Genomic DNA, 112037 nt, shown 5'->3' on the forward strand with positions numbered 1-112037 from the left:
CAGGGGTACTCCAGTTCTAAGGCAGAGAACCACTACTCACCCTGGCAATAAGCAATAAAGGACTACTGCTAATTGTACACCCACACCCACAACTGTACAAGTAACACACAAATTAGCAGTTCCAGAACTATTTATAAGAATGCACCTTCAGTGGTAAAAATGATTACAGTTTCTGTTAGTTGTGACTTGTAGTTAAGGTCATTTATCTGTCTTTAGGATTTGTCTCACCCTAATCTCATTGAAAACAACTACTCAGATGTTGTTTTTAAAATAAGTATCGCACTGCCACTTTGTTTTTATAGCAGTGCAACTCACAACTGGCATCCTACTGACGTTAAGCAGGTATGAGGCTGGTCAGTACCTGGATGGGAGACCTCCTGGGAAAGTCAAGGGTGCTGCTGGAAGAGAAGTTACTGGGACCAGAGGTGTTTCTCACCCTGCCCCTGTATAGTGACGGGGGTACTATACTGTTAAAAGGCACTGTTCTTCAGATGAGACATAAAGCCAAGGTCCTGACTCTCTGTGGTCATTAAAAATCCCAGGGTGTTTCTCGAAAAGAGTAAGGTCCTAGCCATATTTCCCACTGGCCTTTTACCCAATCATGGCCTCCTAATAATCTCCATCTATGAACTGGCTTCGTCACTCTGCTCTCCTCCCCACTGATAGTAGTATCCTAACCAAAGCCTTAGATGAATACAGGCAACATTAGGTAAGAATTTTCACTTTAAAAAAATCAGTACGTCAGTACTGAAGCAGCTTCGTCTAATCTTCCAACACCTCTTTACTGACGTTCCTTGACCAATTCAATTTCGGAGGAATTGTTAGTGTTGTATTTTGGATAAAAGTGCACTACTCTTTTAATAAAAAGTACTCTACATGTGCCTGCTGGAGGATTTCCACACATTCTTTCATCGTCCACTGTTGTTTCATCCTAGAGAGTCAAAACAAGCCAGATCCTAACCTAGCAAACACAGGGCAGAAGGCAGGATTGGCTTGGCACTGGATGAGATGGCAATTGCAGGGCCAATATAGCAGCACCAAGTAACTGAGCCAGTGCGGCTCTGGGAGGTAAGAACACTCATGAAAATGCAAACTCCACAGAGACTGCACACCAGATTGGAAATGAGCCTCAGACCCAAAAAGCTGAAAGGCAGTAGCATGAATTGCCCCACCACCAGGGCAGCATCTGATTTAATATTTTATTTTTGTTCATTCTGTACACATCAAGTCTGGCCAACAGAAAAAAAAATGACCTGCAAAAAGAAACAAGACTGATTATCGAAAGAATTCCTTCTTTTTTTTTGCAATTTGCCTTCATTGTAGGATTTTGTTTTCTGCTCTGTGCTTTAGAATATTTGGCATAAACAAAAAAAAAACGGCTTAGCCTTTATGCAGCAGTAGCAAGAAGACCCACAGAGCAGTGAATGGGTGTGGGATGTCACTCGTGGGCCCGGTCTCTGCTGTGTGTCCACTCAGGCCGGCGCTTCTCAATAAAAGCCTTAATGCCCTCCTGCCCATCTCTCAAAGCCAGGTTGTCCACCATAACCCTAGAAGCAGTAGCATAGGCAGCACTGCGATCCTGGGCCATCTGTCTGTAGAAAGTCTGCTTCCCCAGAGCGACGACCGGCCTGCTGGCGGCACAGACTTTGCGGGCGATGGCCAGCGTTTCCTCGTCTAGCTTCTCTGCTGGGACCACCTTACTGACCAGTCCGTGAAGCAGGGCGTCCTGGGCAGAGATGGGATTCCCAGTAAAGAGCATTTCCAGCGCCACCTCCACAGAGAAAAGGATGTTAAAAGATAAAACAAACACTAAGGAGCCTCTGTTGGCTTTTTATTTATAGCAGAGAGGGAAAAATGCTGTTACAACTCTTATAAAAAAAAAGGCCAACAGAGACTTATTTGTAGGACACTTAATTTCACTGCTAAAGTTTAACAATTTCATACAAAACGGAACCTGTTTTTTCATATTGAAACTGTTTATTGAATTTGTTTTATACCATCTTTACTTGTTGGTTTGGTGACATCAGTACCATAATTTGTAATAGGTTGGGGAAAATGAGTGAAGAGAAGCTGGAAAATCTCTGAGGCAAATCAGATCAACCTAAATGTCCTCTAACAGAGGGTAGTAAGGAAGGCCAAGAGCTGTGGCACACTCCCACTGTTGTGAATGTACACCTCTCCCATCTGGGAGACGCCTCTGTGTCCCTGGGTGTAACAGACCCAGGAAATCTTTCAGCCCCCCTCTCTCTCAAACAATGTCAAATAACTCACAGATCTCCTGTTGATTATATTTGTCCGTTTTTGTTGCATTGTTGTGCAGGACTCTGCCATAATACAAATTTCCCCCAGGGGATAATGAAGCCTGGATTGAATAATATCTGCGCTTGGTGAATATTATTCAAATATCGTGCAAGAAACATTCCATAAACTGTGTAGCCACCAGGTCATTTCATGGTCAGTTAAGCCTATCTTACATCAGGTTTCTCAAAATGTTTTACATAATACGCAATGGTAAAATATGTACAATTACGTAAAATATAATACAAACTGAATTTTTTACTCAAATGCACTGCAAGATATTCACCTGAACAAACCTCTTCAGAAAATACCATCTTATACTTGAGGGTTTCACTGGTACCAATTGTTTTTTGCCACTGGAGTGACTTTTTTAAACACCTTCTTGTAAGACCTAACTTACTGTTTCTTAAAATGTATTGCTTATGTGGTTGTTGTGCAGTTACTTTATAGGCTGTTTGTTTATCTTCCTGGATGCACAGCTATTTCCTATTTATCATGACAGAGGAAATTCTGGTGCATTTTACTGAAAATAGATTGTGCATTCGTCCTCTTGTTGTGATTCAGTTATGGCTGCTTTCAAAACATTTTGAACTACAATGTTCTACATTTAGCTCCTGATTTTAAATGATTTAATTTCGTATACTTTTTTAAAACCATATCTCAGCTACAGCCCACATTGTTTTTACAAGCATGAAAAAAATAATTATGCCCAGAGCTTCATTACACATACTTGCTGTTTACCCTTTGCTAAGTCATGAATACTATTTGAATTGTGAATTGCACGACTATGTGGAAAAGCTCTTCTGATGACAAGGTAACATTTGCGCATCAAATTCTGTCAAGCTGAGTTGACACTCACACACTGCAGGTATTCCAAATGGATCTGCCTCATAGCTTGCCATAAGTTCCCTAACACACATTCTAACCAAGACAAAAAAGGATCTTTCTCTAGTTATTTGAAGACATTCTTGATTGTTTTTTTCATAAATGCTACATCCAAGTACTATCAACATATTTCAAAATACCTTTGTTGGACCGATACCGTAAAGCAAAACATTCTTAAAATGTCTTCATTAGTGACGTAAAAAATAATTAGAAGACGGAAAATCCGTGCTGGAGTTTTGTTAATGAACACCTGTAATTGCTGCATTTTTCAGTTGTGCGTTGTCTTGTTTTCTTTGAGGAAACATTAAACTTTCTCAATGCATGCCACCTCATAAATTATGCAAATTCCAAAAATTGTGGAATTAAATGATTGCCAATTTAGTTATTATACATTAGTTGCTGTGACTTGCATGCAAGTTTGGTTCAAGGGGTGTATCGAAATATTTTTTACAAAGTATATACTGTAATATCAAATCAAGATAACGGAACCACAAACATGAACTTGGAACCTATTCCTTGCCCCTTTCAGGAAGTCTGAGCATTACCTTCCTTGGAATGGCCCTGCCAATGGCAACAGCAGGTGTCGAACAAAAAAGCCCAACGTTTACTCCAGGTGTGGCAAACGTTGACTTTTCAGAAGCAACTGCGATATCACAACTGGCAACCAGCTGGCATCCTGCTGCCGTTGCCATGCCACTGACCTTGGCGATGACTGGCACGGGAATGTCTTGTATCAACGTCATGATCTGGAAAAGAATGAAAGAAGCCGGCACTGCAAATGTAGCTTTTCAATATGTATCAATAGGGTAAAGAAATGAAGTAACGCTGCAAACAGATTACATGTGCCCATCACCTGTGGGCTGAAACACCAATGTAATGTCAATAATAGGGAGTTGGGCCACCATCTGCAGGCTGTATCGTTAAACACATCTATCATTAAAACAATATACAGAACCCTAAATGTACAAAATAAATCACTTTTTAAATGTACGGTATGTTATATATTTCATTTAATGTCTTCATTTTTAGGGTAACATAGTGGTTAGCATTTGTGCCTCGCAGAGCTGGAACCCTGGGTTCAATTCCAGACCTAGGTGCTGTCTGTGTGGAGTCTGCATGTTCTCCCCATGTTCGCGTGTGTTTCCTCTGGGTGCTCCGGTTTACTGGTAGGTTAACTGGGTTCTGTAAATTGGCCCTGGCATGAGTGTGTGTGCGTGTTTGTGTCTGTGTGTCTGCCCTGCGATGGACAGGTGTCTCATCCAGAGTGTTTCCTTTCATGCGCCCAGTGCTTCCTGGGATAGGATCTGAGCCGCTGTGATCTTGAAAAGGATAATCCGTTATGGAAAGTGATGATGATGTCTTCATTTCTGTTGGCCGCAATTTAATATGGTTATGTGTTAATTATCACTAGAAATCTAGCTCTCATAAGCCATAATGCCTTTCAAAAGTTGCTGAATTTATATAGCTTAGAAAAGAAATAGAAAATAGAAGTTACTGAATGCTGTGTTTGCATAAAATCACAACCTGAAAACCTATTTCTGGAAGAAGTTTCAGCTTGCATGTGAATTTCAAACGAGACTCATTTCCAGGACAGATATGTGAATCTGCATTTACTAGTCTACTGTATGTTGCTGTAAACATAAATCTCAGTGATTTTAACAAACAGGCAATGATACAGAATATACTGATAATTTATTGTAGCCTCTTCCTTTTCTATCTCTGTTCTCAGAGAGAGATAGTTAAAGGACTTCTTTTTCAAGACTGTGTTTTCTTGCTTTTACTAAAATTATAACATCTGTCATTCTGAGAACCATGTGGACAGAACAGTTTAGTAATCTCCTAATGGCTCTTTACTGCTGAAGCAGAAAAGCACACATTTCAAAACTGTCCCCTCCTTACATTGACATGTCCAAAATACCTTAGTAAGAATGCACCTACTGTTGGCCTACATACTGTACAGAAGCCAGCAGTTCATAAAAACTGAAACAGATTTCAGGATTAGGGAAGCTGAATTTTTCGCTTTCATCATGACTTGTTACAAAGTAATGGCTGATGACCTTAGCAAGGGCCTCACCTCTGAGCACACCTCAAACACCCTGCTGTGATGCTCCGGTCCCTGGGCCAATGTCAACTCCTTCAGGTCATGTCCTGATGAGAACACTGGGCCTTCAGCTGGAAAACAACGGGCAGCTTCATTAAAGAAGTAAAAAACCAAAATGCACTCACGTATTTATTAACAATTGCCAACTTCGACTGGTTCCTCAGACCACATAGGAAATACAAACACTATTTCGACCCACCCCAACAAATGGATCCCATAATATTCATTATGGAAGTTAGGAGTAAAAACTCTACAGCTTATTATTCAGTTAAATCAGGATGATGTAGAGTAGCACTCTTTTTTCTAAATTAAACTAAATGTGTTCGTGTCTGCAAGCCATGCATATTATTATATTATCCAGCAACAAGGTAGCCTCTTGCAAATTCCCACTTTTTTGTTTGGAATACCTGATATGATAATGACCCTGAGGTCATCGCTGTCTATCTCGTGCAATATATCGGTCCGCAGAGAATTCAGCATTGACAAGGATAAAGTATTTCTTCTCTTGGGGTCATTAAGTATTATATTCCTAGGGAGATAAAAAAAAAGATCTTTGTTACCGTGTAAAATGCACAAACGGCAGTATTGGAAAACGATTGAAACTTTAAATACATTGTCCTTTAATTGTATTGGGAAATACCTGACTAGGTGCAATATTCTTAGCAACAAAGTTAAGGGCATATCACGTTAGACGTGATTTATTGCTTTAATTTCTACACGGACCTGAATACAGATTATTGCAAATACGGTATAGCACCCAAATGTGTTTCGGTTCGACTTGGGGGGGGGGGGGGGGGGTTATCTAGCCAATGATAACGGCGATTGTTTTAGACTAGGTAACTTTTCTGATCAAGAAAATACGTTTTGAACCAGTACGGGGAAGAAATAAAATGTATGATTAAACACCTGACACTGCTGTAGAAAGACATAAACGCGCTTAATGCACTGTTTAGAGCCGATATACACATAAACACTTCTGCTTGCATATAAAACGTCTTCTCATGAGTCTAACCTTATTCCGTCCTGCTGCAGCCTCACGGTCAGGCGCTCAGACCGAGTTTGCGCACAGAATGACCTAGTCAAACCCCCTGAAGCGAGACTGCTGGAGTTCAGTCTCAATCCGCTACGCAACAGGATTTCTTTGCAGCGAAAAAGACGAAAAGCAACACCACGATTAGCCATGTTTCATCTGAATGTTTTGAGGCAGAAGAAAATAGAAAAAAAATGGAGGCGAGGTTTACGTTTTCTGCTCACTGCTGCCGCCTACGTTGGTTGAATGCAGGAAGTCGGATTAGGCAAACTTCTGGGTTTGAAACACTTTTCAAGCAGACTGAGTTGAGTAGGCGATATTTAACACACGGTACTTTTTCCAGACTTGTTGAGGAGAATAAACTAAAAAAAAAATCCTTGAAGTATGAAATAAAACCAAATAGGCATGAAGAACATTTCTTACAATATTATTAGCAATACTTTGCATGCACAGACAGCAAAGTGTAAACGTCTGTATATAATGAAAAAGTGCTGTATAACAGCTGCATGTAGTATATTTATTGATATATTTTTGGATCAGTGTACACAGATTATTGTACCTGGAAGAACAACCATGTGGTTACATAAACAAATGCAGGGTTAATTGGGATTCATTAGTACAAAATACCAAGTCTGGTTACATCGATGTTTGATATTTCTAAAGAACAATGTTAGTTTGCCCTTTTCCCTATATTATAGTAATCATTTCTTCTAATGTCCTTTTGTCAGAAAAAGCTTGTGTGATGCTTGGCCTGGTTTAAAAAAGTAGTGCATTTGTTGAAGTCTTACATACACAATTTGCGATTATTTGCTTTGCAGAAGGTGTCTTTTATGTTTGCCTCAGTAGGCTCTGTAAATAGTGGTAGAAAAGAATGAGTAAAACATTATAATGTGCAGAGACATTGTAGGTAGGCACATTGACAAATGTGCATATTTCTAAAATTCTATGGTTTATTAATTTAGATACTTTTAACCACACTTTTCAACCACACTGGAGAATGATACACAGCATGTATGTGTTCTGTGGTGAGGTACTGTTTAAAAACAAAGTCAAGCAAACCTTCCTATAGTCAGGTGTATTATGGGAGGAATGCAGGTGCTCTACAGTGATGTGCTGTTTAAATAGTATTATACTGAAAGAGGCATAGTTTCCTTACCTCTGGGGGATCTGCACTACAGGAAGAGATCTGATGCCATGGAGACAGGTGTAAGTCCTTTGCAATTGCAGAAGCAGATCTTCTTCACCTCCCTGGCTCTGTGAGGCTCCATTCCTTTGCAAACAGGCCAGTCAAACACCTTACAAGCTCCTGAGGACAATATCTACAAGCACTCATATTCATTCATTTATTTTGAAATTGCACTTGTAGGAAAACCGTAGGCCTCCTTGAACAAATGTAATTCCTTGACAATGTGGAACACTGGATAATAAAAAAAAATCTCCACAACTGGATACCGTTACCTTCTTATCTCATTGGATGGATATCTACAGTAGGATAAAATAATTTTAATCTATTATGTCAGTGAAGCAATCATTTCTCTTATTATCTCAGTATTGTGATGATTTATTTGAGCTATAATTGAGATAGAGGTATTTTGGAGTGTGGCAGAACAGTTAATCCACATAACAGATTATTTTTTAGTCAAATGCAACTCACTGTCTTTAGTTTTAATTCTAAAAGGCAACCACTGGCATTATGCAAACCAAGGAAATACTTCTTTAAAGAATCACTCACCATGGGCATGTGTTTTTTTCAGAGCTCCTTCAGTATATCTGTGGCTATACAGCACAAATAATTGAAATGCATATCTCTATTGGCAGGAAAAGCTGGAAATACATACTGTATATAACGAGTAGGGAGCTGTGTCAGCATGCGTAGGCTGCAAAGGAACAGGTAACGGGTTTATTCCATGCTGAAAAGAAAAGAAAGAAAACGCAACATTTCGGCTGTGGAGCCTTCTTCAGGTGTGAGGTCTTACCTGTTCCTTTACTGTATATACTGCACATGGATGATACTGCTACAAGGAATTTGAGAAAATTAAATACTATTTTACATTTACATAATACAAGAATTAAGAAGCCATCAACAATCACAAAGGCTTGCTTATTTTATTTATTACACATCCTCTTACCTGTATTTACCTCAGCAATGACCACAACCAGTTTAGTGACTCTTCTGCTGGTCACAACACAATACCCTAATGCCAATAGAGGGCAGACTGACAGTAGAGACTGTCACACCTGCTTCCAAATGAGCACTGGACAGTGCACCCAAAACACCATGGCAGCCCGTCAAGTTTCTAGTCAATCTGCCAATCAGTCGATTGCTGTGACAACATGATTCCACTTGCGTACAATAGATTAATCAGGTAAGGCAATTAATTACCTTTACCAGAAGGATGTTTAAGATCAGCCTTGACAGTTCCTCTTCTCTAGTCTTGGCAATCAGTTTGCACTCATTCTTTGTTTGTTTCTCCTTCTCTATGCTATGGTTGTGCTTTTAAGTAAATCTCTAGATCATTCCTGTGCTTCACCTGTGTTCTCCAGTGTTTTTACTAAGCAAGCCTCCACCTCACTTCTGTGCTACGAACCTGGCTTATTACTATGACTATGCTTTAGGAATTCCTATACAGTATGTCCTTTGGTCCTGTGTCTTCCCAACTTTAAATCTGGCAATGCTTCCCATTACAGCTTTGGACTGTATCTCTCTTGCTACACCAACCTGTGTGTTAACTTTTCATGAGCCTGCTCGCTTGTCTTTGCCTGATCTTGGATTCACCCTACTGCCTCAGACTGCTGCACTCAGTCAGGTAAGTGCAGAGCAGTCAGGTTTTATAACAGTAAGACTAAACCAATACGATTACAGCAGGCGAAGGTGAAATCCACTGGCTAGCCATGGATTAAATATAAGTTCACAGCAGGTAAGTGTGGTGAAATGAAAAGAAACAATAAAAAACATGTGACACCATGACAGATAGCAACAAGCTTTTTCTTCGCTCTGCTTGGCTGCTCTTGTCTCCATTCTGCCTTCCACAGTAGCTCTTCCTCTGCCTAATTCTCCTGCTAAAACCTTGGAGACATTGGTTTGGGCATTAGCTCTGTGGGTGACAGACGATTCAGTTTGTCATGACCAGTGTCACTCCCCCAGGAAGTGGGGTGGAGGTGAAGGTGTTACAGACCCAAGAGCATACTGTAGGTGCCACACATCATAGGGAGTGTCCAGCTGCACCTTGAACACAGCACAAGCCCAGTGGCAAGCTGTTCACCAGAGACTGTTCCAAGGTCAGCTTCACAGCAAGTGCCTTCTGAATGCCCACATCATCATTTTTCTCCACCACCAATAGATTCTTGGCTGAATAATCACAGGTGAAGACTTTGTGACATCCCCAGCCTCTATATTAGATGCATCCACCTTCAGCTTAAATGGCAAAACAGGGTAGTCATATTTTAACAGAAGTGCCATAGTGAAGTAACACTTCAGCTCTTCAAAAGCCCTCTGAACCTTGTAAGTCCACTTGCCCTGGTCAGGTCCCTTCTTGGTGAGAGCAGTAATAGGAGCCATCCTCCTGAGTTGAAGTTGCAGATAAATCAGTGCTTGTAATTTGTGGATCCCACTGATATGCTTCAGTGTAGAGAGTGTGCAACAGTCTCAAACCACCAACCCTTTCTGGAGATCCATTTGGAGACCTTCAGGAGAAATACACTATACCGGAACGGTGACCTCAGGTACTCAAAATTTTCATTTGTCTAGTTTTTCATTCAAACTGATGCTGGCAGAGTCACAGGAGAACCTGCCTGACATGCAGGAAATGATCTTTGAAAGAGACAGAAAATATCAGGATGTCATCGATGTACACAACCATGAACCTATCCAAAAAATCATTGACCAGATTCTGAAAGATGAAATCTGAAAGCATGTCGTTCACCAAGTTCTTGAAAACTACGGGCATATCACAGCGTCCAAAAGCATGACAAGAAGTTTGTAGTGTCCAGAGCTCGTGTTGAAGGCTGTCTTCCATTTATCTCTTTCCCTAATATGTACCAAGTTGTAGGCCCCCCCAGGTCAATTTGGAGAGAACTGTAACCTGACTCATCTTTTCTAACAGGGAAAAGATCAGTGGTAACTGTAAGAGGGTAACTGTCATTGACAGTGACAGTGATGATATTGACAGTGATGTTATTCAGCCCATGCTAGGATGCAGTATTCCATCTTTCTTTTGGATGAAAAAGAAGTCAGCACAAGCTTTAGATGAGGATGGTCCAATGAATCCCTTCTGGAGATCCTCCTCTATGAATTCCTTCATTTCACTGGAGAGAAAGAAAAAAGAGATGACCTCTGTCAAAAGATCGATAAAACAATCATAAGGCTAGTAGGGAGGCCAAACTTGTGCTTTGTCCTGATCATCGTGGAGAATCGAAAACCAAGCAAAATGTATTTTTAGAGAACTGAAAACTCCTGCAAACTGTGTTACGCTCACCCCGCCTCTCCAAAGCGGGACACGCCAACGCCCGTTCTCACTGTCTCAAGAGGGGCGTGTAGTTTCAGAGACTGGGAGCCACGTCTTCGTTCTGTCCTGAACGCCATGGGGACAGCTGATGCAGAGCACCTGGCTTGAGTGAGAGCTTTCACTGCAGCAGGTGCTGTAAGGGTGTTTAAACCTGGTTCAGACTCTTCTTGGCGATCCAGCAGTGACATTCTCATTGCACTCCTGAGCCACTTAACTCTGTCTCAGCGAAGCCTCTTCTAGCTCCTGGTTTCCAGTTCCTTAAGGCTCCCTCTGGAAGCTCTGCCTGCAGATGTGCTAACTAGAGCATTCCAGAGGCTGAGAGGGAAGGTCAGTAGATATTACTGTCGGTCCGGTTCAGATGGCTCCTGGGAATCCAGGGTTGTTCACTCCTGGTACTTCTCCTGAGGGATGTCTTGCTTCGATTTCACCATCTCCCATATACCTGGGTGTAAGAATGCATGTCCAACACAATCTCTCCAGGATCCATGCTCCAGATGAGTCTGAGGTGGTCCCAGAGCCCATCTGGAGCAGTGAAAGAGGCAGTGAGGGCAGCATCGGCCTCCAGTCCTTTTCCCCTTGACACCCCAGTTTTGTCCCCCATTTTGCTAGATAGGAAGTGCTGCAGAAGGGTCAGAATTCTTGGCTGGCAGGCCATCCAGCCTTGCAACTGCCCATAGAACTCACACAGATACTACTGGTGGTCCAACACGAGGAGCAACATTGACGTTTATTTAGCAGCATGCTCTGTGCTATATATCCTCCGCCCATCATCTGCAACCCTTACCTACACCTGAATGCCTGTGGGACTCTATACCTATGGATTTTACCACTGGCATTCCCTGCTCTCGAGGTTGTTCAGTTATTTTGGTTATGGTCGACCAGTTCTTTAAGTCTTCCCATTTTCTTTCTCTGCCTAAACTGCCTTCCGTTCATCAGATGATGGATATCTTTGCAAAGGAAATAACATTGGAAGATGGCATTGAACACAAGCTCAGGACTTTATGAATACCTGATCATGCCCTTTGGTCTTTGTAATGCCCCAGCCATCTTCTAGATTTTCAGGAACTAACGTCTTCTGGGACTTCGCAGACAAAATCCTCATCTGCTCCAGCAACCTCCAGGAATACATCAGGCAGGTTCTTCAGCATTTCAGAGAACACCACCTCTATGCCAAACTTGAAAAGTGTGAGTTCCACCAGTCCGAGGTGGCCTTCCTTGGATACATCCTCTCCTCCTGACAAGGTTGTGGTGGTAAAGAACTGGCCCACTATCACCACCCTCAAACACGTCCAGTGCTCTGTAGAGTTCACCTATTAATCGACCTCTTTACCCGCAGTTTCAGCATGGCTGTAGCCACTATCACCACTCTACCAGGAAGGGGGCCCGCCAGGGCAAGTGGTCGCCCGAGGTGCAGGAGGCCTTCATGTAACAGAAGCACTGCTTAACCACGGCCCTGATCCTTCAACACCCGGACTGCACATTGCCAATCAATTGGCAAGTGCATGTCTTGGACGTGGGAGAGGGCGTAGTCCTCTCACAGCACTTTGGGTGACCACCCATGCACCTTCTTTTCCCAGAAAGTGTCTCTGGCAAAGCATAATTACAAAGTGGGTGACCAGGAGATGCTAGTGATCAAGAACACTCTCTTCTTGACCTCTTCTTGAGCATCTTCTTGAGCTAGGCTTGCATCGCTTCTTGGTCTTTATAGATCACAAAAACCTGGAGTATATCAAGAAGTCAAATGACTGAACCCATGACAAACACGCTGGGCTTTGTTCTTCTCTCACTTTAATTTCACCATGATCTATCAGCTGGGAATGAAGAATGGCAAAGCCAATGCCTTATGACCAGTCTCAGTCATCTCAGTACACCAGATCCTAGGGGCCACCTTGCTCGATATGGAAGAAGCAGTGTCGGCAGCACTCTCCTCTACCCTGCTCCTTCAGAAGCTCCGCTGGGCTTTGTTTGAGCCCTTACAGCCCAGGCCAGAGGTGTTGCAGTGGAGCCATTCAACCAGGCTGGTAGGGTATCCTGGAAGGCAGCGCTCCCTAGAACTGATCCACTACTGCTTCTGGTGGCCTTCCACAAGGGCAGATGTGGTGGCATATATGGTGAGATGTTCAACCTGTACCTGAGCATGGATTATTACTTTCGCTGTCAGTTACAGAACATCCATGGCAATCCATCTGATCTTCCCAATTCTCAAGGCCATTCTGTCATACCGTCATCAACCGTTTCTCCGATGTTCCACACTTCATCCCACCCCCTCAGTTAATGTCTAACCTCCATGGATGGTGGGAATCTTCATTAAGGAGGTGTTTTGGCTCCATGCATTACTGACTTCCGTGATCTCCAGCCAAAGTCCTCAGTTTGTCTCCTGATGTGAGTGGGCCTTCTGTTGTCGACTAGGGATACATATCAGCCTGTAAATCCTGGTGCCTTGGGAAACCATCACATTCTCACGAGGGCTCACAGTTTTCCAGGGTTTTCTACTCTGACACCTTTTTGTGATCTATGTTAATTAGCTTATTATTCTTATCTTGCTTTCCTATTTAAAGCTGAGGTGCCACTTTGATGGTACTTTGTCATTTTTAACTTACCCTGGGTTTTCACTAACACTATGGTGTTCACTCTCCACATTTCTCTGCTGAGCTCGACACCCTCTACTCTGCGCAGAAGTTGCAGCCTCAAGACTGCCCTGTTACCCATTTGGTCCCCTTTTTGAGGTAGCTCTATATTTGGTTTCTTCTGTACTTGAGGCTTCTGACTGGCAGACTGTTTGGCAGAAAATTCAGCTTCAAGATAGTACTTACTGTAGCTCTGCTCAGCAGTTTGGCTTTAAGCCAGCTCTTCAATCTGTGCAGCAGTTTTCAGCTCATGCTTCGTCAAGCACACCAGCCTCTGCTTTAGTGTTGCAGAGTGTACCCTTGCAAATACCCAGAGCAAGTGTAGCCCTTGCTCTGCTCAGCAGTCTCACCGGCCTCCAGCCAGCCTACACTCTGCACAGCAGTTTCTGTGGCCTCCAGCCAGCCTTCGCTCTGCACAGCAGTCTCAGCAACCTCAAGTCTGTCCTTCAAAACCTTCCACCTACGTTCCAAGGAGGCTCACCATTCGGTCTCTCCCGTACATGAGACTCCCTGTTTTCTGACCGGTAACCAGTTTTTGCAGCTTTTTCGGTTTCATTAATTTACTCTGCCCAGCAGCCTCAGCTCTCAGCGTTGCCTTGCACTCCAGCCTAGCCTGATGCAACAGACTCAGGATCTAGGCAGCACTTCATTCCACCTTTATTCTTTTCACTGTCACCGCATCGACGGGGGTTTGCTGACCTGCACCCTTGGCATTCCTGAGGGGTGCCCTTCTAAGTCCATTCAGTTCCTTTTTCAAGGGTCTCACTATTTGGTTTCTTCCGTACCCAAGACTCCCTGTTTTTAGCAGCTGTGCTGTGTTTAGCAGCCTCTTTTTGCCAGGGATGCAGTTGGCCGGGCTTCTCCTGGGATCATCATTCCCCCCTATTACCGACTGGATTGGGTTTATTAAGCCCCGCTGGCCATAATCAATTATATCATTTTCACCTTTCACTTTTCACTTTCCAGTCTTTTGCGCTTGGGTTCTGACAGATCACCAGCTGCATTACAGGATCACTCCAAAACGAATGGCCAAACAAAATGAGTGAACAAAGATCTGGAGGCACAACTGCAATGCCACATGTGGTGGGTTGTAAGAGCCAACATCTAAAAGACCACACAGCAGCAGGAAAGAATGGCCAACTATTGCTGGAGGGCCATTCCACCCCTGAGGCCTGGAACAAAGTGTGTGGCTATTAATCAGACTTCTGTCTCTGCCTGTCATCATGGAACTTGCTCCTCTACTTCATTGGCCCATTCAAACAATCCAACACATGTTGGAACATGTGAATACCATCACCTACTGGCTTGCCCTCCTGCATTCATTGGGAAGGCAAATCTCATCAACGTTCCACATTTTACTTCTGAAACCTGCACTGGCAACCATCACGCCATCTGTACCATCATCACTTTGAATTAAAGGCACCCAAGAACCCAGGCCATACCGTATCGTGGACATCTGATGGGTACAGATCAGCCTCCAATGCTTGGAGCTTTGGAGAGGCTGTGGACCAGAGGAATCGTCATGGGTGCCAGCTCAGGAACTCCACACCTACCACATCTGATACCCCAGCCTGGAGAGCACCCATTAAGAGAAGGTGAATGTTGTACCCGGGTGAGCCAGAAGTCACGGCCCCTGGTTTCCTTGAAAACCGTTCCCTATCAGTCATCCCATACAGCGGCGCAGCCCCCCTGTCTACAACTGCCCTGAAAGCTGCGCTTGCCTTCCAGTCCTGTCTGAACCTTCCAGTCTACATCTTCAACAATCTCTATCTGTATTCATTGTGCTTCACAAATCTCTGTTCTCTACGTCTCTTCAGCAACCCAACACCAATGCTTTACTCTGACTGTGTCCTCACCGAGTTGCTGAATTTGGATTCTCCAGCATGTCGGCAAGATGGAGCTGTCCCCAACAGCAAGCCACGTCGTTACACCTACCAGTTGGCTCTTACTTGTCATCTCGGACGGTGACTCCCCGGACTTACACGTCTCCCTGTTGAAATCCGTCAGCTGTCATCTTGGAGGGGCCATGTCCATAGGAGAAGCCTTGGGTTCCTGCAAGAGACTTTCATGCCCCCTGTCTGGTGTGCTCATTTCATTCCTGGTTCCCTGGCGTACCCTGTTCAGCATCCAGAAGTCTCTCCTTGAGGGAGGGATATAGTAAACCCAAAATACCTTGGCAACCGGTCAAGTCTTTACTCAATCTGCCAATCAGCCCGTTATCATGGCGATGTCATCTGACAGGAGATTGATCCCACCTGTGTGCAATTAATTCATCACTTACCTTTACGAGCAAGATTTTTAAAACCAGCCTTGACTGTACCTCTTCCCTAGAGAAAAGTCGAGACTCGTCTCTAATCTAAGTGATCAGTTTTCACTTGTTCTTTCTTTGATTCTTCCATTTCCGTTCTACGCTGGTGTTTTCGGCTATGTTTCTGGGTCAGTGAAAGTCATTGAAACGGAACATGCCCTGCTTAAAACACAAGAGGGAAAGCATTCTGTAAAGTAATAGCTGAGCAGGTTTATCTTCTAACTGGTGGCATATACACACAGATGCAGACGACAACTTTCATGTACTGTATAACTCCATTTTCCGACCACTTTATGCAATAAAGATTTGTGAGGGAGCCAAAGCTTATTTAAGTGATGTTTGTGTGTTCATACCATGTTCACATGGGTTTCCTTCACGTTCTCCAGAAAACATATTAGATAAAAGGCACACACACATAATTTTATACAGAAAAATATATTCTTATTTGAAAGGTGAATAACTGACTATAAATCATAAAGCGCTACAGATGATGTTTGTAAACTCAAATGATCTCTTTAAGTGTAAAACTGTGACCTTTCAATCTTTTAATTCTGCTGTAGTCTTTTCTTACTTCCAATAACTACTTTTTTTGTAAAATAACAGTACATTTTGTAAAATAACAATAATAACTTACCAGTAAAATGATATAAAAATAATAAATCTACATCCTTCTTAAAGAAAATAGGATGAAAAACTATTTGAGTACAAAGGAATACATACATAAGGAATTTCAGGAGAATGTGAAAATACAGAAATGTTCTTTTCTAATCTGGAAGTGGCACAGCTCTGTTTTTCAGGTTCTTAATGTTGGGAGGGTTATAAACAAACTTCTGTTTCTGTAAATGAAAAAAATATTATGTGAAGAACATTTTAGATATTCAAAATGTACTGCTGTTTGGCCTAAAAAGAAAACAGAAAAAACAAACATTAAAGTTATTTTAGGAAAAATATTTAGTAAATTAATTTAGATTTACATGTTTTTAAAACCAGATCAACAGAAAAAGAGGCATCCATAGGTGACTTTGTGACACCAAGCTCTGTTTTTTTAACCCTACACATTGTTTTCAGAGAGCAACAGGAGAATGGGAGGATATCTTACCTTGCAGGTTCCAGCTCAGCAGCAGGTTGCTCTTGAGTTGGCTGGTAGATTCTGCCTACGCTGGTTAAAGCAAGAGACCACAGCAACACAAACGGACTCCAAGCGCCATGCTTGAAGCATAAAGGAGTAGATGTGCGTGAATCCATTCAATAGCTACCTCAAATGTTCCTTGGGCATTAGACTGCATTATTCCAAATTTATAGGCGATTTTATTCAGAAATGATCAGCTTATCTACAGAGGTTAATGAAAACAGTACTTGCTGGTGCTAACAGGTTTTTGGTTTTGACTATGAAGAAACTGTACAACTGAAAATTCTAGAATAACAGCATGTAACTGTTTCACAGCAGACATTCATTGTGACACATTGGTGATGTCATCCATGAGATCACAATCCACTGTAAAGAGCTAACTTAATAAAATAATGAACTTTATTTTATGCAGCACCTTTGAAAGCAATCATCTCAAATATATTGCTTCCTAAAAAAGCACATTAAAGAAAATGTAATAAAAAAAACTACAAAGCCAAAGTAGATATAAAAAATAAAACAGTCACATAAAAGCTTGATGAAAAAGTTTCTTGGGCTAGACTCCAAGGCATCTACTGTGAATGAGTCCCTGAATTTTCTGGTGAGGATTGTGTTTTACTGGGGCATAACAAGAAAAAGGCCCTGTCACCCATAGAGTGCAGAAGAACACCGGGGACAGATAATAAACTATGAACTAAATAAACTAGAGTCAGCTAAGTGAACAACTAAGGAGGATGCAGGAGTAAAGTAAACATAACAAATCAGTCAGCAATGAATGTAAGGTGAAGACATTTAAAGGCTGCCTGTCAGGTTTTGAGTTGACAATTCAAGGACCCCAAGACAGGAGTGATATGATCTACTGTGCATGACGTAGTCTGGGTTCTAGCTGCTGAATTCTGAACAAATAGTTACAATTTTTGATTGGGAAGTGGCTATTGAGGTATCATTATCTAAGGGACAATGGTCAGTACCAGGCTATCGTCAACATTCCTAGTTCAGTTTAAAAGTCAATAGACGATCAAAGTACAGTGCTATCAACTGACAGTTACAACATTGGTTTTACATAACTAATTGGAGAAAACCAATGACATGACGATGTAATCCTTTTTTTGTCAGGCAAATGTTAAATGACAGTACTGAAACAGCTAACAGCTCCATTTCAGGTTTAGTATGGACATTGATGTGTACTGAACATAATTTGTATTAAAAATGTTAATTCAGATCTTTTAGAATTTGACCAAGACAAACCTGTATGTATTACATACCACAGGGAAAGAATTTTGAGCCATGTGAAACTCTGCATAAAACTTAGTCAGCTTGGAACTGAAAACACCAAGAGAAAATTTTGATGCTTGGCAGAATTATATCATTTAAGGGCACTACTGCAGTTCCTAGAGCTTTTCACACTGATATATTCCTTTTCCACTTAAGATTCAGATTTTGATGTTCAAAACACAACTTCAGTGTAGCCAAAAATAGCAAAATCAAACCATAGATGTAGAGAAATGTTGGTATTTTGACCCTGCATTTTCATTTAAAGTGCATATTACTAAGGTCACAAGGGTATCTTTCTTCTACCTACGTAACATTGCTTGACAAAAACCTTTGCTCTGCCTATCTGGTGCTGAAATATTGGCAGAAGCCTTTAATTAATGAAGAGTCTACTACTGTAGGAATTTACAGGGGTATTTTATAGGACAGCAGGCTTCAGTGCAGTACTGCATGTCCATAATTATGTGACTCACTTGCTGAAAGCACTCTGCATCAGACACTAACCTTCTGTTAAAATCAGAGTGGTATTTAAGGTTCTCATGCTCATTGGAGTATCTCTGTGTCCTGGTTTTACTGGATGAAGCTGCTATGTTTTTTTCCTCATTCATTTTTGTCATGAATATTGTATGTTTATTATTATTCAGTATAAATAAAATTGCATTATTAGCCTTAAAGTGCTAAAAAACTTCACCTACCTTCTACTTTAGAAAAGATGTAAACTTATTTCAGACTTGACAACTAACATCTGTAACAAATACTGAAATGTAGATTAGATAGTAATCCATGTTTTTTTTCACAAATGACAACAACCTATTTGACAAATAGGTATATATTTTTTACTTATTTCTGAGAACATGGCAGCATTTCTTGACTAGCCTCCCTAATAATTTGGCAGTTATAATTGTTAAACTTTTACATTTATAAGAATAGGCAAAGCAGATTACATAATGTGAAATTTCTGGTTATATTGTCCCTAATATGTCATGCTGTATTTTTGTAGTTTTATGTTTTTCATGTATTTAGCCTTTTCTATTTTTTCTATTTCTATGTCCATTTTGTGTGCATTATGTGCACAATTTGAAAATAAGTACTGAAAATATTTGTATGTATACAGTTTCCAATAAACTGTTATAAAAAGTCTGGGAAAGATTAAAAGAAGTGTTGTGTGCTTACTGGAAACAAGTTCTGATTTAAGAATGATTTTAGGGAGTTTAAAGAAACAACTGGGGGGTTAATTAAAAAAAAACCCAGATTGAGAGGCGGACAAAGCTTTGTCTCATACAGCAGCTGTTTTCAGCCCTGTTCCCATTTTTCAGTTAATTAGAATTAATAACATGGCGTTATTAATTAGCATGAATGCTAAAACAATTTCTGGGCTGCCTACCTGTCCACATCTAAGTGTGTAGAATGTGAACAACTGAACCTGTGCAGAGATCTTTATTTTTGTTGTATTTTTATAAAACTTATATTTTGAAAGTTTTTTTGGTTTAATGTTTTTCCATTTAGTACCTAGACATGATCAGTAGATAAAATACAGTACGCTTTGAGCCAGAAGCAATAAGTCCTGTTTTTTCCTGTAGAAATATTAGTGTGCAAGATTGGATTGGCTGTGGGCATTCATAAAATGGAATTCTGAGCTCTTACAAAATGTTTACAAACATAAAACATTTGACAAGACACTTACAGTAAAGGCTGTTTATTGATTAGGTGACAGTTCTGTATTTCCTTATTCCAACGGAATATTCCAAGCAGTCTCTTCCTGACTCGTTCTGTGCACCGTGTTTTCTCGAGACCTGCTGTGTGAGGTGTCCTGAACTTGTCCAAAAGCACTATCCAGGATTGGGGCTCACTTTATTGCCATGTTACACGTTGATTTGAACTTTACGTGAAAGAGATGATTAGCTTGTTTTAGCTTGCTTCAGAATAAACATAATCAAATCTTCATCACACATACTGTACAAAGTATTTCAAGTGGAAAAGGTTATCTGTTCAGTAACCCAAAGATTTGCTGCAGTGCTTAATCTGATTTGTAAGGAATAAGGTAAGCATGATGATCCACCCAAAAACCTAAGACTTAATCACTAATTTATGATGGGTCTGTGCGGATAAAATAAATTAAAAAATCATATTCTTTGTATGCGTACAGTAGATTTAAATTAACAGTATAGAAACGTCATTGGCAGTCATAACAGATTTTTAGACTTCCAAGAAATTAATTATTATTTAGTGTAAATAACAGACCATTTCAAAATGCAAAACAATTATTTGAAATAAAGACATGTAATACAAGATATTCCTAATATTCCTGCAAAGTTTTAAAAGGATAAAATCACGTACAATAGAATACATAGTACTATAAACCATTTTGTATAATATATAAAAATAGTGTATATTATACAGTATATAAAATCTACATTTTTTTTCTTCCACTGGTGAGCATGGACTTAATTTGTTAGCAGCCTCTAGTAAAACATTATTTTTTACCTTTAAGGTGTAAATTACTGAAACACTGTAAAACTATTTTTCCAATCAACATTTTTACTGCCCCAGAAAGATATGTTTTATTAGGAGACTTGAAGTAGTTGAGGAATATTTTGGGTCACCTCATGTTCAATTGTTTGCATTATACAGTCACACGATCTCCATTCTTAGGTATGAGTTACAACATACTATAACTACACGATGACATATGATACTGAAATTGAACACTGCAATACATTTGCCCTTTACACATAAATAAGGACTTTGAAAAAAGGAACTGATGTAAGCTGTTAGTGAAATATCCCTTTTATAAAAAGAACATATTATTTCTTGTACCATATCATCAGGTTAGAGGCACCTTCTTAGAGACTAAAGCTATCATGGAAATCCTTGCAATTACATTCCCTGCTTTCTGATATACCCCATTAGTAAAAAAAAAAAGTTGAACAAGAATTATTGTATTTTACAACTGCTGAGAAATAAATTTCTTAAAGGTTCTCTAAAAACATCAGCTGTGTTGAGAAAATAAACATGGCAAGAATACATAGGGTGCAATGTAGTTTTTCCCATATGTAGTGCTTAAATATAAAATTTAATTTTTTCATGTTTCAGTTTCTCTTTCGAGACAATTGCCATAATTAAAAGAAAAGGCAAACAATAAACAATCCATGAAATCAGTAAACAGCAGCAAACTACAGCAGATACTATATTTGCTGTAAATTAACAAGAGTAGCTTTCATTTAAAAAAATTACAAACTACGCTTACTACATAAACATTAGTGAAAGAATGCCGATTCAGTGTTGAAAATGCAGCAGGCTATTTTACATCTCATTTTTACAAAATGCCCACATTTGCAACAAAAGTTAAAACGCACTTCAGGTATAACAGCCATGTTGTTGAAGCTGATAACCTGGCTTCTTTCAAGAAACGACTGGATGAAATCTTCGGGTCAACTGGCTACTAATGGATGAACCAAATAGCCTACTCTCTTTTGTAATGTTTCTTATGTTCTTACACAATAAAATTAAATTAAATACTACCACATTTTTTCCAATACTATCATGTTACAGCGTTCCCTCAAAGGACTTCATAACCAGTTAAAACAAACACAACAAAACACAATGATTCTGAGTCTTTAAAGTGAACTTCTTATAGCTCTGTGCTTATAGTTTGCTTTTTCATTCCAAAGAGCTCATATGGAAAACAAAATATGTTCACAAGCATACAAAATTGACCTTTCAAAGAAGACAACGTTATGTAGCTCAGTAAAAAAATAAAGGCTTTCAAAAACACAAAATGAAAACAAGTTGTCGCTGAGTTTTTTAGAATTAAAAAAAAACAGTAAAGTTTCTGACATGAAATTCTTAATTTTAGATATCTCAATGCACCAGTGAAATTCGATTTAGATTTGAAAAAAAATATATACATCAATGAATAATTCTGTGGTAAACTTAAAAAAAAAGTCCAGGAAATTTACTAAGGAAGCTGAATAACACTAGAAGCTGGTGCTGAACCATGCAGTAGTAATGACTTGTTACGTGTAAACAAAACAAAAACGCCATGATTACTGTTTGCCTTTGCTTTCTGCCCAAGCTGGGGCGAGGGACTGTTCATAGCAGCATTGACTCTTGCATGGTGTACCCATCAGCAGGGTGTCTGTAGTGTTGTCCACTAAAGGCGGCTGGATGCTGCTGTCTTGTTGGAGCCTGTGGTTCTGGATAGGAAGTTCTGTAATGGAGGGACCCATCCACAGGCACTGCCGAATAGCTGAAGTCGTCAACCGGGGACATCTGTGCCCTTTGGAAACTTGGGGACCTTGGCATGCTCGCCATGTAACGGGCATCAGCCTCCGGGCTCGGGTGCCACTGCCGCCCCTGGCTCTCCTGTCTGTAAAGGGGTGTCTGGTCTGGGCGTCTTCTGCCGTCTTGCACATAGTCAACAGATGGATACACCTGTCTTCCTAGGAGCTTGGTCGGCTGTCTCGGACAGTTGCTGGAATTAACAGAATCGTACTGTGCGCTGCTCTCTGCAGGCATAACGACAATTCGGTTAGGCTGGGAAGAGCTGGAAAACTGCCTGTTGTAGGCAGCGTAAGAATTCATGTATGTCTTTTCAGGAGGCAGGCCAATGGGTACATGTGGCATTAAACCATACTGCTTATCGTCAGGCTTGACATCCACAATGCTGTTGTACTGCGGCTGGTAGGGCGGAGGAGCCTGTCCAGGTCGGCCGGGGGAATACTGCTGCGAGTTCCCATGATATGTAGGGGGGTTGGAGTAAGACAGAGGAGGGGCTTTACCTGCGGATCTTTGGTCTTGACTTTCAAACGTCAAAGTGTGCTTCTGAGCTCTCTGTGGTCCACTAGCACCAATGCCGCTCAACATTTTCGTGGGACTAGCCGAATTCGGTGACTGACTGCCGAAAGACTCGTTCCGAGGACTTCGAGATTTGGGCCGTTCCAGCAGCTCCTCAGCGTGGTTCTCGAAGTCGTGCTCGGAGCCCGGGACGTTGTCATACTGCGATGCGTTGGATCCCCTTTTGGTCTCGTCAACGATTAAACTTCTAGGCTTTGGCCGCACAAAGAACAACTCGTCGGGGCTAGACGGAGAGCTGGCACCACCGTAATTGGCGGCCCTGCCTCTCCCATCAGGGACAGACTTTGCAGCCGACTCTGAAAGTTTTATTTCGGAGGGTTTATTCCACCTCGGAGCAAAGTCTTTCCTCGTGCTCGAAGTGGCATTAGAGTTATGGTTAGCAGTAGCGTTGTTGAGTCTCGAGTGGTCCTGAGCCACGGTCTTGGGCGGCAGTACGATGCCCTGTTTTCGTAGCTCCGCTTCTGATGGACGATGTGACCGCGCATCCCGTCGGTCTGCCTTGTGCTGCTTCGAGGATCTCTCAAAAGAGTCTCTCCGTGCCCTGCTGCTGGCCTGCCTCTCCCTGGCCCTCTCAGGCGAGGCACTCGAGACCTTGCTGTTGGAGGAGTGCCCCTCCAGATGAGTGCTGTTGCTCTGTCCGTTGACCACGTGATTGGAAATGACTGGCTGCGGTTCGGGTGGCAGCTGCCCAAGCGTCTTCTTTGGAAATTCATCCTCTTTACCTAAGAGATAAAAATGTAATAGGGGGTTAAGTTGAACTCTGTGGGTTTTCACCACAGATATTTAGAAAAACACATATACATTATGATATTACAAACCCAATTGTTTTAATTGTATCTGTGGGATAAAGCATAAAATCATAACGAAGCTGACAAAGAAGCTACATTCCGATATCACCAAAATGTATAATTAAATCTGACTTATCATGGCCAACTGCCACAAAGACTTCAAACACAGAACCTGTGATTTCTCCTGGTTGGATCAGAAGATTTTGGTTCTTACAGAAGAAACATAATATGTTATGTTCTATTGTACAATAATCACTTGTAAATTTGTACATTTGTTTTCATTTTTTCATTTCCAAATGAAGGTTCATTATGACTGGAATGAATCAAGTCTAACTTCAAAAAGTAAAACAAGCCATACATTTTAATTAGAAACCGATTAACAGTTTCATATAAAGGGATTAAAAATACTGCTTACTCTGTCTCACCACTCACTCAACAAAGTATACAGCATGGAAGAGTGCATTACCTGCTTAAAATAAAGCTTATTATTTTGTTTCTTAGGTAAAATGAATGAATAAAAGTGGAATGCTCAAAACACAAAATACAATAACATAGTTCAGGAAACAGATGGCTTTAAAAAACAAAAAAGGTGAAAAAGGTGGAAACTATGGAGAAGTGCATTTAGAAGTGAGAACAGGAAGAAAGTCTTTCTGCAAAGGATTGTGGGAGTATGGAACAAGTTACACAGGTTGTTGAAGTTAATACCCTGGTTTCTTTCAAGCATTGTCTAGATGAGGTCCTTCCAATTAGCCAGGCTTATCCATAACCACTTACTACATGTCTTTAAATTAGTTACACAAGCACTAAAATGTGATATCAACAGGATACAAGATCTGACAGAACTTTCCGATTGGAAATTTACATGCTTATGTGAAGTCACAGGTGGGAAAAATTTACAGAACATACAAATCATCACTTCTTCATTAGATAATTTTTTTTTTCAAATTGGTCTAATTCATTTTAAACACAATTCTCAACATAATCAGGTACTGTAGGGGAAAGAAGAGAAGGTGCACAGGACAAAAACTAGAAAAGACTAAAATCCCTAATGACCACTTGGCATGGCAGATAGCTAGATGTAAAACTCAATTTCTTAAAATAATTTGAAATGACACGAAACAGAATTAAGATCGTGCATACAACTTTTTCACAAATTGCACAGCCAACAGAAGTTAATTTCTTACTCTAAAAAGGAGCAGAAATGTCACAAAATCTTTGTAAGCCTGTCCTTAAACCGTACATAATCCTTTTTGATGCTACTGTTCAAGATTTCAAGGCGTTTCCTCAAATTATTAAAACAATTGTTTCAAAATAAAGCACCACAATTTTGAGGACACCGAAATTTCCATCACAATGGCTACATTTTTTTAAAACATCCTCTTTGGAAACTATAATTTAGCAGTTTACAAGTTTAGCAGTTTAAACAAAAGCTTCTCATTTCACATAAAAACTTATTTTAACATTCCTGTGGAAAAAAAGACCCAGTGTGTGCAAAACAGAGTGAAATGCTTTGTTTTAACACTGAATGACTTGAACACAGTGCTTCTCACGATTCAAAGTGATGTGGTTCAATACATCTGCTCAAAAAGCATGAAGATCAAAAGTGTCTCTAGAAGCATGCTAATGATATGAAATCTGGCTAATGTTTTTCTGTATGAGGCTCATCAAATTTAAAATGTGTAGAATCCAAGAGGAATAAAAAATGATGTATTGTAATTATGGTTAATGACAGCAGTAATTCAGACAATTTCAGATCACTCAGTTTGTACCCTGAATGTGTAATTGTGGCTTTAGCTCATCAGCTGAACCACTTACAGGAAGATAACTGTTGTTAACATTTTATTTTTTTTTGTTCTGCATAAGACCTCGTGCCCTTATGTTTGAAGGGATGAAAACTGACAACTGAATAACTGGACATATGGTATGGAACTTCAAGTTGGGAACAATGCAGACTGAAACAGAAATGACAACATGTAACAGTTTTGCCCACCAGCCATTGTTGTACGGGGGGATGTGAGTTCCAGGCTGTTTAAGACTTTTGCAGGCTAGCAATGAATCAAGAGAGGAAGAAAATAAAAATAAAGCAGAGAGGTTAATGACAGAATAGCCAATTCCTAATAGTGGATAAGGAGATTTTTAAAAAACTTTTAATGTTTATTGGTTGGTAAGTGAGATTACACAGCCACCTATTTTAATATGTATACATGTCTCCTCTATTCAGATATGGACTATTTGAATTTTTCTATATAAAAAAGCAGATACTTCACTACATTAACTGCTATACATTTTACAGCTCATTCTTCAAATCATACTCGGACTATGAACTCAAAATGCAACTTTTTCCCCTCAATAGGTAACCCCTTTAGAAGCATTCTTTAGGAATCAATGTGTAGAAATAAATGTCTCACATGGACTTTCAAATACAAAAGGGTAAAACTATCTGCTCAACCTGAATATTAGAAAAGGGCTTATGATATTCACAGTTCTATGGGAAAGCTTGGTTCAACATAAACCAGGAAACTGCCTCTTGCCACTGAAAACCTCTCGAGAAACAAAGATGTGATTTTGCACGTTATTGCCACCTAGTGGACAGCAGACAGAACTGAGAAAATCTGATTTGGATCCAAGTACAAATGTGCCTGAAATCACAGAAGCCAAATGTTGAATGAGCTTAATATATTTTTCGCTGCTGAAAAATTTCGCTCAATAATTCAATTATTGCATTCAATAAGCTTTTTGGAGTGGGTTTGTTTATGTGTAGGGCCACAAGTGGTATACTTAGTTAAAACAGGAAATTGTGCCAGGTGCACATAGTCCCAAAAACCCAGTTGTGCCAAGACGTCTTTTACACAAAATGGTGTTTATTTGTCAATGTTCCTGGTATATACCGCAACATTGTTACTTCCAAATTTAAAACATCTGTTGTATGTCATCTAGTCTCTAAATCCTGATACTACACAGTCTCCCACATAAATCTCAAATTAAGATTTTGACCGGGACCCACAAGACCATGTAACACTGGTCACTCTGTTCTCAAATCTATGGAGCTGATTTACGGCTGGGTTGTTTTTGGATTTGGAACTGGTTAATTGATACAAGTAAGGCGTACAGATAAGGAGTGTGATTGGGGGTTGCAGGCAGAGTACCTAATGTGTCAGGACCTTATCAATGATTTAGGGTCTGGTATAGTCAACAAAGTTGCTAAGTTTGCAGATGAAACTAAAATAGAAGAGTTTCCATAATCAAGACAGGGCAAACGCCTGGCACATGTTTTCACCTTTAATGAAAACAAGTGCAGTCTTAAATGCTGGTAGAAGAAACAAACTATAAACATAAGACAGGAAAACACTTTGAATTTATAAAAGTACATTTCAAAATATCTTTTATAGACAAAAAGTGGACCCAATAATAACGGCAAACAGAGAAGTACAACAGGATGCATTCCCAGACTGGACAACTCAGAGCAAATTAATCATTTTTGTTTTGAACAGTGAGGTGTCCAAGTTGACCCCATTCAAATCCTCTTAAGGCTAGACACAAACCAGAGGACGCAAGTGGAAACTATGGCCAGGCACATTTAAAACCAGGAACAGGTGGCACGTTTTGCACAAAGGGTTGTGGGAGTCAGGAAGGAGCTACAAAGCTGTTGAAGGTGATTCCTGAAGGAGTCCAGGGTAGGAGCCAGATGAGGTTATTGGATCAACGAAAACATTTGTGATCAGAACCGCGCAAACCAGACTGGCACAACAGGCCTTTAGCGGGTGATAAAAATGTTTTTTCTTCTTAGGGCCCTAACCCTAACTAAGCATGCTTAGTCTGGACTATGCTGCCAGGATTTTTTTTTCCATTTGTTAAACTGAACGTCGGCATGTTAATGAAATGAAAAGTTAAGCCCGGTGCATCTCTCTCGGCAAGAAGTAAACAAATCTCTGGGCGTGTTCCTGCTTTGAAAATGTCGCCGTCCCGCCCAAAACAAACACAAAAATAAATGGAGTGGAAATATACTTTACCAGGGGGTGGCAATTCCAGCTTTGCCCGTCTCAGCTCTGACATGGAGTTCTGCAGCTGCTCAATCACAAAGTCGTCCTCGAAGAAGAAGTCTTTAGACAAAGTCACCTGCAGGAACTCCACCAGCTCCTCCATGGACAGCTTTGTCAAGTGCTCTGCAATGGAAAACACGGACATGTATTCACGGCAAGCCCTCTGTGGTACAGGTCTACTTAACTTGGCTGACGTTTCCCCCTGTGACTCAAATTTAACAGTAAAAGCGCAGAGTAAACTGTGTGGTAACAAAAAGGTCAGATGTGCAATAACAAGTCGTAGCAGCTGTAGGAGTAGCTGTTTAACACTAAATAAATGAAATGTTGACTATAGCAATAACTTGATTTAATTTGTAAATTCACATAAAATGATGTCTTTTACACAAAATGGTGTTTATTTGTAAATGTTCCTGATATATATCGCAACATTGTCACTTCCAAATGTAAAACATCTGTTGTATTGCATCTAGTCTCAAATCTATCTCTAAATCTTGACACCACACTGTCTCCCACATACAGTAAATCTCAAATGAAGACTTAAGGATTCAGATTAATTGTCAAATTAAGAACTGGAGCCAAAAAAACTCTCCCAAAACTCCTATTAAACTAACATTAATATTGATTGATTTAGAAATCAAAAGGGAACTTCTCATGTTGCAAAAAATACCTTTTCAAATTACAATTAATCCTACTATATTCACACAGTAAGGACATCTGAAGTAGACATTTAACAATAAGCAGAAATAAACTAGTGTGTAAGTAATTTAACCTCCCTTCATTATAAATTCATTTGCAGAAGACAACAGATTTTATCTAAACTGGGCCTGAAAAAATACGGTAGTAAACAGGTCCTGATGATGTCTTTATCAAGCAATAGGACACTTTAGTGCGAAAAAAGACCCAAAGAGTTTATTACAAAGTTATATGAAACAAGAGCTGTATGACTCCATGGTAGCAAACAAAATCTAATCAGATGAGGCAGCTTTGCCTTTTATGAAGTCTCTGTAATATTCCGGAGTCTCATGGATAAAATAAAAATTGGGAGCACATAGTGCAGTTGATTTAGGAAGCAATCTGCAAACAAATGATACAAGCCACTCGTGCATCATTGCTCTCTTCTGAATACTTGTTCAAGAGCTGCACAAGGCCAGGTCATTTAAGAACATGGACTGCAGCAGAATAGTATTGTTTTGAGCTCTGTAAATGTTGTGCTATCTAACTAATACATTGAAACAAAAGCAATCTGACAGTTACCGAAGCTCTGGGGAAGCCAAAGCATTGTATTAATTCAGTTTCTGCTACAGTCTGATGTACAAGTTACCTGTTGTAGCGTGCTAAACCTATTACATCAAATTACATCAGTATTACATCAAATTAAAGTAAAATATTGAACATATAAATCCTGATATATAAAAAGTAGCTGCATACAAAGTATCTAAAATTTTTAAGGAGGGAGTGGGTTGTGTTGTATTTGAGAATAATCCAGGGGGTATCGTCTTACTTTTGTGGAGTTTAAGGATAGTGTAAGACATGGCTGTAAGAACCCTTTCTCCTTCTAGGATGTAAATGTCCCATATCCTTAGGGTCAAAGTAAAAGGAGTCTGCAAGACAGAGATGGAAAACAACATTTCAATCACGATAAACAGTTTTCATGATCTGAATCTCTACTTCTCCACTTTGTTTTGTTATGTTGCGCATCAAAAAAACAAGTCACGGCTGCAATAAATTCTAAAACTTGTTAAAAACAAAATTACAGAACAGTGGAGAAATGGGTCAATTCATTCTGCTGATTATAATTTGTCATCAACAGGGTTGAGATGATCTACTGTGAAAGTCACAAGCTAGTGGCTTGTGTGGCTCCTGGCCCAGGTTGCAGATACGATCTGGAGGGATTCTGTCCAGTTTCTTGACGGGTATGCTCACTGATTTACGAGCGCTATTTGTTACATGTCATCGAAGGCTCATCCCTCAGATGTTCAATTGGGCTCAAGTAGTATGACAGTCACATTTCGCAAAAGATGTGTGAGGATGTGTTTTGCCCTGCTTTAATGTTGTCACACCAGGCTGATCCTGGTGATCTCCAAGCCCATTGTTTCTCATTTCACCTCTGACGGCCACGACCACTCTAATCTCTCCGTCTGTGTTCTCAAAGACGGTTTTCCGAACTCATACATCAGAAAGACCACCGAAACTAAAATTATTCTGCAGCTAGGATCACACATTCTCCCTTCCCTTAACGACAGATTACTGTTCTTTTAAATTTTCTCCATTCATTGGAAGTTTCATTTCACACCTCTCTGCACCCATTCTGACTTCACACCTCTTGATTGGCCTCTCTTTCTGTCCCCTGCTCCCGCCTCTCACTCCTCCTCCCTCTCAACCTTTGTTCTCCCGCTACTTTACCTTTGCCTACTGCCCGGTCTCTCTCACACCTGCACACCTGAAGAAGGCTCCACGGCCGAAACGTTGTGTTCTCTTTCTTCTTTTTTTCAGCATGGAATAAACCTATTACTTGTTCCTTTGCAGCCTACGCATGCTGACGCAGCTACCCACCTGAACTATCTTTTTTTATGTTCAGTATATACTTAGTCTGAAATCTGAACCCTTTGGGTATACAGTTACTATAAGACAGCCACTGTAGAATTCAACAGTACATGGTCCCCATTGCAACACATTATCAGTTAGGACACACTCAGTCTGCTTTAAAGAGTAGTGTCCAAACCAAGCCTATACGGTCTTAACTGGTAATACTACATGAACAAAAACAGACATACTGTATGTTGACAATACACACATATATAAAATCATTCTTATTATGATTTTAAATGAAATGATGAGTGTTAAGACTATAAAGGCCCACAGCCACCCATGCTTCATTAATTAAAAGCACTCTAAATTACTTTGTCATTTAGTAGTTCCACAGACAAAACATTTTCCGGGTTGTTTAAAAAAATACTTCAGGACAATAAAGAATTGGAAGGTAAATAAAGCACCTACTCTATCCAGGAAACACTGAAAGAACCACTTCATGGTGTAAAGGCTGGTGTAAACTTCTTGGGAGTCCTGCGAAAATAAAATCCAAAAGGCCTTTACTGTGTCCCTTCAGAAGACCCTGTCCGCTAAGAAAAACACGACAGAGACCTCACATGGAATCGAGCAGTTCCATTTTCAACACAGGAAATTTTAAAGTTTAAAAAGAGGGTAACAGGACACGCCAATGCTCAAATATCTTCTAATTATCATCCTGTTCCTTTTGCCCTTCTGGTTTAAAGGACATTTCTTGTTGAGTCAACGTCAAAATCAGTAAATTCTTAGAACTCTCCAAAAACTGTAACAATCAGTGATTATTATATTGTTTAAAATTTGCAAGTAGTTACATGCTTATATATCAGCTTCTCACAGGGCAGCCCAAATCCTTGTAACACCAGTGTTTGCTGACTTCTAACTCCCTATAACTCAACTGAACTCATTCATTTTAATTTGATCTTTTTATGGTTTTCAGTCATAAAAGAGACTGAGTTACTGACAAATGTGTTGGCCCCTGGATGGACTGGTGAGGATACTGAGAAATGTCAATGCTGACTCTGATGTTTTTGATCTTGACAGGTATTGTTTTTACTGATGTTGTTAATGTTGTCACAACTGACTTTTTAAAAGGATGGGATAAAAAATTCAGGTGTGGCTATGCTCAGAAGCATTGGCATTTATGACTGTAAAATCAGTAAGTGTAAAAACGGTATTTGGAAAATCAATCACAGATTCTATTTAGTCGCTGAGAACTGATTTGAAAAGAGTCCGCAAACACTGACATCTCAACCAGCTATGGATGGGAAGCCCTGCTGTAGAAGTAATTTGGTTTTATTTCATAAAAATAGAGTCGTCAAATTAAAACAAAGATGAAATGGAGCAATTTGGGCTATACAAAGTAAAAAGTAAATCATTATACACAGAAACTAAAAAAAAGAGAAGAAGAAAAACAAAATCAGCAAACAGCAGTGTTCTGCTGAACATCAGCCCTACAACTCTGATCTTTCTGATTTACCAAGTGTTGCTTCAGTTTAGGCATCATCTTTTTCAATATGCGGTCATGGTGCTCTTGAAACCTCATCAGCTTGGGAAACCCAGGAACAAAAAATCCTGAAATTGAGAAGTAGTTGTACATCTTGTAAAAAAAACAACAAACATTTGTAGGTACTTCAGTTACTAGTGTTCAATTCGATCATAGCATCCTGCCATTAAATCGAGAGATATTAGATGGTATGAGGGCAGCACCACTATATGTGCAACACTATAGAAAACTGTAGTTCAAGGATTCTTGAATATCTATCAAGGAAAGATGTTTTACTGAATGCCCAAGGCTAAAAACATTAGCATCTTGTAGTATCTAGTATTTTTGCAATTTGTGATCTTCTATTTGATACGAAATACAAACACAATCAAGAAGAGGTTAAATGTGTTTATAAATGTATCTGTACCCATCTATATCTTATGGTCATCTACTATACAGTCAGACATCTATTTACAGTACCCAGAAATACAGACAGTTTCAAAGAGCTACCAGAATAAGGAATACTGTAAAATGTATATAGGCTCTATACACATACATTAAGTGTATGACCATATTTATAAAGACATCTTTTACAGCATGTCTATGTTGGTCATCAAAAGTATTCACCCTCCCTTTTGTTTTACATTTTATTGTGTTTTAATATGGAATTGTAATGTATTTAATGGGGAGTTTTTGATATTGATTGATAGAAAACCCTTCTGTCAAAGTGAAAACAAAATTCTACAGATCCTCCTAAATTACATATAAATATAAAACAGAAAATATGTGATTGGTAAGTATTTCCATTGCATATCCCTTTATTTAGGGAAAAAGGGAAGAAGATAAGCTGTGCTAAATTGGGCCTCATTCCTTGATAGTTCACAAGCTCCCACGCAGCTGCTATCTTGTGGTGGGTTATTGTACTTCAAAACCAAGTTGCAAGATTTAGATTTTTAAATGTTACCCATTGATTCTAAATTTAATCTAAACTTGATTGAAGAATTGAATGTGTGAATGTTGCTTTTGATCTTGAGATAATTCTGAGAAGAGTTAATCATTAATATTTTCACTTGAATCTCGTTTGTCTGCAGACTTCAGACGTGTATTTGGCTATTGTATCTGTTAACTTCGTGCATTTAATCTTATTGCATATTCTGGGTTTTTAAAAAATAGATATTTGGTACCTGCTTTAAACTGATCTCCGAGTTTAGCTGGGAACAGCGCACCCATGCATTTTACAAGAAAACTGTCAAATTAAATTTGATAACATTTGCTGTTATTGAAATAACAAAATCAGGATATCACTTATAATATCAAACCACTTTTTAAATTCAAGATTCCCAATTATTTTTCTAATTCACTTTGTCAGCCACAGTTAACGTTTTACTTTGATGTGCACCCAGAAATATCACGTGATAACAGTCACTTAATTATAAATTTAAAAATGACTCCGCCCTCCTGCAGTTTTAAAGCTACCAGAGCCAACTTGATAAAATCAAAGCACAGGAATGTTCACTTTAATGACTCTGGATCTACGAAATGAGGTTGAGCAGCTCTTTACCGTGCATTGCATGTTTCTGTCCAGACAGAAGTTTAACCAGGGCCCAGAAGGCATCCTCTTCATTCATATAGATGAGGAGCAGAGCTGTGATCTGGCTCATTCCCTGACAGTATCCAACCTCCTGTGGAGAGAACACCAACACAGTAATTACGTCTTCTCCTTCAGACGTTTTCCTGCACAACAAATGGAAAATCAAAGAAATGCCAGAAATGGAAGCAGAGGGTGTCCAGGATTTACACCATTAAAAATATATTTACTTTGAATTTACTGCCAACAGATTAGAGTTGTCAGAAAAGTTACCTCACCAGTACAGACACTGATAAGAGAGAAAGATTAAGATTGTAAGGGTACAGTAAAGGTGACAGAAGAAGCCATAAATTGTATCGTCAAATGCCATTATGCTTCACTTCACAAAGATTTTTCACTGAAACTGAAGAACTGTAACTGAACCCTAAATCCAAAGTCATCACATTTTAACATCTCAGCACTTGGGTGTGGGTTTTCTCTTTCTCTTTTCTTCTTCTGCAGAGACTATTATCAAATATCACAAATAGTTATATGCACTATTTTTTAAAACCTAATATACTGTTAGTACTTTTGGTATTAACGATATTTTAGATACTTTACCAAAATACTACATAATGCACAGGTCAGATGTTTGGAAGTAACAGATGTTACACAGAATTTGAGGAGTTTTGTTTTTAAACACAATAAAAGTTACTAATGAGAGGAGGCCATTCAGACCACCCAAACATTTTGGTTGCTAGTAACTAAATGATCAAAGATCTCATCCAGTCATTTCTAGAAAAAGCTTCAATAACATGGCTAGGTAACTTGTTTCAGACCTGCACAAGCCCTTCTGTAAAGAAGTGCCTTGTGTTCTCATTTTTAAATGCATTTCCTTCTAGTTTTGTCTTGTGTCCCCTGGTTTGTGATTTGCTATATATTCTGAAAAAGTCCACAGGGTTTAGTCAGTGCTTTTTGCTTACTTAGAGCAAAAAGATTACTTAGGTGAAGTAATCACCTAAGATTAGTTAGGTGAAGTAATCTCTTAGTCTTCCTAAAACGTCCAGACTAAAATGCTTCAGTTAATTCAGCCTGATTCCAGAGCAGCAGCATCTTTTTAGAGCATGGTGACCAAAACACCGTGTACAGTATTAAAGCACCACATTCTTTACAGTGTTATTTACAGCCAAAATGTCAACACAATGCTGCATTGCTCACTTGTAAATGCAGAATTCTGACATTCTCATATAATGTGCAAAAACCTCCCCAAGTAATGACTTCTAGCATATGAAGTCATACACTGAACATGACGTATGCGTCTTCAGTTTGTACCTTGCACAATTCCATTAACGTAGCAAATAATGTGCTCGTGCATGTAATCCAACATTACCCAGACACCACCTCCTTACCAACCAGCAATTTCTGGAAATGTTACAATAATTTGTGCTAACTAGACGGGCATTTGATATATTCAAACGCAAAATGCATTTCAAGTGCTGTAAAATGGACCGCTGAAGTACTTAGTAAGAAGATTTTTATTTTGAAAGAATTTTTTTTCTCTAAGTTGAAAAACAAGTAAGCTATTCACTTTCTCAGTCTTTGCCCGCTTCAATGTTGCCAAGAAATGATTAGGGCTCCCTGTTGAAATGAAGCAAATAAAACACTATCTAATTCATTGTATTCAGTGCCTTGTTTTCCTTGAGCAGCCCTCTCTGAAGTCAATCGTACTAAGACAATATCTATTTTTTCCACTATTTGTTAAGAGTTGCCAAGAAACTTAGAAGCTGGGCGCCTGAGGAATAAGGTTCAATTCATTCCCACCTCCAGTACTTCTGTATATCATTTGTACCTTCCAAACTTTTATCTCTAAAGTTTTATTTAATCTAGTTTTCATCTAGTTTATTAATACAAGCATACCATCTGTTAGATTGGACACTGTAGCTTAAACATTAAGAATTAAAGTAGGCATAGCCTATTAAAAAGAAGAAATTTCAGTGAGCTCTATAAAATGTTCAGTATAGCAGACTGGAGATCACCAGAGAGATCCCTCAAGAGAGGGACTGATACTGCGGTGCTGACGATGAGATCTTTAATAATTCATAGGTTCAGAACAGATTTTCAGTGACATGCTCTTTTGTGCAAGCACTATAACGAGACGAAAGCAGAACCCAACAAAGAGCACAGACAAACTAGATCATAACAGGCATGAGATTCAAAAAGCACAAAAGAGGTAGAAAAGAAACAGCTTTGCAGAGTTGCCGATGTGGCAAACTAGAAGAATACATGACATAAGCGGAGCTAGGAAATTTAGCAGTGAAAGCAGCTTCATCCATTTCATCTGAGCAGGAATGCTGTTGTTACGATGTGTAGCCCAAGGCTTTACTGCGCCACCCACACAAACACAATTAATACCAGAATAATGCTCTCCATGTGGTAGGATGGGCATGAAGCTAACAGCTGACAGCGATCAATTTCTGTGTTACAAAGGCACTTTTCAATTTGAAGACCACACATTAGTTTTCAATTAATGTTCTCTCCATGAAGAACAATTCAAACTCTTAAGTGCTCAATAAATAATAAATAAGATTATGAAATATTCAGACCAGCAGTGTAAACATCACTTACTGTGTTATACATGGAATAAGCCGTTAGGACATGAAATAAGGCTTGTTGCCTGTGAATTAAAAAAAAAAATGGAAAAAGTTATTTTTTAAAATACAAGTGTAATAAACTAGACCAATTAAGTTAAAATTCCTGAATTCCTCCACTAATACTAACCAGAAACTAAACACCTTATTTTAGGGAAGCTGTTTTACAGAAACTGGAGCAGGATGAACATACAGTATAGCCAGAAATTTGAGAGCTGCATTAACTAGAATTTTACAGGCCAAAAAAACAAATGAAAGAAGCCATCTGCGTGTCACTATAACAAGGAAAAAAGATCCTCATTTTTACAGTATGCAGCACATTTTTAACCTTAAAGCAGTTATAACTGCATATAACCGCATTTAAAGAGACATCTGCCCTACTACTGTTTTCTCTTGATTATGTTTCCATTAAGTTCAGTAATTTTAAGAAGCATTTGCCAAAACTATACATATAGCTATGGTATATAGAGTACTGGTAAGATTTCCTGAAATGAAGGACATATTACACACTACGGATTAATAATTCTTGTATATAGATGATGTGCCCTAGTATAGTATTATACACATCCATGTTATGAAAGCCATCATTTGTCAAACAACCCCTCATAAAATTCCACAAAGCTTGAAGCCTAGAGAGAAATGCCTTGATAACACTGTGGAATTGTAAATATGTTAACAAAGATTGCAAACGGGAATTGGAGACCATTTGGTCTACAGTATGTAGCCTGCTCGTCTTATAATAGCTAAATGACCCAAGGGTCTAATCTAGCTGTTTCTTGAAAGAAGCAAAGGTACTGGCTTCAACAACGTGGCTGAGTAGCTTGTTCCATGCTCCCACTCTTTGCGTAAAGCAATGCAATTTGAAATTTCCTTTCCAAGAGACAAAATGTTCACATGACAGAAAAACAGAAATGAAATTTGTAGTTAATGCTTGCTGCTCAACTTCATGTTTCAATCAGTGCTGCTTAAGGTTTCGTTAGAGTGGTTCAATGTCAGAGAAAGCTCAGCTTCTTAGAGATTAATTCACATCTAGATTACCATAAAATTAAAATGGTTTTAATGCAACCAGACGGGTATCAACAACCTTAACCAAATACTACTATTGTGTCATTCACACGTCCAAAGTAACCAAGGTTGCTGGGGTATTTAAACAGAACAATTACTGCTATAAACAGGTAGAATCAGATGGTATTTTCAAATGACTACATTAATACAACAAGGACGATTTCAGTTTTCATCCAGAAACTGTATGGCCAATGTAGCAATTTTTTTTAGAAATTATGGACAGCTGTGTCCACCAACCATAATTACAGAAAAGGTATATAAATATTCTGCCAATCTGCCCTGTGCCACAAGAACTCTACTCAAATCTGTCTGCAAACTTTGACTCCTCTTTTGCATTTTAATGCTTGACTGGTCTTCCTTGTTCTTCTCAATCTGCACAATATTCTTCCTTGAGATGGTGCACAATCAGTAGAACTAGTTCTTAGAAATGTATGGCATGCCTTGCCTTTACATATTATTGAGCTCAGCAAAGCAAGACTCTTATGTGACCCTTCCCTCCTTGTGATTATTTGTATTATATTATAAAAGGCAACATCTATTGTTTTTCTTCTGTGTTGAGAGATGTCAAGAAAATTGAAAGAGAAAACTTGATGCACTCTTATTCTGTCACTATAATGCTCTGTTTATGGAATTATAAAAAAAACAATTTTTATGAGTCAGAAGTTCTTCGGTAAACCAAGCAATCGTATTTAGAAATGACTCCTTAATTGAGGCACAAAATGCTATTTCATGGTACAATGAATAGCAATAAAAAAGTCCCTTTTGACAAATATACATCACACAAATTCTCCTTTAACAATAACCCTTTTATAATGATGTTTCTTGATAATATGCCAGAACTACAAATTTATTGTCAAGTGAAAATTGTTTAAATGAATATTTATGGCTATAGTTTTTTGTGAATAAATGTAAAACATTGAGATTCTTGATCAAGAAAAGGAAACGTGAAACATCTTGATCGTAAAGAACATATCTGAACTAGAGGGTTTTACTTCACATGGTTACATGTTCCCATAAGAACAACTTAATTGATTTTCTTTGTTTATTTCCAGGATGAATAAGAAGGAAATCACAGAGAGGAAACACCAGGACAGGCACAGTGAGAAGACATGCGACAGGAACATCACAATTACCCTGTGGTGAAGCAAATATTTTTCACAGCTCCCCATTATCTTCATGCAACATGCACAGTGTAGGGGCTACACATACTGTATAATTATTATCACCGTAGGAATTGACTAGGCTTTTTAATTGCTGTTTGTACAACTCAGTGGTGCCTTGAGGTGGGAGAAGATATCAGTAGAACAGTGAGAATATCAGACCATGGTTGGGCAGTCCTGGTACTGGAGTGCCTGTTTGTCTGCAGGTTTTCATTCTAACTAGGATCATAATGACCTGAAACAGCCCATTATTGGCTTAATGGGTCCAATTTAATAACTTGCAATTCGCTTTGCACCGGTGATAGAATCACTCAGTGGCCCGAAGGCATTTACCCAGCTGAGCAGAGAATTGCTCAAGGATCAAAGATGTCAAGTCCTGCACAAAAAGAAGATGCATCAAACTCATCTCAATACTGGATTGTGTTTGGCTCATCAATAAGTATTCAAAGTATTTGATTTCTCCAATTGGTGCAAATAGACCATGAAGTTCATATAGAGCAAGACCAGATGAATCTTAGTGGGTTGTTATCCCACTCAAGTTGAAGAGAAGAACAATATTACCTGACCGGTATACCGTAACTTCTTACAATGAAGGCTCAGCACTAACCTTCATGAATTGCATTCAGGCCTAAGAAAAGACCCAAGGGAACACCTGTCTAATCTCACAGAAAATACAATTTAATTCTCACTGAGGTCTCTTATTTATATTCTTAAAATGAGACGAAATCCTGGTGGAATTGCTTTGTGTGAAACTGTAGTGCTGTAAACTGGTCATATTTCTATAAGTTTTTCAATGTCAGGTGTCACACAAGACTCCACATTTAAACACAAACTACACCTAGACATAACTGAAGCATGATATGTCTCACAATGAGTAACACACAGTATAGCTCTTAGAAGTGTATAAATCAGTCTTGTTTTATAAGATGGGAGATTTAATAAGCACTGTGAGCACTCAGTGATTTTATTTATATACAAGGAATCAGATTGTGTATGAGGGGTGGTGAATCCTGGGCACCTGGCCAGTTGGGTTTTGACCAAGTATTGATGATTTGTTCAATTAGGTGGTTTGGAACCCATCTGTAAAGAAAATCCCGACACCCTGTAGCCCTCAAGGGCCACTGTTGACTATTCTCGACTTAACTGAATTAATTTACTAAATTGATCAAAACGAACATGTTCCAGGTCTTTGCATATTGATGAAAGACCTGTTAGAACATGGCTGTTCATTACCAGGAGGAGCCTATAATACATTATACAACAAATACATACAGTAGAAAGACAAGCTTGATCTAGTTTTACTATTTACTAGTTATGGGTATACAACACTGTCTGATAACTATAATGACTCTTATGTTGGATATGGAATGAACAAATTGATCTAATCATCATTATCCCTTTTCAATTTATTTCACAGACCCCCCCATCTTCAGTTTGTCAAATCTAGGGTGCTCTCTCAAACTTCCTAATATAAAATTCCATTCCATCTTTCACAAGGCCTCCCAGTTGGTTATCACCTTTTCTCCTGGAATCCTGGGAAGATATTTATGTGCCATCAGTTACTCTTTAGCCTTGATTTCCCACTCAAGAGTCTTGAAGACTTCTTCCAAAGCTTCTGTAAACAGCTTGGGGGAAATACTACCCTGACACCTTGTTAGTCATCAATGGTGCTGAATCCATCTCAAAATCCTGTTTGTTCTTTTAGCCGAGAGAAATCCAGCATCCTCTGCAGTCTGTTGTGAGGTTTTCAGTGACCGCTTTGCTGCTTTTATTTCAGTAAAAGTAAAAGTAATTGTCTCCCTTTTCTAAAAGAAATAAAGTACTACCATATAGCACTGTTGAGTGAGTCTGACATTTGTCTGTTGTCATCTAATTTCTGAAGAGTTTCACTGCATGTTTGACCTCCAGCATGTCATCATGCAGTGACTGGAGCTGAATCTCTTTTTTGATCTTGTTGGTATTGTGGATGTTGTCCTAACAGAGCTATGACTAAGATTTAATCAGGAAGTTCTTATGGTCTCCTGATAATTAGTTCCCAAGTTACTGATTTTGGTCTTTGTTTGGCTTTATTTTGCCTTTTTTTAATCAGCTTTTCTAACTAAATCACTGTAAATCTAATGTCACATTATTCCCTGTAGTGAACATTTTCAGCATCTTGCAGAGATCAACATACTGTGTTTTTGATCTCAGTTAATATTAACCTATTTATCATAGGCTTTTTCAAGAAAAATCTGAATAAAACAGATGCGAGACACAGAGTGCCATTAATTAGAACAAATAGTTATGTCCTATGCTATGAACAATACTAAAAAATACTGCACCTCTTTCATTCAATCTCTATCATTGAGTAAGAGCACTAAAGCAGAACTCCCTGAAGAAATAATCTGAATTTCAGAATCCAAGAGAAGACGCATCTCACATCTCAGAAAAGTGTAAAACTGTAACTTGACATGAAGGATGTCAAAATAATTTAGAACAAGGTACCAAGAAGGATATATTTCCTTTTATTGTTAACATGAAGAAAATGTCCAAATATTATTTTAAATTACTTTCAAATATCTATTTTCTTAGTATGAAAGTTAACAGAAAATTAAATGTACAATTGCAAGAGAATGCTGGGTTTTAATTGGTCAGTTTCAGACTAACATCACACATGAATTTCCAGCAAGTGTAAAGAGCCGATCCATCCATTTTCTAACTGCTTTATCCAATACGGAGTCATGGGGGAGCCGGAGCATATCCCAGCCATTAATGGGTGCAAGGTACACACTCACTTCAGAGCCAATTATCCCAAAAGCCAATTGAACTGCCAGAATTTCTTTTGGATTGTGGGAGGAACCCGGTGAAAACTGATGCAAACACGGGGAGAACATGCAAACTTCACAGAGATAGCACCCCAGGTCTGGAATTGAACCCAGAGCCCCCATACTGTAAGGAAACAATGCTAACCACTGTGCCATCATGCCACCTAGGTGAAGGAACCACGCATCACCTTGGCATGCACAACAAGAACTACCCAATGTGGTGAAAGAATATTTAGTAATTATTTAACCTGACAAAAAACTCACATACATACAACTACATACAAGTCATTGTGCAATGAAACAATGCACTTCTGGGTGTGTGCTGTGCTGGGATAATGTCACTTCTGGACAGGTGAACGTTCAAGGCTTGCTGGCTCCTGCCCCACCACACCAGACATGACATAATCGCAGCAAAACACACGGCTTGTCAAGCATGGATCCTTTAGTATCCTATCTCCATGGAAACAGGTAGGAATGAACTCTGCTGTCTATTTACTTAGTTAACAGTGTATAGCTAAAGAATTTCAAGGTCATTCAGTAAATACTGCACGGAGCTAAATTAGGGAAGAATTTGTTATATTGAAGTAATTTTCATCCTCTACTCCCTATGGGCTTTAAAGACACTGGGCCCTCAGAGAGTAAAATGAAAGAAGTATATATTTCTACACAGTTCACTGCAGTATTGAAAGGTCAACTCCCTTAAGCAGCAACATGTACTAAATTGCTTCACTGAGGTAAAGGGAAGTTTGTCTTTGCTTTAACACAGAAATAATGGAGCACTCCATCACCCAGCGGCATTCACCAAACGTCTGTATGAAGCCCCAGAAATTTATGGCAATGCATTCACACATTTTGTCATGGTCTTCTATCTTCTGGTGACTTAAACAGCAAGTGCTAATCCAGTACTTCCACTTAGATGCACTGGAGTCTCTGGAATAGAACTTTATTATTCCCTTCAGAATATCAATACAGTGTGATACAAAATATGCATTTCCATTGCTCTTCATTTAGGGATTGATAAGCATTTGCAGACACGGGTATGTTTTTTTTAATAGTAATTACATTTTTCCTTAAAGTTCACTCCATGTTTTATTCTGCAAGTTAAGAAGTGCATGTGAAGACATTACTTTAAACGTATCCTCATCATTCCTGTCAATTCTGACTGAATTACAACAGCATGCACAGGACTGTTGGCATGACAACTGTACTTAAAAGCATAGTGCTGAATTGTTTTCATTTCTCATATACTGTACAGGAATAGCCAATTATTCATCTGGACATTCCTACCACAGTCAGATAATTACCTAGTTCAGATTCAATTAATATCTACACTATAGTGTCCCACCTGTGCTTCAAGCAGAATGCTATGTTCCTGAATGCTTTCAGTTGCCAAAATTGACTAAAAACTTCAGCTTTTTCTGCTGACCTAAAATATATATGTTTATAAAGTGACAATCTAATCACATATGGATTAGATTACTTCAGTCAGTTCAGAAAAAGACAGACATATTTCAGAAAGATCATGAAGTCAATCTGTGGATGTAATACTTTCAAAGATACCCATATACTCGATAGCAGTTCACTTTGCACAGCTTAAGATCTGTACTTACTTCACATCGTATCTATCCCTGAACATGATGTGGTCTCTGTAAGTGCGGTTCACGTCAAGATCAATCTGCCTGATATCGGGAGAAACATCTTTCGCTCTCTGCTTTAGTTTCTTCAATAACAAGGGGAAAGAAGACAGTTCGGTAATATTAGACTGGCTACATGACTGCAGTGTTCATGGCATTTAATAACACAGAATTTATCTTCACTGAAGAACCCATTACACTGAGAGCATTTAACTATAGGCTGCTCCTTTCAATCAGACTTAACTTGGTCACTAAGAAGAAATTAACTACTGGAGGCCAGGGTCACCGCAGAAGTTTTTTAACAAAATGTCACTGAATGAAACATTAAAATAAAAAAAATGGATTGATATTGTGGTTGTGACTCCTGACTTGCCTGTTCAATCTCCAGGCTGACACTGCTGTTGCAACACTCAAAGCCAGGTAACTTCACTCAGCTTTAGTAAAATGGTCAGCATTTTAAAATTGGTAAAATGTACATTGCTTTGGGTCAAACTATCAGCCAAATCACTTAATAAATAATAATTTTACAGGATGTTTTAACAGTAACATATAAAAAACACAAGGATATCTCCAGCTGTCGTTTTACCTCATAAAAATCCTTCTTCTCAGCTTTTATTTTTGGAATATCAAGAAGCAAGCACCAGACTTCCCCTCGAAGCTGAAGTGGGATCCCCTTATAAATTCTTCTCATAAGCTGCAAAGAAGCATATTGAAATATGTTTTCAGAATACATCACATCGATATGAAACTAACCAGGAATTCCCATATATAACATATTCCTTTTGACCTTGATTACACTGTGTAAAACTCTATATCAAAACAAATCTGTAGAGAAAGTCTGAGCTCAAGGAAGATGTTCTCCATAAATATTAGGTGGGTAGCTGTGTCAGCATACGTAGGCTGCAAAGGAACAGGTAATAGGTTTATTCCATGCTGAAAGGAGAAGAAAGAAAACACAACGTTTCGGCCATGGAAGGCTCCACTGCCGAAACGTTGTTTTCTCTCTTCTCTTTTCAGCATGGAAAAAACCTATTACTTGTTCTGTAAATATTATGTCCTTTTGCCATTCTCAAAGCATTATCACATTATTCACTTGCAATAATACCTCCACTTAGCTTTGAAACAGAAATAAAACAGCAGAGCATCCATCCATCTCCTAACCACTTTATCTAATAGAAGGTTGCAAGGGAGGCAGAGTAGGGGTGAGAGGCAGGAAATACCCTGGGCCAGACACCAGACACAGGCACACACAGACTTAAGCACACATATTCACACCGGGACCAATTTCCAAGAGGACAACTGACCTGCCAGTATGTCCTTGGACTGCAGAAGGAAACTAGTGCACAAGTGGTAAATGCTAAGCATTGCATAAAAATGATATTAAGAAGTGAAAAACAGGATTTTATTTGCTTTAAAATGTTTTGCAGCAGTAGTACAGTAAATTAAAACAATGAAAATGAGGGATTTTATAAAATACAGATATGACTCTGCGTCACAATTTAATTTCAATGTCTCTTACTAACTCAGCACTATTTTGCAAGTTAATTTTCAATAAAGATGCACAGAGGCAGAGCTCACAACTTAATAAAAGGCAAAATAAATAAAATATAAAATGGTACCTATTATTCCCCTTAGCAATAGCATAGTGCAAACACCATCCAACTGTTTAAACAACGGTCACAAATAAACAATTTGGTAAAACACAGCTTATGTACAATAGGAACATGAAGGCCTGGAATATTCTTTTTTATCCCTAAAGGCTTTATCTTGAATGCTGATTGCGTGCTCTGTAATCAAAATGTCAATTTGCAACATATACATCAAATCATTTATGAAGGATTAGTACAGTTCTTCACTTTACATAATTACAAGATATTGCAAGTCATAATATGTTTAAAAAGCATTCACAAATGGATGAGGTAATGTGCATTACTACGGCACATCACAAGTTCAGAAGTAATCCCAATTATATCTGATTTTTTTATAATACACTGAACCTAGTAAGAGGTCTTTCAACTTAGAATATTTAAATCTGCTGAGAATTAAGAACTGCTACTGTTGTATTTCTAATACAAATACTATAAGGCAAACAATAGCAATATATATTTTGGATATATGTTGGACTTATAATGTATACCAAATGCTGAATTATTTCTTGAATTGCATCCTTTTGGATAATTAAAACAGAACATGCAAAAAATATTAGAGGCTGTGCAGAAACTATTAAAAGATTACCATTTCTGGACATTAAGAGAAAACTTACCAACACACTTCAATTACTATCTAAAATTAATTTAACATCTGTACAAAGAGATACGGTAACAGCAGTCACTGTTTTCATTCAATAACCTGAGCAACAATACTGAGAAGGACTACAAAACCTAACTACTAAATGCCTCATTTACATTCTATCAAATAGCTATATCAAGAGTTAGTTATGCTTCTTGCTGTTAGAGTAATATGAAATTGCTCTCTCCTGTTAACACAAAAGTTCAGATTTATTAAGATACTTGACACTGGTGGTGATAAAAAGGTTTATAAAATGAAATGAAAAAATGGCTGAATTACTGCTTTAAATTAAAAAAGGTAAATAAAAACATAAAAAACAGTAATAAAAACTTGTTTTGATATTGTTTTGTAAATTATGCAGTTAAGCCACAGAGAGGACTTGTCATGAACTGTAAATTTTCCAATGCACTCAATTTTTAAGGTCAACAATAACTCCTAGATACTACGTACTATTGTGCCAGGAACGAGAAGAGACTTCTTTATTAACGATTGCAGACAAACTATGAAATAAGAGGAAACATTACAATACATAATTTTTTTGCTCTTATTTTTATATTTTAAGAATGATTACCTGTGTAACAAATGGCAATATTAAGATGTCAATGCTGATAATCTAGTTAGAATCAGAGCCCTCTAAAAAAGACATGACATTATATTAGATACAATATATGAAGCTTTTAGCAAGGTATGGTCCTTGGAAGACAGTGTTATTACTTGTAGCCAAGTAACATGACGCCATAGAATGTTGTGAGTTGTGAAAACCAGGTCCTCACCATTAACCTAGTGAAAGAACAAGCACTAGATAAAGTCAATCACATGTGTTTTTTGGGACTGAACACTGAAAGCACAAGCTTTCTTAAACTACATACAGCTCACAACTGTTTTCTCATAACCAGCGTCATCGGGAAAATAAATTGTCTTGTGCTACAGGAAGCAACATAACTTCCTATTTTGAAATATCGTTCCTCCTCATCCACGGTGCAAATACAGGCAGGACAGAAAGGACATTTTATGCTATAAATTAAAAAACAGTGAAGAGAAACATATAAAAAAGGCAGTAAAAGCCTTTTTTTACGACCAGCAACACAATGATTGCTGGTGGGGTTGAGAGAAATGTGAAGTGACAGAATGACTCCGAGCTGCAAACCACCCTGTATCTTTCCTACACTAATCATCTTTTCCCAATCATCATCCTTTTGCCACAGAGTGGGTCCACCTGTCTGCTGATATTAAAGCACAGGAACCCCTAGGACTTCAGCTGTGCTCTCTAGACTCTACGTCCATCTATCAGACTCTATACAATCCTTTTCTGCAGGAGCCTAGGAGACTAGTTATCCTTTTCCTCAGGGCTGCTGATATACACCAGCTCACTAATCCAGGGGAGTGGCCAGTTATACACAGAGCCTAATTGCTCTTTTCTTAATGTTGAAGCCCACTCCCACTGGAGGCTAATATCTAATTGAGCCATCTCACTTCCATTCAAATACTGTAGGTGGTTTTCAAACAAAGCCCCCTCATTTATTACCCCCTACACCCCATTTTCATTTTTCCTGAGCTGGTCTGATGTTTGTCAAGGTGATTTGAAATGATTAACAAATAACAGCCCTGCAGCTGGGTGTATAAAAAAGAAAATAATGGGCCATTCGAAATAAAATAAAGTCCATCTGAATAAATATACCGACATCATGTGAAAGGTATAATTTTCTCAACCTGTAATGGTCACACATTCCATTTTGATAGAACAAAAATCAATCTCGAACATTAATGAAAGGTAATGGAGAGAGGAGATTTAAAGAAGACAAAGAAACTGTGCCATCCATCACAGTTATTTAACTCACTTTAAATTTTCATCAATAATCATACAGTCTTGCAGTCTACTGCTGAATAATCATACTGTCTAGCAGTCTATTGCTGCTTTGGATTTGACATTTTAATTTGGAATTTACTGGGAATCGGAGACCGTGTTCTGTATTTCATAGCTGAAATCGTTCACCTATGATAACCCATTAATGAAGACAAAAAAATGTCAAACTTAAAATGCTATTTGCATTGATGGGTTCAGAAGGAATTATCACTGAGCACGGCTCCGAGTCTTCCGTTACTTAAAAATGAACCCTGAAATGCACTTTAAATAAGTACTTTGAAAATGGGAAAAAAAAGAAAAATGTTTCTGGAAGGAAAAAAAAATGATGCCATTCGGCTAATTCCAGAGACTGGTAATCCTTTTATCCTGTGATGGAAACGACAAAGATAATAAAGAGTTGCAGAAATAGTGCAGACACAGCTATCACGGTAATGACTTTTCTTTATTATGCTATTAAAATAAACTTGCTAGAGAAGATAAACGATTTAATTTAATTGTTGATGTTAAAGATCCACCAAGGCTGAAACCATGTTGAACAGATGGGTATGCAGCTGTAGCAATCAATTTACATTATAACCACTAAGCATTCCCAAAGACTCCATTCACTGTAGGTATAAAACACTTAGCACAGTACTGCATATTGACTGCATTTTAGGCAAATCATTATATGTTTCCTAAATTAACAAATTCCTCAGACTCCAAAATAGACAAGAAATCCTGAAACAGTAGACAGATTCATTAAAGAATATCTGCACTGCATCTGATATAAAAATACTAATCTTCTCTCAATCTCAGTTTTTATTTTTAATTTGATTTTTTAAAATCAAACATTCTGTGGACAGCAGTATATGGTATTAAGACCGTAGAAGTGTTATGGTACCTCCCTGCGTAGTAACTCTTTGAGAATTCACAAGCATTAAGCTGCTATCTGAGCAGACAGATGATATTGTTGGAATATTTACAGCAAAAGATTTCTAATTTAGAAAGTTATTTCTTATATCTGTTTTGTTAACATTTTAAAAAGATGGGTATTCACAGCATATTTTCAGTACATACAATACAGAAAATAAAAAAATATATTTCAAATGAAACCTGAAATAACATTTAAAAACGCCTTTTGGGGTTTCACTATCAACAACCTCAATTACCTACTAAAATTGACTCAATTTGTTCACAATATTCCAAATGAGTGCATTTTCTAATTTAAAATTAACATCCCTTGTTTTGAATTCACTCCTTTGACAATACAGTCTAGCACTTTTTATTGCTTCTCAACATTGCCAGGAATTATGTTTATTATGATATATTATTTACAAACTCATTTTCATAAGTAGCTTCTTCTAGCTCATTGTTTTCCTTTTTGTACTTTTAGTTCATGTTTTTGCTACCTGTGTGCAATATCGTGGACTTGTCTACATTAAACATCATCTGCCAGGTGTTTGCCCAATCTTGAATTTTAACTAAATCATATTAAATTTAATTTGATTCTTCTACAGTGTTTGCCAATTCTGCTAATTTGGTGTAATCTGCAAACTTGTGAAGTTTACTAACTGTATACCAGAACCTAGATTTACTGATATAAATTCAGAACAACAGCAGTCCTAGAACAGATCCTTGTTGTACTCCACTAATTGCATCACTAAATTCTGAACATTAACACTTTATGTGTGCTCTTTTTTCTATTCATTAAACAATTTTCCATCCAAATACACACATTTCCTTGAATGCCAACTACTTGCAATATGGGAATTAATCTCCTACTGGGAATTTTATCAATTGCCTTCTGAAAATCTAAAATTACCATATCACGTATGTCCATAACACATCATACAGTATGTGTCTATTATTTTCATCACTTGTTGAAAGAACTCTAACACATTGGTGAAAGAAGACCTTACTTTTCTAAATCCACGTTGACCGTTTCCTAGGATGTTATTTCCATATAGATGATCCTCTAGTCTAGTGCTAATAGAAAGTATTTCTATTAATAGAAGTCACGTGCTCTTTACAGCTAGCAAAGCCCTTTCACACCTGTGTGACCGGTGTGCATATTATAATTTCCATATTTCTACTCCTTGCAATACCACTTTTTTAATTATTAAAAACTGTCAATGTATTGCAGACAAACACCACAGAAGAGCAGCTTAATAGTCTCGGCTTACCTTTTCACTGTTCTTATATTTATCCCAGCTCTTCAGCATTTTCAGCCATTTTGCAGTTCTTTCAACTTCTTGATGCTTTTGCTGCAAAGAACCACAACAAGAGCTCATTATCATGTGAGTTGTACCAGAAAGATTCCACTCTATGTGACAGAGATTGCAGTCACATTGTCTTCAAACACTGTTCTTTCTGAAACAAGAGATGGGATGCAGTGGATTCTTAGACAAAGATGTCTATGTCGACGCCTTCCAAGGAATACAAGTTGGGTCATGGGACCAGCAGATCACTGCCTGCTGAGTCCAGGCTGCAGACGTTATCTCCTCTTGACAGTGAAACACTACTCTCACTTCGCTAAATATGGATCAGGCAGCTTCTCCCTAGAGCATTAACTTATGGAATGCATGTAGGAGTGCTGTTGTTGCTTCTCACCTCCACAGGTCCAGAGGTAGAGATGCTTACAAACCTTTGCATTTGAGTTGTAAAGCTATGTTGTGGGTGAGGAAAACTAAACAGGGGTTGTGAGGGAAGAGGAGACCATCCCTGACTTGCATTTAACATGAGAGAAGGTTGCTCTGGATTGGATCCCACTGAAAACCTTCGGCTCTTGTCCAAAATCTTCAGTATACAGTGTGTCCATGGGTACAGCACTCCTGCAGGACCAGGATAAAGCAGTGAAAGGCCAGTTCTAAGGCCAGTCGTTTGGGGGATGTAAAGGTTCAGCAACACCAACTGGTTATTTCTGGGTGGTTAAAAAGGGATCATCTGGGGTTCCTGGGTAGGTCAACCAGTGAAGGCACTAGCTCTAAGAGCAAGTTGAATTCTATAGCAGCAAACGCCAACGGGAGGAGCTTGGGTCTTGTCACCAGCTGTGAACTGGGTCTACAAACAGCGACACAAGGCTAGAAGAGTGTAGCCCGGGAGAGGGTGGAAGTCAGTAAGCTTGCAGGAGCTGGTTTCTGGAGAGACAAAGAAACCAACTCGCACACACTCACAGGAGGGCCGCTTTTCCAACAGGCCAATTCACCTTCCGGAATGTCTTTGGACTGTGGGTGAAAACTGGAGCACCCGGAAAACACCCACGCAAACGCGGGGAGAACACACAAACTCCATGCGGATAGCACCCCATAACCGAACCAATGGTCCCAAAAGTGTAGGTGTTTACCTTTTCTTCAACTGAATCATATGAAGGAAGCTCATTCTCACTGTTAGAGAAAAAACAATTCAAAATTACATTTCACTTAAGAGAAAAATCATTTAATTCATTTATTATCTTATTCATATTTTATTCACAGTTTGTTTGTCCTTCAAGGAGCTATAATTCTTTAGTTTTTATACTTTGAGACTTACACTAGTCACTTATCCTGATTTTTTAGCTAAACAAAAATAACTTTGAGGCTGTCAGCCTTCAAACAATCTTGCTATCCAAATGAAAATAAAATAAACCCGTTCTGCATTTTGTTCCCCCAAAGATTTTCAAAGTCTTTATAATAATCCTAATGGATGAAATACAAATTAAGATCCCACACTACCCTTGATCCCTCTGTACAGTGATGGAATAAACATATGAAGTAGGTCTATTTTTTGAAGTTTTATACTTTAACTATACAAGGTGTATTTTTATTGAGCAAACTTATTAGTAAGCATGTAGAATGTAGAAAATGTTAACTTATTCTAAATCAATGAATAATGATGATTGGGATTTAAATTAAATAGCATAGAGCAACAAAATCAACAGTAACAGTATTTTCAAGCAAGCTTTTAAATATGTTAGCCTTTCAGTATCTGTAATACACATACTGTATTACATACAAGAACAATTTTCAAAATGTCATATTGTCTGATTTATAAACATACACATGCTATATAATACTGGTAAATGGTAACTTTTTACATCCGTCTGAAGAATCCCTTGATAAACTGACACAGTTCCACAATCACTCCCAATCCCTAGCTCTACCATCCTGGTAACACACTGGGAGCAAGCCAAGACATGAAATTGCTGGACAAACAGGAAATATCAAATTTAGACTGCTGGCTTTCAGAAAACTGTTTCTGTAACTAAGAAGCCTTTAAAAAAAGGCACAAAAACATACAGCAAAGTTCACAGCAGTGATTTCCTACCACTGGCAGCTCTTAATTGGGAGATATCAAAGCACAAACCAGGCAAATCTGCCAGACTCCATTGAACTGACTGTTTTTTTTTGCATTTTGTAGCTTCCCGTCATGCAGAGCACTGACACTCATGGTCTCTGCTGCATATTAAATTGCTGCCCTTCTGATACTTCGGCCCCTGAATGGAGCATATTGTGGCCTGAGCCCAGTCCTCGCATAGCTCAGTGCGTTTTTGTCCAGGGTGGCTTGATCAAATTAGCACAAAAGGAGAATGCTTTCATATTTTATCTAATCTTTCTCTTGGGGAGGGGAGAAAAGATGACATGAAAGAAAGACATGGAAACTGTGCTTCTGAGTCAGCTCTCATAGCTTTCACCCACAGGAAGCACTTTAGACTACACTACTCCTGATCTGATTATGTATCTGTAACCTCCTGTGGAATACCAGCTGAGATGAAAAAAAACTTTCAACAGCATGACTTAGATGCCAAAGTGATCTGGTCTTTGGCTTTCTGCTTTCTGAACCCTTAGGTCATATGATAATGCCCTACTTTGCATTCCTACTGTAATCAACAGAAATCCCAAACTAAAGATATCAACTACACAGTGTGCAGCTTAAATGTAATGTACATGGTCAACCTGCGTTTTCAACATTTGTGGACACATGCTTTAAAACAGGTTACCGAAACCAACAGGATAAAGTTGCTCAGAAATCAAACTAAATATCCATATACTGTACTAATGTGATAAAACAATGGTGAATCTCATCAATGGTCTGCTGTATTGATAAAGTATCTTTACAAAAGTCACAGCCACTTAAAATTCCTCTTAAAACCATAGGCCAAAACAGCAAGATGAAATGATACATGGCAATACAATGTTTTAAATCTGACTGAACACAGATTAAGTCAATGATGTATACAAAACATCCATCCATCTGTTAATATACATGAAGTCATCGATCACAGAAACAAACCTGACTACGCTGCAACACAGTGTGCAGTTATCTATCCATCCGTTTTCTAACAACTGAATCCAATTCAGGATCAAAGAGAAGCTGGATCCTATTCTGACAAGCAACAGGCACAGTGTAGCATACACACTGGACGGCCCATCACAGGCAGACGCACACATTCTCACACCAGAGCCCATTAACCTACAGTACGTCTTTGGACTATGGGGAAAAAACCCATGCAAACACGGGGAGAACATACAAACCTGCACCATTCAACAGATACAATATTCAAAAGTAAAGGTTTATTCCATGCTGAAAAGAGAAGAGATGCACCCAAAGAAGGCTTCACAGCCAAAATGTTGTTTCTTTTTTTCTCTTTTCAGCATGGAATAAACCTTTGTCGTTACTTTGCTGCCTACGCATGCTGATGCGGCTACCTACTTGAACGTATTCAAAATCAGTTTTAAATGGAAAGCCTAAGAAAATATGAAGACCAAAAGAGCTGAAGATCCCCTTTGAAAATTCAGATTCTGTCTTGGCAACAGGCCGAGTGTGAACAACAGCAGGATCCTCTGTGAAAGAAGAAGGCCGAACAACAGAACACCGCAAAAAAATTAAAACCCGTGAAAACAAGTATCCACAAGTGAGCTCTTTCGCTGTTGCTCGGAAAGATTTCCTTTCGGAAATAAACTGTCTTACTGTAGGAATCCAAATCGGTCAATGACTTTGTACAGGTGGAAGTTAGCATCCTCCCAGGGTTCCACTTTTGCACCTTCTTTTCCCTGGAATAAAACGAAAAGAAAGTTCATGATAATGGGCAAAGTCAAATCAATCTATAAGCGAAGGTTAAAGACCGTTTTGGTTAGTACTTGCCAGAGTGTTTAACTTCCTTCACTTACACACTAGAACATCACGTGTGAAATAAGAAGTAAAGATGTTTAGACATCACAAGCTGTTTCATTATGTGTGGGTGGCGTGTTTAAGTGACTGATTTGAATGTGATGATCTGACTGAAAGCTTCCAATGATTATTTAAACCAGATTGTACTATCAATCAATCAATAATTAAACTGTATCAGTGGATATGCTGTCAAATGAGTGTATCACTCAAGCACGATATGTTAAAAACAATTTATACTGAGATACTAAGTGATAGAAAGTAGCTCAACATGGATAAGAAACAGTTAATTCCACGCTGAATAGTAGAAAGGAAGAAAAAAAAACAATGTTTCAGCAATGGAGCTGATGACAAGGGTGATGACAGCGATGAATATGAACGTAATGGGTGTATATTTTTCCAATTACAGGGAAAGACAGCTTTCATAGGAGGGATGGAGGTTCAGTTAGAGAACTTAACACATGTAAGCTATACTGACATGGGCCCAAGTTGCAGACTATATACTGTAGCAACATACAGAAAGCATGCAGAAAAGGTGAGCTGATAATGTTGGGTGACTTTGATATTTCCACATAACTCAGATTCTTAGTGCAGTTTATAATCGCAATTCCTGGTGAAGATGCTATTATTGACCTAATGTGTCTAGTTCACAAAATTAAAGTGAAATGTGTTTTTGTAAATGTGGATGGCATACTTTACATTTCTAAAGTGTGAGTATAAAACTAGGACTTGTAATTTTAGAATAGTAGACTGCAAAGGAAGGAGAGCTTAGAAGCAATAAGCTCGGAACAGATGGGATTCAGAGGTAACAGAAGAAGGTGAGTATACTTCAAAAAACACTTTAAAAACAGAAAACAAATTAATCTTTAAGACAAACAAGTTGACATCTTAGAAAATATGGGCTTAATAGTGTAATGTAGAAATAATGACAGAATGACAACAATTAGAAGGAAATCTGTCTATAGACTACATTAGAGGGCCCAAGATTGAAAGGTAATAAAAGAGTGATTTACAGCTAAAAAAGACGCAAGAATTAACCAACATACAGACAGAAAAGAACACTGTAACAGAGGCAAAATAAAAGCAGTTCTAATACCATAACACTGAAACAACTACACAAGTCATAAAGGGAGTCATAAAACATGACAAAGAGATAGTAAGCATGTTAAATATTTCATGTAAGTTATTAGAAAAGAAGACACCAATAACATGTTCCATTTTATAGAAGAAGCTCTATCACTATTGAGTCATTTGAAAATAACAGATGTTGAGGTGCTATAGGGCTATACAGGGCTATGGCAGTTTAAATCTAAGAAATTGCCTGGATATTTTTTATGTCATACTTAAGTAAATGAGAGGTGTTATTCACTCCTTGGGACAAAACCAGGGTGGACTTTGTGTTTTCCACAAATATATATTTGCAAATAGCAGACACATAAAACAAAAGAAAAACAACATATGCATAATAACCAAGTAAGAGATAATAATGTTAAAGTACAACACAAATATAGGCAACAAAAAAAAAATTGTTCCTGTTGTTTCTTGCTGTAGAATATGGTTAGGAGCCAACCATTTGTTGAAGAGATGAGGTAAAATTTCTTTCTAGATTTTGTAATAATTCCATTTTCTTTGCAATGAATAATGCTTCCTTTTGCTACTGTTACACAATCATAGTGTGGTTAACAGCAAAAACATTAGAGCATAAGAATGGCTATAAGGGAAAGACCATCTAACATGTTTCTATCAGTATTTAACTAATCCCAGGACTTTATATAGCCATTTGTAAAGACAAAACGAGCAGTCTCAAATATGTTCGGACAATTCCAAAGTTCTCATTGATGGATTTTGCTCTTGAAACTGCAGTTCCCTCCAAATTCATCCATACCCCCAAATTAAATATGAACAATTAACCTAAAATAACGAGATTTTAGTGCTGTGCAGAAAGGGTCTTTCACAGAGCAGGATCGTTACTTGCCATGCATTACGTCCAGATTAAACAAGGCCCACATTTATTTACACTCCTGTAGCTGGCACCTCCTGTAGTGTGGCATGAGGTTCTGGCACTTGAGTGGGGAAAATTAGGAAATTTCCACCATGTAGAACTGCCCACAGCACTTCAAACCCTTTGGTTCTCTTAACAAACTGCCATTTTGAATTAGAATCACCAAAGTTCAAGTGGACTGCGGTCGTAGGAATAAGATGGCCAGTTAAGAACTGCATTTTGTATACAGTTAACCCCTCCTTTAGTCATTCTGAATATATACTATGGGACATTTTCCTTCTGGAATGTCATATTGCAGCTAAACATGAAGGTTTTGGCAAGTCAAAACAGCTGCCTGGCCAGAATGCCCTGGAATGTGTTACAGTTCATGGGTTTCCCTGATCTTGTCCAGGACTCCAAGACCCATAAACACAAATTAACTCCAAAACATAATAGACTCCCACAATATTTCACAGTGGTCACAAGCATTTTCACATTTCTTTTTTAAGCTAAGCATAACGCTTATGATCATGTCCCGTAAACACAATTTTCATTTTATCTGACTATAAGAATGTTTCACCTGTCAAACTGTAGTTCACAAGATGTTTGACAAGTTTGAGGTGCTTCTTTTTGTAATTGGCCCACAGAAGAGGCCTGTTCCTTACAGCCCAGCTATGAGAGCCACATTTATCCAGGCTGTTTTAAATAGCAGTTTTCAATACTTTGTATCCTGTGCGTTTTAGAGATCTACAGCTGCTTCAGAAGCCACAGATGTGGTGGCAATGTACACTTGTGTCTTATTCTTGGCCATATACCAGTAGACTTAAATGTCTTAATAACGGACACAATTATAATAAAAAGCACTAGATTCAACTTCATAGCTATTCCCTGACCTGTGAAAGTCGAGAACCATTTGTCTATAGTCTTCAAAGAGCTCTCTGATCTTTTCCATGATGATGCAGATCCTGCTGACTGTATTCCCTGCATTGCATCCTTCTACAACCCAGGGAGGCATCTATACAATTCCAGAGGCTTCCACTGCACTTCCAAAGAGCAGAATGTTATTGTGGACGTGTTTTGTTGGAATACTGAAAGGTGTTAATAAACGCAACCCTTATGTTTTCTAGAATTTATTTATAAGAAATATGAGTCTGCTCTGTGCAGTGCTATTACAAATACAGTATAATACGTTTGGAATTTTTTTTATTTGAGACAATATTATCCATTCTGTAACTCATTCTGATATATTATGTTTTTTATTTGATATTTAATTTGGGGTCTGAATTAATTGAGGGGACTATATATTTTTTTGTGTTCCATTTCCGTTTTCTGTCACTATACACAAAGATGATATAGTCTTAGAAAAATTAGATCTCAGGGAACTGTCCTATACAGACACATTAACTAAACCAAGGAAACAGAGGATCTCTGATCCAAATATGTAACATTCAAAGGGGTTTAGACAAGCCAATTCAGAGAAAATATCCAAGTCAATACCAAAACAAGGACAGGGATCTGGAGAAGGAATTTATCTCAGACAGTAGGAAACACTCCTCTAACCAGGGACGTGTATCACACTTCACATGTAAGTGGCTGAGGGCCACTCTCCGTGCTCCTTTAATAAAGCATTCATTCATTTTCTAATTCAGGGACACAGGGGGAGCTGGAGCCTACTCCAGCGAGCAACGGTACAAGGCAGGGTACACCCTGGATGGTACACCGTCCATCGAAGGACACACTCTCACACACACTCACTCTCACACACTCACATCAGGACCAGTTTTCCCAGAAGACAAGTGATCTTCCACTACGTGCTGGACTGTGGGTGGAAACCGCAGCACCCAGCAAAAACCCACGCAATGGAGGGAGGAGAACACACAAACTCCACACGGATACTGTAGCACCTCAGGTCCAGAGCTGAACCCCGGGCCCCAGAGCTGCAAGGCAGCAATGCTAACCACTGTGTCACCATGCCGTCTCCTTAGATCACACAGATGACATTTCAGTCTCACTTAGTCTTTCTTATGTGCTTATGCAATCCGTTTTGTGTTCTAGAAAATGTATTTTCCTTTGAAAAGTACAGTCAAGTACAGATACATTAGATACAGTATAGATCACATTATACTTTATATAATTACGCACCTCAGTTCTTATCCTTGGTCAGTCATACAATTGAGGGAAGCAATGCATTGGCTCTTTTATATACAGTAAGGTTTCTGTTACAATCTATATGGCAGAACAGAAACAGCCATCGAATGAACAAGGGAAGCTGGATTTAGCAACTCAAGCTGCATTTTCTCATTGAGCAGCTGAATAATATTTCTCATGACCTGCCGGCTGACATTATGTTTGCAACTTCGGCTCAGCTGTTTCAGTTGATTCATGCTGGTCTTTGATGCACGTCTGTCCTCTGGTGCTCTAGGCTGTGGTCAGAAGTGTGTGACAAAAGGCTGACCACTCATGCTTAGCCCAACAAATGTTTCCTGAACAGCACAAGCAGTGTCTATTATATCTTTTCTAACCATTCTAAATATTTTCCTAACATCTGCTCAAAACACTTAAGATGAGAAAAGAATTTCACCTTTTGATCTCTCATACAAGTCTTCATTTGAAGTTTTCCCTACTGGTGTTATAGTTTTCTAGTTTTCTGTATTACTGCTGACAGACAAAACATTTGCATGCTGATAACAGGAAAGAAGTTCAGTGTCATTAAGACAACACATTAAATCCCCCTTTGTGACCTACCAACCAAAGAGAAGCATTAGTTGTAATGCACAGAACAGAGAAATGTAGAAATGACATGCAAAAAGTAGATTTTGGAAACTTAGAATGTGTGAAAAAGTAATGTGTTCAAATGAAACAGATGTGCACAACAGTACTCAGAAATTCAAGATTCCCAAAGCGGCGAATTAAGTTATTGCTTTGACCCATTTCCACTATGGCAGGACTTGCCTGCTAATGCCAGTGAACACACAGACCTGAAAGAATTCTCACATCTGAGCTGTCAGCCTTTGAAATCTGAGGATTATTTCCCTTCAGAAGGCCTGTCCAAGAAAGGCCAAAGCATGGAGGCAAGGCCCCTTTTCTCTGTCAAACAAGTGCGTTACTGTTGACACCAGAGGAAAATCAGCTGATACAGTTGTCAAACGATGAGCTGTAGGTTCAAATCCAGGAATCCTTTCCGTCGTACTAGACCAATATCAGTCCGGAATACCCAGAGCTACACAAATTTGCATTGCGTTCTGCACTGCTATTCTCATCTGAATATCTGAGGGCATATTTTCAGCCTTTTCCACTAACAAAACAAGGCATCGGAACAAACTGCTTGAGCACCACCACAAGCTGCACCATCAGATACAGAAGCTAGGTTCAACTTTCTTGTACGACACCAGCTTTGAATCAGTTTGACTTCCCAAGCAGTGGGATGAACGGAATTTGCTCTCTCTTGTAAAATCTTACATCTCGGATAATGCTAGCACACATGACCTAGATTTCAAACAGAAAAGCTGTGTTTCTGCGACTGTGGAAAACATCAAATACACTGCCAAAGGGTGTTATTGGCAGCCTGAAGGCCAGGTCTTTGTGACACACATTTTGCAAACTCATCGATGAAACAGATGAGGACAGACTCTCCAGTCTAGGTTTTCTGGAAATCATTTCCTTTTATAGTCTAAAATAATTATTTCTGTGATGACGTCTCCACTGGGTGAAATGACTCGGAAAAACCCATATCCAGATGCTATGTACAACTTTGAAGGGCTTGAGGACACGGAAATATACACTGAAACAGTCAAACTAGCAAAGGAGGCTGGTTTTGAAAACATGATGATGAAGAAGAGTTGGAACTGCACTCTATGCCTCTGGGTAATGACAATCTTGCAGAATTAGACAAGACGACTTTTGAAGGAGAAAGCAGGGATGATGATTCTTTCTTCCCAGCCAAAAGGGGTTCACAGTTCTGGTGCTACAGAGTTTATGAACATGATGATGCAATGATGGATCATGTTCAGACACACCGTATGCTCTTGGAGCAATCTGTGAAGCTGATTGTAAAAGATACTTCTCAATGCTACTGTGAAATTTTAAATGCCAAACTTTAAGTAGGCAAGTAAACAATATTAGACTTTTTTTAGAAAACAAAAACAAAGAACCCAATTCTCTCACGGTCGAGCCTCATGCAGGACCTCCCGGCATCGTAAAGACAAGTGCCGTCTGTTTCTATAGACGTGGCGGTTTTGGATGTTATTAACCATAGGCAGCTGATGAGGCTCTAGCGGGATCCTCATCCTCCAGCTCCACCTAAACCTCTCTCGAATCCTTTGCTAATCAAGCCAATTGTGCGCAAATACTCATACGTTAATGTAAATGATTTCTAAAATGCTTTCAAACACTAAAAACGGGTTTATGTGAAAATTATCCCTAAACAAATGTTTGAAAGTGTGTGACAGGTTAGGGTTTTAAACAATGTCTCATAAATACGGTTTTCTGTTAAGAATGAGTTAAGAATTTTATTTCCTCAAATTAAAAAGAAGGGCTGTTCAGAAATGTAAATAAAATTGGTTTTCAGTTAAGTGTTCAGTAGATATAAATAACTGTTGTAAGGTCCTTACTCTGAATACTATAAACACATACACTTATACAGAACCATTTCAAATTACTTTTTTTTTAATATGAGGAAATTCCCCATTTTGAGTTACATAGGCTAAGCTGCTCAATTTTACATTTGTCTTATGGGGAAAAATCAGTAGCCTTTCTCTGGTATCTAACCCCAGTGTATATCGAGACACCCTTTACGCACGAACAAGAGCTAAGATATAGAATTACTCACTGGAATCACGCATAGCTAATATCCTTAAAAACAGACAAATATCTTTAGAAAAGAGCATACAAAAAACCTGGAGTCCTTTATGAAGCAGGTCTTTATATAAACAGTGATAGTATACTGTGTAAAGGGCTTAAGAGTCATTTACGGATTAATTACATGAAGCATTTATTGATTTTAGCAGCAGAAAATGAAATGGTAGAAATGACAGAACACATCAAAAATATGCCTCGGGCAGAGCAAATGAAGATTTTTGTTTGACTTTGTTGAACTTTAGTAACGGAAAAGGCAAGAGAAGCATCCTAGTAACAGCAGTGCTCAAGATGAACAAAGCCCCCATGGGCTGTATTCAAGGAAACAAGAAACATTATATAAAAGACATCGACACAATTCCAACAGTCGCTTAAGACAGAGGTAGTACCCATAGACTTGATAATTACTAATGAAGTGTCCACACACTATACATATGCTCCACAAGAAAAACTGAACCAAGCAATCATTGACAAGTCTGATTTTCATTACCTACTCCGGTAATGGAAACAATTATTAGAACCAAATTAGAGGATCACCTACAGGGAAATCAAAACCTAGGGAACTGTCAGCATAGATTTAGAAAAGGGAGGTTTTCTTAAACCAACTCTTTAGAGTTCTCAGCACAAACAACAGCAAGGGATACGCAGAGGGCAACTGCTGTATGTAGTATGTTGTTGACTTTCAGAGACAAAGTTCCGCATATAAATGAGATTTTGCTGAGGGGTCCAGGATTCAGTGATCAAAGCAATCACAAAGTTTACCTTGGTGCCTTAGTGAATAAAGCTCTGGGTTAATGATTAAGTGTCAATCCACAGTCCAGGAACAGTGCATAAAACACAAGCAGGAGAACAAGGGACAGAAAGATGGAAGGTCAGAACTCCTTGGCTTGATCATCCATAAAGACCAAACTGAAGCTGAACCTCGTGAAGAGAACTGGCGAGTCTGTTTTTCTGTTAGGAACCGATTTCCTGTTTAAATAATCATTTGGTTAAAAATGGCTTCTCCTGGTTAGTGGGTGCATTTCTGAACAGGGAGGTGCCCATTGGTTTTGTAGCATCCTGGTTGACAGAGAAAGATTTAACCGTAAGCCGTATTCTGTTTGGTTTCGAAGGCAGCTTTATCTCCTACGGTACATAAGAGTTTGAATGTTTGGTAGCAATCGGGGGTTTATCTGGGTGGTCAGGATGTAGGCCTCTTGGTCACCTCGTGTATACATTTGTAAACAGCGCAACTTGTATGTTGTATGTTTATGCTGTGTGTAGTGTCTTTATTAATAAATTAATACTTGTTTAACCCAGTGTGCCTGAATTATTACTCTTTTCACCAAAGTGTCACATCAAAGAACTCATCTGCTTCTAATTACTCCAACCACTAGGGAGTATTCTTGGCAGAGTAAATACAATTATGAATTATTATTATTGAATTTATTTATTATGAACATTTATTTACTTATTCATCTGCTCGGTCATTTTTGATATTTTTCTATTTTGTAACCTCCCCATTTGTAACAATATGCTGTAGTTAGTAAACTAGTCAAGTTGGCATATGATAGCAGGTTAGGAGGATTAGCAAACACCGTTGTAGCAGCAAATGAAATTAAAAAAGATTCACATAACATTTAGGAGAGGGCAAACACCTGGCTGTTATGATAACACTAACCCCCCCCAGGACAAGATAGTTAAAAGGTAAGCAAACAGATCAATCAGACATAAAAAAAACATACAAATACAAATGTCAAATCAAAGGGTAGTAAAGGATTGAACACAATAACAGTAAAGATACAGATGAAGATGAGTCCAAAGGTCCACACCAGACAAGAACACCACTTACCTTATCATATTTTGCTACTATTTCTGCTCTCTCCTGGGCAAGTTTGACGACAGCATCCTGTTCCGCATCAGAATCTAAAGGAATTCCAGAATAGGGAGACATTAACTTCACCATTCCTCGCTTCAGCACTCCTTGTCTTTGATCCCACCAAATCCCACAGGGTAAATAAAGTACTGCTGACAGGGTGAGGGACTTCCGCTTTCATGAGGTCACATACTGGAATAATGACTCATGCAGCTCCACTAGCTTCTGTGCAGTGCTGAAACAAAGCCTGACGCTTTTGCTGTAAATAATCACCTAAATGCTGAAGAAACTGTTAACCATTAGTTTTGAAATAGAGGAACTAGGCTCTATTCCAGAAAAAGCTGTGAAACTCAAACGACCTATTGTTTTTGTGGTTTTTTGAAGGGTTATCATAAATGTAATATCTGACTTCCTACTGGAGAAAATATATATACACTGGCACTCAAATGGCTGACAGTAAAAATAAATATACAGTGAACAAATCTTTTGGGTTTCCTGAGCATTATTATTTTGTAGAATGGGAATTTATGACCTGAAAGCAATTTTTAAACAGGAAGTGGCATAAAAGCAACAGCATGTGCCAAAAGCAATATACTCTAAAACAACTGTATTGCTGTTTCAAATTTAATCTTGAAAATACTGCAAAAATAAGTTGTCCTACAATTGTGTTGTCACCCTGTTTAATGCATTTTAGTTTAAAAAATACAGTTCAAATGCACAAGTTTTAGCTTTAGATCGCCCAACCTCTCACATTGCAATCTGGTTTAATGAACAGCCACTGCTGAATTTATCATTCATTTTATTGTGCCAGTGGTCACACCAGTACCAAAAAAAGTGCTATGGCAGCTATGAATAAAAGTAAAAATACATTTTCCATTGTACAGACACCTTTGTACATAACATCTTATTTTTTAAACAGAACATCTGAGGCACATCTTACTTTAAACCTAACACTTTAGAGTATAGTTGGGCAAAACAAAACAAAAAAACTTTAGAATTCTTAAGGAGTGGTGGCGATACGTGCAGCAGGTGTTGAATTCTGAAATTACTCTAATTACAATTACCTAGTTTGATTAATACATTGTATCATCTCACAAAATGAGGTGGCAAATGTTTTGAACAAATTACCATACGTGAAGAAATTCAAAATCACCATACTCTGGCTTGATTTAAATATTTTGGAGGGGTTAAAACTTAAAACACAAAACTGGATACAGTACACTTTGCCTTATTTTGCTTAGTAATGAAAATGGAAATAACCATACTGTATATTGAAGGGTTTCAATAAAAAAGCAGAAGAATTGAACTGATTATGACTATCTGCTGAAAATGTTTCTGTACATGAGTAATCTTTACACAACTCAAAAAGTTTATTTCTGCTGTGAAACAGTTTGTATTTGTAATTACAAGATAAATATGAATGAAATGCACAATGTAATTTACATTGTTTTGGTTTACTCCTTGTATACATCAGATCATAGAATAAAAACAGGCTTTGTGATTTACTCAAGGCTTTGAGGAACACATTCAGATTAAGTAAATTCAGAGTGTAAAAGTTTGTATTGGTTTGCATACCCCTTTGGATTAAATATCCACTCATAACTGCATGAAACCTGCATCCCATTAAGCCCACCAAATTCTTTGGGTAGCTATTTAAGATACTTTTCTACAGCCGCTTTGAGTTCTTTCCTGTTCTTGCGGTGTTCTGGCACTTCTTGACAAACACAAACTGTTCTGACACCTGTGCCCTGTTCCAGTATGACATATCGCTGACATTTCACAGGCTGCCATCCTTCCACAATCCCCTTATGCAGGGGGTAGAGCTACGCACAATCTGGGTGTTTTCACGAACATCAACGTCCCCCAAACTGTATTACAAGTGTTATAACCCTTGTTATAACCACAGTATAGACAACAAGTTTAAAGTAACAGCATATCAGCAAGCTATAAACGAAGAAGCATTTAAAATAATCTAGAAAGACTGTGTGGAAATTACATGGAAATTCAAATTCATGGCCAGTGAACAAGGTGTTGTTTGCGTCCTTAATGTTTTGGGGTAGCTACACAATTTGCCCAAGAACTTTGAAAGCCTGTGAATCAAAAGGATAAAGTTATTACATGTTGATTTGGAAGAAATCAGAATACATGATGATAAACTTCTGTTTATTTTGTCATTCCACATGTAGCAGAATAAAACCTAGTTTACCATATGTCCACTAAGGAAATCTTCATCTGGTATCTCACCACTAAGATGTTTCCCCAGACCTTGGCTAACACTTGGTTGGCTTGATGAACAGCAACAATAAAGCCATTTCCTTGGACCAAATCATGCATCTTGCACCAGGAAATACTTCCAGTCCCATTGACATGGTTTGCTGAACACAACATACAGCACAGCACAGCGCAGGGTCTGATAAGTGTGGTCTTGAATCCAACAGATCTGCAAGGCCTCATGAAACCTTTCACACTTACACTTAACTGGGCCAGTTTAATCCCCTTTTCCCCCGATGGGACTGTGAACCTTGAGGACTGGAGATGTGAACACGTAATAGTGCATTCCTTCAGAAGGTGAAGAGCTGAACTGTAATGTATTCCTCTCATTCATATGCCTCCTGAATAAAATACTAAACGTACTAAATAGTTTGAAACTAGTTTGCAGAGTTTCTGCTCCCTTTCATGGCCTGTATAAACACAGGAGGGGTGTGAGATGGCCAAAAATCAAACCCTACACAAAATAACTGAAGTTTTCACATTTTAAAACTGTCACCTTTTTTTCAAACCCAAGTGGAAAAAAAAATTGGCATCACAGTCTGTCTGAAGCCAAAAACAAACAAATGCAAAGTGAGAGAAGTGTTAGGAAGCAAACACAGTTGGTGTTATTGAGTGCTTTCAGAGATGCCCGTTTCTATGGAGCTGGAAAACAAAACGCATTTAGGTGAAAAGCACAAAATATTTTTTTCCCCAACAAGAGCAACTGATGTTGGCCTGTTCAGAGTACGAGGACATTAAAATTCCAAATATATTTATAGATTCATTTTGGACCGCCTCTTTTGCTGTACTCAGAGTGAACATATGTCACTGTATTTTTCATCTATGAAACTTTCATTCCAGAATGCCACTGTACAGCTTGCTGACGGCCCCACACAGATGCTTTTCTGTCCACATCCTACAGTCCATTCTGTTGCTTACAAATGAGCTCCTCAAAATGAAAAGCACACTGTTCTCGGCTTCAACATCCACATTTCTGCACTTAACTTGAAAGGCTCTACAGTCACAGAACACAGCTGTAAGCAATTCGCCCTGTGGCTTTCGGACACATTTAGCCTACAAATACAATGTATCACTTATGCTCACTGCAGATCTGAAAAACCGTTTCAGAAAGATATTTCTTAAACCGCTAATACCAGTAAGCTGTCATGAATATAAGTGCTGTGCATTACCTTAGGCTAGTGTTTTGCACCTACTGTACATAATTTTTATCCAAACACCCTCCTGTTTGGATCAGAAAGTGGTTTAGTTTCTTTTACTGCTTATTTTAACATCCAGAAATGAATTCTTTATAAAATATGCTTATGAGAGATATTTCATATTCTGTGAATTGTGGGGTAAAAGTTGCTTTTTTAATTGCATCAAAGTCTACAACTCAGAGCAGACACTAAACTTCCAGGGCATTTTTTTAATGCACTTGAGCTTTCTAAGCACTGGAAACCCTACTTATGGAATTCGAAGTGGCTCAAGAGGAGTTGAGCTCCGTGCTCCAAAGGGCCTTGATCATGCATCTCTAACCGCATGGTAATCAGGTCACGAGCTGCCAGGTGTGGCTTTGGGATTAGTCGGCCCCGGATCTCTTGGCTCTCGGGGGATGGGAGGGAAAACAACGAATTCCCTGTCACCTGCAGGCTGGTGTGTGCTGAACCTCCTCTGTGCTGCCAGAGATCTCAGGACACGTCAAGCAGAACAGCACCTCGCCGGCAGGCCGGTCGGAGGAGCCTGCCCACACTTCATTCTCAGCTCGGGGCACAGCAGTCATGGCCAAGTTAAAGGCACAGCTTGTGATCCCAAAAGGCATACAAATGGCTGACCCTGCGCTCTGACCCCAAGCTTCTCTCTCCCTGTCAGAGTGTCTGTGCGTCTCATGGGGAACAAGCTGGGGTATGCAAAAAGACACATTCCTAATGCAAGAAATTGTACATGGCTAATAAAATGATCTTATCTTATAAAATAAAAACACAGTCATTCCATCTTGTAAAAAATTACGCATGAAATAAGGGGCACAGGTTCTTGACTTTTTGTAAGAATGGGGGAAATAGATCTTCAAAAGCTGGTACTGCAGAGGATGGCTGAACAGCAGCAGGGGGGAAAAAAGTATCTTGAAAATGATTGCTGGAATGAGGGCAGCACGGTGTTACAGTAGTTAGCATAGTGGCCTCGTGATTCCCGAGGTGCAATCATGAGAATATAAACAGGAAGTTGTTAGCGTGGTTTTCCTTAGGGTCTTCTGGTTAATTTGCTTCTGGGAAGGCTAGCCCTGGTGTGAGTATGTGTATGTGTCCGTGTGTGCCCTAAGATGGACTGGCGTCCCGTCCAGGGCGTATCCTGAGTTGCACTCGTTGCTTGCCGGGACAAGCTCTGGCTCCCTCACGCTCCTGTATTGGATAAAGTTGTGTCAAAAAAAGGATGGAAGAATGGACTACTGGGAGGGGAATTGTACCGTAACTGCAAAGAAACCTCTCATAGAAGACCCTAATGCACTCGGAAGCCTCCTGCATGAAAGGAGGTTTTCCGACATCCTGGGTGGAGGAGTGGCATAGGTTCCCATGTGATTCCACTGTTTCTGACTCGAGATTATCTAAATGCAGCAGTTCAAGATGTTTAATTACTGCAGACACTTGTCCGAGTGCACTGCGGAATCTGACTTACTGGGTCGAGCATGCACTGAAATAGGGTATTCCAATGCTTAAAAATAATCTACAACATTTGTGCCATTCATCAAATTATTAAATATAGATAACACAGATCAGCAGTTGAAATTACATTTCTAAATTAACATTAATCTTAAATATTTAAACAGAACATTAATACTGTCAGTAACTTAGAAGAAACTAACCTTTACTAAAAATAAGAGTATTATGCTTATATATAATGCATACAATATTTATTTATGCATAAGTTATACTTTAGTTGAATGTTATGCATTTAGAAAGTTAAATTTTCAGTAAAACTAAAGTTAAACTAAAGTGTTACCACCATGAACAACAGTCAGATGAAAACTAAAAACTCTCCATACTGAAGTTTACAAATGCAACTTCATTCAGAGATTTTCCACTGTATATAGTGGGCTCGGCCCATTTATTTGTTTTAATTTGGCCTAAAGACATCCAAAAATAAATCTTTACTTGTGTTGAGTTATTCTGAGATTCCTATTAGACAACAATTAGAGAAATGGAGAAATATTGTAATTAAAAATATCCATTGATTATGCAATATACAGCTAGCTAAATGCATATATAGTGCATTAAATAACCACCATAAATCAAATTATATATGCATGATACAGTGACGTGCAAAGACATCTGTATGTCTCATAGAAAATTAACAGCATTGTTTTCAACAAAAATACCTATAATATCGAAAAAATATACATTTGTTTCACCTTTCCTTTTCACAAGCTATTTTTCTGTGATGAAAGACTTACTGTGATATGTGATGCATCCAAAACATGAAAGAAAAAAATGAAGGGAAAACTACAGTTCAGACCAATTTCTGTTTTCATTTGTGAAAACATTTGATCTTCTACTGTCATAATTACCACCTCTACCAACCTCTATTTTTCTATCAAGCCGTTTCCTGAGCAAAAAACATTTTTTTTCCAGCGGTGTAACCTGAATTTTTCAAGTGGCAGGCAATTTCATCAGTAACGTGCTTCCACTCAGAGCTTTTACATTGAATCTGTCAGTACTGTTTATTTTTCACTGCCATCTACCTCTTTTTAACTGATGACATCTGTTGCCAGATCAACCCCATACTGTTGCTACTTAGATTTGAATTATTTTTACTTCAAAATTAATTTATCCAGCATGCAATATTTTTTAGAAAAATCAAACGGGACACCTCGTTTATCAGTTTGTTCAGCATCTTATAATACTTCATTATCCACAGAATCTCCAACTTGACCCATGAAAACATTTTTTCCCCCCTTGTCATCTTCTAAAACAGGTCTGCAACACAACACAAGCAAACAGCTGTGGGTGGTAGGACGGTAATAAAGATTTTTGGCAATTATTTTATTTGACAATATCATTATGAGGATGCAAACTGGATGGAAAGCACCGTGATCTTTCTGTTAGATCACCAAGCAATGCAAAACCTTAGAAAACGCAAGAACGGTCTGATATCTTGTACAGCACATCACAAAACATTGAAGCTCCCGTGAGGCTTAGAAATTGATCATTAAAGTAAAAAACATTGTTGTTATTAAAGTCATGGACTGCTACAGAAAAAATCTCATTAGATGAACCGAAGTATAAAACCCGCTGAAAGAACATTAAAGCAGTTGCGAATGAAAGGAGGTCATTTGGCCGATTCAGCCTGTTTGGCAGTCAGTAACTGAGTGATCCACAGATCTCAGCCAGACGTGTCTTGAAGAAAGCCAGGGTACCAGTGTCAATGACGTGGCTGTGCAGCTGGTCCCGTACTCCCACAGCCGTTTGTGTAAATAAGTTCCTCCTGTTCTTGGTTTTAAATGCACAGCCCCAGATTGTACTTTTTTTTGTTTGTTTGTTTCCACCGGGTTGAATTTGTCAGTGCCTGTGAGGATGCTGAATACTTCGGCCGAGTCCCCTTATAGTCTTCTCTGTTCAAGGCTCAGGTGTTTTAGTTCCTGTAGCCTGTCAGTGTGGGAAAGTCTGCTGAAAGCTGAATTTAAGAAGGAAGGGGATTTAGTGTTTTGTGGTAATACTTAAAAAAGGATTGTCCAAAATTTGAGGTGATGTTCATTTTCCGTTTTCTGAAGCGTTAACAGAACATGAGTATACTGAAAGAGCTCATTACCACATCAAACATTAGTCAGAGCATTTTAAGAGATAAGCCAGGGGTTCCCAACGGGTCTGAAGGACAACAAAAAATGGCCTCTTGATCATTAGGTTTGGTATCAGCCCTGCACTGATTTCTACATTTTAGAATTCAGGTGTGTTGTTCAAAATTAACTAAAGTGAACCTTGTAGAAGGATAAAAACAGGCATTGCTGCCTGTTCATTATGAATTGATCACCTGGTAAGAGCTAGTTAAAGCTAAGGGAGCAAGCAAGTTGAGGTGAGACTAAATAAAGTTCTGTTTGCTGTCCGAACTGCTCCAATAGGCTTTAGGTTGTGTGTTTATGAAGCCAGGGACTGAATGCAAATGTAGTGCAGAAGGCTAGACAGGCAGGCAGATCAATTAAAGACATGAAGTAGCAGTTGGAACAAAAACAGCAGAAACAGTGGTCCGTCAGGATCAGGGTTGGGAACAACTGAGATAAGCCACAAAGAAATCATCAATCAAGAAGATGAAGGGAAACTATTCTTTTCAATTCAAAAGGAAAAGGTCAATGTTTGGAGGGTTTGGCATAAGTAGATGTACCATTTTTTAAACAACAGTACATGCTGAGAAAACAACCCTTGAATGACTTCCATGGCGTATTTTGTTTTTATCAGAACCCAAATAACATTCCTGTAGGGAGTTTCTATAGAATGAGTACCAACAAACCAAAACAGAACTATATAAAAAAAAGTTGGAATTCCCCTGGCAAATGAGCAGACAGTTTTTTAGATGTCTGGCATCTACTACATTCTTAAGGGAGCCCACTCCACCTCCTCCACAGCCTCCTTAGACAGCTGTGTCAGGGTTCCCAACAGGCCTGCATTGTTGCCATGGTGGCTAGGAGGATCAAGCTATCCCACCATACTTTGCTGGTGGGCTACTGACCAGCCTATATTTCAGAAGTTGGACTCTATTCTGAAATATAGGACCTGATCTTCCACAACAACTGTAACAAAGCACGATGCACACTTAACTTATTTTTATGTTACAATGAGGCTAAAACATAAAATTACAAGAGTAAACTAGCAGAAAAAAATAAATATAAAGGATGGAACAACAACAAAATAGCAATACAACACACTATCTAAAAAGTAACACTCATACACAGGCTACTACCTTATTCATTATTCAGGGAAAGACAAAATAAGTTAACATACAACTAACATCCCATAGGCCTTGTTATTTCATGCATTATATTTTAAAAGGAATACAAATTCTTATAATGACACACAAGGCATTTAGATAGTTCTGCTTCTAATTTCCGGTATGTACCCAAGGGTGCAAAGAGATCTCAATTAACATCACCATTGTTCCCTTCCCTGCCTCTGCATACTTCATGCATGATTGTGCTGCTTCCAGACTGCAGGTCTCATTTAGAGCAGAGCACCAGCTATATTACTGTTATGCTTAGCTATTTACTTCTCTATTGCTCTGCATCATCAAAACGTTACCCTTCATCAAACAATACAGATCTGTGGAAAACTCCAACAATGTACATCCTAGGACTCATAACAAAATAAAGATTGATACCAAGAAGGAATCTAAATTAAGCTTTTAAAGACCAAAGACCAAGCAGGTACTTTTAAAGTAAACAGACCCCAATTTTAGACATATTTTCTTGTTTATCCAACTAATCCACTCATATGTGGAATTAATCCAAGGAAGGGCAGCCAGAGACATTCCAGGGCTGAAGGGGAATTTCCTACACTGACAAGCTGAAGGCACTGCACCTTTTTAGTCTTGGGCAGAGAAGACTGTGAGGGAACCTGATACAAATATGAAAAACACTCGCAGGCATTGACAAAGCCAACCCATGGCACTTCTGCAGAGTGAACAGTGAAACACGCACCAGCTAAAACTATGTGGGAGCTCATTTAAAATCGTGAACATGAGGAACTTTTTTTTTTTACCAAAAGGTTTGCAACAGGCTGCCCAGTCATGTTGCTGAATTCAGTACTTTGGCTTCTTTCAAGAATCAGCTGGATACCATCCATGAAATCCCTGGGTCAATTAACTACTAACAGGGCTTGGTGGGCTGAATGGCCTCTCGTCTGTAACCTCTCTAATGCTTTCAGGTGAGGCTTATGCTGAGGAAAGCCAGAGCTCTATGGGAAGGCTGCTGTACAATGTCCACTGCTGCAGGTTGTGTATCACAACATGGAAATAAGCCATTAAAGCACAGCAGTGATAAACAGTACTGTGAAAGAATAAAATCACACTGAATTAAACTTCCACTTTCGCTAACTTCCACACATATTCACAGCCAGCTACAAGTGCTGACATACGGAGCAGCATAGCCGTATGCAGCAAAAGCTCTGCTTACCTTTCTTTGAGCTTTCCAGGCGCTCCTCGAAGCTTTTCTGAACTTTAGTCCGCATTGGTGATGAGTGCCGCTAGCCCATTCCAAACTGAAAACTACCTCATGCAAATACAGCTCTCGCCAGCAGCACCTCCGAGATTTTTTACGCTAAAGCTGTTTCATATCCCAGTGTAGAGTGCTCAGCCAGAGTGCCAGCATTCCCTACCGCATTGCCGTTATGCAGAAGCGACAAACAAGAAGTTTGAAAAAGTTGTACAAAGAAGATGCTTGTTTACAGAAAGCAGGCGTAGAGCGTAGTCACAGCCCAATCCTACACTCTGCATTCCAGACCGAAAATAAACAAGAGGGTCTGTTGAAACAACTCCAAAAGATCTGTAATGGTGATGCTTCAGTAGCTCTGTCCTGACGAGAGAGCTGCTTGAAAACTGTAATTGCTTTCATTTCATGCCTTTATCGTCATAGGAAATGGCTTAAGTGATTCAAGAAATAACTTCAGTTTATTCAATCTATACTTTTTTTTGCTTTTGTAAATGTCAATTTTTTAAAAAAGGGTGATATTTGTTTTCACTTTGAACAACCAATATCAGAACGTCTTCCTGCTAAGTTGAAACCTTTTTTGAATATTCCAATTAAGTATTTAAATTCAGGGAAGGCGACTAGCCCAGATGTCCCTTTCACCTCTAATCACAGTTTAAACATGCACTTTTAATGACCCTCATATAAAAGATCACCTCAATTAAAGCAATAATAAAAGAGCAATTTTCTACACTCCACAGCTTCATGGTTTCCTAGGAATCTAGAATCTGCATCTCTTGAGTTTCTAATAATAAGGAAGAACTCCCCAATTATCCAGACTGCAGCCACGTATTAAGTTCCTTATGGTTCCTTCATACAAAATCCTAACAGAACACTGTGGGTTGTTATGAAATCGCACACAAGCTGGATATTTAAGAATCCCACACAAACTTTTTTTTTCCGTGCAGTAAATTCAGGTTTTATTGTCCAGAGAGTTGATGAGCTACTAAAGCACGAGCTAAATGTGTAGGTGACAACTGATATTGAAATTTGAAAAGCACCCCCCCCCCTTATCTGGGACTTAACAAAAATATAATCAGCATCAAAAACAACAGCATTAAACTGTAATAACAGGCCTTATGAATTCCATTTGAAAACCTAGAAATTTGTGCCTACAGTAAGGCCATAAAAACAGATGTAAAAAAACCTTAAACCTCAAACAAAAATGAACTGTGCTTTCAGATTGTTCCCAGCACAACACAACACAATTATATTTTTATATAGTGCCTTTAAAAGCGGCTTCTCAAAGTGCTTTACAGAACGACAACAAAAAACCCACTGAGAGGAGAAAGTGGATGGGGTGGGGAGGGTAATGGAATACAATAGAAACGCCAAGGAACATACAGAACCGGCCTAAAAAAGGTTTTCACTCTAGATTTGTAGGAGCTCAGGGAAGGTGACTCTTTGATATCTAAGGAGGAAACATTTTCTAGAGCTTCAGGCCCCGTCACCCACAGAGTGAGGATGAGGCTGGGGGACAGACAAGATATACAATGAGATTGTGTACAATATATTGCACCTTAATAGCTGATTATGGGTGGCATGGTAGTGCAGTGGTTAGCATTGCTGCCTCGCACCGTTTGGGCCCTGGGTTTGATTCCTGGGATGTAAACTGTGTGGATTTTAAAATTGGCCATGGTTTGAGTGCGTGTCTGTGTCTGCCCTGTGATAGACTGGTGTCCCTTCCAGGGTATATCCTGCCTTGAGCCTATAGTTTGGCGACTGTTCCGACTGAGGCTCTGGCTCCCCCATGACCCCCTATTGGTTAAGCAGAAAATGGAAGGATGGATGAAAGAATTTCTTACTAGCAGTTAATTAAAAGGCTGGTCGTAGTAACATTCTTGAATTGAGTATAAGTTGGGTAGCCTTGTCGTAACCCACGAAAAGATTTTGTGTGTGCAGGGCATGGAAATTCCAAAGATACCAGTGCTGTATGGATATTTTAGAGGAATAAATGCAGTACTTGTCATAAAAAAAAAACAGATTGCATGCAAGTGCTGTGAAGAAAAGGAAGGTAAATGGCATTTCAGAAAGGGAGATGGCTGTCACAGCCCGTTCTAGGTGACAACAGGAAAATCAGCCAAAGAATGAGAAAAGCTGAAAATGAATTTATTTCTAAAATGAATTTCCTTGCTCCTTTCACCCATTACAAACTGCTGCAGGAATGGTTTCAAATTGAATACAGGAAGCACGGAAAATATTCTGCATTGTGAAACCTTGCAGTCAATCTCTAGATCTTATAGTATTAGGCATTCATGTAAAAAAAAGCAAAAATGTAGAAAATAAATCGCAAACATGAATTCATAATATTACCGAAAAGAAAATAGGAAAAAACACCCAAATTAAACTGCATATAATATTCCACGTAAAAAAAGTAAATGTCTCATGGTATTTTATAAACATGTAGACAACTATTGTTGTATGCACATCAGAGAAGCATATGGGCCTTAGGCTTCAAATCGCACCCTTAACAGTATGTGTATATTTCTGCATTATACATATATGTATAAGAATTGAGACTTGAAAATACAATAAATGCTTACAGCTTACATATCTGTTCTGTTTGTAACTAAGAGAAGTGAAAAGGTGCAATAAAAAAGAGCAGAAGTTAATGTTTTCAGAAAGAAACCAAAACTGCACAAGAACACCATCACTCCCAATCCATGCTTTAGGCATCTTACTCAGCATCACATTTTGCACATCTGGGGTTGTAGAAATTCAACATCAAGCTGACAGAAAAAAGGAACAGAAGAAGGTTCTGGTGTGCAGAACCCTGGTCTCCCCATCTGTCCCAGTGATCCAAAATAATATAAAAGACTACCTAGACCGCAGTGTCACTGACTGCAACAGGAAATCTTCAAGTTGCTCCTCACTTTGCACGCTGACACACTCCCTCTCAAAGGTATGGGTATACAAGAACACTTAAGACAAATTACCAGAATTTCAGACAATCTTGACACTTGCAGGGGACCTACACTATAAGAACATAATGCCTGTTAGGATATTATCATGGAATGGAAGAAGAAAGTGACATGATTTAGTGAGATAATACTGTATATTTTTCGGAATGTGCACTTAAATTATAGCCATTGGGCAGAAGATTCATTCTGACGGTGGCTGTGCCTTTCTTACCATGACACACAGAATACAGGGGTGGACCTGCCAAGCTCCACAGAAACCACTGTAAAAGTGGTAAGAAATTCAAACCACAATAACAAGACAGTTCTTATAAACAACACCATGCCGTTGGGATGTTTTTAAGAGCAAGAAGGAGTCGCTATGAATTAGGGAAAATGGAAGATAAGCAATGACAACTTAACTATATTTGAATCACTGCTTTAAGATAAATCTATTATCATTCTCATCAGCTATTATAATTATTAGTAATTAGTAACTAGGAAAGTGAAAAGATGGGTCTCCACCTCAACATCAAAAAGACGAAGATCATGACAACAGCTGGAAATGGAGCAGTCAAAATACCCATCAATAATGAAGAGATCGAATGCGTCAAGGTTTTCTGCTTCCTGGGATCCATGATCGACTGAACTGGAGACTGCGGCCCTGAAATCAGGCGACGAATCGCGTTAGGCTGTAGTGCGATGCTGAGCATGAACCAAATCTGGAAGAGCAAAGACATCAGCTTCACAACCAAATGCAAAATGGTCCATGCTCTTGTGTTCCCCATATCAATGTATGGGTGTGAAAGCTGGACCCTGAAAAAAGCTGACCAAAAGAGGATGGATGCTTTCGAGCTATGGTGCTGGAGAAGAATGTTTCAGATACCATGGACAGCAAGGGTCACCAATAAAGAGGTTTTGGAGCGCATCAAGCCAGAAATTTCGCTTGAGGGAAAGATCACCAGACTCCGGCTCACTTATTTTGGTCACGTGATGCGATCAGATTCATTGGAGAAAGCACTGATGCTTGGAATGGTCAGTGGAACAAGAAGACGAGGCCGCCAAAGAACGCGGTAGCTCGACGCCATCAAAACGGACACTGGCTTAGGGATAGAACAGCTGAAAGAGAAAGTCCACGACCGGAAAGCGTGGCGAGAGATGGCCTATAGAAACGCCGAGAGTCGGATCCGACTGACCGGATTAACATCATCATCAATTAGTAACTTCTCTGAATCTACATCCTCAATAAGCATAAACTACTTTAAACATAGCAGGTGACCCTCTGCTCCTTCATCCAAAACTGAAGTTCGGTACTCCGATGATGTGTGGACAGCTATTACACACCAGCAGCCCTGCTAGACTGCAGGTCAGATGAGAAAGTGACTGCTTTATCAACTGAATTACAGGAGAACTTCAGCTAGGCTAGATGTTGCAAGCACAGAATTCAGCCAACACAACAGGGTTAACACCCCCGTTTTCACTTACAGTTCCCTGAAACCTTTAATGACCAAGCAGGATTTCAGCTTAATATCTCATCCAAAGGGTGGCAGCTTCTACACCACAATTCTCTCTCTCTCTTATCATACAACAGCACTGGTTTGGAAATCGCGGTACGAATGGAAAAGTGCCGTTTTAACTTTACTGGACCAATATTAAGGGTGAAACAGCTGTCTCTGTGTGGTTGCTTGTCTTGTCTTGATCTATAGAAAAGGGAAACAGAGGTCTATTTAAATGGTTCTGCTTTGTAGTGCTGTAAAAACTTCATGATGAATATTCATATCTTGAATATATCATAGTCACTTCTGCATGCTCTTAAAACACCCATCAGTGTAAGTGATAAGAACCATAATAAACCAATTTCACTGATCAAGATATAGCCACATCACAAGGATGTCTCATAAGATTGTTCTGCTTTCACGTGTTGTACAAATGGCCATGCTAATTAATATTTAAATATCCCATCATATGAAATTGTTGCAGGTTAAGCATTTATAAACCATGTCTGACTATTAAAAACATTAATTTAAAAACGTAAATACCAGAGGTGAAGCAAAGTGATTAAAATTCAAAGCAAAGCACTTTGTGATCTTTCCCAAAACCATTAATTGGCCTATTAACGGATGCCTAAGAATGCCACACATTTATCAGTTAACAAAGCTTAACAAATTAGACTACTTATCAAGTGAGCATATAACAAATTAATTCAAAAGACAAAACAAATGGCTGTACAGTACTTCTAATAATGAACAGGTGCTTTAAAACTGTTACAGTTGGGCTTATATCATTATTTTTTCATATTACATTAATTCATAGAAGTATGAATCTGCAACGACTTCAGTTTGTCCTTAGAGCTTGCCTTCTGCACAGATATTGACAGGTATATATGTCACTAAATACAGCCCTGGAAAATAATATTTTTTATAACAGACATACAAGTAATGTAAATAATTGTAGTTCACAGCAAAAACTGCAATCTACTTCATTAAAATGCTATCCAAGTTCATATTACATTTATACATATTTGACAGCCATTAGTATCAGTAGATTAGTATCAGTTATCCCTGAATAATTCCACAGATTATTTACATACATCTCAGAAATATGAAACTTTTTTTTTCTATGTCAGGACTGCATTATCAGCCAAGCACATTATGTAATAACTCATATCACTGAAATAATTAACTATAATGTACAGTTTATATTAAACATTTATTTATAATGAACAAAAGAAAGCATTTTTACTTAGAAGATTGTGATAAGGGATGGACTGTGATGGAAAATTTACATTTTAGCCTTAGGCATGTCTTAGCATGGTATTTGAATAATTGAAGATGCTGTTTTCTCCTACTTGTTAAAATGTTCTCCTTTAAAATATTATCTCTTGCAGAAGTATTGAATATTTAAATACTGAACAGTACTGAACAAGTGGAGACCTATGCAATGGTATTCAGCAGTACTCTGGACTGGTGGTAAGCACTGGTGCCTCACATCTCCATGGTTCAGGGTTCAAATCAGCCCACAGGTGTCTGACTGCATGGACATTCACATCATGCTTTGCTGATTTGCTTGGATCTGCTACTCAACATTGTACCTCAAAGGCGTTATCCCAGTGAAAAACACTACTCACCCCATTTGCTTTCAATTACAGTGACCCTTTCGTTCAAACCTTTCAGATTATGGGGCAGACAGTCTACATGGATTTGGACAAGCATGCCAGTGTGACGTATAGATATGGTCTGTAAACCTTCTCTTTTCGATTTGCCCTGCTGCAGCCGATACAAAAACAACTTCAATTTGTTTCAATTCGGAAATTTCATTAAATTGTTGCTAGTTGATTTGTATACTCCAATGTACAGGGCATGACATAAATAAGGGTGTTTAGTGTAAATCTTTGTGACAGAACCACAATGAAATGTCTTTCATCCGCATTCCACTCTTCAATCACAAACTTTAACTGCTTCCTTCTTCTGCAAACAGAACTGGTTGGACTGATACTGTGACAAAAAAGGTTTTCATCATTAAACTGTTAAATATCACCTGAAACCATGACCTTATAGCAGTCTGAATATTCTGAAAGGGCCACAGTTTAAAGTTCAAACTTTAAATCTCTCTTTAACCAATACAAGTGTAATGATGCACTCCATAAGGAATACCAAGATCCAATAAGACAGTATTTAGGGAATGGTTACTGAGAAGTCAGACATAAGGAGCTTTGGCTTAAACAGCTTGGCGTAGGGCCAGCCACCTGGCTGCAGGACAAGGAAGTTAGGTCTCAATACAAAGAGTAAACTACGGTGAAGGTGCAGTGGTGGCGATGGAGTGAAGTAAGGATGAAGACAGAGTTATAGCTCACTTGTGACATCACTTCTGTGAAGGTGTATACAGGAAGTGACATCACAGAGGATTACGAATCAGTCAAGCAGAATTGAAGGAGAACTCGATTTATGTCAAGTCATTTATACATATACAGTATAATAAAATATTACATGTTGAAATATATTATACATTTTTCAGACAATTCTCAATAGCAACGCACAATATTTAAATGTCACCTAAGGAAAATTATATTCATGCAAATTGAAGTGACATACTTGATAACTACAGTACTACAGTATAAGTGAAGAATAATATTGTTGTTGCTAACCAATAAATAATCTGTTCTCACAGGGATGTGACTCTCTTCTATCAATGCTGTGTTTTATCCTGATACAAGTAGCTATACTACAATAGGTGGCCAAAACGACTTCAATACTTCGATCGTAAAAGCTGTCATTAAGGTAACACCTGCCTATGGTGCTTCTACATTTCTGCAAGATTACAATAAGTTGCAATATCAGTTGGAAAAGAGAATCTTTAATTCTCATTGCACCATGGAGAGGAGACTTTTTTTGCCATAATATGCAGTACATTATTAGATTATTCTATGAGATACAAATTAAAATGATAATCTTTCTCCGATATAAAATTAATCAGTTTTAACTATTGGCAGTTCACATTTTAGTTTACACTAGAGAGAAACATTTGAAAGTCATGTTAAACGACTTTTTGTGAATTGATTTAGGCTGCTGAATTAAATCCCAATCTGCAACACCAAGGAGAATTAATGGAGCAAAATGCCACCCGGCTTTGATAAAACGCAGTCATACAAAGTCATGGACTGTCTTGACTAAAAGTCATTACTTTAACTTATGTTATAGAAGACCTAGGTTAAGTAGCTCCCAATGCAACAGTTGTTCATTTGAACTTTTTTTTTCGTTTTTCTCAGAATCTCTAAAAATGTCTTCTACATTTTCTCTGATGTTTTATACTTTTGAGCTTAACCATTCTTTTTAGCTTTGATTTCATTTTGCCATAAATGCTAGAAATTTATCATTTTAAAAGAAATGAATAGCTACATTAGAGCATCTCTCGTCAAACTGTAAATACCCGATGACGAAACTGCAGCAACCAAAAAGTCAGATATACAGATACAGATTTGCCTGGTATTTCTGGTCCTGCTTCTTCTTCCCTTTGGCGAAGATATGAAAGGACTGCGTTTTTGACTCTGCATAGTTTGACTATGCAAAGAAAGTATACCCTTAGATTCAGGGCAGGGCTGGGCTGTTGGGGTATGATCGGAAGGTGTTGTTATATACTTCTTCTGCAGCATCACAAACGTTCATGTCTGAATATTAATTCGGAATTTGATATAAATGCACTAAGTGCATTTAAAAATGAGAATAGGATGACGCTCCTCCTGCAAAGGGTTTGTAGGAGTACAGAACAAGATACCCCTGTTTCTTTCAAGACACGGCTGGATGAGATCCTTGCCATCAGTTAGCTAACAGATACTAGCCCATAACCAGACTAAAGGGGCAAATGATCTCATCTAGTTTGAAAATGGAAATTCATTCATTTTCAGTCCACTTGCCCGGGTGACGAGGGCACCCCACAAACAAGCTTTAAGCACTTTCTGCATCAGTATAATTTACCTTCGGACAAAACCATTACAAAGAAGCACACTGAAAGCTCCCAATACTTCTCTATAATGTAACGGATGTATGCCAGGCCATTGTTAAGCAGCTCATTCATTTGGCTGTAAAGGATGTCTGACTTTTCCTAACCTGCACCAATCAATAAATACATATTTAGTGAACTTCAAACCTTCAATACAGCGGAAACTACTTTTTAAGAGGAACTTTTTCGAATATTTATTTGAAACAGACCATTGTATTGCACTACCATCTACCACCCACACAGAACCACCTACGACTTGTGCCACTTTACTTTCTGTAGCAGTGAATCCCCAACTTCCTTTACAAATGAACACTGTTCATACAGTACTGCACATTACATTAAGTGAATGTGTTTACAAAATTGCAGAGAAGGTATTTAGATGTCCATCAATCATCTATTTCCTATACCAAAGTGCTTGAATCCAAGATGCATGCTTTGCACAGCTTGTGGAAACTAGACTTTACCAATTAACCAGATTAGGTAAATAAATTACTTTACCCAAATGCGATGTGCACACTGACCAGTGGACATAAAAAATTGATCCATTCACAAAAATGGCAAATTACAAATTCACAACCTCATATGACTTATATTTCTCTTGTTGGTATTGATGCAGAGAATTATTTCTGTGATGAGAAAATGGAGACGTGAATCTGATTTCAATTCCATATACAGGAGACCGAACAAAAAACCTGAAGCATCACAAAATATATTCACTTATTAAAAAGTCTCTAACCACGTCAGTGTTTATTACTACTTAGCTGGCTTTTATCCAGGATGAAGCATATTCAAAACCTTTAATGAACTGCAATAAACAGTAACACTTTTGTTGTGGTAAAAAACACATACCACAGAATAATAATTCAATTATGCAACAACAAACAAACAAAATACAGACATTAGGGTAATGATATAAGCTTCTGTACGATTCAACAATTGTATTAGAGCGGATCCTCATTAACGATAGGCACGTAGCTCAATCTTGTACTAAGAGTGTACAATATTTGACACCATGTTAAAATATACTGCCATTCTGTAATCTGTCCAGAGAAGAGTAAAAGGTCCTATGGTATAAAAGGAATGTTCTACACTAACAAGCTAACAGAGTTAAACCTTTTTTAGTCTCAAGCATAGAAAACAATGATGGGATCCGACCCCTGTATTCCAAGTCAATCCAGTGGCCTTCTTAAGTATCAACAGTGAAACATGATCTGAAAGTCATAACTGGAAACTATGTGAAGGTAAATTTAATCTGACAATAGGAGGAATACCTTTACACAAAATGTTGTGGGAGTATGGAACAAGCTACCCAGCCTTGCTGTTGAAGCCAAAATCCTGGTTTCTGTCTAGAAACCTGGACGAGACCCTAGGATCAATTAGCTACAAACTACCAAATGGGTGAGCAGGGTTATACGGCTCCGTCTCGATTTTAAATAACCATTCCTATTTTACATGCGGGAGTGACTTTCTGGTTATTTCAAAAATCTAAAATACGATATTCCCCTGTGTTTGTGCCAATGATCCTCCTTCAAATTTACTTAAAGAGAGAAGTGCATAGCTGGGCTTTTGCTCTAAGTTTAGGATGGCCACATGAATAGTCCAGAGAGCTCCAGGTCATATGCAACACAATAAAAGAGGTCTACAACACTAACAGTTAAACTGCTTAGCTAGGACCATTCGTCACATATGAAAGAACATGATCAAAACATTTCTGTCCGTTATATTGCAGCATATACGTATATGAACACCCATGCATGTGAATATACACACAGATACATATTCAGGGAAAACAGTAATGCCGACATGCTGGATTCATTGCTTTCCAATAGTGCACTCCTCAAGTTACTTATTTTTTGTAAATGTATGGCTATTCACTTTGCTTCAGTCGAGCACAAATGCTACAGCGCTCCCAGAGAGGCTCCTACCTCCCTTTCCAGCAGCTGCCCTCCGCCTCGATGGTGACACCAGCTCCCTGACAATCTGTAAGACCTGCATTATTGCCGGTTGCCAGGACAGCTGGTGCCAGCTGCTCTCCTGGAATTCCAACAGGTTTCCATCCCTCCGCTACCTCCTTTCCTTCCGAGAGCAGCATCTGAGCATCACAGCACAGCAGAGCACAGCTACAGCTTCTGAACAGCGGCACAGGCTCCAGTTACACAATAAGGTTCTGCAGCGATCCTCAGCCACAATAATTGGCATGAAGTGAATGCCGGTGAAAGAAGCAATTAGCTGGTGTCTCTCTTCCTCGTTCTCTCTTGATCTCCAACAAAACAGTTAAAAAGTGTAGAATTGAAACCATCAGCAGTGGCAGCCAAACGAAAGTAAATTCAGCAAGTCAGTCCGTGCTCCATTCTTGGAACATTAGGAGAGGGCCAGCACAGAGTCAGGACACTACCAAGTTCCTGCCTTAAAAGTTTCCAAGAAAAAAAAAAAGCTAATAAAAATTATTTGAAAGGACAGGAAATGCAGGAGGCAAAAAAAGTAAAACAAAATGAAAATAAAAACACACGTGCATCCTAAACTCATAACCATAACTGCGGCTTAAACTTCCCAGTATTGCTTCCCACTATTAATATACAGTTCCATTTTCTTAAACTACCAAGACTGAATACGATTCTCCTTCAGGTCAATACAGAATTTTTAGAGACAGCCTATAAAGTGAGATCAAGCAGTCTGCCTCCGAGCGAGGTCAGATCCAACAGCAAATTAGAAAACGCAGTGTAAATCACTGGCCGACTTCAAGCCCCTTCCCCTGTTTTCACACTCTTTACGATGTTCTCGTGCGTGACCAGATTTCTTAAGCTTGGTGCTCTGTGGAAGAAATGTTCTGGTTTTCCGGTTGCAGCTTCATCATCCACTAACTGGGGCACCAAGAGTTAAGCTTGCCATCTACTTAATGATGACATGGCTGTGCAGCATCAATACTTCTGTCAGCTACAGGTACTGCCTCACTCTGTCACCAACATAATTCCAGTCTGCAACAGACAGCAAAGAAATCGTTACACAATTAGTGGTGCGGAGTAGGCTTTGTTAGTTCATTAAGGACGTCTCAATTGAAAATAGAGAAGTAGAACAGTTAATGGCAAAACGACAATGTCATGAATAAACCAATCACATTTTTGACCCCCGTTTTCTACAAATTAATTATATCCTGATGAATCACCTTCCCTCCTGTTCATTTCCCTCAAATGGAGGGTTTCTTGCTGTGTCACTCCTTGAGCTAATGGCCAGGATTTACAGTTAATTCTATGGCGCAGGGCAATTCACAATATATACAGAGGAAAGAAATTTGAACAAACACACTACATATTACACAACACACAATGAAAATCAGATGCTTCCCACTATTAATATACAGTTCCATTTTCTTTTGCATTTTTTCAACTTCTCTTTAAATTAGCCGTGAATAATGTATCAATGCAATACCGTTGTTAAAATTAAGGCACCCAAAACAAATTAATATACCATGATTCGACTCAATATTCAACTATGCAATAAATTAATCTTTCCATTGATTCATTAATCGATTTGTTAGCGGGAAGTTAAAAACCTTTTTTCATTTGACATTTCAAGATAATAATACATTCCTGGTGGCGACAGGCACACATTTATAGATCATAAGACTGAGTGTTTTAGGTTCCCTACATTTTCTGCCTTTACTGAGAAATGTCTCATCTCCATTTTAAAGCTTGGAACAGCTGCTGCCGTTTGATATTAAGGAACCAAGCAACAGTTGTTTTTATTTTCATTTTTTTGAAAGGCTTATTTTTCCACCAAGCTGCATTTCTTTCCGAAGCACCTGTCCACAGTACTCTGTGTACTGTAGGTTCTGCCCCGAGAGACAACCTTGATATACGAAATTGGACGACGAATACTTTTTCCATTTTTCCATTTTCTTTTTCCATTTCTTCTATTCTACCTTTTATTTCTTTAAATAAAACCCTCATGTGCTACAAATAACAGATTTTTCAAGCATTACAGCAACGCAATGACCAGCAAGTGCGCGAAGGCTAGAACACACTCAGACAAGTATGTCTATTTCTTCCCTCTGGTTTGTACCTGTCCAGAGATTGATGAAGATTGGAACCAGACACAGCTGCAGAATCTCGCCTGTAACTATTTTTGCTGCTTTGAGGTTCAATCTGAAAATCATCAGGTTTGCTGGCTTTATGCCCTGTTGCTCAAGGTCTAATCGAAGCAGGCCTTGGCCAAAAGCTTTGCCATAAATGTAGTACAATTTTAAAATAAATATCAAAGTGATTATTTTTCTATTAAAAGAATATAGGAAAATAGTGCACATAAAACTAGGAAAATTTCAACAAATTTCCTGTTTAGCCTATTTAATATTAGACCTTCAGTTTTTTATCTTTAGCAAACACAGTCGTGTGTTTAACTGCTGTATGGTTTATGGCTATTTTAAAAACATACTGGTCAATAATATTGATATCCCTGTTTATTCTCATTTTCCTTATACTGAAAATAGCAACTTTCTAAGGTTACAGGTTAAGGTAACCTACTGATATGTGCTTATCAAATCCAGCTGAAGTATTGTATTTCTAATGTTATACATATTTAATAACGTATCATTTAAAAAGTTGTTCTGTGTTAAAATACATTTTTGTAATGTAAAATCTACCACCATTGCTGGTGTTTTAGTGTCAGCTGTATGCCCTGTCTCTGTAGCACCACAGGAATCCTTAAATTACACAGGAATGACTCCTTATCAACTCTTATTACAGTAGGTCTTATTGCAGTGAGACATTTGTTCCTAGAGCTTATGTAAAATGGATGAAAAAGGTTAATAAGATGAAGACAAGGAGGACAAACAAAGAAGCAAATGAAATCCATTAGTTTACTGAAAATGTATTAGTACTTTAATATGGAAGTGTAAATATGGATCAGTTTAATAATAAAAAAGCTAAATTATGTGAATTCTTCTCCTAATATGCAATTTTCAGTATGTTACAGTACATACAATTTATCAAGGTATTTTCAGCTCTTGGTTCTGCTTACTTGTCTATTTCTAATTTACCAGTAAGTATCTGTTTAAAACACATTTCTGAGATTACTGCTGAAAAGTTCACAAGTAAAGCACAAAGCTCAGTATCCATCTTCCACAGTGCAGGTGTGGTACAGATGTGCATCCTGCTACACACCATCAAATAAGAAACATTTTTTCCCCCCAATTGAGCTTTTTATGCTGGAGGAGTTACTGAGTGCGGCAAATAAAAAAATAATTATTTAAACAACAATGCATCTAACAGTATATGCAACAAGAAACAGAAAACTATAGATGACATGCTAACTATGACTTGCTTAACAAGTAGCTTACAAAAAAGAGGGTAATGGTTCTGAAAACAGGGTCTTACTCCATTATGACTGTACATCTTGGGTTAGATATCTCCTTCTCAGAAGACATACCGGGATTTGGATAATTCCATATGACTTTTTTTCTCCTCTAGTATCAAACCTTTTGTTACATTGCATTTATGTTCATGAGTTCCTTCAATTTCCAAGATCATACAAAATTCAGACATATTTGTTGCCTCTCCATTGGGATTAGATAAATTAGATGTTTACAAGACAAATATCTAATGTTATATTTAAAAAAGAATATAGGAAAACCCATATTGTGGTTCTAGATATATTAAAAAGAATTTTAGAAGAAATGTACAAAGCTCCACCTCAACAAATCTAAGAATATAAGATCTAATAAGAACTTTTGGGGCATTGAACATGCATTGTGTATGACATGGAGATCTCTAGACTGTTGATATGGACACCCTAAATTCATAACACCGGCTCAACAGTAAATTCTGAAGGAGAAACATCTGTACAAGGCAAGATGGAGTACCATATTTTATATTTTAAAATAATCAGAAAGTCACTCGTCATGTAAAATAAGAATAGTTACGTATTTTCTGTTGATCTGGTTTGTCTGTCCCTGCGTTGTTGTATTGGACTGTGCCTTAAAACCAGTTTACCCCTGGAGAAGATATAACTTTAACTGAAAATCAAATTATTAAGAAATGAAAGGGAACCATACAACCCATTTAGCCCATTAGGCAGTTTGTAGCTAACTGATCCTAGGGTCTCATCCAGCGATTTCTTGAAAGAAACCAGGATACAGTTTTGACAAAAGGCTGGGTAACTTGTTTCGTTCTCTCCCATAACCAGTTCATCCTGGTGACAGTTTTAAACGTACACATTTCACTGTTCATCGTGAAGCAATTTACTGGCTTGACTGTGGCAGTGTCTTTGAAGATTTTTTAGTACTTTATCAGGTCCCCTCATAGACTGAAGGAAATGTACCCGTTCAGTTCTGACAAGTCTGTTAGTAGAGGACAGAGTTCATGGGTCTGAATACTTCATTCATGTTTTTGTCTGTGCTGACATTTAATACATCCTATCTTATCCTTGGAAGTCTTCAGCATGGATATTCAGGTTTTTAATAAAATGTTTAAAAACGTGGATGCATAATTTTGTAATTTTACAAAATGGGACACCTTAGGACAAGTCTGAATAGTTCTGCAAGGAGCTACAGTACATATACAATTTCCAGAGTGTTAAGACTTCTAAGGTCCAAAAGCATATGTGAATAATAAATGCCATTATTAGTTTAGACAGTTTAGTACATTGTTAGTTCAGTGACTAAATAATGTTTCACTGTTTTCTGCATTTATGTAATATTACATTTAGTAATATTGCTCTGTGACCAAGATAAGCATTCTGATTATCAAACATTATTGGGATATTTCTTTTTCCATGGGGGGAAATAAATGAAACTGCTGCCTCATGCTTCTGCATAGGACCTCAACATGGATTTTTGTGAACTGACATTTTTAAGAATCATTTAAAATTATGTTAAATATGATTTACTGCATTTGCTCAGGCAAACCAAAGCAATTCAATAAAAATATCAACTGCAGATATGGATACTGCACTCACTTCCTTACAAAAACTAAGAAAATTAGTATCATCAAAAACACTTTTAATCAGGAGCTAATTTTAAAGGTGGAATTTCTGAAGCTGGAGAAACTGCAATGACTCTGGCATTGATCATAATGATCACACCAGCGAGAGAATGCTTCTCTCCCTGCTGTGATGGTGTGTGAATGCTTGGTGTTTCAGCACCAAGATTATTTTCAAAAAAGGACAGATGAACAAAGAACTTGTCCTTTTTAGATTTCTGATTCTTGGTTAACGTAACCGTAAAACTGCTGACTTTTTACAACATAAATTTTCAGTCTATAAATTTCACCTAAACTGAACTCCGCTTTCATCTACAACTCCAAAACGAATGACCCAATAAAAGCTTACTTAAGACTTTTTCTTTGCTTATGCCACGTGAGATCATTTATTAGAAGGCAGATTTCCTTAATTAATAGCCTTTCCTTCCTCAATAAAGGGTGGTTTGCAATCTTATTTCCGAATCTTAACAGGTCACATCACTTGAAAAAGAGCCTTATTGAATTACAGTAATATTACAGAAAACATCTGCTTATCCTAAACACACATGCAGTATGGAAGCGATAAAATTTTACTTTCAGTTTTGGAACAAAAAAGATCTTAACATTTTATTAACAAGGAAACAAAGAAATAGATCTTAACACTATATTATCCTGGCACCAAGACTGCATTTTGTATAGTATGTCAGCATTTCATTTTATATTGAGGTCAGCTTTACAACAATTCATTGTCAACAATATGTTGTACCTAAACCCTATAATGTTCTTACACCAAAAAAGCAAATAATGGAAAAAAAAACAGTGAACAAAGATGTTAAAAGTTACTACAGACCAAGCTGTTTGACTTCAAAACATTAAACAGCAGCAGTCAACAACAACATCAATAAAAAGACAAGTTAAGGTAAACAACATTAAAAGGGTTGTTGAAAACACACAATCCTCTGTGAAAGTAACTTTTCTTCAACAAATCTACTTAGGTGAATTTTAGAATGTGACAAAATGGGCACAATGTTACTAAAGGTAGTGCAATTATTAATTGAATTGTCTTTCAGTTTTTTCTAAACTGCTTACAATCATAGGCATTTATACAGCTCTGTATTTTTCTGCAATATATTGAGTGAAGTACATTGGGTTACAACAGCAGTGCACCACCCTGGATTTAAACCTACAACCTGAAGTTACAAGTCCAGAAACCTAGTCACTCCTCCTGACAACCACCTTTATATTAAGCAGCTAATAACACATGTGCACTGCACATCTGTCATCTGTCTCTAAAAGAAAAGAAAAATCTAAGCAAGATGAGCTGAAAAAATAACTAAAAAAAACCAAGGCATCATGAGAAATGTGCAAAAACTCAGACGGGGGTAGGGAAAATATAGAATTATCTCTGTGCTGAGTTGCTACAACTCTTTAAATTCAATTAACTTTCACAGGAGAGAGGAGCTGTGTCTGGCAGAGCCACTGAAGACCAGAACACGCAAGCGGGCTGTGATTTTAATACGTAAACCTGTTTACGGCAGATTCGAATTTTCGGCTTCAAACGCGAACAGATGTAGATGTCCATGATTATTCCAGCTCCATCAGAACCCTGTTTAGTCAATTAAATCCCATGTTTCAGGACATTTTAAAAGAACAGTGTCTGCCTGGAAGGTCATACCAATGTAAGATTGAAACATATTAAGTCACACACCTTTAAAGTCTAAATTAAGGAAAAACATGATGATTAAATTACCATATAATTAAGTTAATTCCTTCAGTTGCTATTACAATAACAATTAAGGTTGTGAAACAGAATTTAGTTTTAGGCATTACGTGTATAATTAACATTGTATACTCCATGTACAATGGGCAAATGTGACTTCACCTTAGAATACATCTGTATTCTTCTGAGCTAATTGGACCAAATGGCCTTATATGTAAACCTTATGTTCTTATGCTTAATCTTTTTCTTCTTTTGAAGTGTTTATAAATTAAGTCTTTGACCTCAGAGCCAAACCTGACCGGGCCGCCACACATGGGCACAGCAGTTATCCGCCCACCCTCCCCTTTTCTAACTGCTTCATCCAATACAGGATCGCCGGAGAGCCGGAGCCTATCCCGGCACGCAGGAGGGGACACCCGCCCCTCGCAGGGCACACTCGCACCAGAGCCAGTCTGCCCAGGAGCCAACCAACCTGCCAGTATTTCTTTGGACTGTGGGAGGCAACCAGCGCACCTGGAGGAAACCCACACAAACACAGGGACAACATACAAACTCCACACAGACGGCACCCCAGGTCTAGAGCCCAGGGCCCCAGCACTGCAAGGCAGCAATGCTAACCGCTGCTCAACCGTGCAGGTACAGCTGTTATATTTAAATTAAAATAATCCATCAGCTGCCAGGTATGCAGCTGCACTCTATATTATACATGTCATTTCCATCCGCCCCCCCCAGAGTTTTATTATAGGAAGAAACAGAACGCAACAGAGAATCTAATCAGCCCCTGGGGCTTTGGCACACTGATTACAATATAGCTCTCCCTGTCGTCACCTGTTAGCATCATAAAACCCGCGCAAGACAAGCTCTTCTAACAGAAGTCAGGCTGACTGCTGGAAGGGAGACAATCTTTCTTGGGGGCATGCCAGCGAAGTCATCACCCATCCCTGTAAGCAAGAGCTGACAGAGATTGACAAGAACTATTCTCCAAACCGATATTAACTTTACCGTCTACATCTTGGAGGTCTTCTTTCTGCATAGCTAGAATTATTCTCTCTTACTACCTACATCTTTCGGATGTTGAAAAGGGCAGTACATGGCTTGAGCCCGTAAAAACTGTTAACACTCATGTACTGCATTAAGACGGAGATCACTAAATGACAGAACCACATGACAAAATTAACCGACTCAATGTCGGTGCCTGCTTGCACAAAAAATCCCCTCCAAGTGTGTTTTCAAAATAAAAAAAACGGAATTTCAAACTTCGGTTATTTATAGTACGCTGCTTCTAGATCACCATTTTGCAAATTGAAACTTATATGGGTTTCTGGTTTCTTTCAGTACTAGAACATGGTGGCGGTGGATCTGGTAGAAGGAATGTAGGTTAACTATTGTACCCGAATTTTAAATGATCTGTTCTGAACACTGATTTACATTAAAATTAACCGTAAACTGAACTAAGTGTTTGCATGAGGGATGCGATTCCACAAGGGGTAGAGATGCTTGAAGAGAATCTGAAGAAAAACTACACTTCCCCCCACCTCCGCAGCCACCCCAGACAATATAACTAGAGGCAATGGGTCAGGCAGGGAGTGATTCATAACCCTTTCTGTACCATGCTGGGGGTTAGCCAGACTAAGAGCCCGGAGAAAGAAGGCTCAGAAGCCCTTGTTTGTCATCTTGGGCCGATGAAGAAAAGAGATTTGTAAAGCACTGTCATTTTAGTGGCTACTGTAAACGTGAATGAGAGAGTAATCTGTTTTTTTTTCCCCAGAGGCAGACTGACTAAACAAGATAGTGGAAGGGGACCTGAAATAACCAAGTGTTCCAAATATACAGTCCTTTTGATCCATTAGTGTCATGAACTTTGTAAGCACGCTTATAATTAAATACCATGCACACCAATTAAAGGGGAACTGCAGTCTCAGTTTCTCAGAACGGTTATTAAATTTCAGTAACAATATTATGCATTGATGGGATAGAAAAAGTTGACAAATTTCAAATTAGGTACAAAACCGTGAACTTTGTAAAAGTACTGTATGGTCACCACGTTGTCGAGAGTTTGCATGAATTGTGCCGTGAAGCTGATGTTCCTAATGACTAATGTAATGTGATAAAAGTGAATATATACAGGTCGTGGTGCAGATATTTCACCACAGAAACATTCCAACGTGATCTGCATGCACATTTAATAAGTAGTATTTGTCAGCAACACTGTCTCAAAAAGAAATGTACTCACAACCCTGCTTTTTACAATGTTATAGGGCTGCCTTACCTTACCAGATGTTTTGTTGCCTCATGATGAATCACAGAATATGTCGCTGCGCATACCTGGAAATTTTGTGATGTAAAATGGAGGTTTTTCACGTTACCGTGTACACTTCACTTTCATCACGGTTTGAAATGCTCACATCGATGCTAATTCTCTTTAACCTCAAACTGTAAAAAACAGTGTTGCTGTTCCCATTCAAAATTTTCCTCAATAGTATTTTTAAGCCCTTCTTCCTACACCAGGCTTATAAACCCTGGCTTTCATGAGCTCCCTCACAAATGAGCAGAAATGCACTGCTCCTGTTTTGAGACCTCATTTGTCAAACAGCTCTGTAAATGCAAACCTCCGTGTGGCTCTGTTCCACAGAAGACAAGTGGGCATAAATTAGTACAGTGTAAATACATTAGCACACATTTAATAATCAAATTTAATCATCATAAAATAATTTAACAACAAAAAGGCCCAATCCTCTTTTAAAGAGCCCTCTTTTTAAGAGTGTCGGTATAACTACTTTCCATTTTAAGTTTGGTTTTCAGTGCTGCTAATAAAGGGACCTGTTCTGTTTTATGATGCAAATTATTTCTCCATTACCCTTTAATTTCCATTATACAATGTAGAGGGGAATGACACCTTTTTAATGCTTCTCTAAGAACCATCATCCCATTAAGAAATAAATAGTCTTATCACTGTACATCAATGATATGCTTCAATCGTTTTGAAACAATACTCTATTGTAAAGCAAAACTATAATAAGTTCAGAAACAGGGCAGAGACGCTATGTGGCTGTTCACTCAGCTATCAGATTTTAAAATCTAACATGTTTGCATAGTACTAAAATGTTTTACAGAAGGTACAGAAAAATAAAGATAAAAACCTAAACAAAGCATACAAAATATTTTGTCATTTAGAATGAAATAGTGTGCTCTCCACTGAAACACGGCTTGTAATGAACAGCAAAAAATAAATTTAATTTATCTGAATAGACCAAGCCAGAGCACAATTCCACAAGCAGCGGATATAAAAATAAATGTTATGACCTTCCCTTTAACATTTAACCCGAGATCAGTGTGACTCCTTTCAGGACTAACACATCACCAAACCAGAATCTACCACACATGTAATCCACACAAATACTATCCACATAGAGCACATGATACTCTTCACTTAAATACAGCTTCCTGTCCCTCTCTTGTCTGTAGATCTTGGGACTTCATTCCTTTCTTTCCTTCATCCCTTTTAAGCTCTCCTATTCTTTGTTGTAGAATGTAATTTCAAGTAAAAAAACGGGTGGCGTTTCCTGCATTTGAAAATGCTTGCTCCTTGACTGCTTTTTAAACAGTTGATCATGTTAGCTGAGAGCAATGCCTTTATGTGGCATTTAGAGAAAATATGGCCTCGCTGCTGAGTGTTATTAAGTACAGTGATTATATTAAGGGTACTACAATAAAACTGTTTTAAAAAAAAGACAAATGAGCACTAACACATGCTATTGTCTAACAATATACTGCAACGCAAAACAACAACTGAAAACAATACATGGTCCTGCATTTCCAGCATAATTAGTGTTGTTCTGAAAGAACAATAGCTTAGAACTGCATTATGCAAAATAAAAGCAGAAAATGGAAATCCAAAAACATTACCCAGAATTATGGGAATAAGAATTTGAATTAGCCATGGTTGTTTTACAACACATACAAGTCTTACTGAAACATCCAAATAAACAGACTTCATTTTTCATTTCCTTTTTATTCTACAATAAAAACACTGTTGAGGCCTCTTGCAGTAGTTCACTTGACAAAGCTAGATGTCATTTGGCTTCCTGAATGTATCTTATGCCAGTAAAATGCTAAACAATAAGCTGTTAGTTTCCAGAGGACGTAATGTTAAGCGGCTCTGCCTGCTTCATTGTTAACACGCTCTCAAGGCCATGGTATTAATTCTTATCAAACGCTGGGAGGAGGAAAATGAAATGGTTGTCATAGTGTGTTTGAAAACAACCTGGTGAACAGATTGTCTAGTTGAGTCCGTCTTATACAGAGCTCTTACACATAGATAAGATACAAGAAAAGTCTTTCCTTTTACAAATTCCTTTCATAAAAAATAAAATAGCAAAATGTCAGGTCCTGCTTCAGTGTATACCTTCTGAACGTGTACGTGAAATGCAGATTTTACAATGCTTTATAACTTTTTAACAGTTCTGTAGTATGAAAGCATATTTTATATATATATAGTGCATGCATACAAATTCTATACTGTACGATCACAAAGTACAAAGTGTGCATGGTGTATGTACAACTTTCTACTATGAAAATGTCCTAAAGGCATACAGGTACAGCTGGTTAAATTTGACAGCAGCATACAGGGTAAGCTTGTAGTTCTGCAGTAGAAAGATGGATTACGTATATAGTTAAGCATTAACAAGGGAGCAGACACTGTGCCATATTAAAGAATCACAAAATTTTGACTACAAATTTAAAATGTTCAACCAAAGGTTGAGCTGTGTGCGTGTGTGTTTGGAAGTAAAGCTGCCAGTGTGGAAAATCAAATGTTGAACAATGCACAGTGTTACAAATTGTGACAAAAAATACAGAAAATGTGTTCTTTTTTATGTTTCAAGTCTTGCACTCAGTAGACTGTAAGTCTTATTGCAGTACACTCTTCTCTTCAACGTGTATTGGGAAATTTCATTTGATGCTTAATTTTCTAAACTCCTAAAAGCAATGTTTTACTTTCAAACTTAAGATGGAGAATCACAGATGCAAGGGGTAAAATCTAGCCTTTTCAGAAGCGGCATTTTTTTACGTCACTGTCTTAGGAAGGCAAGAGAAGTGGGGAATGAAGGCTGACTCTTCAGCCTTCAGTCCTCATCTCGGCTCCCGACCAAACCATACAGCCAACCACCCAGTCAACTCTGGATCTCCAGCACTTGTAGCCATTTAAACTTCCTTCCTGTGGGAGGAACATAATTAAAAGCATGCTTCTATAAATAAAAGCATTTACAGTAACAAGCTCCAGAAGTTAAATGCATGTCACTGGATTCTCAGATTTTTCGCACAAACACATGAACAAAAAATTGTTAAAGGGCACAACATAAACATGCTGAAAGCTTTGCTCCCCAGCATTATGTATTAATCGTGCCCCTATATAAATACAGTATTTCAATTAGTTGTGAATAAATAAAGTAAAAAGGCACACCTTGTTGTACCAAGTATAAGTTTTTACACAATGCTAAAATTTAGTTTCCAAAATTCCTTTTCATTATTTGAAATCAAAACAATAATTCACAAATTTTAGACATAATGCAGGGAAGCATAATTACAATTATGTTTACTGGAAAACGTGAATGTCTCACTGCTGTTCAGCATGCCATTTAAATTACTTTACCTGTACAGCTGAATTGAAAGAAGCTGCCTATATAAGACTTAAAACCTGATGTCAATACAAAATGTATAGCGGACAGTTCTTTAACTTCTTTAACCCCTCCTTACTCCATACAAGCACTTATTTTAGTCCAAATATCTCAGAGCAGGATGGAAAAACTGCTTGTTAAGAGGGCAGTTTTGCTGAGAGTTACAGGCCGTCTCAGAGCCAGTGGTGGAGCAGGGAAAGAGCTATATTACAAAGGGACAGAAACAGGAAAAGGTGGCAAAGACAGCAAGTGAAAGGAGGGTCAGATCCATTAGGAAAACAACACCGAACTGTACACATATGAAAGAACTCAAAAGCACAGAGGAAACAAACTCACAGCACGTTTCTCTCTATATATACTGTTTACACACTCATATGAATAAAAAAACACTTTTAAGCAAAAATAGCAAACATTCCTATGCTAAGTTACTGTACAAACTTTCTAAAGTAGTGATGCACAACTGATCTATAATTCTTTAAGAACAAAATACTGTAAGTTTGGGAGAGTACCTACTGCAATAATTAAACCTTAGACATTTATGATCCATTAGATACTATTTTTACTAAATAGCCAAAATCACTTTAACGTGTTAAAAGGACCAAACCAAAAAACAAAATTTCAGCTCCAGTCCATACCTCAAAGCAGATTTTGCAAAAAAACGTTCTAAAAAGAGAAGTTAGTAATGTGCTACACATCAAGCATGACAAATTCCTCAACCTCAAAAGGAGAAATGCAGCTCAGGGCTTACATTGTAGTAAAGTAGGAACTGTACCAAATACACATCCTTGTGCAGTGTAAACAGAAGTCACAAGGCAATCTTGTATATGAATTGAGTAAAATGGTTACTGCCACACCTAGTTGTGCAAAAGTCATTAAATTAACAACATCCGATGCTTTGAAAAAAACAACAAAATATTTAATCTCTCTGACAATAGTGCATCTGTAGTTTCTTTCAAAGCACTGAAAGTCACATGGGATAAAAACTTTGAGGGGACTGAAAAGGCTGAAGTACACACAGGTAAAACTTGACTGTTTTGATTAACTTGTCTACAGACAAGCTTGGAAAGAATGGAAATAATTTCTTTTTAACAAACTGAAGACATACAAGACACTGACATAAAACTCTTCTTTGGTTGGGTATAGTTGAGAAAAAAATAATATCAGAACCAAACTACAGTCTGTTTTTAATCCTTAAATAAGAAGATTTCTGGGCTAGTCATAGTCAAAGAAATTCAGACAGCTGAGATCACACTATAATGCTGCCTGCTGCACCTACATTAAAGATGCAATACACCGCCGTGCTTAACCGCTAGTGTTACATCACCTGATCTGTATAATTTTACTAGTTGTGACGAGATGTTTGCTCTTAATAACCAGATATCTGTTTTATATTTAAATTATATTTTGTTTAAAAATCTTGCTATACTGAGAAAATTTGCAAATGAGTGAAGGTCATTTGGCCCATCTTGGTTCTTTTTTAGTTTAGTAACTAAGAGAAGTAAAAAAAAATATCTAGCAGTTTCCTAAAGAAGTCTAAGGTTTGGCCCCAACCACCTGGCTAAGGCCTGTTCCAGACTCCCACGACTCCTTGTGTAAAGAAGGCTTTTTTCCTTTTCCCAGTCCTATTTCCAATTGTGATTCCATGTCCTTGTTTTTCTAGGGAATTTAAAGAAGTCCACTGGGATGACTATACTACCTCTAAATCAAGTCTGTTCTTACTCACTTGTTATACTTGAAGAGTATTAGATCCTTTAACCAGTCCGTACATGATAATCATGATAACCTCTTGAGACAAAGAGTCATTCTTCTTGTTCCGTAATTTTACAGATATATCCTTTTGGGGATGTCCTGACAAAAACGAAACTGTATTCTAAATGACATCATACTAAAGCATTAACAGGCTCAAGCAGAACTCCCCTTGACTTTACCATTTGTTTTATTATTTTACCCACATAGTTATGATGAGGACAAAGAGGAATCTACTGTATGTAAAAGCTCAAAATGTATTTCTACATACCTTCTGCTCAGTACCATCTATCCTTCACTATGCACATGCCATTGTTAAACTCCATTTGTCAAGAGCCTGCCCAGTGCATGAGATTGTTATTTGTTTTGTCTGTCCCTTTTTCTGAATTGTATCATCTGGGAATTTTAACTAGTCGACCATTTATACCAGAAAAAAAATGTTGCTATGTTCCAGAGCCCTTAACTTCATAAGTACAGATTATGCCGGTTAAAATGACTTTTAGTTTATGACGTTTAGTCTTTGTGCATTAATTAAGTTTAATTCCTACAGCTTTCAGTTTTAAATTTACCCTTCTATGTATGAAGGACCTTATCAAAATCATTCCGGGAGGAATCTACAGTAAATATACTCACCATACCTGCTTATTTTTCAAAGAACTCTAGTAATCAAGTTAAACAAGACTATTTTTCTAAATCCATGCAGGCAGACTCACAAAAGGCCATTACTTTGCCAAATATTCATATTTTATGACACAGACGGAACAGGTGTATGAGAGAAAGAAGTTAAGAGTCAGCAAAGACTGCACAAAACGAATACTAATGTTTCCAGTAAAAACTACATCTACTTATATTAATTTAATACAATATTCTTTATCATCTTAATATAAATTTATACTCTAATTTATATTTCTCAGGAATTAGGTTAAGGAATGAAGTGGTAGATCACTCATTTGTTTAAGGGTCAGGTCTTCCAGATGTGTTCACGGTTTACACAACAACAGAAAATAGCAATTCAGTGGGAACATTTGCTACATCTTTTAATCTTATCTGCAGAACCCCCATACACTCAAATGCATTGTGTACAATACTATTTGAAGAGAAAAACAGATACATATCTGGCACTGAGCAGATTACTGTATAAAATCCATCACTACAGGGCATGGTGTACACCTACAGTATGTGACCTTCACATGCGACCCATACTGACCATCAGATGTTCATTTCACAAAAACATAGAATTCAATATAATCTAATTTAGATGATTTTGTAATAACATCATTAGGTTATGCTCATGGCCTCAATATGTTCTGGTTATACTTTAGATTAAATTGCACAAAAAAGGTTTAACAGACCTTCTTTTTATCATCAATGTACTACAAATTGAAGTTAACTGTAGAATATTAACAAAACATCCATACTTAGTCAGGAGTGACAGTTTAGGTTTAGGCCACTGCTGTGATGCATTATTTATATTTTAGAAAACCCCAGTTTGTCATTACTATTGATTATATACTAAATACTTTTATGCAGAACTTAATCTAAAGCATTTTCATGCATCTCTTTAGAGGCCTTCATTGTGTTGTGTGGTACTTCATGAAGTGTGTTTAAAATGAATAACATTACCTGTTCAATATGTTTAAATAATTACCACATAAGCTTTGAGGAACTTGTGAATATCAGGTTTATACTCAATACTCTGCTTTCATATTATTCCATTACAATATCCCTAATGTCTCTTTATAATTTCACTTAAAACTAAATATTTTGTTTTTCTTCCGAGCTCTCCAGCAGGGTACTTAAGATTGTTTTGAAATAACATCTAAATAATACATAATAATACATAGACATAGAGGGTTGGGGTATTCAGTGCCTTTCAAACATATTCTGACCTTTCCTTTGTGAAATGACAAAATGATTCACAGGTATTTTTAATTCAAAACATGAATGCTCAACAGTAACAGTGTCACTAAACATTACAGAGAAAATAAAGAAACTGAAAATTGTTGAGCATTCAGATAAGGTCAATATTTGATTGAAGTGCCTTTGGTAGCAATTACAGCTGCAAGTTTTTGGGGGGTAAGTCTCTATCAGCTTTGCTCTGACCTTGTTCTTTGAATTACTGTCATAAAAAGGTGAAATCATTTTATTCTGTTTAAGGCATGAAGAAAGTTTTCCCCTGAAACTTGTCGGTTCTTTGCTCCACTTACAGCACATTCCCATCAGTCCTGACAAGCTTGCTTGGGGGGGAGCAGAAGTACAACAGAATGCTGCCACCACCCTGCTTGACAGTAGGGAGGGTGTTGATCGACTGATGCACTATGTTGGGTTTGAGTCAATTATAGCACTTTGCATTTAGACCAAAAAGTTCCAACTGAGTCTTGTTTCCACACAAGACCATTTACCACATTTGCTATATCAGTTATCAGTCACTTTGTTGCAAACTCCATGTGGGACTTGAGGTGAGTTTTCCCCTCTGCCATACACGCCAGCTTTGTGGAGTGGTGGGATATTGTTGACGCATGGACATTTTCTCCCATTTCAGCCACTGAACTCTATAACTCTTTCAAAGTCACTGTTAGTCTCATGGTTTCCTTCTCACCTGGCAGCTCAGTTTAGAGGGACAGCATGGCCAAGGCAGTGGCTGGGTGGTGTGGAATCTCAATAAAGAGCTGAGTTACCATGCTCAAAGACATATTCAGTATCTCTGAATATTCTATAACCTTCTCTTGATCTGTGCATTCATGAATTGTTTTGATTTCTTTTCGTACTGAAAGCTCCTTGGACTTCATGGTTGAGTCTTTGCTAGAAATTCAAAAGCTGACTGAAGGACTGTACAGAGATAGGCATGTTCTTCTGAAATCATGTGCACCACTATTACTACACACAAAGGCCACTCAAACTGAGTAATTTTGCACTTCTAAATTAATTTAAATATGCACAATACAGAGCTTGAATGGTCATGCAATTGTGACATTTCCATTTTTCCTTAATATGATCCATTTACTTTTTTCCGTTTTTATTATTCAGGTACTTCAAAATGTCATAACTGCAAGCTTTACAGCAACAAAATGTGAAAACTGTGCAAGGGATATGAATACATTTTTAGTAGGCACTGTATGTGATAATCACACGCGATTTTCTTAATTGTACAATTTTAAGTCTCCTATGTCCTATTTAAGAGTCCTATGAGTTCAACAGGTAAGATTACTTCTGACATACCAGACATAAAGCCATACAAAACATATTAATAAAGGCTAAAGATAATATAATAACAGGTGAAGAGGAGCTATGCCAATCCTCGATTTTTTTTCTTTGTGAAAGGTATTGAAAAAGTACTCTTCCATCTTGTAAATTCCATAAGGAAAAAATCAAAGTCTTCCAGTTACATCATCTAAGGAAGGGATAGCCTGAATGTAGTGCGATCATGCAAGATTAACTATACTTCTCACCTCACCAAAGCATTTTAAACGTATAGCAAAATCATCCGAGAACTGTCCTTAATCTCATTACTTCTAACACTTCTAGTAAGATGCTTTCATCTTACTTCTGTGTGCTTAATCCCACAGAAGTAATAACCTCAAATTATTAAATAAATGTTCAGATACTACATTATAATTCAATTCCTTCATACATAATGAACTGGATTAGAAGTGTGTTAATTTTACCTTCAGGCAAATTAATTGTGTTCTATGCATTTTAACTCCCCTGAAAACTATCCCATTGGAAAAATACACACAAAAAAGAAAGCAGTAATCTTCTCTGATCCTGTTTAAGTTAAAAGGCAACTGACCTTGAAACACGTGTGTTTATACGAAACTAGTGTCCTAAGCACGTTTCACACAGCAGATATGTTTGCTTTTCCTTAGCGGAAGCACTATTGCACAGTAAGAAGAATTGTCACGGGGAATCAATACATTCTTTAAATGGCTTTTGCTGACTTGACATTCCCTTCATTTAGAAAGAACAAAAAACAGTTGCTGCAGCAAGAATCGACAGAACCTAATAACATAGCAATGGCTCCTTAATATTAATGCACAAAATAAGAGGCTTCAATGGTATAGATTAGCACTTTAATAAAACAAAACCAAGGGCTTAAACAGTAACTTTTACCTCTGTAAAACTGCTTCTGCCAAGAAAGAATAAGGCTTTCAATATTTTTGTTAAACTGACTTTCAGTTTAGCAAAGAGCTTCAAGAGAAAGCATACATGTATATTAAATTCAGTAGACTTTGAGGAAGAAACATATAAAAACTATAAAAAGAAAAAAAAATCACTTGTATTATACTGACTTTATTCATGACTAAAAGTAAAGTCTACACAGGGCAAATAGAAGTTAAAATGTAGACAGTGAACACCTGGAGTTGATGGTCAGAAAACCCACATGCCTCCAACAGCAGAGTTTAGAGAGCTGATGGAAGGAAAATATTTACGCAATAAAGCACTTTCAGTCTCACACCATCTGCCACACCAGGCAAATGCACACAGATCATCATAATCACTAATATTTCTTTATTTTTCATTTCAGTCTGCGAGGACTGTATCAGTCATTCACTGTACCACAGGTAAAATGTACTCACTCATTGTCGAAGGCGTTGAAGTGTACAGACCAGCTGAGGTTTCATACGGTAGTTGTTAACAGGACACCTCATAGAGGCACACATGACCTAAATAATACAAAATAAGTTGCATTAGAACCTCATAATAACAGAAGAATTAACATTTGTATAGTTTTCCATCCCAAAAAGATTTACATGCCGAACTGTCGTGCAGCCCATACCTGGATGACTCATGGCACTCATAATGCACCAGCAGTCCTATCAGACAGCAGGATAAGTGAGAAATTACTTCACCAGCTGAATTAATAATAATAATAATAATAATAATAATAATGTTTCTTTATTAGCCCAATACAATTTCTTGCATTAGGAATTCGTCTTTTCGCATACCCCAACTTTTCCCCATGGAGACACAGACAGGGAGAGAAGCTTGGGGTCAGAGCGCAGGGTCAGCCATTGTACGGCGCCCCTGGAACAGTTAGGGTTAAGGGCCTTGCTCAGGGGCCCAATGGAGTGGGATTCCTCTGCCAGCCGCGGGATTTGCACCGGCAACCTTCCAGTCACAGGGGCAGATCCTTAGCCACAGAGTCACCGCTCCGCCCAGGGGGGGAATTCAGATAGGCTAGATTTTGAAAGCCCAAAGTGGAATTTGGCCAAAACAACATGGTAACACTACTATATAGTGCCATCAGGACATTTAATACCCAAGTGGTCAGAATCTTGTTTCCATGTCTCATCCAAAGAAGAAAGGATGGCACTTCCTGTAGCACAGTGTTCTTGGAGATTATGGGCCCCGAGATAAGTCTTCCACCAAATTGTCCACTAACGACACTGACAACACTTCTTTGGTAGGCTTCCATTCCACTTCTGGCCAGGGCCAGCTCAATTTAGCTGCTTATCCGATGAGATGAGGCTGCAAGTTGACAACACTGTACAATACAATCCTAAATAACAGGATCGGCTGCACAATAAAATCTTAAATAAGGAGCTACTTCCGGTAAGCCCACCTGGAAACAAGCTTCTGTACAAATTTACGATGCTCAACGCACTCAGAAGAATCTTGAGGACTGCACTGCAGGTCTTATTGTCAATACAAAACTATAAACACGACACTGGTTCCAGCTTCTTGTCACGGTTTCCCATCCTTTCTTCCCACTCACTACCCTGTCTTTCGCTGCAGGTAGCTGTGTTGCTTTCAAGTGACATCTTGCCATGGTGTGAACAGGTTGACACATGTGATGACACTGACTCATCACCAAAGACCGTAGAGATCAAATGCAAACCCTGGAATCTCCACATATACATTTTTTTTTATTTTGGAAAACGTACGTAAGGTCTGAACCCTGATGTTTGACCTCTTCAGATATCGTAGAATCTCATTGATAAAACTTAGTTTTATCAATGACCCCGGCGTCCTGGCCAAATTTCCCATCGGCCTTTATCAATCATGGCCTCCTAACAATCCCCCCCTCTATAAATTGGCTAAATTACTCTGCTCTCCTCCCCACTGATAGCTGATGTGTGGTGAGCGTTCTGGTGCACTATGGCTGCTGTCGCATCATCCAGGTGGGTGCTGCACATTGGTGGTGGTGGAGGGGAGTCTCCATTACCTGTAAAGCGCTTTGAGTGGAGTGTCCAGAAAAGCGCTATATAAATGTAAGCAATTATTATTATTATTATTATAGTCCTGCAGACTGTGTTCTTCTGCTACTAGTTATGTTACACTCTGCCCACTTACATTAGCACTGGCTGATCCTCTTTTTCTTGACATGCAGTTTTAGTGCCTCTTTATATTGATTTGCTTGCTTTTTTCTGTTGGCCTTTACATTGCTCTTTTGAGTAACAGCTCTCTTCTAAAACTAGGAAAATAAACTACGGAACCATCACCCTGCTGCAGTACAACAGAAGAACATAATTCATGACAATACTGAGCAGCTTCAACAGCAACGTACCTGGGCAGAACACATCTATAGTATTACTGCTCACTACATTATAGGAACTAAATCAGAGCAGCCTGCAGGCTAAGTTACAGCTCCTTCTGTTATTATGATACTGTTTACCCTGGCTGCAAAGCATTAGCTGTGGTAGGATCAGCAACATCATGAAAAAAGGCAGTCAAAATATTTAAAAAAAAAAAAAGATTTGCACATGTCTAAATGCTTCAAAAACGGAGTTCCATGACAAAATGGGTAAAAGAAACAACAGAGGATCCGTAAACGACCAAGTAAAAAGATGGCAATCAACTTCTTGTTTATCATAATAAACCTTATGGGTCAAACATTTCACCGCAACTTTGAAACCTTTTCTTTAAAGCGCAGCTCCACTGCAAACATTTAAGAGCTTACAAATTCACCTCAGCTCCTGCCTAATGTGCACAACCTAATCATTTAGCTCTCAAACATGAGTGCTGAGAGCAGTTGGCTGTTACAAAGTAGTAAATAACTATAATTGCATGATGTGGTGGGCCATTTCCTTGCTGATGTATGAGGATGAAAGGTCAAAATAGTGTGGAATTACCCTACTGGCTGCTTATAATGAATGGTACAGAACCAAAATTATCGGCTACACCAAAATTATCTGCTGCTCCAAGATCACTGTGACTTTATATTGGGGAATCACTGACTCTATGCAAAGTGTTCTATTTTTAACCTACCTTATGAAAATAGTCTTCAAATGCTTGCAATTTACAGTTTTACTAAAAAATTAAATAGTTCCAACAATAGCCCTATTGGTAGACCTCATACAAACTAAACTGATGTGCATAACCCCAGAAAGAAAAAATAACAGCCCAAAGATAACTGTTTTTTTTATGGCAGTTTATTAACACTTTTTACAAACTTTGGCTAAAGAAGCTAATGGTTAAGCCATTTCTATTGTAAGTGAGTTTGTATGATTATATTTCTAAAGATATCTGCACTTTGCTACCCTTCCCCCACACACCTCTGCTCTCTGCAATGGGATTGGAATTACATGATGTGCTTAGTGTGAAGTGCAATATGCCGTATTCATTATTTTAATAGTAATGTAAGGGAACCAGAACACATTTTAATACAGGGTTTAAGATTGGGGGACCCAAGAGTTAAAAAGGTTAGAAAACAATAACATAGCACCATAAATTTGATTCTAATGTCAAAAGCGCTTTCCTTAAAAATTCTGAAACTCGCATGTAAAAAGTCTCACTGGGCAGGTTATCCTTACAAGAAGCTGGGCTGTTTTGTTGCCACTTTACAAAAACCTACAGGCCCTGCTCATCTGACAAATAGTGGCAAATCCTTCACAAATGCAAAACGTAGCCTCTAAAACGTTGTGGATCAAGACAAATATTGCTCCACGTCTTCTTTTAAACGTGTTTAATTACTCTATTGTTGCCTTTCACGCTGACCCAGAGCTGAAATATTCTTCAAGCTGCTAGTGCAGCTGAACACATAATAGGGGGAAAAAAAATCTTTCAGCTGATCTTTTTAAATGGAGGTCTAGGCTGTTCTCTCATTGTCAGGCTGATTTCAAGCCTTGAATTTGGCAGGCATCTGCTAGTTTCTGACCTCTGGGTAAAAGTAACAACATAATGAAAATTCTTCTAATCCAATAAAAGTATCTTTCGTGGCTCATATGGTCAACACACTGTATTGCACTTTACGGTTATGGAGAGAAAAGGCAGAATCACTGTTTTCCTTCTTTGTAAGGCATTCCCTGCACAACAAGGGCTGGCTGACAGAGCAGATTTAGGTTTTTGTGTGCGGTCCATTTTTTCCATATATATATATATGTTTGCGTTAACTTTTGGTATAATTGGCAACAGAAACACAGACAGTATGTATCCATTTTCTGGAAATGGAGATACATATATATGAGAGGAAGAAAAAATATTTATACTAACAAAGGATTTGAACAAGATACAGTGCACCACATGATCACTGACTTGCTCACAGTCTTTATGGGAAGCCTAATGTAACAGTTTTAATAACATAGAGACTTAATCTAATTAAATAAAAAAAAACAAAGAAACATGAAATCTTGCTGAAATTATTCACTTTCCAATGGACAGCCTCTTTTCTATGCATGACCCGGCAAAACGCAGTGCTAATTCCCTGTTTAAACTGAGCTGCTATATTCATTACCTGGGGCAAAGTATAGTGGCCTCCAGATTTATTCCTACCTCCAATGAAAATAGAACAAAATACTATATAGCACGATGAGTTACGGATTGGATAATGTTAATAGTGCCCCAGAGAGCAAAGTTATATGTATCAGAAATAATTAACTGAAATCCGGAAAGCTCAATAGTTACATTTAATCACCCCTGTAAGTGCGTATTCCTTTAAATAAAACCCCCAAAAGAAATGTGGGATAACATTCTGATCTTTGGAAGTGTAATGCAAGCCTCTGAGACTGTATCGAGGCCTGTGAAATAGTTCTGTTTCTCTGGGGTATAAAGGGAGCCATCTTGTAGCATGCATCACCATGGTTAAGGGCAGAGGACTCTCTGGAGACTGTAGGCAAACAGTCCCTGACCCCCACCCTCACACGTTGGAGGATGGCTATAAAAGGGTTCGCTATTTCCCACTGCAACAGCCATCACTAAGAAATGTAAAGCTACTGGTATAGAAGTAGCTTTACATTTACAAGAAGAACTGAGCGCATCTTTTCACCACAGGCCAAGAGACAAGTGGTTCGGAGACAAGCGGCGCCAGTAACACACACTCGCAACTTCAGGGTACCAAGCATCCAAAACTACCAGCTGACACTGCCTGCAAGCATGTGGCATTCATGGCAAGGGCTGCAAGAAAGAAGCATCTTCTGAGAGCGAACCACAAAAACAGGCTCGAGTTTGCCCAACTATACCCAAATGACAACCATTCTTCTGAAAGCGAGTAATGAATTAAAATTGGAATCAAATGAAAATTGAGATCTTCGGGCGCCCCAGTTTTCTCCTGCAGTTCAACAACATGTAGGTGTACTCGCTTCTGGGAAAACTGGTCCTAGGTGTGAGTGTGTGTGAATGTGTCTGACCTGTGAAGGACTGGCATCCTGTCCAGGGTGTATCCTGCCTTGAGCCTGTTGCCTGCTGGGATAGGCTCCAGCTCCCCCGTGACCCTGAATCCGAACAGCAAAGGATGGATGGACAGATGGCTAATTCAAGTTTATGTTTGCGAGATTTACTTTCTTTAACACCACTGAGAAAATGTCCATGGTGGAGGGACTGCGGGGTTGTTTTCTATTTCTTTTTGAAGATGGGGAGAATCATGAACTCCAATATTATTTTAATATTGTTTATATGTTTGGAAAGATGGATTTCGAACGATAAGGATGGATGCAGATGCACATTCATTTCATGTTATGCAGAACTTCGTGGATTGAGGAACTTATTTTATTTTGCTTGACCTACAACAACCTACAATAAACCCAAGCGACGTGCAGCACTTTCCAAGCAAAAACTGAAGATATCAGATTATCAAAATCAGACTGGATAAATCAGCGCAGCTTTCAGAAATATTGTGAAATAAAAACTCCGCAGCTATCGAGTCGATGAGTTAACAATCAGTTTTAGCAGCACAACGAAAATATTACACAACAAAGGAAATGCTAATCGTATATACATTTCATTATCAAAAACTACCCATAAACGGCCTGATACATTTACAGCTATTGTTTACCCATGTGGTAAACTCCGGGAAATATACGGGTTACGGCACATTACAATCAGAAATTTGCAGTTGTCTGCTGGGAAACATTTACGGCTTGTTTATAACGCAATTCTGTGTTAAAGCATCTCTGTACAAACAACATGCTTGGGTTAAGCCGCATTACCCCACAGGCTATATTGGATTGGGAGAGATACAAATGTACACCGACTCTAACCTTATTCACAGTCGGTCAATGGATGAACTATAGTTTTGAGTAGAAATAAATCTGGTTTCAATAACTCTTGTAAAATAACTTCAGAAAACACGCGCAGGTGCAATCACTACACAGCACAAGGCACGCAAGTACAACATTTCAAAAATATTGAATTGGAAGATCCAAATGTGCTCTCCTTTAAAATCGATCAAACCACTGAGAGCGAAAACCCAGCGACGTCATGTGACTGAAAGGACACTTCATCCAATCAGAAACTAGGAACGGCAGAAAACAGCCAATCAGCAGCCTCGGTGTGACTTCGGCACAGTCTGTCAACAACCAGGCTGCTGCGGGAGGCTGTCCGGGGGTTTGACTTGGTAGGCCTCAATGAATAGAAATTGCAAAGTTTGGCACAAATTAAAAATACTGTCCGACGCCAACAGAGTCCGCGGAACAACACATAAAATTCTGTCTCTCGTTCACACACTACTGATTCAGCAACACATTTTCATGTTTAAGTGTTTCCCAGGGGTCTTCTACTTTAAAAAAAAACTCCACCGTAGTTACCAATCATTGCTTTAACTCGCTGTTGTACAGTAAAAAGTTTACAGTTTGGAGATTTATTATGAATGGGGAAATGTCGGTCTTACCTTGTTCTAAACCGCAGGAATGCGTCTCGTTTACATTGCAAAGTCCGTTTTCTCAGAGCGATTTCTGGTGAAAATGATCATGATCCCGGACCAGGAAGTGGCTGACTCTCCCTCCTGGACTGAGCAGTTCAACTCCTCACTATGGAAACCCCCGCAGGGCGCTTTCACTCGATCCAGCTCCAGGTACGCGTAGTCAGACAGCCTTATCGCATCAGCCATGTTGGATCTAAAACGAGGTTGCAGCCGGCGGTTTCGGATGATGATTAACAAAATATAACAAAACACAAATGTAATGGGAAGAGTATTCAATTCCATAAACCACACTGTTGGATACACAAAATGCCAAATATAGTGCAGGATTCAAGTCATATAAGTATGTTCAGGTACATAAAACCCAGCATAAGGTGTGTATTAGAGACACACATTTATTCCTGTTGTTTATAGGTATTTTAACAGCTTACTCTTCAAGTTCTTCACAGTAAAATTAACACATTTGAATTGTCCCCAATTGTTAAAATTTGTTTGCTGGAATGTTTTGAAAAAAATAAAATAAAATCGAAGTCGTTTTCTGGTGAAAAGTCATTCGTGATGACTTCTTCCCACTTGCACCTTATTGAGAATGTTTGCACTTAAATAAAAATTATTGGATATTCTGTATGCAGAAATCAAAGCTAATAGTTCTGTATTGAACCTATACAATTAACTGCAACAACACAACCTCGTCTGTATTCTGTACTGAAATATGGGTAAGTTACCAAACTAGACTGAAAAACCATTAGGAGACCAATTATTCAGTAATAACCACCCGTGTAGCATGCTGAGAAGAAACATGAAAAACGATGTGCAGTTATTTGCACATCAATTTTCATGTTTCATTTTCATCAATTTGGGTTGTTTAATATGATGAGAATCGTAAACTGTCGAACAGTGTAAGTGTCAAGAAAATGTTTCCTAGACAAGGTGATGTAAAAGCTTTATCAACGAAAGCACAAAAACTTTAGGTTTATACAACGACAAAAAATACATAAACTAAGATGTATTAGAAGCTATATTCCATACTAAACAACAAAGTTTAGGAGAAAGGGGTTAAGGAAACATTTGTACTGCTGTTCCTGGTGTAATGCGGTAGAAAAGTCCAACGATTAAAAAAAAATGAAGAATAATCTTTTTATTTCATTAAAATTAATTATTTCAGGAAGGTGGAGTAAAATGTTATATTTAATAGGATAGAATAAATGTGTTGATTTCAATTACGCAAACCGAAAGGAATTTTGATTCGACTTGCATTGGATTGTCTTAAATGATCCTTTAAATTCCATTTATTCTAATAGCATAATACGTTCAATTAAAATATAAAAAAATAAAGTGAAACACTTATCCAAATCTCTTGAAAGAGCTGGGAAAAGGCTTTAGTTATGTTATATTCTCAAGTGAATTCTTTACAGCAGTAACATGCAGGTTTTCTGTTTATCCCAGAAATTGATTCAAATCACATTGCAAACTACAGGATGACTGTGCAGGGACATTTATCTTTGTGAGCAAGAAGCTTTTGTGTTGTTTATTTGCTCACAGAAAAAGCCCTAAAGACTACTCTAATTTCTTCCAGTGAAAGCTCAGGGATTTTCTTTGTAGCAGAGCCAGTGCTATTCCAACTTTTTTCCTCTGCCGTGTTCGATTCATGAGAGAAAGCTATACCAGCTACTTTTTTTCTGTCATTTTGTTCCATCTTTGTGGGTCATTATGCTAGTTTAATTAGAGTTTCTCAGTTCAGACAGGTTTTATAAAGGAAGTAGGGCTAGACTGAGGTCCAAATAAAACTCAGCTATTTAATTGCCAAACATGAATTGGGCAGTTGCTGACTGTCATTTTCAATATCGAAGATGTGATATTGAATAAGATGTGACGGTCTTGGCCATGATGACCAATCAAACAGGGTTCTGCTCACGATGGTAGTGTCCAAGTTTAGACCAGTGTGTTTTTTCTGCTGGAGATAAAGTTTTCACATACGTGTTTGACCTTTGCTGACTCACAGCTCCAGGGAGAAATTAAAAGAAAAAAGGTTTGTATTACTGAACGCAGCAGGACTGTAACCCTCTACATGAATTTTTCAGGCAAATCTGAGATGGTCATGCAACAAAATATTTCTTTTTTGGTTGTTTTGACATGGACTTATTCAAACTGATCTCACACTGTGAATAGTTTTATTCTCCTGTTGCTACTGTTAATGTTAAAATTTCCAGTTTTAATTATCACATCAGCATTTCTTCTGAGCCTTTTCAAGGATGAATTAAAGGAATGTACAATAGGTAAGTAAAATTATAATGGTGTCATCAACAGTTCAGTACAAAGCAGAACACTGAGTATTGCAGGCTTTACCTAAAACATCCTTTGCTACCTCTCAGTGGTGCGGCCTTGAGTCAAATCCAAACGCAGGGTTCTGTCTGTATGGAGTTTGAATGTTTTCCATGGGTTTTCACTGGGTACTCCAGTTTCCTCCCGTGTTCCAAAAATGTACTAGTAGGTTAATTGGATTCTGGGAAATTGGACCTGGTGTGAGTGTGTTTGTGTCTGTGTGTGCCCTGCAATGTACAGGGTGTACCCCATCTTACACCCATTGCTTGCTGAATCAGATACAGCACTTGGAAGATGGATGGCAAATTGAGGTTTTTGGCTATACTCTTCAGCATTATGTTTTTTTGAGTTTGAGAAATTGCCCACTGCAAAATGTGGTAAGCAACCCTGTATTGGACAAAGAGGTTAGAAAGTGGATGGATGGAAATAGTAAATAATACAGCAGGTAAAATGTCAGTTGGCTTTGTTTCCACTTAATTTCCAAGTTGGTCCTTTACGTTACCTGTAAAGTATCATTGAGAATATGGTCAAAAGCATTTGGTCCTGTTCAAAATCACCAAACTACAGTAGTTACGCTGCAATTAAGATTGCAAAGGAAGAAGAATTGTTCTTTCGGCTTTTTCATTTTTTCCACTTTGCTTCAGGCTCTACTAAGAGTTCATTGGAGAAATAGCAGAGACTTCATTGAATACTGATACTGTTTTGTTTGGCCAGGTGGTCCGATTTTTGGCCTAGCAGCCCAACTGGCCTGTATCCATCTGCGGCAACCCCTGCTGATATCAGTTTATGCAGATATATACCTATTTCACAACAATCTCAAAGGCAAATTTGCTGAGAGGAACAAAACAAGTTAAACTGCTTTACATTTTCAGGGGACAACACACCAATTAAACTGTGTCCTTTAGCTGTTCTATCTTCACTGTTTTCACATTTCAACAACAGTAATTGAACCGTGGCTTGACCTTTTAAATGTATATTAATTCAGTACTTTTAAAGTCCAATTTTGATTTAGATGTCCAATTTATTTTTTAACTTGAAAAATTCCAATCCTTTGTGTCCTTGGTATGTAAACTTGTAAGTCTGTCTGGTACAACTTAAACCTGGGGGCAGCGTAGCGTAGTGGGTAAACATTTGGTTTTGTAACTTGTGGGTGGTGGGTTCAGGTCCCCACTACAGATCTGCTGTTGTACCTTGAGTACTTTGACTCCTTTTCTCCAATAGACCCAGCTGTATAATGGGGTGGGGCAATAGGGTAATCAATGTGATGAACCAACATCTTGTCCACTTAACTCTGTGGAAAACAGGATAAGCTCTGGTCCAGTGAGTTGATGTGGTTCAGATATGAACATTACCTACATATTACTTCAAATACAGCTGTCATTATTTTTGTAAAGGCCTTTTTTGTAAACCCATTCTTGAGCACATTGGGCAGAGAACATTAAGAAAATAAGCAAATAATGTTCGTGCTGGGATGTATTCCCCACAAGAAAGAAGATGAGGCAGATGTCATCTGCTCTTAATTAATCCATCTATTAAACAGACAAACACAAGTAGTTACAATATGAATTAGCTTCAAATACCCCCAGAAGGGCTAGAAACTGCTTCTTGAAGGCAGGAGGAATATAAGAGCCCTGGGCCTCTTTGCACTTGACAGATTCTGATCTCTTTCTTTGCTGTCTTGCATTTGTCATGCCATTACAGATACTGCCACGGATGTAATATTGAACCCAGGTTATTACTACATAAATGAGTGACAAAAAATAATGTTTGGATCCAAATCTTTGTGGTTTCTGGACCCATAGGTATATTGTTATTGGAGAGCAAATTATTATTTTGAATTAAATTATTTTAAAAAACATATCAGGAAGAGCACTCTTAAGAAGAAATAATCAGAGTTTATAATGAAGGTTCTGATGAAATTCTGATTTCTGTCAGTCTTGGATATACAGTAAACACAGGCCTTTAGTCCTACATACTGTAGCCCATGTCTCTTTTTTTCGTATTATTGTGAATAACAAATACTGTTATCTTGCATGATAGATAATATGATATACAGTATACTGCATGTTATATCCTAAAGCTCTGTATTATTGCATTAGTGCATGTGGGGTCACTTGAATTTGCCAGGGAACCCACCCTTACATATTTTTGCCATCTTAATAAATACTTTTCTATCACAGTTGGGCTTCAGCTTTTAGTCCTGACCTGCAGTTACAGTACACAGTTTTAACTTTTTTTTTTTGTGAATCTGTGATACGGGAAAGCACATGCTGAAAGGTCAGTACCCAATTGTATAAATGAAATGGGTCCTGTCTTTTCCCTTTGATTTGTAGAAGTTCAGGAACTCTGTTGTGCATCAAAGAAAGCCTACAGAGTGAATCATACAGACAATTGACCGCATACACAGTATTATACAGTACTTACTGCAGTGCTGCAGTGCTGCAGAGACTATAGGAGGACTTTAAACTAGTCTGTATTTGGAAGGATGTTAACACTGGATTTATAGTCGATAGGTAATCAAATAAGCTGAATATTTTAAATGTGTTGTTCATGACTTTTTGTAAACATAATCATGGAAAATACCCAGATTGAAATGGCTTGCAAACCAGATTAGAGATGGGTGGCGAAGGATGGTATCTCTCAAGTAATCACACCTCATTTGTATTGCCTTTGAACTTTATATCTAATAAATACCTTGTGGATGTCTTTGTCATTTATTATTTATATCATTTCAACCTAATAATTAATGGGCTAGTTGGTCCTTTATACTGTCTTGTGATTTGAATCTTTACTTTATCTTAAAGGAAGTTTTACCAGAAAGGTTGCAGTTCATATCAATAAAGTCTTTATGTTACTGGTAATGCATAATTTCTGCATTGCACTATAGTCATTGATGAAAGGATGAATGGCCTTGTCTCATTTGTGCATGTCTAATGTTCTGCTGTTCATTATTGAT

The 112037-nt window shown here is 38.3% G+C and overlaps 2 protein-coding genes and 1 long non-coding RNA gene across 7 annotated transcripts; all 3 read right to left on the minus strand.

The window, feature by feature from the left end:
- Nucleotides 1–1154: 1154 nt before the first annotated feature.
- On the minus strand, nucleotides 1155–11535 carry echdc3 (enoyl CoA hydratase domain containing 3). Of its 3 annotated transcripts, XM_069192526.1 has the most exons (7): nucleotides 8047–11535; nucleotides 7471–7584; nucleotides 6297–6473; nucleotides 5692–5813; nucleotides 5258–5355; nucleotides 3729–3929; nucleotides 1155–1771 (listed from the first exon to the last, which is right to left on the minus strand). In XM_069192526.1, the coding sequence occupies exons 3-7, from the start codon at nucleotides 6464–6466 to the stop codon at nucleotides 1439–1441; spliced, it is 924 nt and encodes a 307-aa protein (XP_069048627.1). In that variant the 5' UTR covers nucleotides 6467–6473; nucleotides 7471–7584; nucleotides 8047–11535; the 3' UTR covers nucleotides 1155–1438. The 3 variants fall into 3 exon arrangements, with proteins under 3 accessions (XP_069048627.1, XP_069048629.1, XP_069048628.1); XM_069192528.1 differs by having other exon boundaries at nucleotides 3885–3929; nucleotides 7471–8090; XM_069192527.1 differs by having other exon boundaries at nucleotides 1155–1726; nucleotides 7471–8090.
- A 2164-nt stretch (nucleotides 11536–13699) lies between these two features.
- LOC107077996 (uncharacterized) lies at nucleotides 13700–17146 on the minus strand. Its single transcript, XR_001478977.2, has 3 exons — nucleotides 16854–17146; nucleotides 16475–16590; nucleotides 13700–15913 (listed from the first exon to the last, which is right to left on the minus strand). It is a non-coding gene; the product is annotated as an uncharacterized lncRNA (long non-coding RNA).
- A 2686-nt stretch (nucleotides 17147–19832) lies between these two features.
- Nucleotides 19833–107107, minus strand: usp6nl (USP6 N-terminal like). Of its 3 annotated transcripts, XM_015352406.2 has the most exons (15): nucleotides 106730–107107; nucleotides 100263–100349; nucleotides 61706–61779; nucleotides 52842–52924; nucleotides 50239–50278; nucleotides 49079–49159; nucleotides 43350–43457; nucleotides 42740–42849; nucleotides 36078–36126; nucleotides 33447–33567; nucleotides 31880–31974; nucleotides 30835–30900; nucleotides 29339–29438; nucleotides 27808–27960; nucleotides 19833–23731 (listed from the first exon to the last, which is right to left on the minus strand). In XM_015352406.2, exons 2-15 carry the CDS (start codon nucleotides 100264–100266, stop codon nucleotides 22245–22247), a joined length of 2571 nt encoding a protein of 856 aa, XP_015207892.2. In that variant the 5' UTR covers nucleotides 100267–100349; nucleotides 106730–107107; the 3' UTR covers nucleotides 19833–22244. The 3 variants fall into 3 exon arrangements, with proteins under 3 accessions (XP_015207892.2, XP_006633361.3, XP_015207891.2); XM_006633298.3 differs by lacking the exons at nucleotides 100263–100349; nucleotides 106730–107107 and adding an exon at nucleotides 81520–81717; XM_015352405.2 differs by lacking the exons at nucleotides 100263–100349; nucleotides 106730–107107 and adding an exon at nucleotides 71130–71436.
- Between the last annotated feature and the right edge of the window lie 4930 nt (nucleotides 107108–112037).

The sequence above is a fragment of the Lepisosteus oculatus genome, chromosome 7 (assembly GCF_040954835.1).
Source record: "Lepisosteus oculatus isolate fLepOcu1 chromosome 7, fLepOcu1.hap2, whole genome shotgun sequence".
Taxonomy (NCBI): domain Eukaryota; kingdom Metazoa; phylum Chordata; class Actinopteri; order Semionotiformes; family Lepisosteidae; genus Lepisosteus; species Lepisosteus oculatus.

Bases quoted from the DNA above. Each gene is read 5' to 3' on its own strand.
- echdc3 (XM_069192526.1), bottom strand. From the start codon at position 6,466: ATGGCTAATCGTGGTGTTGCTTTTCGTCTTTTTCGCTGCAAAGAAATC. The intron at 5,356-5,691 runs GTATTCCAAACA...GTTGTTTTCCAG, and splicing joins CAGGGTCATTATCATATCAG to CTGAAGGCCCAGTGTTCTCA. The intron at 3,930-5,257 runs GTGAGGCCCTTG...ATTCTTTTCCAG, and splicing joins TGTTTGAGGTGTGCTCAGAG to ATCATGACGTTGATACAAGA.
- usp6nl (XM_006633298.3), bottom strand. From the start codon at position 81,589: ATGCAGGTCTTACAGATTGTCAGGGAGCTGGTGTCACCATCGAGGCGG. The intron at 42,850-43,349 runs GTAAAACGACAG...TTGTTATTGAAG, and splicing joins AGAAGAAGGATTTTTATGAG to AAACTAAAGCAGAGAGCGAA. The intron at 36,127-42,739 runs GTAAGTACAGAT...TTTAATTCACAG, and splicing joins AGGGATAGATACGATGTGAA to GCAACAAGCCTTATTTCATG.